Source organism: Diceros bicornis, chromosome 40, assembly GCF_020826845.1.
Source record: "Diceros bicornis minor isolate mBicDic1 chromosome 40, mDicBic1.mat.cur, whole genome shotgun sequence".
NCBI lineage: Eukaryota > Metazoa > Chordata > Mammalia > Perissodactyla > Rhinocerotidae > Diceros > Diceros bicornis.
This window is the reverse complement of record NC_080779.1, coordinates 15890450-16033648: the sequence shown is the minus strand read 5'-3', so window position 1 is coordinate 16033648 and position 143199 is coordinate 15890450. Positions and strand designations below refer to the sequence as shown.

At 46.5% G+C, this 143199-nt stretch overlaps 4 protein-coding genes across 13 annotated transcripts in view; 2 read left to right on the top strand and 2 right to left on the bottom strand.

Annotated features, from left to right (window-relative positions):
• ARID5A (AT-rich interaction domain 5A) overlaps positions 1–1427 on the top strand; it is a 13246-nt gene extending 11819 nt beyond the window's left edge. For both annotated transcript variants that reach the window (XM_058534537.1, XM_058534538.1), the window contains one exon: positions 1–1427. This exon is cut by the window's left edge and continues 197 nt beyond it. In XM_058534537.1, the coding sequence (XP_058390520.1) occupies positions 1–1042 (1042 nt within the window). In that variant the 3' untranslated portion in view covers positions 1043–1427.
• Positions 1428–39025: 37598 nt separating this feature from the next.
• Positions 39026–79967, bottom strand: KANSL3 (KAT8 regulatory NSL complex subunit 3). Of its 6 annotated transcripts, XM_058534536.1 has the most exons (22): positions 79490–79665; positions 78610–78874; positions 76697–76867; positions 67207–67297; positions 66897–67082; positions 58360–58491; positions 57995–58111; positions 57649–57750; positions 57470–57541; positions 56249–56323; positions 55914–56071; positions 53770–53833; positions 52787–52987; positions 52414–52570; positions 50792–50869; positions 49136–49327; positions 48569–48653; positions 48022–48152; positions 47062–47171; positions 46418–46640; positions 45949–46082; positions 39026–40878 (listed from the first exon to the last, which is right to left on the bottom strand). In XM_058534536.1, exons 2-22 carry the CDS (start codon positions 78822–78824, stop codon positions 40858–40860), a joined length of 2715 nt encoding a protein of 904 aa, XP_058390519.1. In that variant the 5' UTR covers positions 78825–78874; positions 79490–79665; the 3' UTR covers positions 39026–40857. The 6 variants fall into 6 exon arrangements, with proteins under 6 accessions (XP_058390519.1, XP_058390515.1, XP_058390514.1 ...); XM_058534532.1 differs by lacking the exons at positions 50792–50869; positions 79490–79665 and adding an exon at positions 79913–79967; XM_058534531.1 differs by lacking the exon at positions 50792–50869 and having other exon boundaries at positions 79490–79664.
• Positions 79968–86563: 6596 nt separating this feature from the next.
• On the top strand, positions 86564–139816 carry FER1L5 (fer-1 like family member 5). Its single transcript, XM_058534524.1, has 53 exons — positions 86564–86648; positions 88928–88980; positions 89573–89664; positions 90388–90496; positions 92171–92225; positions 92689–92798; positions 95236–95364; positions 96714–96776; positions 97497–97547; positions 101170–101200; positions 101847–101962; positions 102195–102318; positions 102750–102802; positions 104396–104464; positions 107067–107110; positions 107204–107286; positions 107365–107459; positions 108432–108560; positions 110276–110453; positions 120932–121056; positions 121923–122023; positions 122414–122591; positions 122668–122823; positions 124055–124186; positions 125434–125597; positions 125923–126037; positions 126916–127018; positions 127602–127810; positions 127881–128033; positions 128281–128425; positions 128553–128630; positions 129555–129736; positions 129943–130119; positions 130439–130528; positions 131601–131747; positions 131827–131989; positions 132138–132163; positions 133093–133143; positions 133274–133378; positions 133729–133848; positions 134385–134546; positions 134785–134876; positions 135286–135456; positions 135667–135815; positions 136036–136175; positions 137358–137446; positions 137704–137799; positions 137969–138110; positions 138318–138417; positions 138494–138687; positions 138871–138980; positions 139276–139423; positions 139536–139816. Exons 1-53 carry the CDS (start codon positions 86564–86566, stop codon positions 139761–139763), a joined length of 6210 nt encoding a protein of 2069 aa, XP_058390507.1. The 3' UTR covers positions 139764–139816.
• A 1189-nt stretch (positions 139817–141005) lies between these two features.
• Positions 141006–143199, bottom strand: part of LMAN2L (lectin, mannose binding 2 like) — a 25781-nt gene continuing 23587 nt past the window's right edge. For all 4 annotated transcript variants that reach the window (XM_058534526.1, XM_058534527.1, XM_058534529.1 and 1 more), the window contains 2 exons: positions 142835–142954; positions 141006–142485 (listed from right to left, as the gene is read on the bottom strand). In XM_058534526.1, coding sequence (XP_058390509.1) covers positions 142343–142485; positions 142835–142954 — 263 coding nt within the window. In that variant the 3' untranslated portion in view covers positions 141006–142342. The remainder of the gene's footprint in view (positions 142486–142834; positions 142955–143199) is intronic.

The window sequence follows — 143199 nt, the reverse complement described above, 5'->3', positions numbered from 1 at the left end:
ACCACTGGCCAAAAAGAAGCTCCTGGCCCAGGTGAGCAAGGCAGAGGCCTTGCAGTGTCAGGAGGAGGGCTGTCGCCATGGGGCAGGTGGCCCTAACGGGGAGCCCCAGACCTCCCCTGCTGTTTGCCCCCCGGAGCATCCCCAGAGCCCAGGAGGGCTGGCAGAGAACTCCAGGCACCGGCTGACCCCGCAGGAGGAAATGCAGGCCCCTGGTGGCAGCCTGAGGGAGGAGGCTCAGGCGGGCCCCCGCCCGTCAGCCCCCGTCTTCACTGGCTGTTTCCGTGCCTACCCCACTGAGGTACTGGAGCCCATCAGCCAGCACCCCCGGGACTTCCTCCCCAGTCTTAAAGATGGGGTGCTCTTGGGGCCCCCTGGCAAAGAAGAGGGCTTGCCGGTCAAAGAACCCCAGCTGGTGTGGGGCGGGCATGCCAGCCACCCCTCTGCATTCCACAAAGGCAGCTCCAGAAAGGGCAGCCTCTACCCCAAGCCCAAAGCCTGCTGGGTGTCCCCCATGGCCAAGGTCCCTGCTGAGACCCCTGTGCCCCTTCCCACCTTCCCCAGCAGCCCAGGCCTCAGCAACAAGCGCAGCCTGGAGGAAGAGGGCTTTGCCCATGGTGGCAAAAAACTGCGGGCAGTGTCTCCCTTTCTTAAGGAGGTGGATGCCAAGGAGTGTGGGGCCAAGTCTGTGGGGCCTGGCTTGGCCGTCTCCTGCCTGCTGGGCCCAGCCCTGGGGCCTGCCCTCCCGGAGGCCTACAGGGGCACCATGCTGCGCTGCCCACTGAACTTTGCCGGCACCTCGGACCCCTTAAAGGGCCAGGCTACTCTCCCCTTCAGCCCCCTGGTCATCCCGGCCTTCCCAGCTCACTTCCTGGCCACTACAGCCCCCTCACCCGTGGCCACTGGCCTGATGCACTTCCCCCCAGCATCCTTTGACAGTGCCCTCCGCCACAGACTTTGCCCGACCTCGTCTCCATGGCATGTGCCGCCTGCCACAACCTATGCAGCGCCCCACTTCTCCTTCCACCTCAACACGAAGCTGTAGGTCGGAGCTCACAGCACTGTGAGGGTGGAGGGTCTGACGTGGCCTGAGATGGGTAGGCACTGCCAGGGGGCTCTGGGCTGGAGCCCATTCCCCAGGAGAGCTCGGCTGTGTCTGATGCAGGCACGTGCCCCAGGCTGGGCAGCCTGGCACAAAGAGGGAGGCAGTGGGAAAACTGGGTTTATCTTTCCAGGTAGCAGCCCGAGCCTGGGGACTGGAGGCGCCCAGTGTGGCAAGGCCTTGGGAGCAGATGGTGCCGGGCTGGCAGCTCCCAGCTGAGTTCCCAGAGCAGAGGCCAGGGATCGGGTGAGGGGCTGAGGAGCTGGATAGCAGCTTGGGGCATCTTGGCTGCCCACAGAAAATCCAATAAAACAGCAATGTGAATCTACCCAGTCCTGCGGTGTGCATGGTGCGGATCTTCACAAGGGCAGCCGGGGGAGCCGAGGAGAGGGACCTGCCCAGCACCCACTTGGATCTGGAACCGCACCCCACTCAAGAGTGGGACCCAAAGCAATACTCAGCTTTCTGCTCAGACTTCAGCAGGCGGTGACAAGTGTCCTGTGCCTTCCAGCCACTTTCTAGTTGAGCCTCAGGACAGCTGCCTGTTACCTCCCTCATTGTACAGCTGGGGCCTGAGGCTCAGAGAGGACCAGTAACTTGAGCAGGTTCCCCCAGCAGGTAAGTGGCAGAACAGCACTCGGAGCCAAGCCGCAGGAGCCCAGCATACAGGCCCTTGCAGCTGTTAGCAGCGCTCCTGGGGGCTGAGGGTGTGAGCAGGAAGCCTGAATCTCTCTGCCCTGGTGGTGGACGCAAACTTACAGGGCCTGCTGAATCCTGGCACGCCCCCCCTGCCCCTGCTTGCCTGCCACACGAGTGGGTCAGGAGATTTCCACTGGGGGCGCCTGAGGGAAAGGGGAGTGAGAGGGCCAGAATCTCTGCCTGGGCATCCGTGGTGTTTCAGATGTGGCTGCTCCAGGAGGCTCACTCAGAGACTCTGCAGCCTGGTGCCTCCTTCTGATGGGCTGTGGCTGGGGAGCCGTGCCCTGCTCCTTGCCCTGTTCCTGTCTCAGTAGGAGGGAGGGCCCCTGTCAGAGGCATCACACCCGTCCCCTCCCCAGGCTGTGTGTTCTCAGAAGCCAGGCACAGCTGCCTGCCTAGTTCACACATGTTCCTGGAAAGGCAGTGCTGGTATTGGCCAGGCAGATGCTGTGGTGGCGGGCATGGGGCCAGGCCCCCGACTTCCGGCCTCAGAGTGATCAATGAGTGGCCTTTGATGCGTGCCATGGAACTCCCCCTGCCCTCTGGGATGCTCATGACCTCAGGCCATGGGAGGGGCGATCTAGTGCGACCCCCCTCAGTTAACAGGTAAATGGGCTGAGGCCACGGACGGGTCCTGCTTGCCCAAGGCCACCACCAAGGATGGCAGAACCTAGACCAGGCCACACGCAACATGTCTGGCACCAGGGGCTGGGCTGCCAGGGCTGAAGGCCATCCTGTCCAGCCCCCAACTCCAAGAGCTGCCTCTGGAGGGGGAGTTCCAACGGGCACAGGCAAGATAGCTGCCCGCCAAGCTGGGGCCAGTGATGGGGTAGTGGCCACCACTGTTGTGAACACTCCCCGGCCCTGCAGGCGGATCTCCCAATTTTCCGCCTCCCTCCTGGAAGATGCCAGATGCCGGCCGGAGTAGCTGCGTGACTTGCAGCCCTGAGCTCCCACCTCCTGCGTGAGCCCACGTGCTACCCACTTCTCTGAGCCTCTGGAGTCTCAGTGGTTGACAGAGGGGTGAGAGGACTGGATTCTGCCGCCCTCCCTGCAAGTGTGCTGGGCGCTGGGCCACAGGTCATTGGGGTCAGATCCCCTAAGTAAGGGTGAGGCAAGGGCTACCTATTGTGTGTAGGGTCCTGCCTGAGATGGGCCAGGGTCGCGGGGGTCCCCTTCATATGCAAAGCCACAGGGGCCTCGCCCTGGCACAGAGGTAGGCAGGTGCACCGGGCGGCAGGACTTGGGCACAGACTGCTCAGAGCTGGGATGTTTGCGCCCTCTGGAGGCTGCTCTGGGGAATATGCCTTTCCGCACGGGGCATGTGCTTCCAGAGCTAGTCGCTGGGCAGGACACGGCCACCCCTGCTTGGGTGTCAGCAAACACCCAGGGTTTAATGTGGGCGTGCTTCCTCGAAAACCTCTGTGCCCTGTGCCCTGCAGCTCCAGTGTGCTAGCTTTGCATGAGTTTTCTCACTCCTCACGATTCCTGGGAAAGATACTGTCTCCATTTACAAATGAGGAAACAGCTGAGATAGCCGCTAGCTTCAGATGCCAGGACGTGGCTGAGTGGGATTGCCTAGCTCACTGGAAGGGCATCCTGCACGTGCCTCGGGGCACTATCCCCTGAAGTGGACAGGTGTGCTCCAGGTCGTCTTGCTTGTCGTGCTCGTTACTTTGTATTACCTGCTGCGTCCTGACAGTCCCCAACAGCCCTGGGGACCTACAGCCCAGCAGGACTGCAGAGCACCTACCTTTGGGGCATAAACTGTGTTTCAGGGCCATTTTCAGGACCCCCTTTTTTTTTTTGTGAGGGAGATCAGCCCCGAGCTAACATCCGTGCTAATCCTCCTCTTTTTGCTGAGGAAGACCGGCCCTGAGCTAACATCTATTGCCAATCCTCCTCCTTTTTTTTTTCCCCAAAGACCCAGTAGATAGTTGTATGTCATAGTTGCACATCCTTCTAGTTGCTGTATGTGGGACACGGCCTCAGCATGGCCGGAGAAGCGGTGCATTGGTGCACGCCCGGGATCAGAACCCGGGCCGCCAGTAGCGGAGCGCGTGCACTTAACCGCTAAGCCACGGGGCCGGCCCTCAGGACCCCTTTCAAACTGCCTTTGGCCTTTGAGCTATTGATAGCAGTGGGGAGTGGAGGCGACTCTGGAAGGGATGTCCCCACAGTCCCGGCCCCTTAGGTGACGGTTTGTAGAAGGCCGTGTGTCAGGCATTCTGTGGATGCTGCATGTCTGTTCCCAGTGGGTGCCAGGCACTGCTCTAGGTGTTGGATGGACGTGTCAGTGGATGAGACTTTCAAGACCCTGCTCTCACGAAGCTGACGTTCTACAGGGGGAGGCAGGAAAGAAATGAATAAAATACAGAGAAAAGTAGGGCTAGGAGTGGAGTGTGCTGTTTGTTTTCATGGTAAACTATAACTTAGCATAAAATTTACTGTCTTAACCATTTTTAAGTGTACAGTTCAGTGGCATTAAGTCCACTCACAATGTTGGGCCACCATCACCACCATCCATCTCCAGGATGCACAGTTTTAAATGGAGTGGCCAGGGAGGCCTCACTAGAAGGTGGCATCTAACAACGGCTGGAGGAGGTGACAGGGAGCCATGCGCCTTCTGAGGGGAGGACAGAGGGGGTATATGTGGCTGAGGAACTAGAAGGCCTACAAGGCTGGAGCAGAGTGATCAGGCGGGAAAGATGGGGTTCACCAGGGACTGAGGCCATGTGTGTAGAGCCTTTCAGGCCACTGGAGCAGTCAGCTTTACTCAGTGAGGCGAGAGCCCAGGAGCGTCCTGGTCTCCAGCTTGAACAGAAGCCCTGTGGCTTCTGGGTGGGCCTAGATGCTAGGTTGGGGTGGGGAGCCCATTCCCAGAGACACTGGGCGCGGGCAGGGGGTGGGTGGGGGCCATGGGGGCCTCTGGCGAGTGCTTTTGTTTTCCTAGTGAGTGGAAAGTGAGTGTGGGCACCAGGGGTGGGAGATTTGAGGCGAGGGAGAAGGGGGACTAGAGATCTCCAAGAGAGGGAGCAAGGCTGCACCAGGCCTTGTCCTGGGCTTTCTGGAAAGCACCAAATTCCCGCCTGAGGTCAGAGGCAGGAATTTCGGTGAGACTGGCAGCAGTGAGGCTGGGCCGGCTGGGTGCGGAGCTGGACTGCAGGAGAGCTGGAGTCAGTGCCAGTGGGAGCTGTGCCCGGAGGGTCAGGTGAACAAGAGAGGGACCGGGTGCTGGGGTGGCGCGAGAGTGACGACAGTGGTGGGCTGCGGAGTCGAAGCTGGGTGAGGGGGCGTGAGGACCGGAGGGAGTGAGGGACCCAGGACGGGTGGTGGGACCGATGGAACGTAGGTCCCGCGGGCACTCGAGGTAGGCTGGCAAGATAAGGGAGCGGCTGAAGTCATTTCGGTTACCGGGTGAGTTCATGGAGGGTGGGGGAGAGTGTCACTGGAAGAGAGAAGGTCAAGGGCCAGAGAGGCCAGGATGTGGGAAGCCTCGAAATCAGCACACATAGGACCACAGTGGTCTGGGGCAAGGGCTACAGTCTGCAGGACTGGAGAGGAGGGACTGGAGGGTCTGGGGACAGCTGCAGCAAGGACACCCGGCAGGGTCTAGTCGCGTGGTGTGACCTTCAGAGGGGGGGCCACAGGGCCTGGAAGCGCGGGGCTGCTCAGCCCCCTCAGGGTCATGTGGAGAAATGGCCCACACTGGAGGGGGCTTCGGGGGAGCTGTCTCAGGGTGGGCACAGCTGCTGGCTGGCAGTGGGAGGTACTAGAGAGGGCATTTGGGGAGCCCCCCTATGTAAGTGAGGGATTTCCTTAGGCTCAAGACCAGAGGCTGCAGCCAGTGGCTTGGAAGAGGGGTTTAGTTGGACCCATTTAATTTTTTTAAATGTTTTTGTAACTAGTTGCCAGCTCTTAAAAATCAAGAGATTTCACATAAAAATTTGGATATTGGGCTTCTCTTTAAAAATCAGAATTTCTAGGGGCTGGCCTGGTGGCGCAAGCGGTTAGGTGCGCGCGCTCCGCTGCAGCGGCCCGGGGTTCGCCGGTTTGGATCCCGGGAGCGCACCAACACACCGCTTGTCAAGCCATGCTGTGGCGGCGTCCCATGTAAAGTAGAGGAAGATGGGCACGGATGTTAGCCCAGGGCCAGTCTTCCTCAGCAAAAAGAGGAGGATTGGCAGATGTTAGCTCAGGGCCGATCTTCCTCACACACACACACAAAAAAATCAGAATTTCTGGCCACATGGGACCCCTTCCTGGAGCTCAGCAGTGGCTGCTGCCCTTTGGACAGGAATGCCAGCCCATTCACGACAGTCCTCCCAGCCCCGCTGTCCCCAACCCTGAGGGACCCAGCCCCTGCAGCCGGCGGCCACCGGGTCTCCTGTAGGCTCGGCATTTCCACTGTTGGAGCCCAAGTCCTGCTGCTGCTCAGACACTAGGCGGCCGCTTGTGTTCTTTGTTGTCATAAGAACACCCGAGGCCAGTTTCCTAAACAAATGTCTCCCAGAATGTCGCTGGTAAAAACTCAACAGGGCTTCCAGACAGGAGGGCAGGGCAGAGTCAGATCATTGTCAAGTCACCTGTGCAGTGTCCCCTGGTTTATGGGCCAGTAGGGGCAGGCGGCGGAGGGCTTGACAGCGCAGGCGTGGGTTACCATCCTGCTTGGCTGCAGAGGTGGCAGAAGCTTTTGTCCCTCCTGGGCCATGCCTGCGCATCTGTGAGGTGAGTGCAGTCACTCCCAGGTTCTGCCCTGTGACCCAGAATGAGACGCAGATAAGGTCTAGTGACTGGCGAAGGGAGGTGACCTTCCCCCTGAACCCACTCCTGGTCCCTGTTCCCAGCTCCTCTGGGCCCCTGGCCACTCCTGGAAAGCCAATATCACCTACGCATAGCAAGTGGCAGCCACTGCCCAGCCTTGTTTGCGAGGCCCCCAGGGGGAGAGAAGGGGCCGCTGGAGGGAGAGCAGGGAGAAGGGGCTCCTGGGCAGGCGTCCTGGAAAGGTGACTGCCTCCCCATCTCCACCCCTCCTGCGCCGCTCCTGTCTCCAGGTTCTTGGCTTGGCGCTTAGGATTCCTACCACGTGCTTGGCCTTGTCAGCCCTCCCTTGAGGGAGCAGTGGGGTGGGGAGGAAAGATCAAGGAGCTGGAAGCAGAACACAGGCCCTGAGCCCGCCTCGTGCATGGTTCAGTGAGGGTTCTCAGGCCCTTTCCTGCAAGCAACAGAAGTGGACTCTAGCCAGGCAGGAAACAGCCTGTGTGGCTCACAGAACTGCAGGGAGAGCTGCACAACCAGTAGCCTTGCGCTCCCTCTCTGGGGCACTGCCAGTGGTGAGCTGGAGCTGGCTCCTGCTGGCTCATCTCTTCCCCACTCCGCATTCAAGGATGCCACAGTGGTAGCTTGAACTAGGCCAAAGCAAGAGTATTCACACCCCAGGAATCAGCAAATGCTACAAACCAGAGCTTCCCCCTCCCTAGTCACCCCACCTCCCCCAGCTGTGCTGCAGCGTCCACCAGCACACCACCACCATGTGGCTCAGCTCCCGCTGCTTCCCTCCCAGCGGGTCTCAGCTCTAGGACACATTTTCAGGAGAGAGACTCTGACCTTACCTGTGCCTACCTGTGTTACCGAGGCACGGGCCCATTACCTCAGAGGAAGTGAGTCTGTCAGGTAGATCAAAATAGTATCCGCCACACTGGTGACACCAGGCGAATTCGCTTCACTGGGCCTCCATTTCCTCATCTACAATATGGAAGTGAGTAATTTCTACCTCCAAAGTCGTGGGCATTTAGTGAAAGTGCTTTGTAAACTAAAGTTCTGGACGAATGTGAATCATCGCCTCCTTTCCTGCAGTTCTGCTTGGCCAGTCTGACTACCCACCCCCCCGCCCTGCCCTTTACCTCAGGGCTTTTGCAATTCCTGCTGTTTGCTGACCGCTGCTGTCCTGCATGGCTTCTGACTCAGAGTCACCCCGACCTTTGGATCCTGTCTGTGTCTGGCAAGACTGGCAAATCAGCTTCAGCCCAGGTAACAGCTCTGATTGATCGTGGTTGTCTGCAGCTTTGGGGTGACTCAGTGTGAAAGTGATGCAATCTATTAGTAATGTCTGCCAAGGACCAGGAGCGGGAGGACACTCAGCTGCCGCAGAGTTGCCATCCCCGTCTATATATACCGTGATGACTAGCTGGTGACCACCTGATGATGGGCTGTCTAACAGGTCCCTGACCTCACTGCCACATCTCAGCCGCAGCTCCTGTGCGGAGCTGTCTGGCTTCCCTCCCACATCAGCAAGGGTTGTGGGGGAGCAGGGCTTGGGAGCCCAAGTCTAGAAGGCTAAACATCACTTGCCCATGCGCTACCAAGTTGAATGCCTGGGGAGTAATCAGGGAGCAGCTTCCTGAGAAATCCAGGTAGCCCCCCCAGCCCATCATCATGTAGTCACCCCCAGCCCCACTGCAAAAAAAGGTCTTTCCACATGGACTGTGTGGAGGGGGGTGATCTGTGACCGACACCAAAAGCAGAGTGGAAGTGGAAGGATTCTAGTGTCATTTGTAGAGTTAACTGCAGTGCTTTTGAGATGGGGCCTGTGGCCTTGGGTATGGCGAAATCAGTAGATGATAAATTAAAAGAATCATTCCATATTCTAGCTCTGATCAGCTCACTCCCCTGCATAAACCTGGCCCACAGCCTTCCACTGCCCTCAAGTTGAACCCCAAATGTCTTAGTTTGTTAGGCTCTTCACTGGCCCCACTTCCCCCCGCAGTCTCCTGGCTCCCCGCTCCCCAGCATGCCTGGCCCTCCTCGGCTCTGGAAGCACAGAAAACATCTACTTAGAAAACATCCTCTCCACTCTTCCTTCCAGCCTCACCCAGAAGACTGGCTCAGGAGTCCACTCCCTGTGCCCCCACAGCACCCAGCACTTCGACCATCCTGCCACTGCAGGACCTATTACGACTCTGCACCCTCCCCCCAGATTGTAGGCTCCCTGAGGGCATTCAGTGTTTTCTGTTCACCCCCAATCCCCAGTTCTACCTAGCCCCATAGGACAACTGTCCGAGACTCACCCTTTCCATTATTTTACCCCAATTATTGTACACGTGCCCGTTGGCCAACATTAGAGCACCCCCCCAGAGTGTTCCCCAGCTGCCTCTGAGTAGTTCCCAGAGGGCTCTTGCATGCTTAGGAGCCACCCCTAGGTTATTTCTGGAGAACTGTTCCTCACCCCATCAGCCCAAAATGCTGGTGGCCCTGGAGAGGCACAGCTCTTCCTCCAGTGGCCTTGGCCAATTCCCCACCTGGCTTTGGAGAAGGGCTAGAACCCACCCTTGACTACTGCTTCAGAAATATGGGCCAAGCACAGACACACACACACACAGTCGAGACTAGGCAGGGACAGTAACAAGAGTTTATTAAAGTTCCAGGAAAAACAGAAGGGAGGCACAAAAGAGACACAACCCATAACTGCTTCCTGAAGCTGCTACTCAACTCAGCGAAGGAGTGCAGGCAGTCTCTAGCAGTTGGAAAAGGCAAGGAAACAGATTCTCACCTAGAGCCCCCAGAAGGAACACAGCCCTGCTGACACCTTGATTTTTATCCCTGTGAGATCCATTTTGGACTTCCAAAACTCAACAAGTGGCCTGGAAATATTTAGAGTGATTTGATGAGTGATTTCTCTTACAACTTATAACTTTTGTATCTTAGTAAGCACTTTTATATTTATTTTATTTAGAGAATAAAAAAGAATATATTTGTGTTTTATATTATTTAGATTATTGTACCAGTTCTTAAATATTTGACCATCACTCCTGTGTAAAACATTTCTTCCTTTCCACACCTCCTGCTGAATCCTCTTCCTTGACTTTTAAGTGATGTGGTCTCTGCGTACAGAGTGCCAGGGACAGACCAACACAAGTTGCCATGAGAAACGAGAGAAAGAAAAGCTGAGTGCTTTTCACTGCTCATCAGTGAGAGCACAGGGACATCCTTTGCCCTTTTGGGAAAAAAGGAGTCACGAGAGCAGCCTTCCAAGTATCTTGTGAACTTGTTCTTGACAAGTGGGTCTGTAAATGGTGTCCCAGTCTGTCTGAAGCTGAGTCCAGCCTCGGTGCCAAGTGCCCACCATTGCATCACAGCCCCAGGTCTGTCACCCCATGGCATGTCCCCGGCCTGTGGTTCCCTGGAGGGTGAGTCTGAGCCAGGTCTGCTGGCCGTAGGATTCCAAATGTTGAAGCCCTGAACAAATAACAGTTCCTGCCTGGTTTGGCGTGCATTTGCATCAGCCTTGCTGCAGACTCCTTTACATGCTCCCCTTCACACACAGAGGCCTGAGCCTTGGTCATGATCAGATGCTGCTCTTGACTGCTGATATCTGCATGGTTGCAACAGCTAGCCCATGGCCATCTCCAAAATAGTCCAGCACTACCTATCCCCCTGCCAGGGCTGGGCACTATCTAATTGGACTAATGGAGCTGAGTTAGGGTCATGGCTATGCTCCAGGGAGGCCCTGCATGACCTCTCAAATTTGGGGCGTCCCGAATCTTCCTTGGAGTCTGAGGAAATTCCCAGAATCCTCCCCATAAATCCCTCTTTGGGTATAAGCCTTTCAGATGCAATTTCTGCTACTTGCTACTCGAACACTATCAACCATCCAGGTATGCTTTATGGTGAATGTCCAGGTACCCCAGCCACAGGTCCCAGGCAGCAGAGCCATGTCAATAGAGTCAGGCTGAGCCTTGTCCCCCTGCCAAGTCAGTAATGATTGAGAGGACTCACTGGGCCTTGTGCTGAGCTGGGCCACCTAACAGTCCTCTGTGGCCAATATAAGGATATATAGATCTTTGGTGGCCAGATCTCTACTCCATCACTTTTGCCAAGGAATAACCCTGAGGGCAAGGAGCTCACAGTACCCTGGACTTTCGTCTCACAAGTAAGTGAAAGACTCTGTCCAGATAGTAAGTCAGGCCTCTGATTTGTAATAAGGGGAGGAAGACTTGCCAGGTAGTGGAGAATTTGAATCAATCCAGAATTTTCAAGAAACATAGCTTTGAACTCAGTTACATTCAAGAACTGGGACCAAGAAGGAGACCCGACTAGTCTCACTAGGAAAAACCTAGCTGTCATTTGTATGCAAACAATTAGAGTTTACAGGCAGTCCTTGCAGGCTTCTTTGGCCCATTGTTGGGCCTTTTCAAACCTGTGCTTAGACAGAAAACAAAGGGAAGCCACATCAGAGACAGTGGAATTTGGAGTCTAAGAGAGAGAGAGAGAGAGCACTATAGGAAGTGTGTCTTTGATGGTCACCCAACATCCTTCAAAGTCATTGGGGCCCCCTCCATTTTGGTCCTCTCCTATCGTCTTCCCAAGGTGCAAGCTATAAAAATCATATTCCCAAACTCCTTTGCTGCCACTGAGCAGGCATGTGACCCAGGTGCCACCAATCAAATATGGCACAAAGAGTAGCAAGAGAGCCATGGGAGGAGGTGACCAAATGGATTTAATGGTTTATAGACGTCTTATCTCTATTAGTGAAAGATAATGGAGCATCTAGTTCACTACTCTTTTCTGTTTGTGTACTTTGTGCTCAAGTCAATTAAGAATTCGTACCCATGAAGTGAAGTACCTGAGAGTTACTGTAAATATTTAATAAGAACATGATTACCATTTGACCTCGTTCCCAACACAGACACAGATGAAAAGAAGTTAATCTTGTTAATTTGCTGTTTTCTTGTTAACCTGAGGGGTGACTCAAGGGTCACAAGGATTTATGAGCTTGTTTTGTAGAAGAAAAAGAACGCCTTCAAGGAAATTAGGAGAACCAGATAACCAGCTCCCAGCTGCCATTGATGTCCAGAAGTCTGATTGCCCAGGGGCTTATCTGGAGTGAAAGAAACATGGATTTCTCCTTTGTTTCGTTGAAACTCCTCCTCCCAAGCCCTTTAGCTTTATAAACTCCTTTGCTTTCTTCTTTTATTAAAGCAGCTTTGAGAGAACCTATCCTCCTACCTTCTCGTTTGGCCAGTTCAAATGAATCTTTCTCTGTGTCCAAGCACTGATGTCTCAGCGAATGGTTTACTGTGTATCAGGCACAGAACTTGAGATTAAGAGGTTCAGTATCACCTACTGGGAAGAAAATAGCTCACTGATATGAAATGTTCAAAAACTATGAGTTTTGTTTTTCTCTGTGTATTCTTGACCCATGGCTGAAATTTTAGAATTGAATCTATAAGCCCTGTTTGTATGTGTGAGGAAGATCAGCCCTGAGCTTACATCCATGCCAATCCTCCTCTTTTTGCTGAGGAAGACTAGCCCTGAGCTAACATCCGTGCCCATCTTCCTCCACTTTATGTGGGACGCTGCCACAGCATGGCCAGACAAGCAGTACGTTAGTGCATGCCCAGGATCTGAACCTGGGCTGCCAACAGCGGAGCGTGCACAATTAACTGCTATGCCACAGGGCCGGCCCCTGTTTGTATGTTTAAGTGTCTGAGTATGTAGTATTATCAAATGGTATGGCATTATCAAATTAGGTTAGATTATAAATCTCTTAAAGGACCTCTATTCTGATGGACATTTATTTATCTTAGAGATATGAGTTTATATAAATTGAATACTCCTAAAATTCCCCCAAATTAAGGTAATTGAACCTCTAATACTTTCAATGTGGGAAAAAAGCATTCTTACAGAAACTAACTCAAATGTTTTAAGAATTCAATATCACATAATTTATTAAGAATTCAATATAACATAATTTATATACATCTTTTGCAAATGAGACTAACAATATTATTTTAACAAAAACAGCTATGTCTTCTCTGAGTTATCAGCATTAAGTATACTACAAGCTTACATTTTATTCTATTGGGGTATGTTCTTCCTAAACTCATACAGGTTTACTCATCAAATATGCTAGCATCACTTCTATTTAATGTTTAAGATTATGAAAAATATATGTTTAACCAAATAGAATCATTATTCTGACAAACTTTATTTCAACAATAATTATATTTTGCAGTATGTCAACTGGAAGATATTTTCCATGACCTTTAGGTAACTTAAAATCTTGGGCTGATTGTAAATTGAGTTAAATAATTGATATTCATTCAATTCCTAAATAATTTTTTAGTAAAATACGGAAACATTAATTACAAGCATAATTTTATGTATTTTTGCCTCTATATGGTAATGAAGACTATATATATATTTAGGTCTATTAATAAACATGTTCATTTTTCCTTTTTTTTTTTTCTGTGAGGAAGATCAGCCCTGAGATACCATCTGATTCCAATCCTCCTCTTTTTTCTGAGGAAGACTGGCCCTGAGCTGTGCCCATCTTCCTCTGCTTTATATGGGACGCCACCACAGCATGGCTTGCCAAGCAGTGCATCAGTGGGAGCCTGGGATCCGAACCAGCGAACCCTGGGCCGCCGCAGCAGAGCGCACGCACTCAACTGCTTGCGCCACCGGGCCGGGCCCAAACATGTTCATTTTTGCCACCTTGAGAAGTTATACTATAAGGGATGTGTATGGATATGGAAATTCGTAGGTCTGCAGAAATGAATTTTGAGTGGTCAAAGCTGTCTAAGGTTTGATGGGTTTATTTACAAGATTTTCAAAAAGAGCTTTAGTATAAAATATTATACTGACACAAAACTAGAATTTGGCTTTCTTTCTGTTAAAATGACAAAATATTGTGATTTATAAGAAATGTATATATTTGGTCATTCAGATAACCAAAATATATTTCTCATATATATTTGGTCTTCATCCAGTTCCTGGCTCACAGCCAGGAACCCAAAACCCTTGGAATTTCCTGAGCGATAAGACTCCACCCAAGGGTGGAGGCCAGACGCCAGGAGAACCAGCCCTGTGATCAGAGGGTTGGAACTTTCAGTCCCAGCCCCTGATTTCCAGGGAGGGGAGTGGGACTTGAGGTTGAATCAGTTGCCAGTGGCCAATGCCTTAGTCAATCATGACTATTTAATAAAGCCTCCATAAAAATCCCAAAGGACAGCTCGTTGGCCTTTTCCCTTTTTTGGAGGGCCTCCACATTGGGGAACCGGAATGCTTCCCTGTGCCACCATGCTAGGCCCCAAGCTCCATGAATACAGAAGGTCCTTTATTTGGGACCTCACCTTATGTATCTCTTCATCTGGCTGTGGATTTGTGTTCTTTAGTCTCCTTTGTAATAAATTGGTAATCCAGTGAGTAAACGGGTTTTCTTGAGTTCTGTGAGTGGTCCTAGCAAATTAATTGAACCCAAGGAGGGAGTTGTGGGAACCTCTGATTTGTAGCCAGTAGGTCAGAAGCACAGGTTAACAACCTGGGCTTGCAACTGGCATCTGAAGTGGAGGGTCGTCTTGTGGCACTGAGCTCTTTACTTGTGGAAACTGCTTCTGTCTCTGGGTAGTTTCTGAATTAAATTAAATTCTCAGACACCCTGCTGACATCCAAGAACTGCTTGCTGGTATGGGGAAATCTACACACACACACCACACACACACACACACACACCACGTTGGAATTGGGTCCAGGAAAACTTTGCAATTGGTCTTCTTTTAATAAGAGATTGTCAGAGTTTTTCCTTACCTTCTGAGTTATCTGCCTAGAGGGCAAAGATTCTGTGTCTTACCAGAATAACTTCCTATGCTTTATGTTGACTTTATCATGTCCTTGATTATTTAAGAGAATAAAGTCTTCTAACTTTTGAAGGAGCTAAAGTTCTTTACAATCATATTTCCTCCTATTTAAAATCTTTTTACTGTCACTTTAATTAAATGGGGTAGCCAAATATTGTTTCTCAGTAATCCATTATCCTATCTTACGTTTTCAAACCTCCTAAAAATACTTTTTGATATTTTCCCTTTCCAAAACCAAATCGTCCCTTAAATGCATATTACTAAGTGAAAGAAGCCAATCTGAAAAGGCTACATACTGTATGATTCCAACTAAATGACCTTCTAGAAAAAGCAAAACTGGATACAGTAAAAAGATCAGTGGTTGCCTGGGGGTGAGGGGTGGAAAGGATGCATAGGCAGAGTACAGAAGACTTTTAGGGCAGTGAAAGTACTCTTATAATACCTCATGATGGATATATGTCATTATACATTTGTCCAAACCCATAGAATGTACAACACCAAGAGTGAACCACAATGTAAACTATGGACTTTTGGTGCTTATGATGGGTCAATGCAGGTTCATCACTTGTAACAAATGTAGCACTCTGGTGGGGGATGTTGATAATGGGGGAGGCTGTGTATGAGTGGGGGCTGGGGGTGTATGGGAAATCTCTGTACCTTCCCCTCAATTTTGCTGTGAACCTTAAACTGCTCTAAAAAGAATAAAGGCTTAATAAAAAAAGAAAAGAAAGAAAGAAAGAAAAAGAAATCCTAAATGGTATCTTTGACACCTAAAACTATCTCTGAGATTTCTCAGAGGGCCCCTGGAAAATCACTTAGGATTTTTGTATTTTACTTTGTAAAAAGAGAGGTGTTAGAAATAATTAGGTTTATTTGATATGCTATTATTAATGAGCAGCATAGGAAGATTTGTCAAATCATGAGATGCTTTCATTTGGGTAAAATGTTATTAACATAAAATTTTCCAAAATTGTATACTGCGGTTCTAGAGAGTTTTAGAGAGTTTTAGAGAGTTTTCAGTGTCCTCACTGTCCATGATATATTTCTATTTATCAGAGTCCTGGTGCTACTTTGCCTGATATTAGGCAAAAACAGGAGAGTGTTATCAATCATAATTTGTTAGTTTTAAAAATGTTAACTTGGTTGCAACTTTCCTTCTTTAACTTGAATCTAGCATCTTCCTGGCCAGGGGCTTTTGATTGGGGATTCAGATCACTTACCTATGGAGTTTTATTAAGATACAGGTGTTTAGGACCTAATCCAAATTTACTAAATCTCTTTCCTTGATATTCTTAATATATTCTTGTGATAAATTAAAAAAAAAATCCAGATTTAGTAAGGAGAGACTTTATTTGAAGGATTATTGCAAGGGGGGTGGTGGAGGAGGGACTATTGCAATGGGTGGTGAGGGGCAGGGGAGGATGCGTGACTACCACAACAGGGAAAACCATAAGATCTGCATGTGTCACACAGGTTAGGAAAAAAGAGCTTCCTTTATAGAGAAGAAAGAGTGTGAGGGAGTGGGCTGAAAGAATGGCATGATAGGATAGTAAACCAGAGAATGTTTACCCCGAGGCCAGCCTATTCTCGGGAGGGTTTGTGTGCTGCCTCAAGCTCAGGGTGGGCCAAAGTTCAAGGGCCTAGGGGAAGGAGAGAATCTTGACCAGAGTTTGGTTAACAAGCATTTTGTTGCCATTGATGAGTGGGGACAAAAAAGTTCAGCTAATCATATATGAGGTAAAGAATGGGAATTTGCAGGGTGTGTCTGGCTCATCGTAGGTAAAAAAGGGGGGCATCCATGAGTCTTATCCAAGTCATATGGGGAAGGAGGGTTCTTTGCAGTAAGCTGTTTCCTGGAACACAAAGAGTGGGTGGATTTCTTAAGTTTTGCTGTTTTCCGGGATCACAGGGCTCAGGTAAATTCAACATTGTTGTTGGTATATTCTAACTACACTTATGTGCTGCATAATGACGTTTTGGTCAATGATGGACTGCTTATATGATGGTGGCCCCATAATTAGTACCATATAGTCCCACAGGATCAGTACCATATAGCCTAGGTGCGTAGTAGGCTATACCATCTAGGTTTGTGTAAGCGCACTCTACAATGTTCACACGATGAAGAAATCACCTAATGACGCATTTCTCAGAATGTATCCCCGTGGCTAAATGGCGCATGACTATATATACTTGGTATATTTGTGATAAATTATGTCTCAGGATTATTATATGTTAAATCTTAAGCTAGTTTTCCTGAAAAGAGTATATTCATCTATTTTTGTATACTAGATATAATATCCACTTTTCTAGATATACTAGACAAAAACTTTAAAACAACTATCTTAAAGATGCTCAAAGAACTCAAGGAAGATGTGGAAAAAGTCAAGGAAATGATGTGTTAACAAAATGAAAATATCAATAGAGAGATAGAAAACCTAAAAAGAAACCAACAAGAAATACTGGAGCTGGGGCTGGCCCTGGGGCCTAGTGGTTACGTTCAGCACACTCCACTTTGGCAGCCTGGGTTCGGTTCCTGGGGGTGGACCTACAACACTCATCCGTGGCCATGCTGTGGGAGCGACCCACATACAAAATAGAGGAAGATTGGCACAGATGTTAGTTCAGGGTGAATCTTCCTCAGCAAAAAAAAAAAAGAAAAGAAAAGAAAAAAATTTTGGAGCTGAAAATTACAGTAACTGAAATGAAAAATTCACTAGAGAGATTCAAATACGGATTTGAGCAGGCAGAAGAAAGAATCAGTGAACTTGAAGATAGGACAATGGAAATTATTAAGGCTGAGGAACAGAAAGAAAAAAAATTAAAGAAAAGTGAGCAGAGCCTAAAGGACTTGTGGGTCATCACCAACAGACCAATATATGCATCATAAGAGTCCCAGGAAGAGAAGAAAGGGGCAGAGAGAACATCTGAAGAAATAATGGCTGGAAACTTCCCAAATTTGATGAAAGACATGAATATAAACACCCAAGAAGCTCAATATACTCCAAATAAGATGAACTCAAAGAGACTCACACTGAGACACATTATAATAAAACTTTAAAAAGACAGAGAAAAGAGAATCTTAAAAAGCAGCAAGAGAGAGGCAAATCATCACATAGAAGGGATTTTCAATAAAATTACCAGTAGATTTCTCATCAGAAACTTTGGAAGCCAGAAGGAAGTGGGCCAACATATTCAAAGTGCTAAAAGAAAACCCTCTCAACCAAGAATCCTATATCTGGCAAAAATGTCCTTCAAAAGTAAAGGAGAAATTAAGACATTCCCAGATAAACAAAAGTTGAGGGAGCTCGTGACCATGAGACCTTAAAACCGAGAATGAGTGAGTTAAAATTTTCCCTGGGTTAGAGTGAAACTGTTCCAGGGGCCGGCCCCATGGCTTAGCGGTTAAGTGCACGCGCTCCGCTGCTGGCAGCCCGGGTTCGGATCCCAGGCACGCACCGAGGCACCGCTTCTCCGGCCATGCTGAGGCCGCGTCCCACATACAGCAAGTAGAAGGCTGTGCAACTATGACATACAACTATCTACTGGGGCTTTGGGGGAAAAAAATAAATAAATAAAAATTAAAAAAAAAAGTGAAACTGTTCCTCATACCATTGGAAGCACAGTAACCAAAGTTTCTGAGCTTGTCTTGCAGAACAACAGGAAGACCACTGATAAGAGAGTAGCTTGCTGACTAAACATCATGCAGGTGCACTGAGAAGCTAAAATGACTGATTGTAAACTTTAGACGCCACAGACTAAAAACCCACTGCGTGCAATATATAGAACCCCCTCCCCCAATTCACACATGCGACCCGTGAAGAAATATGAATCACAGTCACGCCTGTGCAGAGGACTCTTAAAGCTTCAGCCCCCAATGTCCTCCTACTCCCTCCCCGACCCAAACCCTAGATAAAAACCCCAAGTTTTTTCCTTCCGGGAGGTGGATTTGAGTTTTTTACTCCCATCTCGTCTAGCTGCCTTTTTTTTTTTTTTTTGGAGTTTTAAAAGTTTTATTTTTTTCTATTAAACTTAAAAATAGTACCAGATGAACAGACTTAGTTAGAAGTCAGAGATTTTATTTTTTTTCATTTTCTTATTGTGAAATTTTTGTTGTACATTTTTGTTTATCAGTTACCATGTAAGTGCATCCTTCCACCCCTTGTGCCCACCCCCAACCCCCCTAGCCCCTGGTATTCACCAAACAGTTCTATCTTTCCGTGTGTTGGTTTATCTTCCACATATGAGTGCAATCATGCACTGTTTGTCTTCTCTTTCTGGCTTATTTCACTTTACATAATACCATTCAGGTCCATCCATGTTGTTGCAATGGGACGATTTTGTCTTTCTTTATGGCTGAGTAGTATTCCATGGTATATATATACCACATCTTCTTTATCCATTTATCAGTCGAGAGACACTTGGGTTGCTTCCATGTCTTGGCTATAGCGAATAATGCTGCGATGAACATAGGGGTGCATAAGCCTCTTTGGATCGTTGATTTCAGGTTCATTGGGTAGATACCCACTAGTGGGATAGCTGGATCATAAGGTATTTCTATTTTTAATTTTTTGAGGAATCTCCATACTGTTTGTTTTCCATAGAGACTACACCAGTTTGCATTCCCACCAGGAGTGGATTAGGGTTCCCATTTCTCCACAGCCTCTCCAGCATTTGTTGCTTCTTGTTTGTCTAGCTGCCTTTTGATAATAAACCTGTTTCCCTGCTATAAGACTGAGGTTTTGGGTGATTGGCTTTGCTGCGTGTTGGGTAAATGAACCCGTGTTTGTGTTCGGTTTCAACCTGCCCTATGAGACATGCTCAAGGGAGTCCTGCAAGTTGAAACGAAAGGACACTGGACAGTAACTGGAAGCCATATGTAGAAACAAATATCTCAGTAAAGGTAAGTACATGGGCAATTATAAAAGGTAGTATTATGGTAACAATGGTTTGTAACTGTACTTTTTGTTTGCTTTCTACATGATTTAAGAGACATACATTTAAAGAAAAACAATTATTAGTATAAAAGCTAGAATTACTGTAACTTTGGTTTATAACTCCAAATCTTGTTTTCTAAATAATTTAGGAGACTAATGCATTTAAAGGAATTACTAGTTTATGTTTGTGGGCACACAATATGTAAAACTGCAATTTTCTGACATCAACAACTCAAAGAGATAGAGACAGAGCTGTAAAGGAATAGAGTTTTTGTGTTATTGAAGTTAAGCTGGTATAAATTCAAACTGAAGTTATAACTTTAGAATGTTAAATGTAATCCTCATGGTAACTGCAAAGAAAATAGCTATAGAATATACACAAAAGGAATTTAAACATTTCACTACAAAAAATCAACTAAACACAAAAGAAGACAGTAATGTAGGAAATGAGGGACATAAAGCTATAGTGCATATAGAAAACAAATAGTGCAATGACAGAAGTAAGTGTCTCCTTATCAATAATTCCTTCAAATGTAAATGGATTAAACTCTCCAATCAAAAGACAGAGATTGGCAGAATGAATGGATAAAAAACACATGATCCAACTATATGCTATCTACAAGAGACTCACTTGAGATACAAAGACACAAACAGGTTGAAAGTGAAAGGATGGAAAAGGATATTCTATGTAAATAGTAACCAAAAGAGAGCAGGGGTTATTATATATAGCTATACTAATATCAGACAAAATAGACTTTAAACCAGAAAAGTTTACAAGGGACAAAGAAGGATATTATACATTAATAAAATGTTCAACACAGCAAGAAGATATAATAATTATAAACATTTATGCACCTAATGCCTGACTATCAAAATATATGAAGCAAAAACTGACAGAATTGAAGGGAGAAATAGACAGTTCTACAGTAATAGTTAGAGACTTCAATACCCTACTCACAATAATGGATAGAACAACCAGACAAAAGACAAGTGAGGAAACAGAGGACTTAACAACACAATAAACTAACTAGATCTAACAGACATATACATAAAACTCCACCCAACAACAACATACCCATTTTTCTCAAGTGCACATGGGACATTTTCCAGGATAGGCAATATGTTAGGCCATAAATCAAGTTTGAGTAGATTTAAAAAGATAGATATCACACAAAGTATCTTCTGTGACCACAACAGGATGAAGTTAGAAATCAATAACAAAAGTAAAACTAAAAAATTCATAAAACTGTGGAAATTAAACAATACACTTTTCAACAACCAATGGATCAAAGAAATCACAAGGGAAATTAAAAATACTTAGAGATGAATGAAAATGAAAACACTTAAGAATAGAACTACCAGACGATTCAGCAATTCTACTTCTAGGTATTTATGTGAAGGAAACAAAAATCACCATTTTTAAAAAATATATGCACCCCCATGTTCATTGCAGAATTATTTACAATAGCCAAAACACGGAAATAATCTAAGTGTCCACTGACAAGTGAATGGATAAAGAAAATGTGGTGTGTATATATATATATATATATATATATATATATATATACACACACACACACACACACATACATACATATACACAATGGAAAATTATTCAGCCATAAAAAAGGAAATCTTGTCATTTGCAACAACATGGATGGACTTTGAGGGCATTATGCTAAGTGAAATAAGACGGAGTAAGACAAATAACGTACTATCTCATTTATATGTGGAATCTAAAAAAAATCCCAATTTGTAGATACAGAGAACAGATTAGTAGTTGCTAGAGGTGGGAGGTGGGGTGTGGCCTTTCAAAATGGGTGAAGTTGGTCAAAAGGTACAAACTTCCAGTTATAAGATAAGTCCTGGGGATGTAGGTTATGGCATGGTGACTATATTTAACAATACTGTATTATGTATTCGAAAATTACTAAGAGTAAATCTTAAAAGTTCTCATCACAAGGAAAAAAAACTTGTAACTATGTGTGGTGATGGATGTTAACTGAACTTATTGTGGTAATTGTTTCACAATATCTACATATATCAAATCATTATGGTGTACATCTAAAACTAATACAATGTTATATATCAATTATATTTCAATTTAAAAAAGGAAAAAAATATAAAACTTTGCACCAAACAAAAACCCAAGACAACACAACATACCAAAACCTATGGGAAAAAGCAAAAGTAGTACTAAGAGGGAAATTTATAGCTATAACATTTACATTTAAAAAACAAGAAATATCTTAAATCCACAACTTAAGTTTACAACTTAAGGAACTAGAAAAAGAAGAACAGACTAAACTCAAAGCCAAAAGAAGGAAATAATAAATATTAGAGCAGAGATAAACAAAATAGAGAGTAGAAAAACAAAAGAAAATCCATGAAACCAAATGATAGTTCTTCAAAAAGATCAACAGGGGCTGACTCAGTGGTATAGTGGTTAAGTTCGTGTGCTCCACTTCAGCAGCCTGGGGTTCGTTGGTTCGGATCCCAGGTGTGGACCTACGCACTGCTCATGAAATCATGCTGTGGTGGCATCCCATATACAAAACAGAGGAAGATGGGCACAGATATTAGCTCAGGGCTAATCTTGCTCAGCAAAAAGAGGAAGATTGGCAACAGATGTTAGCTCAGGGTCAATCTTCCTCACCAGAAAAAAAAATCAACAAAATTGGCAAAACTTTAGCTAAATGGACTAAGCAAAAAAGAGAGGATTCAAATTGCTAAAATCAAAAATGAAAGTGGGGACATTGCTACCAATTCTCCAAAAATAAAAAAGATTTATAAGAGAGTACTGTGAACAACTGTATGCCCAAAAATAATCTAGATGAAAGGGATAAATTCCTAGAAACACAAAACCTACCAAGACTAAATCACAAAGAAATAGAAAATCTGAATAGACCCTATAACTAGTAAGGAGATTGAATCAGTAATCAAAAATCTCCCAACAAAGAAAAGTCCTGGACCCGACAGCTTCACTGGTGAATTCTACCAAACATTTAAAGAAGAATACCAATCCTTCTCAAACTTTTCCAAAAAAATCAAAGAACAGGAAACACTTCATAACTCATTCTATAAGGCCAGCATAACCCTAATACCAAAGCCAAAGACACTATAAGAAAAGAAAACTAGAGACCAAAATCCCTTATGAACACTGATGCAAAAATCTTCAGTGAAATACTAGCAAACTGAATTCAGCAGCATAGTAAAAAAGGATTATACACCATGACCTAGTGGATTTATTCCAAGAATGCAAGGGTGGTTCAACATACAAAAATTGATCAACACCACATCAACAAAATAAAGAAAAAAAGTCACGTGATCCTATCAGTTGATGCAGAAAAAGCATTTGACAAAATTCACCACCCTTTCATGATAATATGCAACAAAGTAGGAATAGAAGGAAACTACCTCAACATAACAAAAGCCATATATGAAAAACCCACAGCAAACCTCATAGTTAACGATAAAAGACTGACAGCTTTTCCTCTAAGATCAGGAACAAGGCAAGGATGCCCACTTTCACTGGTTCTATTCAACATAATACTGGAAGTTCTAGCCAGAGCAATTACACAAGAAAAGAAATAAAAGGTATCTAAATTGGGGCCGGCCCTGTGGCTTGTCGGTTGAGTACGCGCGCTCCACTGCTGGTGGCCCGGGTTCCGACCCCGGGCGCGCACCAACGCACCGCTTCTCCGGCCATGCTGAGGCCGCGTCCCACATACAGCAACTAGAAGGATGTGCAACTATGACATACAACTATCTACTGGGGCTTTGGGGAAAAAGAAAAAAAAAAGGTATCTAAATTGGAAATGAAAAAGTAAAGTTATCTCTCTTTGCAGATGATATGATCTTATTTGTAGAAAAAACCTAAATACTCCACAAAAAAGCTGTTAGGACTGATAAATGAATTCAGCGAAGTAGCAGGATACCAAGTCAACATGCAAAAATCAGTTGCATTTATATATGCTAACAATGAACAATCTGAAAAGGAAATTACAAAAACAATTCCATTTACAATAGCATAAAAAAGAATAAAGTACTTGGGAATTAACCTAGGGGGTGAAGAATTATGCAGTAAAAACTACAGAACATTGCTGAAAGAAATTAAAGAAGATATAAGTAAATGGAAACACCTCCCATGTTCATGAATTGAAAGACTAATTGTTAAAATGTCAATATTACCCAAAGTGATCTACAGATTCAATGCAATCCTTATCAAAATCCCAATGTTTTTTGCAGACAGAGCAAAATCCATCCTAAAATGCATATGGAATCTCAAGGGACCCTGAATCGCCAAAACAATCTTGAAAAAGAACAAAACTAGAGGACTCACACTTCCTGATTTCAAAACTTACTACAAATCTACAATAATCAAAACTGTGGTATAAGGCCAGCCTGGTGGCACAGTGGTTAAGTGTGCGTGCTCCGCTTCAGCGGCCCGAGGCTTTGCAGGTTCGGATCCTGGGAGCGCACCGACGCACCGCTTGTCAAGCCATGCTGTGGTGGCACCCCTTATAAAGTAGAGGAAGATGGGCACGGATGTTAGCCCAGGGCCAATCTTCCTCAGCAAAAAAGAGGAGGATTAGTATCGGATGTTAGCTCAGGGCTAATCTTCCTCACATACATACACAAAAAAACTGTGGTATTGGCATAAAGACAGGCATATAGACCAATAGAATAGAGAGCCCAGAAATAAACTCTAACATATTTGGTTGAATGAGGTTTTTGACAAAGGTGCCAAGACCATTCAGTGGGGAAAGGACATTTCCTAGCAACATTTGTTGCTAGGAAAACTGGATATTCACATGCAAAAGAATGAAGTTACACCCTTACCTAACACTATATTCAAAAATTAACTCAGGGGCCGTCCTGGTGGTGCAAGCGGTTAAGTGCGCTTGCTCCGCTGAGGCGGCCCAGGGTTCGCCAATTCGGATCCTGGGTGCGCACTGATGCACTGCTTGTCGAGCCATGCTGTGGCGGCGTCCCATATAAAGTAGAGGAAGATGGGCATGGATGTTAGCTCAGAGCCAATCTTCCTCGGAAAAAGGAGGAGGATTGGTGTCAGATGTTAGCTTAGGGCTGATCTTCTTCACACACACAAAAAATTAACTCAAAATAGATCAAGGACCTAAACATAAGACCTAAAACAATAAAAATCTTAGAAGAAAACATAGGACAAAGCTCCAAGACATTGGATTTGGTGATGATTTCTTGGATATGACACCAAAGGCCGAGGTAACAAAAGAAAAAACAGACAAATGAGACTTCACAGAAATTTTCGAATTTTGTGCATCAAAAGACATTATCCACAGAGTAAAAAGGCAACTCACAGAATGGAAGAAAATATTTGCAAATCATATATCTGATAAAGAATTATCAGAGATATACATATATAGATATATATAGATATTCTCTATATCTAGAATATGTAGAGAACTAAAACTCAACAACAAACCAACCAATTCAAAAATAGACAAAGGGGCCGGCCCCGTGGCTTAGCGGTTAAGTGCACACACTCCACTGCTAGCAGCCCGGGTTCGGATCCCGGGCGTGCACTGACGCACCACTCGTCCAGCCATGCTGAGGCCACGTCCCACATACAGCAACTAGAAGGATGTGCAGCTATGACATACAACTATCTACTGGGGCTTTGGGGGAAAATAAATAAATAAATAAAATTATTAAAAAAAAATAGGCAAAGGACTTGAATAGACATTTCTCCAAAGAATATATATGAATGGCCATTAAGCACATGAGAAGATGGTCAACATCAGTATCATTAGGGAAATGCAAATCAAAACTACACTGAAATACCACTTATGTCCATTAGGATGGCTACTATTAAAAAAAAAAGAAAGAAAGAAAGAAAGAAAACAACAAGTGTTGGTTGGAGAGGATGTGGAGAAATTGGAACCCTTGGGCACTGTTGGTGGGAGGGTAAAATGGTGCAGCCACTGGGGAAAATAGTATGGTGGTTCCTCAAAAAATTAAAAATAAAACTACCCAGTTCTACTTCTGGGTATATACCCAAAAGAATGGAAAGCAGGGTCTCAAAGAAATATTTGTACACCCATGCTCATAGCATTTTCCTAATATTAAATAGTTAAAAACATGTAAACAAACCCAAGTGTCCATCAACTGATGAATGGAGAAGAAAAATGTGGTATATACAAACAATGGAGTATTATTCAACCTTAAAAAGGAAGCTCTGCCATATGCATGGATGAATCTTGAGGACGTTATGCTTGGTGAAATAAGACAGTCCAAACAGATAAGTACCATATGATTCCACTTATATGAGGTACTTATTAGTCAAAATCATAAAAACAGAAAGTATAATAGTGGTTGCCAAGGGCTGGGGGTAGGGGGGAATAGGGAGTTATTGTTTTCATAGGTATACAGTTTCAGTTTTACAAGATGAAAAGAGTTATGAGGATTGACGGTGGTGATGGTTGCACAACAATGTGAATGTATTTAATACCACTAAACCATACTTAAAAATGGTTAACATGATAAATTTTATGTTATGTGTATTTTACCACAATAAAAAAAAAGAAAAATATAGCAGTAATAACAGTGTGGAAAAAGACCTGGATGTAAACAGTGCTTGCTATTATTCCCCCTACTTACAGGGACAAATCATGGCCAAGACGCAAGTAGGACTCAGCATCAACAAATGATGCCGAGGCAGAGTCAAGTAGGGGCCAGAACCCTGATTCTTAATCCCGTGTGGCTCCTAACAGTAACTCAATGCTGTCCTGACTTTTTCCTCCTGGTTGCAAGATGGCTGCTGCAGCTCCTAGAATTATATCCTTTGAGGACAGCAAACAGAGGTCAATGCAGGGCAGAGAATTTCTCCTCACATGCCTCTCCCTTTATATCAGGAGGAAAACCCTTTCTAGTAGCCCCTGGCACATTGCCCTTATAACTCACTAACCACAACTGGGCTACATGTCCATCCCTCACTAAGGGCTGAGTCCTCCTTCTCTGAGAAAGGGATCTCCCCCAATTCAACAAAACTGTAATTTTATTAGTATGGAGAATGGAGGAATAGTCATCAGTTTTTTGTTTGTTTGTTTGCTGGGAAAGATTTGCCCTGAGTAACATCTGTTGCCAATCTTCCTCTATTTTTCTTCTCCCCAAAGCCCCAGTGCATGGTTGTATATTCTAGCTGTAAGTCCCTGTAGTTCTTCTATGTGAGCTGCGGCCACAGCATGGCTACTGACAGATGAGTGGTGTGGTTCCGCGCCTGGGAACAAATCCCAGGCTGCCGAAGCGGAGTGCGCTGACCTTTAACCGCTAGGCCATCAGGGCTGGCTCTAGTCATCGGTTTTGATATACCATTCTTAAAACATCCCTTGGCCACCCTACCATTAGGACTATTCCCTAGTCCCATCCTCCTCAAAAGCGCAAGGGAATATCAATTAGTTCACTTTCTCCTATACGAGTGAATACAAGTTCATTTACCACTGTTTGAGCTCCTGCTAAAACGCATGTAGTCAGAGCCACACCATCTGCTTCAGTTTCTTGAACTGTCCCCAAACAGAAAGCTCGCCCCTCCAGAGGAATTCTGGTGCCAGCTCATTACAAATAAAAAATTACATTTGGTACGATTTCAAATATTTAAAATATGTACAGAAAAGGACTAGAAACAAACACACCAAAATGTGAATAGTGGATGCTTCTCGTAGGTGAGATTATAAGCATTTTTTAAAATACTTTTCTGTACTTACCAAAATTTCTATTCTGAATATGTACGCCTTTCATAGTTGAAAAACATATCTATTGTGTTGGTTATTCTGTTTGCCCCTCCAGATCCATCCTTCTCCCTCTGCCCTGCTGTGTGTCCTAGGACGCTACCCTAGGAGGCTGACATCCATGGACTGCAACGGCTCCTTTGTTTTCTGGCTTTCACCTGGCTTTAGCCAATGGGATGCACTAGCAGATGAGAGGCAGGACAGGAGACCGGAGAATTTGTTCCCATTCCCACCTAACCAACTCCCTCTGCATTCCCCTTACAGTCCAAGTCGGGTGGCCCCTCTACAGGGGTACAGCTCTTGCCAGAACCCAGTAACAGCACTGCTTTGGGTCAGTGAGTGGTAACAGTTTTCCACTGTTGTGTCCCTGGGCACTTCACCGTCCCTTGTTTCTCTTAACCCTGACTAAATGGTCTCTTCACTAACTCTGATATGCCCTTTGAGTATGCCATCTTTTCTTGCAAACGCATTAACTGATAGCTCTATTAATAAACCCTTTGAAAGAAGACACATCTCTTTGTTCAGAGTGGCAGAGACCTGAAAGAAAGTTGTGTTGATTCACTCAAATATATACACAGATATGCATACGCAGTACTGGGCACCTGAACAGGAACAGAACCTGTCCTACAGCCTGCTGATGACTTGCACAATAGCTTCCTCCCCAGCAGAAATGCCACTAGAGGAGAAATTCCAAGTCAGTTCTTATCCTCCTGGAGATAGGGTCCTTGCCATCAAAAATTTTCCTTAAAAAGCGATATGTGCTACAATCTCTTTGGAAATTGGTTTTGCAGTATCTACTAAAGCTAGATATAAGCATCCCCTATGACCCAGCAATTCCATTCCACCAAAAGAAATGGGTACATGTATTCACCAAAATGCATGTACATAGTAGCATTATTTACAATAATCCAAAACTGGGAACTATCACACGGTGATATATCCCCACAACGAAATACATCATCAAGAATGATCTACTGATATATGCAACACAGATGAAGCCCACATAATGTTGAAAAAAGCAAGACACACAAAAAAGTACATGATTCCATCATTATAGTTTAAAAACAGGCAAAGCCAATCTATAGAGATAGAAGTCAGGAAAGAAGTTACTTTGGAGTAGGAGGGGGATAGGGTAGTAGTGTTCATGCATCGTTTGTGAAAAATCATCATACTGTACACTTTTTATCTGAGCATTTTTCTGCATGTGCATTGTATTTGAATAAAAAGTTTACATTTTTAAAAGTGCTGTGTGTGGAATCCCCGCATGTCAGAGACACCATTGGTCCAGAAAATTGTTTTTGGGCTTCCTGTGCCTAGAGGGGGCTCTCTAGGAGGTAGAAGACTTTTGTCTCTGCCCCCCAGTATCCAGCATCCCAGCCCATGAGACAACTAGCACTCCCAGAGTGAGGCCACAGTCTAGAGAAGCAAGTACTGCTCAGAACCATCTCTACCACCTGTACTTAGGCCAGGGCCAGCAAAACAGAATGAGCCCTTCTTGAAGACGCCTTGGTCTTTCCCAGCCCTCCATCATCAGCTGTGTGGTGCTGGCAAACCACCTTCCCCTCTCCAAGACTCAGGTCCTTCCTCTGGGAATTGAGGGAGGGTGCCAGAGGCCAGAGACCCCCAAAGCCCACATAAGGCACTTATTAAAATACAAATTCCATGGCCCTACCCCAGACATGAATCATAGGCTATGAGGGTGGGACTTGGTCACATTTTAAATCCCAAAGTAATTCACTGAGCCAGGTGTGTGGAAAAAATGGCAAGGTGTCATCTCTAAGGACCCTCTCAGCTTTTATTTACCTGGAATTTTGCCTCCATGGTTCTTGGGGCTTAGGGTCCGGGATCACAAAGATTGAGACAAAACAGCCCCCATCAGATGCCAGTTAGCTTGGACTCTAGTCTTTCTTTTTTTTAACTGGTAAGTTTAATCCGTTTATATTTATTATAATTATTGTCATAGGGCTTATTCCATATTTTCTGTTCAGGGTATTTTTGTTTTTTTCTTCTTTCTTACTTTTCAATAGATGTAGCAAGTTTTCTTTTGCTGGTTTAAAAGGCTTACATTCTATTTTTGTTCTTAGGGTTGTTACCATTGCCTTAATATCCATTCTTATGTTTATATACCCTTATCAGTTTCTTAATCAGTATCTTTCCACAACAGGACAAGTGCTTCAGCATGTTTTACATTTCCTTTTCTCTCTTGCTCCCTGCCCCACCTCCAATCATATTAATATTATCTAGAATTTTAGTTCTAGATAGATATATATTTTGTGCCAGACCTTTTTTAAAAAAAATATTGAGGTCACATTGGTTTATAACATTATATAAATTTCAGGTGTATATCATTATATTTTGACTTCTGTATAGATTGCATCATGTTCACCACCAAAAGTCTAGTTACTATCCATCACCATACATTTGTGCCCTTTTACCCATTTCGCCCTCCCACCTATTCCCCTCTGGTAACCACTAATCTGTTCTCTGTATCTATGTGTTTGTTTATCTTCCACATGAGTGAAGTCATATGGTAACTGACTTTCTCCATCTGACTTACTTCACTTAGCATAATAACCTCAAAGACTATCCATGTTGTTGCAAATGGGACGATTTTGTCTTTTTTTATGGCTGAGTAGTATTCCATTGTAGATATATACCACCTCTTCTTTATCCATTCATCCATTGCTGGACACTTCTGACTTTTCTTGTTTAACAACAAACTTTGTAAAGACATTTAATCACCCTCATTTCCTATATTTCTTGCTACCTTGTCTGGATTTGTTTCTAAGTACTTCTAAATACTTCTTTCAATATGAGTCTTTATGTGGTAGACTTTTTGAAACCTTGTATGCCTGAGAACGTTTTTATCGTGCCCTCATATTTATACTATATGCTCTTTTTTTCAATACATAACATTAATTAATGACTTCTTGAATCCAAGATTCATGTTGCAATGTCCCATGTCAGTCTGAGACTGGTTCAAACTTTGTGATGGATCTGCATTTTCTCCGTGGAAGTCTTTAAGATTTTATGTCTTTGTACTTTGTACTACTGTACTTTGCTTTGTGCCTTGCAGATATTGCATTTGTGTGTGTGTGTGTGTGAGGAAGATCAGCCCTGCGCTAATATCCATGCCAATCCTCTTCTTTTTTTTGCTGAGGAAGACTGGCCCTGGGCTAACCTCTGTGCCCATCTTGCTCTACTTTATATGGGACGCTGCCACAGCACAGCCTGACAAGCGGTGCATCAGTGTGTGCCCGGGATCCAAACCCGGGCCGCCAGCAGCAGAGCGTGCGCACTTAACCGCCGCGCCAGGGGGCTGGCCCCAGATATTGCATTTTTTACAAATTGAAGGTTTGTGGCAAGCATGTCTCTCGCCGCCATTTTTCCAACAGCATTTGCTGACTTCCTGTTTCTGTGTCACATTTTGGTAACTCTCACAATATTTCAAACTTTTTCATTGCTATTATGGTGATCTGTGATCAGTGATCTTTGATGTTCCTATTGTAATTGTTTTGGGGTGCCACAAACCACACCCTTATAAGACAGTGAACTTAATAAATGTTGTGTGTGTTCTGACTGCTCCACCGACCAGCCGTTCCCCCCTCTCTCTCCCTCTTCCCAGGCCACCCTATTCCCTGAGATACAACAATATTGAAATTAGGCCAATTAATAACCCTACAATGGCCTCTAAGTGTTCAAGAGAAAGAAAGAGACACGTCTCTCACTTTAAATCAAAAGCTAGAAATGATTAACCTTACTGAGAAAGGCATGTCACAAGCTGAGATAGGCCAAAAGCTAGGCCTCTTGTGCCAAATGTTTAGCCAAGTTGTGAATGCAAAGGAAAAGTTCTTGAAGGAGATTAAGAGTGCTACTCCAGTGAACACATGAATCATAAGCAAGCAAAACAGCCTTATTGCTGATATGGAGAAAGTTTTAGTGGTCTGGGTAGAAGATCAAACCAGCCACAACATTCTCTTAAGTCAAAGTCTAATCCAGAGCAAGGTCCTAACTCTCTCAATCCTATGAAGACTGAGAGAGGTGAGGAAGCTGCAGAGGGAAAGTTTGAAGCCAGCAGAGGTTAGTTCGTGTAGTTTAAGGAAAGAAGGCATCTCCATAGCATAAAAGTGCATGAAGCAGCAAGTGCTGGTGTAGAAGCTGCAGCAGGTTATCCAGAAGCTCTAAGAAAATGAATGAAGGCGGCTACACTGAACAACAGATTTTCAATGCAGATGAGACAGTCTTATATTGGAAGAAGATGCCATCTAGGACTTTCATAGCTAGAGAGGAGAAGTCAATGCCTGGCTTCAAAGGACAGACTGACTCTCTTATTGGGGGCTAATGCAGCTAGTGACTTTAAGTTGAAGCCAATGCTCATTTATCATTATGAAAATCCTAGGGCCCTTAAGAATTATGCTAAATCTACTCTGTCAGTGCTCTGTAAACGGAACAAAGCCTGGATAACAGAACATCTGTTTACCACATGGTTTACTGAATAATTTAAGCCCACTGTTGAGACCTACTGCTCAGAACAAAGATTCCTTTCAAAATATTACTGCTCATTGACAACGTACCTGGTCACCCAAGAGCTCTGATGGAGATGTACATCGAGATTAATGTTGTTTTCATGGCTGCTAACACAACATCCATTCTGCAGCCCATGGATCAAGGAGTAATTTCAACTTTTGTCTTAAGAAATACATTTCATAAGGCTGCCATGGTGATTCCTCTGATGAATCTGGGCAAAGCAAATTGAAAAACTTCTGGAAAGGATTCACCATACTAGCTGCCATTAAGAACATTTGTGATTCAAGGGAAGAGGTCAAAATATCAACATTAACAGGAGTTTGGAAGAAGTTGATTCCAGCCCTCGTGCGTGACTTTGAGGGTCTCAAGACTTCAGTGGAGGAAGTCACTGCACATGTGGTGGAAACAGCAAGAGAAGTAGAATTAAAAGTGGAACCTGAAGATACGACTGAATTGCTGCAATCTCATGATAAAACTTGTATGGATGAGGAGTTGCTTCTTACGGAGAAGCAAACAAAGTGGATTCTTGAGATGGAATCTATTCCACGTAAAGATGCTGTGTAGATTATTGAAATGACAACAAAGGATTTAGAATATTATATAAACTTAGTTGATAAAGCAGAGGCAGAGTTCGAGAGGACTGACTCCAATTTTGAAAGGTCTACTGTGAGTAAAATGCTATCAAACAGCATCGCCTGCTACAGAGAAATCGTTTGTGAAAGGAACAGTCAATTAAGTGGCAATTTCATTGTTGTCTTATTTTTGTTTTTTTGGTGAAGGAGATTGGCCATGAGCTAACATCTATTGCCAATCTTTCTTTCTTTTTTTTCGTACTGCTGGTTACTTATACTATCTCTTTTTTATTTTTTGTGAGGAAGATTAGCCCTGAGCTAACCATCCGATGCCAATCTTCCTCTTTTTGCTGAGGAAGATTGTCCCTGGGCTAACATCTGTGCCCATCTTCCTCTGTTTTATATGGGATGCCGCCACAGCATGGCTCGACAAGTGGTGCATCGGTGCATGCCTTGGATCTGAACCTGCAAACTCTGGGCCACCAAAAGTAGAGCGTGCACACTTAACCACTACACCCCTAGGCTGGCCCAGCCAATCTTCCTCTTTTTGCTGAAGAAGATTAGCCCTGAGCTAACGTCTGTGCCCATCTTCCTCTATTTTGTATATGGGACACCACCACAGCATGACTTGATGAGTGGTGCGTAGGCCCACGCCTGGTATCCAAACCTGCAAACCCCAGCCCGCTGGAGTGCGCAAACTTAACCACTATGCCACCAGGACAGCCCCCATTTTTGTCTTATTTTAAGAAATTGCCACAGCCACCCCAGCCTTCAGCACCACTGCCCTGATCAGTCAGCAGCCATCAACGTCGAGGCAAGACCCTCCACCAGCAAAAAGATTGACTCACTGAAGACTCAGATGACGATTAGCATATTTTTTAGCAATAAGGTATTTTTTAATTAAGGTATGTACATTGTTTTTTAGACATAATGCTATTGCACACTTAACAGACTACAGCATAGTTTAAACATAACTTTTATATGCACTGGGAAACCAAAAAATTCACGTGACTTGCTTTATTGCGGTATTTGCTTTATCACAGTTGTCTGGAACCAAACTGCAATATCTGTCAGGTGTGCCTGTATAATGTGTAGACATATGTTTTCCTTATTGCTCCCTTTTGAGACTCCATGTGAACCCTTTCAAACTGAGGCCTATTTTCTCTTAATTCCTAGAAATTCTCCATTCTTTGAAAATTATTTCCTTGGTTTTATTTTTATTTTTCTCACCAAGATTAATTATGTTGACCTCTTTCTACTTCTATTCTCCATCTTTCTTGGCTTTTCTTGATGCCCTCTGGGAGAGTTCCTAACTGTAACCTTCCAACTCACTAATTCATTCTTTAGTCATATTCCTTCTTTTTATCCTATCACTACCTTGTTTTAATTATATTATTTTTCCCATATATCGTATTTTCCATAACTAATATTTCTATCTGGTTTTTCTTAGTGTTTTCTTATGTTTCATCTCAACAATTCCTAACCTTAAGTCTTTATATATATTCATCATATGTTAACTTCTTGATCCATCTCTTCCAATAATTCTGCTTCAGAAGGTATATGTTGTCCAGTGTGCTGCCTTTTTATGAGGGGATTGTCTCTTAAAGTGTCTAATTATTTGGGGGCTGGTGTCAAAGAAGGCCAAGCAGACTACCAAAACTTTCATTCCAGTGAGTGGTAATGAGGCCTCCAACCCTCATCCCTACTGTGTCATTGGAGACCATATGGTTAGCCTGGACGTCCACCCCCACCTGGAGGTAACAAGGCACACCCCCCTCCAAGCTGGGGTGGTCAGCAAAGGCGTAGTGGAGAGTCAGAACATTCACCACTGCCCAGGAGTAACAAGGACACATAACCTCTGCAGTGTAAATTGAAGCCATGTGAGGAAGAATAACGAGGTACCCCTTCCCATTCCAGCCAGGTTGGCATCAGTGGAGGCCTAGTGGGGAGCTGAAACTCCACCTTCACTCAGCAGTAAAGAGAAGCCCCTCTCCCAAGTCAGTGTCAATGAAAGCCAAGTGGGGATCCTAGACTCCCATCTCACCTAACAGTAACAAAGCAGCTCCCCCTTTTTCCCGCCAGAGCAGTCTCAAACAAGGCCTGCTAAAACAGATTTAAACAAGATCAAGAGTCTCATAGATAATACCTAAGACTCCCAGATTTCAATTAAAACCACTCAATGAACATACTAGGAATCCAAAAAATCTCAGCTTGAATGAGAAAAGACAATCAACAGATTGTCAACATTTCCATGTGAAAGATATTAGAATTGTCTAACAAGGATTTTAAAGTAGTCATCATAAAAATGCTTCAGTGAGCAATTACAAATACACTTGAGACAAATAAAAAAATTTCTTAGTGAGGAAACAGAAGATGTAAAAAACAAAATAGAAGTTTTAGAACCGAAAAATACAATCATCTAAATAAAAACTCAATGGGTGGGCTCAATAGCAGAAGAGAGGGGACAGAGGAAAGAATTAGTGAACTTGAAGACAGAACAACAGAAATTACACAAGCTAAACAGAGAAAACAGAGTTTAAAAAAAAAAAAGGAATAGTCTCAGGGCCCTGTGGGACTATAATTAAAGATTTAACATTCATGTCATTGGAGTCTGGAGGAGTGGAAAAGGAGGGGGTGGCTGAAAAAAACGGCTGAAAAATTCCCCAAATTTGGCAAAAAAGGCACAAGCTCACAGATTCAGGAAGCTAAGTGAACCCTAACAAGATAAGCCCAAAGAAATTCTTGCCAAGACACACCACAGTCAAGTCTGAGAACTAAGACAAAGAAAAAATACTGAAAGCACAAAGAGAGAAACAGTACTTTATCTACTGGGGGAAGAGACAATTTGAATGACAGCAATTTCTCGTCAGAAACCAAGGAAGAAGCATAACATTTTTCAAGTGCCGAAAGAAAAGAATGGCCAACTCAGAATTTTATAACCAGCAAAAATATCCTTCAGTAATAAAGGAGAAATTGAGACACTGCCAGATGAAAAGAAAATTAAAAACATTTGTTGCCAGCTGACCTTCTCTATAACAATGGCTAAAAGAAGTTCTCTAAACAGAAAGGAAATGATAAAAATAGGAATCTTGGAATATCAGGAAGAAAGAACAATGGAAAGAATAAAAATATGGGTAAATACAATAGATTTTCCTTTTCCTCTTGAGTTTCCTAAATTATGTTTGAAGCAAAACTTACAACACTGTCTAACATGGTTCTCAATGTATACAGACAATATCAGAAGTGGGGGGGTGGGTAAAGGGACATAAAGGGAGGTTAGGCTTCTTCACTTCACTCAAATTGGTAAAATGTAGACACCAAGAAATTGTAATATATTATGTGTATATATAATGCAACAGAGCAACCACTGAAAAAGGTATACAAGGAGATACACTCAAAAACACCATAGATAAATCAAAACTGTATTCTAAAAAAATGTTCAAGTAACCTGCTTGAAGGGAGGAAAAAGAAACACACAACAAAAGAGGAAACAAAAACTAAAATGGCTGACTTAGGCCCTAATATATCTATAATTACTTTAAATGGAGACAGTCTAAAAACACCAATTAAAAGACAGAGACTGACATCAGATCTGACATCTAAATGTCAGATAAGATAAACTTCAGAGCAAAGAAAATTACTAGGTACAGAGAGACATTACATAATGATAAAAGAGTCAATCCACCAAAAAAACATAGGAATCCTAAATGTGTATGCACCAGATAACAGAACTGCAAAATATGTGAAGCAAAAACTGGTAGAACTGAAAGGAGACACAGACAATTCCACAATTATAGTCAGAAATTTCAACACCACCCTCTCAACAACTGATAGAACAACTTGACAGAAAATCAGCAAGGATATAAGAACTCGACAACACCATCAACCAACAGAATTTTATCAATATTTACAAAACACTCCACACAACACCAGAATACACATTCTTTTTAAGTGCCTACAGAACATATACCAAGATAGACCACCATATCCTGGACATATACAAACTTCAACAAATTTTAAAGATCATAATGAGGTATCACTACACACCTATTAGAATGGCTAAAATAAAAAACAGAGACAGTATCAAACGCTGGTAAGGATGCAGAGAAAGTGGATCTCTCCTCCACTACTAGCGGGAATGTAAAATGGTACAGATACTGTGGAAAATAGTTTGGCAGTTTCTTAAAAAACTGAAAACTTACCATATGACACAATAATCACACTCCTGGGCATTTATCCCAGGGAAATGAAAACAAATGTTCACACAAAAACCTGCTTACAATTGCTCACAGCAGCTTTATTTGTAATAGCCTCAAAGTAGAAACGATCAAGATGTCCCTTGGTTACAGAAACTGTGGTACATCCATACCATGGAACATTCATACTCAGCAGTGAAAAAAAAAAATGAACTACTGATACATATAACAACTTGCATGAACATCAAGGGAATTATGCTGAGTGGAAAAAAGCCCATCTCAAAAGGTCATATGTTCTAAGATTCTATTTATTTATCCTTCTATTCATAGAGATACAGAAAAGATTAACAGTTGCTACAGCTTAGGAATGGTGAGGGGGAAGGAGATGGGTGTGACTATAAAGGGGTAACATGAGGGAGATCTTTGTGGTGATGGAATAGTTCTGTATCTTGATTATGGTTACAGGGGTAAAATGACATAGAACTACAGACACACATTGTCCAATGTTAATTTTTTGGTTTTGATATTGTACTACAGTATGTAAGATGTAATCAGCATTGGGGGAAACTGGATGAAGAAAACATGGGACCTCTCTAAACTATAACTGCAAGTTAAAAAACCACACGCACATCTGAACAGCCCAAGTTTTGTTTGTTTGATCCCTTCTCCTCTCTTCTTAGAAAGGTAATATGAACCACACGACTTCATCCTCTGGACACTATTACTGGACTGGGGTGAGAGGAACCAACCCATAAGTGAGACTGAGCCAATCAGGTTCACTGTGTTCAGGATTTGAACTGAAAGACAGAGACTGGCCATCCACGAAGGCTCCACAGCAAAAAAGTCCAGTGACAACAAGATGAAAACTGGTCCCTGGCAAGTCCAAGTCAGTTGAGGTCTTGAGGCAAGTAGCAGAAACTGTCAGGCTCCCTGTCTGTGACAATGCCTATTGAGAGAATATTCCCTTTTAAAACTAATCTGGGTGGTGAATGGTTTCTGCTTCTTGCAACCACTGATCCTGACTAAAACATACGCTTTGGAAAGGCAGATAAAAAGGTAAGGAAGATTTTTCTGCATCATAATTTGCTATGGCCCTGGCCCTACACTCCTAAAGTTTAAGACAGCTATCATTTAAACAATTTAATCCTCATCTCTATCTACTTCATCTGACTCACCCAAGTCAGTGAGACTAGAGTTGAAAGGGATGGAAATTGTGTCAGGTCTCTACTAAGGATGGTAACAAGATGAGTCCATGTGTACTAGATACTCCAAGCAGTCTACCAGAACTATGGCTTCCATCCACAGAGTATTTCAAAGTTAAGTGTAGGGATCTGGAATTTAAGGGTAGAAAGGAAGGTCCTCTTGGATACAAGTACACAAATAATCTGGAGATTGGAATTCATTCATTCATCTTTAAGTCTTTATTTATTTATTGGAGGGGGCTGGAGGTATAGGATGTGCAAAGGAATTTCTATCTCTCAGGACCAAGGGCGAGGACCCTACCTACTGACTCAGACCCAGCCAAGAGTCCCTCCATGACAGCAGCAATCACTCTAGGCCTGATAGGAAGTAAACTGAAAAGGGTCACATGAAGGTCAAGCCACAATCTCCTCACCTCCTGGGCTAATCTCCACCTCTGGTCTCCCATCTCAGAACCCAGCACAATGCAGAGAAGAACAGACACTGGCATCAGACTGCCTAGGTTCCAGTCCTGCTTCTGCCATTTCCTGCTGTGTGACTTCTCTGTGCCTCAGTTTCCTCACCTGTAAAAATGGAATTACCGTACCCACCTCATGGTACCAGGCATCAGTGAGATGATCACTGGCTTTACCACAATATCTTTGCTTCTATTTTCTGTGCCACTTCATTGGGTGGTTACCAGAATAAACACGAGAAGTCAAGTGAAAAGAAGTTGAAGCAATCCAAAGTTTTTTGTTTTTTAATTGTTTTTGCTAACATAAGAACAAAACCGTCACAGCGGCTCAGCTCTATAAACCATCCAGCCCAAGACTGTTCTAGTGGTGGGGCCAAGAATAGACAGAAGGTCTTCCTCCATCAGTGACCTCTTCTCAAAGCACAAGGACATCTTCCATAGGGCATTAACGTGCATCTGTCATCCAAGAATTTTAACTAAAGGCTTCTTGATCCTTCTCCATTTTCGGCTAATAGTATTACCTTCTGAGGTTATGGACTCCAGGTCTGCTATATGATAGGTAGAAGAAAGCTTCCTTTTACATTTCAAGAAGTGTGGTTGGAGAAGAAGCATAGAACTGGAGAACATGACTCAAGAGACTTCAACCACTTCCCGTGTTAGCCTGTCCCTCCAAGGTGAAGAAGAACCAACGTTCTCACAACTCCCCTTCTCCAGTTTTGGTGTTCTTCAAGGTGTATAACCCAAGCCTTAGGCAGTCATCCACGGGAAGCATACTGGGATTTACACAAAGCAGGACAATGCGTTAGTTTTTCCTTTGGCCCCAGCACACACCGGGCCAGCACCTTTCAGGAGCAGCCCCTCCAGCGCTGTCTAGGCTACACTCCTAAGTCTGAATGGGTTGTTCAGGACCCTCTGCCTGTCCTAAATGATTCCTAAAAGCTTCACACAGTCTCACTGTCCTCGGTTCCTGTTGCTGTGTTATTATCCTACCTGTAAAGTTATCAAACTCCTGACCCACGGATGCCTCTTTCAGATTTCATATCTTCCTCAAACTTACTAAATGCCTCCTGAATTTCAGAAAGCAGTTACCTACCAGCTAACGCGAGAATGCAGCCTAATTCTATGTGAATCACTGCTGAGACCACCTCTGCAGGAGGTCAGGGAGAGAGAGTATGGTGTTTAAGATGCCCTCTCCAATCTTATCACATACATCCCCCTGGCCCTGCTTGCAGCACTCTAATCTGCCTGAGACTCCTGCACACTGTACACTTCGTGGCTGCTATACACACTGGCAGGTGAGGTTCCTGGATCTAACACAGGTGGCTTGATTTGGATATATGCTGCACCATGGGTCAGGACCCTGCAACACAATTCGAGCCATGGCATGTGGCTCGAATCTTTGGGCCCTCCCTGCCTACAGATACTGAACAGAGTCACATTTGGGTTGCCTTACTTATCACCTTGACTGGAAACATTCTAGAGTATGGAAGGGCAGGGCGCCTGCTCTGGAAGACAGGTTCTAAGCCAAATCTAAAACTACCTTTGCACACAAGTATTGTGAGGAGGTAAGGAGGGGCTCAGAGCTCCATCTTCAGTGATCACTTCTCCAGGGACCTCCACCTCCAGGGTTCAGGCTGGTACCAAGAGCCCTGCATAGTAGTGTCAATGCCAATAATCTTCCCACTTCTATGCAAAAGGACAAAAAGTTGCATGGAATAGAAACACAAACAGAGAAACGTGGCCTTTGTCGTCTTGATGCCTAAGCTTTCTGGATGGCCAAGATGTTAACTTAGCTGGGTATCCCTGTTTCTCTTCCAGACCCTGGAGACAGAAATTTTAGGGGCTGGGTTTCTTCCTTCTGACTTGGCAAATTCTTCTTCTCATCTCCAGTTGCATCAAGAGTTCCTTAGGTACTAGATGCAAAGCCTCAAGCCCAAATCATTTTCACCACAGGACTTACTGGCATGCCCCTCAAGCCACTTCACTTGCTGTACCATTTCTCTTCTTTAGCCTTTCTGGACCTGCAGGCTTTCTGGATACAGGAACTGCCCAAAACATGATGAAAAAAAGAAAAGGGCCAGCTTTTACCTCCTGGCAACTGCTGCTCCCCACATCTACAGTGGCCAAAAGGACTGAAAGATGACAGCCCAGTTCTCTTTGCCCTATCGTGGGTTTGAAATCAGGAGTTCCCAGGTCTCAGCAGGCTAGTTGTATCTAACATCGTTCCTAAGAGGGAGCTGCATGGGGAGCACTCTCCCACGGCTGCTCAGTGAGGCCAACAGCGATGTCCAAAACGCCCTCTGGCACTGAATGACCGGCTGGTGGGCCAAGATGATCCCAGTCCTCAGCAAAGGGCTCTCAATTCTCACTCCCACAGCCCCACACCACACGGACGTCTCCTCCCAACTTGGCACAGGGGCAGCACAGACGTCCAGGAGGAACTCCTTTATTAAATGCAGCGAGTGGTCCAACAACGCTCCTTGGCTAGTGCTGGGGAAGAAGTGCCTCTGATCCATGCACAGCCAGTCTGCTGAGGAGCCGGGGATTCTGCAGATGCTGGAAGACAATGCTCCCCTTGCTGGCACCACACCACCTAGCCTAATGGTTTCACAAGACCCAGAGGCCCAACCCTGAAGACAGCTGGTGCGGAGGCAAAAACGACTGTCTTAAAGAGGTCTTCAGACAAGTGGACAGCTCAGCAGGACAGCACGTGCCCAGGGCTCACTGTGCAGCAGCCGTCACGAACCTGGTAAAGGACGTATCGCAGCATTTTCAGGGCGCTGGAGGCAGGCGCTGTAGTAGGAGAGGTAGTGAACAAGAGTCAAAACTTTGCCAGGTTAACACATTCAGACCCTCTGACCCAATCGTCCCACTCCTGAGAATTTATTCCAAAGAAGTAATTCTTGATAGGGAAAAAGCTGGATGCACAAGGACATGTATTCTAGCAGCCAAGTGGTTAACAGAACATGGACTCTGGAGCCAAAGAGCCACCTCTACCACTTTTTAGGGAAAGTGATAACTGACTTATGCTCTCTGAGCCTCCTTTTTCTCATCTGTAAGATACAGATGAAAGCACCTACTCCCCAGGGTTGTGAGATTAAATGAGACAATCCACATAAAGCACCGAGAGTATAATATGTGTTCAAATACAAAGGTTAGCTCTTATTATTATGCATGAAAACAATGCAAGGAAAAGGACACAGGTGAATTGTTAAGGGTGATAAGAGTTGAAAGGACGTTTTCCATGATTGCTCCGACAATATCATTTTTTCAGGTCTTGTCAATTTTTTAGGTATTGTGGAGGATGCCATAATTGTTGAGCCCTGCAGCTTAGGAAGAAGGAAGCAAGGTAGAGAGAGTTGGCCTTTTTCCACCAACGTTTTCCCCACTTGTCTAGATTTCACCTTTGGAAAACTAAGAAGTCTCTAAGAATGCAGGAAAGTGGGGAGGACGGAGGGCACAGGAGAGGAGGAATGAAGAAGGGTCTGACAATCAAAACTTGACAGGATTCGCCTCCCACTTGCTCACCCTGCTCAAAGGCAGGGCTGTGCACAGATGACTGCTCTGTTCTGATTAGGAGTACACCTGAGAGCAAGCCCACTCTCCCAGGGGCTGCTACAAAGGTTAGACAGCTAGAGGGGCTGCCTGCCAGCCTGACAAGGTCATGGTGTGGCCAGAGGTGTCCACAGTATGGACAGAGAGGAGAAAGACCTTGTGACCACAGGCAAGGAGTCCATTCTCAGGACTCTGAGGCAGGACATCAGAGACAACATGGTCTCTGTCCCTCCCCTTCCTCCTGCAGCTTCTCAGCTGTAAGGAGTATATAACAGTCCAGTTCCATAAAGGAAACACACAGTAAATATTCATCAGTGCCAGAAACAAAACAGATAATTAAGTGCCTGCACAGACCTTAGAAGTCTAACCAGTGTTTACAATCTTCTTTCTTTTCAAATTCATTCTATCCATAAATATTGCAGTATGTAACCCCAAAATAAAAAAGGATTATTTTTTTCAAACTTAAACACCACTATCACACATAAGAAGGTTAGCAATTCCCTAATATCAATAATTATCCAGTGTTCAAATTTCCAATTATCTCATAAATATCATAAATGGGTGGTTTGTTTCTCAACCTCTAAAAATTCATCTTCTCAAAGGTTGAGGAAATTCTGAGACAGCCCCTACTAATCCCACCACCAAAACAATCACTGACTTAGACCAACTTCTTCACTAGACTAGATGAGAAAACCAAAGCCCAGAGAGGCTAGTGATTTGCCTAGGATCACAGAGCTGGATGAAGACAGAGGGCTGACCCATAGCCCAGTGCTCTCCCTGATATCATGCTCTCTGGCAGTCTGGACCCTGAGGTAACTGTTAGAAGCTTTCGAGTCAGCAAGTCTTAATCTAATAATACCGCCTTCGTCTGTAAGAAGAGAATCACTACTAGAACCCTCCTAGTAATTATACACCCATTTTACTGAGACAAAAACAGCTCTTGAGTTAATACCGTCAGGTAGAAGTCAGATCTTGATCTTTACGCTGTGCTTCAGTTTAGCCATGGAAAAGGATTCTCAATGACCTCTACTCTCTTCTCAACACTAACTAGCTTCCCCAGGCCACAGCATGCTGAAGAGGACCACCTAATAGAGCAGGAAGGTACCCCACAGTGGGGATCTATGTTCTAGCTGCACATCAGTGTGGCATCAGCAAAGGTTAAGACTCCCTAAAAACAGGCCCAAATGGCTTTCTAGGTCACTTCCATCAAACCATCAAGCAACTGATAATTTCTGTGCTATATAAATGTTTTAGAATATGAAAAAAAAAATTAAAATGCTTCCCATTTCATTCTATAAAGATAGAATTACCCCTTTTATACAAGTGGACAAGGAAAGCACACACACACAAAAGCAGGGGCAGACGAAAGAAAACTATAGGCCAATCTCCCGAATACACACAGAGGCCAAAATCCTAAGTAAAATAAAAGCAAATCAAAAGAGTAGATACGCTTTTCCTCTGAAATGCCTGGCTTCTTTTTTTTTGTTTGTTTTGTTCTCTCATTTCCTATCTGAATAAAAATAAATTTGAGCATGTGCAAAAAAACCAGAATAGGACATACTGAACAAGTTACTGAATCAGAATTTAGACAGTTTGATATTAGGCAATCTATTAAAGTAACTCCTTGTTTTAACTGATATCCTCATTCGTCTCATTTGATTCCAAAAGGGCAACGGACAAAATTCAAAACCCCTTACTTATCAAGAGAAAGGAAAAGAATGAAGATGATCCTAGCAAACTAGAAATACAATTGATACTTCCTTAACTTGAGGACCTGCATTATCAAACAATAATACAAAGCTAGTGTAGAAACAGGCCAAGGGTACAGAACAGGCCTATATGTGTACAATACCTAGAATGTGAGAGCAGAGGATTCCAAATGAATGAAGGAATGGAGTCATCAATAAAGTTGGAACCTTACCTCACTTAGCATATAAAAATAAATTCCAAGGGGACTGAAAAACTAAAGGTAAACAAACCAAAGCATTATAAGACATCACAAACACAGTTTTAGTATGATGGGATGATGGGAAAGCTCTGGAGATGCATGATGGTGACTGTTGCATAACAACGTGAATGTACTTAATGCCACTGAACTGTAAGCCTAAAAAAGGATAAAATGGTAAATTGTACGTATGTATATTTTACCATAATTTTAAAAATATATAAAAAAAGAAAGAATAAAAATATTCTCGCAATGGGAAGAGCTTTCTTAAGACACAAAACCTTGGAGCCATATAAAGGGAAAAATTTGAAGATTTTACTATATAAAAATTTTTAATGTTGGTATCATAAAAGATCCTGAAACAAAAGTTAAAAGACAAGCACTTAGGGCCAGCCCCGTGGCCTAGTGGTTCAAGTTTGGTGTGCTCTGCTTTGGTGGCCCAGGTTCACATGTTCGGATCCCAGCTGCGGACCTATACCACTTGTCAGCCATGCTGTGGTGGCGACCCATGTACAAAAACAAAAAATAGAGGAAGATTGGCACAGATGTTAGCTCAGGGTGAATCTTCAAGCTAAAAAAGAGGAAGACTGGCAACGATGTTAGCTCAGGGGCAAATCTTCCTCAGCAAAAAAAAAAGACAAGCACTTAATACTTCAATAGAAAGAAAGAAAAAGAAGATAAGCAACTGACTGGAATAAAGTATATGTAACTTGTATAATAGATAAAGGATTAACATCTGAATATATAAAGCTGCTGTAAATCAAGAAAATAGATACAGAATATAACAAGTAATTCATAAAAGAAGACACACAACCTCATAAGTAATCAGGAAAATGCACATTAAAACAACTTCATTTTTCACCCATCACATTAATAAAATTAAAAATACTGATCTCCACAATTGACAAAGGTGTAAGAACACAGGTATTCTCATCACTGTGGCTTGGACTATAAATCAGCAGAACCTTTTGAACGGCAATTAGTCAGCAGCTAGCAGACGTTAGATGCACATACCCCCCACTTACTGGTCTCTAGTCTGTAGACATCTCCCAGAGGTACACAAACACCATGAACAGGGGTGTTCATTGCACCATTATTTACGCTATCAAAAAACAAAACATAACAAACTTTCCATCTAACAGGAGGTGGTGTAACACGCTTTTGTACATGCCCCAGTGAAATACTAGGCCATTGACAACAAACAGATAGGTCTCTATGTAACCAACAGGGAAACATGTCACAGTTTTGTAAACAAAGACTAGTTACAAAATAATCCATATTCTGTGATCCCATTTTTGTCAAAAAATAAAATACTTTGTATAGAAAGAAAAATCTAGACAAATGCATATCAAGCTACTAACAGCAGATATCACCTCTGGGAGTCATATCATAGGAAATTTTCACTTTCTAAATTGTATTATTTCTGTAATGTTTGAATTAGTGTAATCACTTTTGTAATTGAAAAAATGAGAAATAAAATAAATAAGAACACCTCTGCCTCTCTGCAAAAAGGCAGGGAGGGGTAGCTATGATCCCAATGAATGCCGGGTAACAATCTCTGTGCAGTATTTTCCCCTGAAGAGGAAGAGGCAGAAGAGCTTCTGGGACCACTGGGAACTGCCACCTGCCAATAGTACCCGGCCCCCGAGTTCCTGGCCAGGGCTGGTGTGGAGGGAATGACAGGAACAGAGCCAGGCCGTCAGTCACGGCAGCCGGCACAGCACCTTGCCCCACACAGCAAGGCCGTGGCTGAAACAGAAGATACTGAAGGAAAGCAGACTCAATACTAGACTCAAACTATTTTTTTCTTTAACCTCTGATCTTTGGGTGGCTCTCCGATTACCACTTTAAGATGAGAAACACTCTACTTAAAAAGGTCATAACAGAAATCAGATCAGCTAGGAGGAATTGATGGTGACTTCCTGGGTAACAGCTATAAAAACCTAGTTGTACCCTAAAAAGACAGCAATGAATGCCAAGATCTGGAATGGCACAATGCTGGAAAACTGTTGGTCAAAGAAGAGTATTAGCCAACTAGCCTCCACCACAACCTCTGAATGATGAAACCAAGAATGAGAGGAGAAAAGGAATGGAGAGGGAAAGTAAACAAAAATATTAAATACCAGGCACGGCTACACACTTGAACATATTTACATATTTAATCCTCACAACAACCCAGGGAGTGTTACAGAAAAAGAGACTCAAAGAGGTCCACAACTTGCTCACAGTTACAAAGCTACAAACCCCCAAGTCTGGTCTGCCTACAAGTCCAGTGCACTGGCAGCAACTCCAATCAGACAGTCAGCCGGCCCCCAACTTCCCAATATGGAGCCCATGTCCTCGGTTTTCCCAGGCAGACTCACCTGTGAGCTGGAGGGCAGTGCCTGGGAGTTGGGCTCCTCTGACAGGGCTGCTCCTGAGCCCACGGGGCTCAGCGTGGTGATTCGGCTTGGCTGGCCACGTAGTGTCAAAGTAATGGTGGTGGGGACCTTCAAGCCTGAGGGAGAGAGGAAAGTAGTTTTTGTCACAGCCTCCACTTTCCTTTCCTAGAGAGTTTCTTCCTCATATAACACACCCGCCTCAGCCTCCCACCTCAGCGTCCTCCCCAGCTGGGTCAGCTACGCCCTATCAGTCAGTCTGAAAGGCAGCAGGAAACAGTGTGCGTTCTCTCAACGTCTCTGGGGGATGGACCCACACAACTGAATCCCTCAGGGTCAATGCCAGGACCCTTTGGGGTTGGGTTCAACATCATACCTTGCCCATGTGAGATGGGAAAGTCCTGATGGAAGACCCCATGTCTGGGAGTCCCCACGGTTCTCATGAGAGACTCACCTGATGCTTGGTTAGAGATCTGAGCCAGGCCAGGGAGGCTGCTTGCCAACTTAGCGAGGCCCCCATTGGTCAGCAGCTGGTGGATGGCTGTGGGCTTCCCACCAGGAGTGGCACCCAAGGAGGAGAGAGTGGTGGCCACAGGAATGGTACGGACAATGGTGCTGGTGCCCGTGGTGATGGCACTCAGGCTCTGCATGGGGGTGGGCAACTTCACACTGGTGGCCTGTGGGACACACAAGCCCAGTTGATCAGAAGCTGTTGCCCAACAGCAACGTTCGAGTGTGGAGGGCCCACAGCATATTATTAAGGGCTACCATGTGTCGAGTGCCTACTACATGCAAGATACTCTTCCAGGCATTTTCCATATATTATCTTATTTAATCCTCAAAACAACTCTGTGAGGGTGGTACTATTATTATTCTCATTTTACACACAAGGAAACAAAGATATAGAGAGGTCAAGAAACTTGCTCAAGGTCACACAACAAGTGATGGAGCCTTAACCTTCGGTAGCTCCCAGGTGTGAAGTCAGAAGGCTGTCTGTCCTCGACCCAGAGTCCAGACCCAGTCTCCCTGCCAAAACCAACTACGCTGAGGAGGCCTCCTCCCCACACCTGCCCAGCCCAGTGGAAGGCAGATGTGCACCTGTGGGGCTGGCCCTGGGGAGGAATTTGCTGGGAGGCCAGAGGTCTTGCTGCTGATATCCTGCAAGCTGAAGCTGAGACCTTGGAGGAGGCTGCTGGCTGGCGTGGCCCCTAGGAGAGGACATAACAGACATCAGCCACAGGCTCAGTCACTTACCCCAAGAGCAGCCACGCCCGCACCCTCAACAACCAACCCGGACACCAGTCTCCCTCCCTCGGACATTGCCAGTGCTCGCAAAAAGATGCCAGGAAGGGCTCCCCAGGCACGTGAGCTGGATGCCCACATGAGGAAAGGTACTACGCCAGACACATTGCCTTAGATTTGCTCGGCACTTCCCAACCTGCTCCAAATCACCTGACCGACATTTGGGACAGTTTTGAACCCCACTTCTCAGAAATCTAAATTCTCTCCTTTCTTTTCATGGAAAAGGAAGGACTTTTTAAGCCAAAAGAATCCCAAATATACTTCACTTTACACACAGTCCAGTGGCCTCAAAGCAGAGAGAAAGGTCTTCTTGCAGAAGAAGGGCATCTGCAGTGCCTTAGTCCTGCTGGACTCAGGCAACCAGCCTTTCAGTGTAGGGCTGGGGGTGGAGACAGTCAGGAGACAAGCACAGGCAGAAAAACGTCTCATTTTTCTAATGCCCAGTATAGCACCATTTCCAGTTTTACTCAATCAGATGTGCTTAAAAACACCAAAATGAAACACAACACACATCTCCCACCAGCTATTTCTCCGCCTTATATATAGACTGGGATATTTAGTCACTATAGATATTAAGGCCAAGAACTCCCCCAACTCAAAGCTAACTCCAGCTTCGTGTCAAGCCTCTATAACAAGCCTGAGACCCAGAGGAGCACTCTCCAGATTCAGCTCCAGGGATGCTTTCCCAGGCCCACCCTCCAGCTGCAGCCCAAAAAGCCTCTGCTGGGAGGCAGGAAATGCTGGGCTACCAGTTACCTGGGAGGGAGCTGCCAGGAGAGGTGGCCACCAGGCGGCTCTGGAGTGTGTGCAGGGCACTGGGCGTGGTGCTGCTGGAGCCCACTGAGGAGGCTGGGCTGGCTGACAGTGCTCCTTCAGAAGCATTTGACCTGGAGACAAAGACAGGATCTCCATTATCCAAAGGTCGGAAAGCAGCAGACCTTGGCAACAAAGGGAGGGTGCAAAGTGGGGCCCAGCAAGGCTTTCAGCAATAGACACAAGGCTAGAACCTTCGGTTTCTCCATCCCACCTTCTGAATCCGGCCTCTAGTCCTTCTAAAAGTCAAGCCAAAAGCACCGACTTCAGGCCTTGAAGCAAGAGCTACGGGTTGCTTTGCAAGCTCTAAGTAAAAATGAACTGTGAGCTGACCCAAAAGAAAGACAAAGAAGACTTCCCACTCAGAAAGAAGTCACATTCCCAAAACTGACAGAATCCAGAATCCACCATCTTCCAAAGCACTAAACAGACTGAAGAAAAGGTGAAGAGAAACAAGAGAACAGGGCCAAACAGACCAAGGAAGACTCACTTAGTTGTGGAGAGCAGCCCTGGGAGCTCCTTGGCCCCTGCTGAAGCTTGCCCCAGTGTCATGGTGACTGGCTTCCCTCCCGCGGCTGCAAAACAGAAAACCCCAAGGTCACCAGTCAGTCCTGTGTGGCCCCTACCTTTCAGGGTCCACAGCCCAGGCTAAATGCAAGATATTATGGACAAAGACTGGAAGACGAAAAATGAAGAATAACGACATTAGAGTTGGGAGAACTGGGATAATTTCTTCCTTCTACTTCTAAGCTTTCTGTAATATTTTATCTTTATTTCAAACCGAAAATAAACAAAACGTATGATGCTTTGAATGACCCCACAGATTCCTCTGATCCTCGTTCTGCTGCTCTGATCCTCGTTCTGCCACCCTGATCCTAGTTCACATCAGGTCACTGCCCACTTTCCTCCATGTACAACCTCGTGCCCTCCTCACACCAGGCACCTCCTACACTGAAGTTGAGGCTGAGCCACCCAGCAAGAGCCACCAAGAGGGCAAGGCTCTGTGCCCTGGGAGAGCTCAGTCAGTTTTTAGTTCAACAGGCCAAGAGAAACTCACCTTCTGGAGCTCCTCCTTGGGAAGGAGTACAAGGCCCTCCAGCTGTGTCCCCTTGGGAGACAAGGGACACCTTGATCTTCGGTCGCTTAGAGGTCTTACTGCCAGGAAGAGGACTGGAGGGATGGTGCCGCTTCAGCTGGGCCCTAAGATCCTCTTTCTCTGCTTCCTCCGTTTGTTCTGATGAAATGGGAACTAAGAGATAGAGCTGAGGTGAGGTCCTTCACAATCCGAAAGAGCCCGACAGACACTGACAGCCAGCACCAGCATGGGCATGGCTATGTGTGGGAACACACAGAACCATCCTACATAAGAAGTCACACATCAAAAGAGACTGCCAGTGCCGCAGGCCCACCTCACTCAGGCCCCATCTGTGGTGGAACTCCACCTTGTCCCTCTCAGACGATCACTCCATCCCCATCTCTAACCCTGTCCTGGAGTCGGAAGGAAGGGGGCTCTGAGTTGGGGGGAACAAAAAATAAGGAGAAGACACCCTGACCCTGCCTAGCAAAAGCCAATCCAAAAACAGAGGACTCCCCACAGTAGATCTAGACAGCTTTTCCTGGACTCAAAGAATGTGATAACCTTCCTGTTACAAGCCCTCCTCCACATCACACAGCTGGAGGACATTAAACATTCTACGAAGAAGCCTGGAGGGGCAGGCTACCCAGTCCTCTCTAAAAGGGAGATTTTCACAAGGCTCTGAGAGTCCCACCCTGCCCTAAGAGCCTAAGGTTGAGGGTTTGCTTGCCAAATGGAGGCAAAGAGAAGGATTATCATCAGGACTTAAGGCTGGCTTTGAGTAGCTACTAGGCAAGGGAACACCTCAGCCAAGATAACTTTACAGCTCCTGCCCCAAAATAAGAGGGCAACAGTGGCCCATGTCACAGCCTAGTCCCCAGGTCATTTTACCAGTACAGAGAAAGGTTATCTGTTCACACATGGGCTTCCTCCTCCACTGACTCAATCAGACTCATGCTGCACATAGCCAAGCCTCTTGGACTCAAGTTATCTTTCAGGCTTCCTCATAGATCCCCTCCTCTTTAAACCCAGGAGCCCACTCCAGTCCCTCTTCTTAGCACAGGCAATCAGGGGTAGGGTGGGGAGGAAGGCAGCAGTCACACATGGATTGGGGGGGTCCTGGTACAGGGCCACAGGGAGCTATTCCAGACCACAGTCAGGGCATAACCAGCTGGAAGGATTGCTTAGGGAATAAATGCATTGACTAAAATCAGAGTTGGAAGGAGGGTAAAAGGAAAAGGAGTTACAGGTTTTATGCTGATAAGTGGCTGGTGTGTGCTTGCAGCGGCCAGGATGGAAACAGGAAGCCAAAGGCAGGGAGAAAAACACACAAGGAAACTCAGGCTCACAGGCAATGGGTCACAGGCAAAAACAGGAGAAGCAGAGCCAAGAACCAGAATAAGAGACAAAAAGAGAAAAACACCATGAGACGCAAAGAGAAAGAATGGAGAAAAAGCAAAGACCATGGAGTAAGCAAAAAGAGTCAGTGAAAAAAAGAATCAGAAGATAGAAAAAGGCAGAAAAGAACAAGAAGAAACCAGAGACGAATGAGAGGCAGGGATGGGGGAAAAATAAGACGGAGAAGGGGAGAGAAGCAGAGAGCAGAGGGTGAAAGTTGAGAGAAAGAACGATACTCACCAAAGAGACAGGAGGAGGTGCCGGGAGGAAGAGCTTTCCTCACCAGCATATTTTGTTTCAGAAAAGCAGCAAACTGTGCTGGAATGAATGAGAAAGAATTACAGAATCACAGCCAGCCAGAGAAAGGAGAAAAAGAGAGGGAGTTAGAAAAAGATATGAAAGTGTTCTAGAAAATGGTCAATAGGGGCTTTTTCTGGAATTATTGCATGGATTTGAAATCTGACTCTGCCACTTACTAGCTCCATAGACTCATCTATAAATTGAAAATAAAAAATGTACCTGCCTCATGAGGCCATTGCTAAGATTCAATGAGCAACAACAAATCAAGCGCCAAGAAGAGGATGTAGCACGTAGTAAAGGCTCCATAAATGTTAGCTATTATCATCCCCCTGCCCACGAGCTCTGCCACAGCCAGGGCACAGCGGCTGCTGCTCTCCCCCATGACACTCTGGATCCCATTTCAAATTCAGCTCACTAATCTGCCTTCCAGAACTCCTTAGATTCTCGACTAATTATCCCCTCCAGAAGCATGGCAGACTCTCTCTTCCTCAAAAGCCTAAGGGGACACCGCCCATCGGGAACTTGGCTCTGGCCACCACTTCAGAAGATCCAGGTCACAGAGCATCCACGTGGACCCTAGGGGCCTGGCCTCTTTTATGCCTTCACCAATCCACTGACACTTCTGCTCCTTGTTAGCTCCACTCTTAAGGGCAACCTCTAAGAGGCGTGGGTTTAGGTTGCGACCCTTTGGCTCCATTAACACAAACACAGGGGAAGCGAGCAGATCAGCTTCCTGTCACCTCCACATCTCTCTACTTGACAGCCAGCTCTGGCTGCTGCCACTTCCCAGGCACCTGAGAACCCCAGACGACACACGCTCCTGGACACATCATCAAACACCAACGCCCAAGAGGCCTCACCTCAGGGCCACCCAAATGGATCAAAGTAGGGGCAGGAGCAGAGCCACTGTTTCTTCGTCTCTCCCTACCCACTGAACTCTCCCTTTTCTTTAGCTTCTTACATAGCACTTGCTGTTCTCCAAACTCTATTTTCAACCATACAAATATTTCCCAGTCTAATCTAAAACCTATCTACAGAGACCCCTGACAAACTTCACTGAAAGTCCCAGTATGGGAATCTTAACTCGTCAAGGGCAAAACAAAAAAAGGGTGCGACACCAGTTGAGTTGCCCTAGAATCTGATGAATAAAGCCAATCACGCTGTCCACATGATCTGGAGAGCTCCCCGACTGCAGGAGTGGCTGGACAGGGCCCAGAACAGAAGACGTTTTCTAACTCCCCAATTGGGAGTTAGAAAACAATTTGAGGCTGATATACACGTAGTCAGCTCATGAAGCCTGACTTCCCCAAAACACCAAGACAAAGCTGTAATTAGTAGAACTGTACAGCCCCACTGATGCACAGACCTTTTGTGATGTTTTACCCTTGAAAACAGCCCTTGGTGTTCATTTCAACCTAATTTTGCCTGGACAGAAATGCGGGAAAGGGTGCCTCTCACACGCCCCTGGAAAAAGCTGTAGAGCCCAATACTTTCCAACTGCCACATGACATCAATGGCAGAAGACAGAACCCAAGAGAGGCCACTGGGCCAGGCGCCTATACCTTGGGCTTGTTTGTGGGTCAGCACAGCTTCTGTCCGCTGCACATGTCTCTTCAGCAGCTGAGAGCTCCCGATCTGACTGGGCTTCTGGGCAGAGGTCACTGTGGTCACTTTGGTCTTAGGACTGGAGGTGGGGCTGCTGGACACACTGGAGAGATCCTGAGTAGGGTAAGAAGGACAAGAGCGTAGCCATTGTTGTTTGGATTTGACCATCAATCATCACGTCTCCTTGGAATTCCCTGATCAGGAATTCTCCTCATAGGAACTCAGAGGCCTACAGCACGGGTAAGGCAGAGAGGCATCCCCAGGAAGTGAAGGAACCAACTCTGTGGTCCTGATTCCCCACCAAAAGTGTTCCCTGCCCGCCTGCATTACCTCCGAGCCTGAGGGTGAGGCAGGCAGCTTGGCAGCTGGCGAGGCAGGTCGACTGCCCCGCTCAGGGACCTCAAAGGCCAGGTCTCTGCGGGCCACATCCCGGGGCTTCTTCTTCTTCTCAGCATCCTGATCCCGAGGCTCAGAGCCCACATGCCCCTCAGCGCGAGTAAGCACTCCAGTCAGAAAGTCCACAATCTCATCCTAGTGTAAAGAGAGGCCAAGGCCTCTGAGTCCTCACCTGCAGAACAGCACCCTCCCCAACAGCTGCAACTAAAACTGATTCACCTTGGCTTTGGCATAGGATGTGCCGCCCCCCAGTCCCCTGCCCAAAGCATGGCACAAACCCCAGCCTCAGCCAAAGACCAGCAGGAGCCTGCACCCCAACATCTCTGTAAGGTGGCACCCTGCGGTGGCTGCACCCCACCACTCCTCAAATAAACCCTTTCTCCCCTGACGCTTCACTCACGTCTTAGTTCGTTCCTCTCCTTTTCCCTTTTTCTCCCTCTCTCTTTTCCCCTTTTCTTTGCCTATGAACTAGGCCTACCAGTGGCACCAGTGGATACCTCCTCACCCTTCAGAGCAAAAGACGCTGCTGCCAACAAGATCAAGCCTAAAAGGTTATGGAAAGGCAAGCCTAGGGGCCGACCCCGTGGCTTAGCGGTTGAGTGCGCGCGCTCCGCTACTGGCGGCCCGGGTTCGGATCCCGGGCGCGCACTGACGCACCGCTTCTCTGGCCATGTTGAGGCCGCGCCCCACATACAGCAACTAGAAGGATGTGCAGCTATGACATACAACTATCTACTGGGGCTTTGGGGGAAAAAAAGGAGGAGGACTGGCAATAGATGTTAGCTCAGGGCTGGTCTTCCTCAGCAGAAAGAGGACAATTAGCACGGATGTTAGCTCAGGGCTGATCTTCCTCACAAAAAAAAAACAAAAAAAAAAGGCAAGCCTAGCCAAGAAAAACACATAAAGCAAGTGTGTACCTGAATACATCTGTCCACCATGCTCTGAGTCAACCCTTCTGATTTCTTCTTTGCTTTGCTTATTCTAAGAGACAAAAAGGAGGAAACGTTTACTTTCTAAACATTCCATGGCATCATATGGTAATAAGAATGGATTTCTCTTCTGTGTTGGTCATTTTCTAGGCCCAGGAAGGAAGACTACAGTAGCCCTCAGGCATCTATCACAACCTATCTGAACCTCAGTTTCCACATCTGCAAAATGGGGAATCATGACACCTCACTCACGGAGTTGTGGGGATTACACAAAATAACGTTATGTAAAGAACCAAAGAACACATGGAAAGGGCCTGGGACCGTACACCCCAGAAGTCCTATACCTGTGGCTTCACAGATAAACTCTATCCAATTGCTAAGACTTCATCTAGACGTCCTCCAACAGAGGCCCAAACCCTGGGATTACTGGTGCTGCTGAAGTGAGATTAGTAGGAGGGGAGGAAAGGTGGTCACAGCATAGTTCTAAAGGGATAAGAGAAAATGACCACAGCCGGCTACATTCCCCTCTTTGAAAGCTAAGCCTTATAACCCCTGGCTTCTGACTGGGGGTCTCAGCAAAGAGAAACAGGGCACCAAGTGACATTCTGAGCCTCAAAATTCAGAGACCCCAACTGACTGATTGTTGGCTTCTGACCTTGTGTAACACCCGCATTTTACAGATGAGGACAGTGAATCCCAGAAGTTAAGCAGTTTACTCAAGCTTCTTAGCAAAGCAGCCAAGACTAAATTGAGGTCTCCCAATTCTCAGTCCAATGCTCTTGGCACCATGCAAATGTGTCTCAAAAGCAGCCTCGCACTATAATTCTCACTAAGGACATTCCTACCTCTCCTACTCCCTCACAGCAACTCAACACATACAATCTATTCTCCTGTCAGAATTACCAAGAAAAACCATGTATTTACAAGAAAACATTGCCTTAAGTATCAAAGAATCAGATACTAGGTCCACAAGAAGCTACAGAATGACAAAGGCCAGATGGACTTCTCCAAAACATCTTTGGGTAGGAAACTGACAAGACAAGTGGGAGCAGGTACTTGTTTTAAGCTCTCTAGTTAGAGCACACAAATGAAATTAATCTCTAAGATTGAGCATATAAAAAGAAAGAGGCCCAATAAATGACACAACTTCTTTTTCAGTACATTTCATGACAACATAACTAAAAGCCCTACAGGCAGCCAGCCTTGTAAGGGAAGAACGGCCATCTCAATGACTAAAGGTGCCTTTTTAAAACCCCTTCCAAACTTTGACTGTTTACACTCCAAAATATATAAAAGGATGCTTAATACAAATAAAATCTATGTTCACATTCATCCTCAGTAAGGAACAAAATATACAGAAATGCCAACTCCAGGAAAAGCACGATGACAAAGACTATATTTACGGAGTCTCAAAGCATCTTCTCCCCACAAGATAACTACTAATTACTAAGGTAAAAACAGTACCTTTACAGTGGAGAAACCCAGCAGATGCTACCTTAACCGTGTGATCAAGGTGAACATCACCAGTGACAAGACACATCGACATCATGCACCCCGTGGGGGTGCACGAAAGGCGCATCACCTCTGTGGCATTCCTGCCAAAAATGCGTATTCTCAACTCAACCTCATCATAAAAAATGTCAAAAACCTAAATGGAGGGATAGCCTACAAAATAACTGGCCAGAAGTCTTCAAAGTGTCAGGGCCATGAAAGACAAAGACAGAGTGAGGAACAGTATCAAATTAAAGGAGACTGAGGAGACACAGCAACTGACAGCAGCGGCTGATCCTGCACTGGATCCTGGTCCAGAAGAAGGACATTAGTGAGACAACTGACAAACTCTGAGTCTGTAGATTAGATAACAGTATCGTATCAATGTTAATTTCCTGATTTTGATAATTCTACTGTGGTTATGTAAGATGTTAACACATTTGGGAAATCCAGGTTAAGGCTATACGGGAATTTTTTGTACTATTTTTTAAACTTTTTATAAATCTGAATTAGTTAAAATGTTTTTATTGTCCCCTTTTCCACTGAACCAGATCAGTCTATAGCTACATCATCACCCCCTTACAGGCATCTCTCCAGCACGGAAACATGGCTCTCTTGCAGGTCTGGGGAAAGCTACTCACCTTAGGTTATCGTCAGCTCCCCCAACCACTACCAAGCTGTTCTCAGCCCGAATCTTCTCCCGGAAGTCCTCCATGGCTTCAGGGTGACACTGCAGGGAATTCTGACCAATGACAAAGAGGACTGGAGTCTTCATATCCAAGAGGGGATCATCCACATCCTAAAACAGGTACAGGTTTCACAATTGGCCAGCTCATTTTCACTGAGTACTGACTTGGCAAGTCCGCTCAGGAGTCAGCTAGGCAACTGCAGTCACCGAGCGCAAGCTTGGTCGAGGCATGCAGTCCCTTACTCTCACCTGCCAGGGACCCAGCAATCAGGGGCACCCTGTGCTTACCCCTCTGGGGCCATCCACGGTAAGCAGGGGAAACCCAAGGCAGACAACCGCAGTGACGTACTCCATCACTGACACCTAGAAATAATGAAATCGTTTGTCTCGAGGTCAACTGACTTCACTGCAGCTACATCCTACCCAGAATCCAGAAGTGGTCCAAACCTAGCAGCCAGTCCCATCCCCTAGTTCCCTGTCCTAACCCCAGGGGCAACAGCCACAGCGGCAGCAGTAAGAGCACAGAACACAAGATGTACCATTCCACAAGCAGCCACCACCTAGAGAACTGGGGCCCTGAGAGTACCCTAGCAGGGGGCTGAACCATAGGATGGGAGGGTTAATACTTCTGTCCTGTCAATTCCCTAGACTAGAGCACTCCTGCTCACTTTCCCCTCCACCAACAGCAAATGCAATCAGGAGAACACAAATATTGCTCTTCTCCCTTAAGTAAAGACAGTCTCTCCCTTTTGAATTTAATGGATAGCTCCCAGACTGCTCAAAGGTCTTAGAGCAGTCGCTGACTGAGTTCTGCCACCCCTGGGACCAAGGAGTATGAGGAGATAGCCTTCTTCCTCGGATGGTCTTAGATGTCATACTTGACAGACCACATGAAGCAGCACAGACTTCACCTTTTTGATCCACTTGAGAACTGGGGATTTGGACAGGTCAGAGACACTTATGCAAACTAACTTACATACAAATGTATATAAAATAATAAAGAAAAGGTTCCTTGACGTCTTGGCAAGGGACAGAACATGAACACAACATCAAATTCCAGAGCTATTAAAACTTGTGCCTGCTGGAATTATTGTTCTGCTTTGTTCTTTTAGGTGGGAGAATAGTGCTTATGTTTCGGAGGAAAAAGGAATTTTTTTTCAGAGATACATGCTGAAATATATATAAATGAAATGATACGATACTTGGGATTTTCTTTAAAACAACTGGAGGAGAAAGGAGACAGGGGTAGCTGTGAGCTGATCACTGGTAAAGCTGGGTGAGGGGCCCAAGGGGTTTACTATACTAGTCTATTCTCCCTTTAAGCTTCTGCTTAAAATTTTCCACAATAAAGTCAAAAAACAAAGTTTGTCTTCTACAGTTTCAATGCAATCGTGCAGATAAAGCACCGCAGTGCCTGAAAGATAAAAAAGACCCCCATGGTAGCCTTCGTAGTCGCAGTAGCAGTACTCCGTCCCAGGAAAGCCTCCACATAAGATGAGAATCACTTACGTGACAGGCCACCAAAGCTCCTGTGTTCCAGCCAATCAAGATAACGGGCTTGTGGGGGAAATGGCTGTGAATCTTTGTGGGAAGAGAAAGAAGAAATAAGACAGGAGGCCACAGATGGGGACAGATCAAGCCCAGAATGCTGGATGTGCCACAGTGAACTGAAACGGGGGCATTCTCACCTCGAGCACTTTGCTTCTCACTGCCCCGATCATATGCTCAAGACACTGCAGAACTCCTACCCCACAACCATTGTTCAGCAGATGGGTGGCTACAGGGATGACCTAAACGAAAGAAAGTGGCAACCACGCCACCAGAGGCAAGTTTCAAATCTTCTCTCAATTCTGCTTAACCTACCCGAAATCCCTTCAACTCTGGATAAGCACCATCCAATTCCAAACAAAAAGAGAACTGAGGGATGCTCCATGTTTACATTCATCCACTTTGACCCCCTCCTGCATTCTGTCTGCTCCATCCTCCAAGACTCTATTCCCACCCAGGAGAGGGCTCCTCTTGCCCCACACATACCTTGCCCAAGCAGGACAGCTGAGACTGCCAGAAGCGGTGGCGGCGTGAGGTGGGAAACACGGAACTGGAGGGCCCGGAGGAGGCAATGAGAATGAGAGGAGAGCCAGGGAGTTTGCTCTAAGGAGAAAGACCCCACCAGAGAATCAGTGAGTGAGACGTGCTCCTCCACAAAATCCCAAGTATCCCAATACCCTTCTTAACCCAACCAATGCTGATTCGCTTATGAAACTATGTTAAGCACTACACACAACCAGTTATTAATGAGAAAAGTTAAAGAAGCCATTTATTATCCTCTGGCCAAGGTTCCAAGACTGGATTCTAAAAATGTCACGGGCCATAGTTAAGTCCTGGGCCGTCCCACTTACTGGTTTGTTGTGAGAAAGCACCCCCACAGCGGGGTCCCAGGGCCTCTTCAGCAGGAGGGACAGGGCCTCAGCTCCTGCAGCCCCAGTCTTCGTGTTGGATGACACGAGCATCCGGTCAATCAAGCTAGGGATCTAGAAGCAAGAAGAGCAAAGACGCTTCCAGTGTGAAGCAGGAGACCTGCCCACCAGCAGCGCTGGGCTGGAGGACAGAGCCCCACGATGGGGCACAGCAGACTTCAACTCAGCCCCTCAAACTTTCCTCAGGAGCAAACGTACAAATAAGTGGATGGCTAAAAAGTACCCTCCCATCATTAAGGTAAATGGGTACTATCCTTCGGAGAGCCACCTGGTAACATGCATCAAGAGACTTAAATTTATTCCTATCCCTGTCTTAAAGGATCCTACTTCTGGGAACCTAACAAAATATACCAGAAATACAAACACACACGCACACACACTCAGGAGGGGGCGGTTATGCAAAAGACAAATTCACTCTCGATAACAATCAAAAAGTGGAAATAACCTAAATGCACATATAAGGGAGTGGTTAAGCAAATTATCTACGTAATTAGATATTAAGAGTTAATTTAAAATATTTAAAAGAATTTGTAGTAACATAGGAAAATAATTTTGCTAAAATGTTAAAAGTAAAACAGAAACTGCAAAAGTTATCTCCACTCAGAAAAAGTACTATAAGAAAATATGCCAAAATGTTAATAGTGATCTTTATGGAGTTATGGATGACTTTTTCCTTTTTAGATTTCTGTATTTTCTAAATTTCCTCAATGAACATCAGTTGATTTTATAAATTTTTTTTTTTTTGGTGAGGAAGATCAGCCCTGTGCTAACATCTGCCAATCCTCCTCTTTTTTTTCTTCTTTTTTTTTTTTTTGCTGAGGAAGACTGGCCCTGGGCTAACATCCGTGCCCATCTTCCTCCACTTTATATGGGACGCCGCCACAGCATGGCCTGCCAAGCAGTGCGTCAGCGCGCACCCGGGATCCAAACCGGCGAACCCCGGGCCGCCGTAGTGGAGCGCGCGCACTTAACCGCTTGCGCCACAGGGCTGGCCCCTGATTTTATAAATTTTTTTAAAATTCTGCATTTTCTTCAGGAGTACTGCCTTCAAGCTGTGGCATGTTAAAGAAATCTGTTATTGTGTCCAAAATAATATATCCTACTATACTGTGTATACTGTGATTTATACCATATCCTGTTTTCCACTATTCACCAAAAACGTGACCTCACAGATGTGTAAATACAGGTTTCAGACATGCTGATGCCTACACTGAGAAGAAATTATCTATGTGAATTCCATGCTACCCACAAAAGGTCAAAGTGACCTAGGGGAAAGGAAAGCTTTTTAAATGTTAGAGGTAGTTTTCAGAAAAATAGTTTTTGAGAAACTGGAGAATAAAAAGTGCTTTGGTGTTGTGGGCTGTAAAAGTTCAGTCCACAGCAAACATCCTACCCAAAACCTGAAAGCTTTTCCCCTAAGATCAGGAAGAAGACAAGGACGCCCACTCGTGCCACTTTTACCCAACACAGTACTAGAAGTCCCAGCCAGAGCAAGTAGGCAAGAAAAAGAGATAAAAGAAAGGGAGGAAGGAAGGAAATTCCCTATTAGAAAGGAAGAAGTAAAACTGTCGCTGTTGTTATATTATATATGTTATACAGTATTATATATATATTATATGCATATTATATAGAGAAAACTCTAAAGACTCCACTGTAAAACTCTTACAACTAATAAAACAAATTTAGTAAAGTTGCAGAACACAAAATATACAAAATCCGTTGAGTTTCTATTCACTAATAATGAACTAGCAGAGGGGCCGGCCCCGTGGCCTAGTGATTAAGTTCGGCACTCTCTGCTTCAGCGGCCTGGGTTCGGTTCCTGGGCGCAGACCTACACCACTCGTCGGCAGCCACGTTGTGGTGGCATCCCACATACAACATAGAGGAAGACTGGCACAGATGTTAGCTCAGGGTGAATCCTCCTCAGCAAAAATAAATAAATAAATAAATAATAATGAACTAGCAGAAAGAGAAATTAAGAAAACAATCCCATTTACAATTGCATCAAAAAGAATAAAACACCTAGGAATAAATTTAACCAAGGAGATGAAAGACTTGTACACTGAAAACTATAAGACATTAGGGGCCGGCCCTGTGGCGCAGCGGTTAAGTGTGCGCCCTCAGCTGCGGCGGCCTGAGGGTTCGCAGGTTCAGATCCCCAGCGCACACTGAGGCACTGCTTGTCAAGCCATGCTGTGGTGGCGTCCCATATAAAGTAGAGGAAGACTGGCACAGATGTTAGCTCAGGGCCAATCTTCCTCAGCAAAAAAGAGGAGGATTGGCATCAGGTGTTAGCTCACGGCTGATCTTCCTCACAAAAAAACAAAACAAAACAAAACTATAAGACATTAATGAAAAAACTGAAGACACAAATAAACGGAAAGATATTCTGTGCTCATGGATTGGAAGAATTAATATTGTTAAAATGTCCATATTACCCCAAACAATCTATAGATTCAATGCAATCCCTATCAAAATTCTAATAGCATTTTTCACAGAAATAGAACAAACAATCCTAAAATTTGTATGAAACCACAGAAGACCCCCAATAGCCAAAGTAATCCTGAGAAGGAAGAACAAAGCTGGAGGCATCACGCTCCCAAATTTCAAACTGTACTACAAAAAACTATAGTAATCAAAACAGTATGGTAGGGGCCGGCCCCGTGGCTTAGCGGTTAAGTGCACGCGCTCCGCTACTGGTGGCCCGGGTTTGGATTCCGGGCGCGCACCGACGCACTGCTTCTCCGGCCATGCTGAGGCCGCGTCCCACATACAGCAACTAGAAGAATGTGCAACTATGACATACAGCTATCTACTGGGGCTTTGGGGGAAAAAAAGGAGGAAGATTGGCAATAGATGTTAGCTCAGAGCTGGTCTTCCTCAGCAAAAAAGAGGAGGATTAGCACGGATGTTGGCTCAAGGCCGATCTCCCTCACAAAACAAAAACAAAAACAAAAAAAAAACAGTATGGTATTGGTATAAAAACAGACAAAGATCAGTGGGACAGAGCAGAGAGCCCAGAAATAAACCCACGTATATATAGCATATATATATGCTATATATTTAATAATCAATTTAATTAATTAATTAATTAATTTACAACAGAGGAGCCAAGAATACACAATTGGGAAAAGGACAGTCTCTTCAATAAACAGTGTTGGGAAAACTGGACAGCCACATGCAAAAGAATGAAACTGGACCACCCTCTTAAACCATACACAAAAATTAACTCCAAATGGATTAAAGACTTGAACGTAAAACCTGAAACCATAAAACTCCTAGAAGAAAACATAGGTGGTAAGCTCTTTGACATTGGTCTTGTCAACAATTTTTTGGATTTGACACCAAAAGCCAAGGCAACAAAAGAAAAACAAACAAGTGGGACTACATCAAACTAAAAAGCTTCTGCACAGCAAAGGAAACCATCAACAAAATGAAAAGGCAACCTACCAAATGGGAGAAAATATTTGCAAATCATATATCTGATAAGGGGTAAATATCCAAAATATATAAAGAACTCATACAACTCAATAGCGAAAAAATAAACAATCCAATTAAAAAATGGGCAGAAGATCTTAATAGACAGAGAAGAGACAGAGAATTTTTCCAAAGACAGACAGATGGCCAACAAGTACATGAAAAGATGCTCAACATACTAATCATCGGGGAAATGCAAATCAAAACCACAATGAGATATCACCTCACGCCTGTTAAAATGGCTATTATCAAAACGACAAAAGTTAACAAGCGTTGGCGAGGATGTAGAGAAAAGGGAACCCTTCTACACTGTTGGTGGGAATATAAATTGGTATAGCCACTATGGAAAATAGTACGGAGATTCCTCAAAAAATTAAAAACAGGGGGCCGGCCCCGTGGCTTAGCGATTAAGTGCGTGCGCTCCGCTACTGGCGGCCCGGGTTCAGATCCCGGACACGCACCAACGCACTGCTTCTCTGGCCATGCTGAGGCCGCGTCCCACATACAGCAACTAGAAGAATGTGCAACTATGACATACAACTATCTACTGGGGCTTTGGGGGGAAAAAAGGAGGAGGATTGGCAATAGATGTTAGCTCAGAGCCGGTCTTCCTCAGCAGAAAGAGGAGGATTAGCACGGATATTAGCTCAGGGCTGATATTCCTCACAAAAAAAAAAAAAATTAAAAACAGAACTACCATATGATTCAGTAATTCTACTTCTGGGTACTTATTTGAAGAAAATGTAAACTCTTACTCAAAAAGATATACGCACCCCCATGTTCACTGCAGCAGTATTTACAATAGCCAAGGTATGAAAACAATCTAAGTGTCCATCAATGGATGAATGGATTAAAAAAAACAGGTATAGAGGTTAAGTTCAGCGCACTCTGCTTTGGCAGCTTGGGTTTGTGGGTTCAGATCCCAGGCACGGACCTACACCACTTATCAGCCACGCTGTAGCAGCGACCCACATGCAAAATGGAGGAAGACTGGCACAGATGTTAGCTCAGCACTATTCTTCCTCAAGCAAACAAAAAAGACTGGCAAAAGATGTTAGCTCAGGGCAAATCTTCCTCACTCCCCTCCCCCAAAAACACGGTATATACAATAGAATATTATTCAGCCATAAAAAAATAAGAAAATCTTGCCATCTGTGACAACATGGATGAACCTTGAGGGCATTATGCTAAGTAAAATAAGTCAGACAGAGAAAGACAAATATCATGTGATCTCACTTATATGAGGGATCTAAAATTTAAAAAAAAAAACCTCAGAGACATAGAGAGCAGATTGGTGGTTGTCAAGAGAAGGGGGTGCTGAGGGGTGGGCAAAATGGCTGAAGGGGATCAAAAGATACAAACTTCCAGTTATAAAATAAATAAGTCTTGTAATAGGGGATATAACGTACAGCATGGTGACTGTAGTTAATAATACTGTATTGCATATTTCAAAGTTGCTAAGAGAGTAGATCTTAAAAGTTCTCATCACAAGAAAAAAAGTAATTTTGAAACTATGTATGGTGACAGATATTAACCAGACTTACTGGGGTGATCATTTTTGCAATATATATAAATATCAAATCATGATGCTATACACCTGAAACTAATATAATGCTATATGTCAATTATACCTCAATTTAAAAAAAACCTCCAAGACAGTACGAGAAGATAAGCTGCTCCAGGCAATAACAAGCAAAGACAGTGTTCTTAATTTTAAAAAATCAAGACTAAAAAGATTTCTGCATGACAAATTAGGGGAATATTAACCATAAGACTTTCTCAGTTTAATTCAGGAAACAAACCCTGCAAATGTTTATGCAACAGCTGCTATTACAACGCACTGGGCTAGTCCTGCAAAGAGATTTAATCTACAAGGGGCAATGAAGACAAACACACAAATAACAAATAGTGCATAAGTGCCATAAAGAAACAGAAGTCCCACACTGCTATGATTCAAACTATCCAAGAGAGAAGGAGGAAGTGAACAGGCAATTTTCAACTGCAGACGCAGCATGCAAAGTGAGGTGAGCTCTGAAGAATTCCAACAGAAGAAGATGGGAAAAAAGCTTTCTAATCAGAGACGCCAGACAGAAGCAAGACTGTGCGGTGCACAGCCTGTGTGACGTCGAGAATTTGAGTAAGGAAGGAAGAGTACATAAGGCTAGTAACAAAGTCTAGGGCCAACTGCAAAGGATCTTCATTCCAAACTGGCCATTTCTTTTTTTTTTTGGTAAGGAAGATTGTCGCTGAGCTAACATCTGTGCCAATCTTCCACTATTTTGTATGTGGGGCACTGCCACAGCATGGCTTGATGAGTGGTGTGTAGGTCCACACCCAGGATCCGAACCCATGAACCCTGGGCTGCCAAAGCAAAGCACGTGAACTTAACCACTACACCACCAGGCCGGCCCCATAACCTGGCCATTTCTTTGCAACTTCCTCTATAACTGAACCATTCAACACCTCCAGGCAGAGGATCTGATCTGAATTAGACTTTAAAACCTTTTATCTGGCAGTAGTGTAAACCTCTGAAATGACAAAGCCTTGAAACTCACTTTCTGTCAATATAGAATACTTGGAAATAATCAATAACCACTTCTCTGCTTGGAGGTAGGCAGAACAAGCTTCCCTGATCTTCCCGGCATTGCATCACTCTCAACTGGCAATTGAGAGGCTAGGGTCTATACAATCTCTGCTCCCTTTACAATGGATCTATGGTACAAGTAGCTGGGCCAAGAGCATGATCCCATCCACCTGCATTCTCATCCAACAGGTACATTAAGTTTTGGGAAACAATCAAAGTATTTGTTGTGAATCTGACAGTCATGGGAAAATAAGAGTCTGATGGTAGAGGAACCACTGCTGAGAGCACAGCCTAGACTGGACAGTGCCTTACAGTCTGAGACCTTGCTGACTGGCACGCTAGTGTGTCGTCTGCCATTCCAGCTAACCCATACGATGACCTAGCAGCACGGCTGGGCAGCAAGTAACTGTGCAGACATGTGGAGTCCCCTCAGTGGTCTGTCCTGCTCATAAAACCCGGACACCATCTCATTTACTTGGAAACGTCCAGATAGTAACTTAAATGGGGAAGCAGTGCACTTCCTTATGAGGGAAATTACATCCAAGTCATGCTGGCCATGCAAAGTAAGGCAGAGCCACAAAGAAGAGGGACTCTGGGGACCACCGACAGGCATCCCCTAGAGTGTCTTCACCAATGTACTTTTACCACAGGCAGAATGCTGTGGAGAACATTTAAAATACTTCAAATACTCACAGGCCACCACTCTCTGCCAGGCACTTGTCTTGGCCCTTCACCCCACCTGTGCCCATGCCTGCCCACCATTCAGCTCCTGGGCCCAGGGATGCTACTGCAGAGGAGCAGTACAGGGGAAGTCTGGGACTATCTTTTCACCTGTCTCTTTCTCCACTAGAAAATAAGCTCCATCAGAGTAGGGAGCATTTCTGTTTTGCTCACTCCAGTGCCTGGCACAGTGTAGGCACAAAATAAGTATTTGTTGAATGAATAAATTAATGTCAAGTTTCCTACCATGCATACCATTAATGCATCTAGTCTTGAGTTTCTTCTTATTTCCGCACTAAACCAGTTTTACTTTTGCTTTCAAATGGTGTCCTTAACTTAAAAACAGGTAGGAAACAACAAGTCTGAAAATTTGGGAATATGGCTGAGGGAAGCTGTGGGTCAGGCAAATTACAGCAACAAAATGGGCCAGCTTCCTGCAAAGCAGAAGAAAGAAAAACTATTTAAAAAAAAAAAGTCAAGAACTGAATTAATCCAAGTTGTCTGAGGCCATTTTGTATTGGAGCAAAACACTCCAAAAATTTCAAGAACCCATAAAGGTACCACTTATATAATCATTAACAGTTACTGTCGGCTTACTGTGTGCCAAATTCTGCGTCAAGCATTCTATCTAAATTAACTCATTTTCACAAAAACCCTACCTAAGTATTATTACTAGCCATATTTTAGAGATGAGGAAACTGAGACACTAATCCATTACACAGATTACACAGCTAATTAGTGATCAAGATGAGATCAGCCAGGCAGTCTCAACCAGACCCTGTACTCTACCATATGAACACAGTCCAGTGCAATAACTGAAATCACAATGAACTGGAATCATGAAGAAAACAGTTTAATTTTGTGCAATATTGTCTAAGTAAGGAAGCAGGAAAATGTAATGATTCATTTTATAAAGAATTATTACAGTCAAAGTGTTGCTACTGAAGGCTCATCCCACGATGAGGAGAGACTGAGGAGTTATTGGACTTCCCCGCTCTGGAGCATCTTCGCACCCCCACCCCTGCACTCAGCACCAAAGGTCTGCTTCTTGCCCCCTTCTCAACACTCCTCTCTGGTAAATCCTTCTTCTTCTTTGTGATAATTCAATTTCTTTCTCACCTCACTTCAGAGGTGACTCAAACCACAAGCTATAGGGTTGTATAAGGTAAAAGTATACTCTGGTTTTCAGGCCCCATACCTCATTGTAGCGATAGCAGAGCTGAAGACGTTTATACCAAACAAAAACATGAAATGATACCATGTCTCCTATTTTTAAGAGCAAACCCATTAGCTTCAGTCATGCCCTCCAGGCCAACCAGGCAATGACCTTGCCCAACCCAACTTCTTCTTCTTTTTTTTTTTTTTGAGGAAGATTGGCCCTGTGCTAACATCTGTTGCCAATCTTCCTCTTTTTCTTTTTTCTCCCCAAAGCCCCAGTACATAGGTGTGTATCACAGTTGTAGAGTTGTAGCTCTTCTATGTGGGACACCGCCACAGCACGGCTTGATGAGTGGTGAGCAGGTCCACGCACAAGCTGCGAACCAGCGAACCCAGGGCCACGGACACGGAACCTGTGAACTTAACCGCCACGCCACAGGGCCAGCCCCCAGCCAACTTCTTGAACCCATAACGGAGGCTGGCCACCCAAGGACAGAGCAGACGCCAATCATAGCCTTACCTTCCCCTTCAGCGTCTGCAAAGCATCCAGGTAGGCTGCCAGCATGGGTAGACTCAAAGTCTCCACCAGGGTGGCATGCAGCCACTGGATCAGTTTGGTGTCCCAGCTCACACTTGCCAGAGCCTGCCGCACTCTCCTCGCACACTTGTCCACAGCAACACGGCGCAGCACTGGCTCATTGCAAGCCTGAAAGTGGAGTGATAAAGCATGAGGGTCGCCTTGTCAGGGATGGGGGGCGGGCAGCAAGTTAGTCAGCCAGTGAGGCCTGAACCAGGGAGAGCCCGCTGTGGGCAGATTTGCGGACTCTTACCCCCTCGTTGGCCAAGCGAGCAAGCCGGTCAGACTGCAAGGCTTTGAGGATCTTGTTGAACAGCTTGTTCTGGGCCACGGCCCAGCCAGTCCTATAAGAGAAACTCAGAGGAATTAAAGTCAAACCCTGGTGACACCTCCAGGCATGTACACTGTACACAGAAGATTATGCCATGTTTTTTGTTCCCACTGTGAAACACTGTAACTTGAAGTAGCTTAATCTAAGACCACTGAGCTAAAGCACAGGCCCTAGATTCTGGTCCCAATACCACCAGCGAGTCACCTCTGCACACATTTATATTAATACACCCACTATAAGTCAAAACCAGTCACGAATGAAGTCTTTTTAGTGTTAGCAAAGCTAATTATTGACCTAGTGACTAAAACGATTCATTAGTAAATAAAACCATGGCACCACTGCACAGACGTATTTGAATTTCACAAGTTTAATATTTCACACAAAAAGGCAGACAGGATGAGTAAACATTTTAATGTAATAAAACCTCAGACTAAGATAAGAGGCCTATTTAAATTAGCTTTAGGAACAAAAATACAGCAGAAATTTAACAAATGAAGTGCTATTCTCTCACTCCCTAATATTCCACCCCACACTAACCTCGCTCCCTTTTCCGTGTAGATTTTTTATATGTTTTCTGTATATCACATAATTAACAGATTTACTTTTGAATGGTCTACTCCATATAAGTTGACACTGTGACATCCCAGCCTGTGACACTGGCATACACCCTTCTACCTTGCTTGTGGACGGCTGTGTGTGTCCTCCTCCAAGGCAGCTGTAAACTCCCTGCGATTAGAAACCTATCCTGTTGCTCTTGTTCTCACTCATCACACCCAGCACAGTGGTGTGGAGCTTACTGAAGTCCCCCTTCCACGCCACTCCTGGCAATCTTAATTACTCTGATATCCCAACTCTGGCCAGTAATCTTCCTACAGATACTAAGAGAAAGGTAACAGAAGATGCCCAATTAATATTTGTTTACTAACTCTCCTTGCCATAAAACAAACTGGTGATTAAATTACCTTAAAAATTTTTTTTAAGTGGGTGCTAGACCCAAATGAGAACCTGGAAGGAGATAAAGATAGCATTTCAAATCAGTAGGGATAAAAAAAGGGCTGAGACAACCACTAGCCAATTGGAAAAAGAAAAGCTGGATCCCTGCACATCACTCTTTACATCTAAATAAAAATTTCAGGTGGAAAAGTTAAATATTAAAAAATAAAGTTACCAAAGTACTAGGAAAAAACAGTCATTAAAAAAAAATAAATCACAACTATATAAAACAGATTAAAAGCATTAAATATTGGAAGTAAATGACAAAAAAATAATATATATGTAACTATCTTAAAATGAGTACAGCCTTTCTAAGCATGACCTAAAACCTAGAAGCCATAAAAGGAATAAAGATACATAAAAATTTCAAACTTTTGTAAAGAAAAAAATAAAGTATCATAAAGTCAAAACACAATGGAAAAATAACAACCATTTCTTTAAAATAGAGAAAGCCTCTAGAAAATTATTAAGAAAAAAACAAAATACTCAAAACAAAAACGATGGGCAAAGAACATGAACAGGCAGTTCACAAAAGAAGGTATAGTCAACCTCCTTCAAAATGAAACATACAAATTAAAGTAATAAAATATTATTTTTCACCTATCAAATGGGTAAAAATTAAGAAGTTTAATAGTACTATGTGTTGTGAGAGTGTAAGAAAATAGGTCCATCTATACTTTGTTGATGGAAATATAAATTAGTAAAACCTTTGGAAAGTCAATTTGGAAAATCAACTTTGGAAAAATTCAATCAAAAAACCTAAGTCAGGGCTGGGCCCATGGCTTAGCAGTTAAGTCCGCGCGCTCCACTGCTGGAGGCCCAGGGTTCGGCTCCCGGGTGCGCACCAACACACCGCTTCTCCGGCCATGCTGAGGCCGCGTCCCACATACAGCAACTAGGAAAATGTGCAGCTATGACATACAACTATCTACTGGGGCTTTGGGGGAAAAAATAAATAAATAAATAAATAAATAAAAAATAAAATAAAACCTAAGTCAGATTATGTCACTGCTCAAAGCCCTTCCGTGACCCCATTTCAATCAGTTAAAAACCAAAGTCCTTCAGAGAGAACAGTTTAGTGGTTACCAGGGGGAAGTGGGCTGGGGGTGGGCACAAGGGGGAAGGGGCACATTTATATGGTGACTCACAAATAATAACGTACAACTGAAATTTCACAATGTTATAAACTACTATTACCTCAATAGAAAAAAAAAAAGCCAAGCCAAAGTCCTTGCAATGGGCTGTTTGGACCCCACTGTCCCTCCAACCTCATCGTCCATGACTGCCCCCGGCTTATAAAGTGCTTCACCACGTCACCCCCTGACCCCCTACCCCCACCACACACACATCCTGCATACTCCCACATCATGGACTGGGCCCTTGTCATCCACTCCTCTACTTGAAACAAGGGGTCCCTCTCCAATCTCTTTTAGGTCTTGGCTCAAATGCCACCTTATACTGAGGCTTCCCCTGACTAACCCCTATTTTAAACTGCCAACACCCTACTCCCACCCCGGATTACCCTCTCCCTCTTTCCAGCTGTATCACCACTTTGCATTCTATCCATTTTATTTGTTTGTTTTAGTCTGTCTCCCTCTGCTAGAATGTAAAGGCCGAGACGGCAGGAACTTGCGTCCATTTTTGTTCAAGTGCTACATCCCCAGCACATAAAATAGTGTCTGACACACAGTAGGGACGTGAACATCTGCTGAATAAATCAATGGAAGAGTTGTGTGCCACTACATTCTAAGTCCTGTAAACAGTGGAGTACAAATTCAAAGCCTCACCCTCCCCACCACACTAAACACAGGGGTACTGAGCAGCAGGGACACTGAAACAGCATTTAGGCTCAACTGTAAACTGAGTCTTCACCATACCGGGGGGGTCAAACTGCAGGGAAGCTGCCTGAAACAACTTCAACAATCTCAATCTCTCTTACTTTATAACAGACTAGTAACCTTTCCATCACACCCCACTAACACGATACCCTATTTTCTACAAGTCATCTCTCTAAGAACACCAATAACATGGCCCAGTAAACACAAAGATGGAGGACAAATTACCCTTTGTTATTCACTTTGCACAACCATCCCACTCTCCTTGGAAAGAGTAAATACCCTCTAGAAAGGAGGAAAATGGTCCAACTTCTTCTCTTGTAAAATAAAATCTCCATCTACTGCATCTCCAATTTTACAACTGACCACAGTTACACAGTCCAGGAGAACACTAACTAGCGCCAGAACTCTAACCAGCTCTGTAGGATAGAGCTGGCTGTGTGCCCTCAGCCTCCTTGACTGCAAAATGGACATGGACTGGATGATCTATAAGGTTCCTTCTAGCAATAAAAAATTCAGCTATGATTAGCGATGGGAGAAAAAGTTACAAGAGAGCAGCTGAAGTCCATGATCACAGAATTCTTCAGAAGTAACCTCTATCTTCAGTAGCTTTCCTTGCCACAGCTAAACCCCTTCTTAACCTCCAAAGCCTCCCACCCTTTTGTAACCCTCACACAGGGTACTAAAAGCAGTCGTAGGTTTCTTGGAATTGTCCTTTTTCTTATTTTCTCCTAGTTCTCTTGGTTTAATTCCTGCTACTTCATCAGGATCCAATCAGTTTTTGTTGTGATTTGACATGCAGAGAGATTCTGGACCTGGGAGGCCGGGAGTGGAAGCTTCAACTCAATGTTGGGACACAGACTACTTTGGGACCAGAAAGGCTTGTGCGGAACAGCAGCTCCAGCCCACTGGTTTTGAATCTCGTTTTCCTTCACATTGTTAAATTACACAACACACTCACACGAGTAGCATCTCTCTTATGTATAGTGATCCTCAGGTGGGCTTAGGGATTTGGCGGTGGTGGTAGGAGACAGAGGATATTCACAGGTAGTTTTAAAAAGCTCTCTGGAAATACATGGATATATCTCCATATTACACACCTCTCTGTTTTTAATGGCTGGTTCTACTCTATCAGTGGGCATTTAGGTTGTGTCTCTTTCACTGTTATTATAAACAATTGCCGTGACCACCCCTCCTTTCCCCACCAATACACACATCCACACATCTATCTACATCTCTATACGGTCATGCAAGTATCTCTGTAGGATAAATTTCTTAAAGTGGAAATGAAAGACCAAAAGCTATCTGTTAAAATTTTCGAACTGCCAGTTCTGTGAAAATAATATATATAAAGAACCCGCCACATCTTGAGAGCAGTATTACACTGCAGCCTTACCCCCAGCAATAATGCTCATTGATAATCAAACAGGTTAAGCAACGAATACAATTTCTTCATGTTCAACAATCTCTTGAGCTTTCTCAAAGCCTACTGATCACGTTGCAAACTTTAATTCCAAGGACAGAGAATGAGGTAGAACTTATTTATGAGGCACCAACAGCATTTCCAAAATTATCCCATTCTTTATTTTATAACAGGATGTTTTCTCTATTTGTTTTTCTTACTGTATATTTATTCTGAAACCCAAAATGATGGGAGCAAGGAAAATGATGTGAACAAAATGGGAGGGGGGCTAGAAAGCTATTTAGAAATTACTACCATACACCAATGACAGCTGAAATTAAATTGAAAAACCACAATGTTGAGAGTCTAGAATCCCAGAAAAAGTTCTTAGGATTGTTGCTGGATATATAACAAAGTGATTCCAAGAATTGAAACATGTTCTCTATATTTTGTCAGCTTCGTGGGAGGTTGGAAAATTAAGTGGGCAGAAAAAAAAATGATCTAACCCGAGATTAAGATAAAGAGCATGCAAAAGATATAATTAAGGAAAATTTTAAAAACAGGAGACAGAATTTTAAACACAAGTCTAAACAGTCAAATAGCTGATGGGAACTGTGGTGAGTCAATGTGCTCCCCCCATCTAAACCTATTCAATTTTCATGAGCGCAAAAATGCCTTTTCTTCATTTCTTAGATGAGCTCAAATAATCTTATGTTCTCCATGCTCCGACTGAACCTGAATGATGGTCTGACCTCTGGTTCATCTTATCCAAAGTACCCAAAAAGTCACACTGGTCCTAGAAAAGCCTGATATTTTCAAAGTTAATTATTCTTTCTCTGATATTGTCAAAGGTAATTATTTTTTCTCCGATATTGTTTCAAGGGAGACTAATTCAATATCAAAATATCTAAAAGATTTTTTTTTAACCAGAAGTCAAACAGGGAGAGACAAAGAACATCAGAGAGACGGAACAGGTCACACTTACTTTTCCAGATTATAAAGATTCTTTACTTAAACACCAGGAAAGAGAAAGGAAGGAAGGAAAGAGAGGGTGGGGGGAAGAACACCAGGAGAAAGGAAGGAAGGGGAAGGGGGGGGTAGGAAAGAGGGAAAATAAACAACTCAAAGATCTTGGACTCACAATGTCAAACATCCAACCCAAGATTAATACGTAGATAGATACATACAACATTGAGAAATATAATTAGAGCAAATCTAAAAAAGGAGAATGGGTTTTTTTGACTGAATTCAGTTCTGATTTCTAAGATAAGATAACCTGCTTTCCGACTCTAGATTCTTTTACTGAAATGTTGGAAATGTCCAAAAATCCATTTGAGCAATGCTGAGAAGTATCATGTGTCAGGAGTATTTTGTTAAATGTCTTTCAAAAGCTGTACATTTAATTAAACTTGGCATTTGACAAATATCTGGGGGAAAAAAAGCAGGTCCAACTTCTTCAAGACAACATCAGCACACCAGCAAACGTGAATCACTTTCAAAGGCTCTCCACGTCACTGCCTTGGCATGCAGACACAAGAACATGTTCTAGACCAGTGGTCAGCAAACTGTTTCTATAACGGACTGGATAGGAAATATTTTAGAGTTTGTGGCCAAACGGTCTCTGTCACAACTATTCAACTCTGCAGCTGTAGTGCAAAAGCAGCCACAGACAATACGTAAATGAATGGGCATGACTGTGTTCCAATAAAACTGTATTTATCGACACTGAAATCTGAATTTCATGTGTCTTCTTTCAATTTTTTTCCAACCACTTAAAAATGTGAAGACCATTCTTAGCTCATGGGCCATACAAAAACAAGCAATGGGCCAGATTTGCCGCATGGGCCACAGTTTGCCAACCCCTGATCTAGACAATTAAATCAGGCAGAGAGGGATATTTAAACTATTTCACAAAATATCAGGCTTTACCAGAGAAAGTCAGAGTCAGTTGGGGGGAGGGCCTTCATTTTCTATACTCAGAAAGTTATCTGAAGGTGGTTTCTACTGAAATAATTCAAGAGGGGGAAAAAGTGCACTAACAAAGAAAATTAAGTTTCTTACTCCACTGATAGATCATTTAAGTTCTCTGAGGAAAAAAGATTTCTAGGGAGCTGTCCTACAGTTCATGAGTTCTTGATGTGGGAAACTGTAATTTTACATGATTTTATACAGGAAGAAAAGAAGCAGCAATTTAACAATCAAGTCAAGGGAAAGAATGGCAACCAGACGATTATAATCAGAGCAGAGCACACCGCAAGCTCCCAACAGGCTGCAGATCCATAATTCAGGGACAAGGTCATAAAATGGTGACCTCCGAAACTGAAGCCAATAAGTATCATCAAATAATGAAATTAGCTGTGTGTAAAAGTGACCTACCTGAAGAGATGGTTTGTAAGCCTGTTGCTAATGAGAGAAGGACGCCTCCAAAATCTCATCAGACACTAAAAAACAAATAATCTGAGATAAACTGAGCACTAATTAAGCGTATCAATCTGTGGCAATGTCATAACAGAAGGATGGAGGTCCACATGGAGAAAGACAAGCCAAAGATAAGAACCTGTCAGTGTTTCTCTGCAGGGCTGGGCAGGTGAGGGTGTCCCCTGGCATATGCGGTGGTCCCATCTTGCTTTGAGGAAAGATGGGTGCATCCAGCTACCCTATTGAAGGAGGGTGCCTCCTGTGCAGACTCTCCTCTCGCCATCCACTTCTGGAATAGAATGGCTTCCCAGACTCTCCTACTGAGAATCAATGCTGTGGCCAGGCCACCCTAGTGTCTTATCTGCCTTGCAGTTATATCTCTCCTTATAAATTAAGAAACTGGTATTCATATGTATTATTAAGCCTCTGATAACTTTGGTAAGTATGAAGAGTCCCCCAAAATCTCTTGATCATGACCATGGGTGAACTGATAAAAAACTCCATGCAGTTCTCCCATGCAGTTTCTGAAATTGCAAAATGAGAACAAGGCAATCAATAAACACCACAAAGGGACACACACAACTCTGTGAGGTCACCTTGTTCAGCCACCACTAACTGGTCTCTCTTTTTACTGCCCTTAAACAGAGGGTACAGTAGTTGAGAACACTAGGCTCTGGAGTCAGACTGCTTGCTTTGAACAAATCCCTGCTCCATCACTTCCTAACTTAGGTTTCTTAAACTCCCTGAGCTCAAGTTTCTTCACCATGTAAAACAGACATGAAGATGGGATATACCTCAAGAGTTACTGAGAGGATTAAAAAGAGAGAATGCATATGAAGCACTTGGCACAATGCCTGGCACCTAGAAAGCACCCAATAAACGGTAGTTCTTTTTGTTACTACCACTGTCACTATTTTTATTATTATTAACTGTAACAATGATGATAAACCGTTTTGCTGAATTCATGGACCCTAGCAATACTCCAGTAGTTGATCTTCATTTGCAGCAGAGTTTTCCTCTTTATCTGAAGCTCTGGAGAGCATTTCTCCCTCTTAGGGCACAACATTAATTCCAATTCAAGACTTCAAACAACTTTTTCACAAGCTCTTCAACCAAGGTGCAGAACTGTTCGCCCATCAACAGCTAATACACCTTGATCTCATAAGCATACCTGCTCAATCTTGTTCCCTGCTTCCAACCAGACTCATAAATCATGCCAATTGCCTCAAACTTTCCTACCCTTCTTCCTACCAAATTACCCCTTTCTCTTCTGTTATTATAAAATAAGAGCTCTCCAACATTACAGCAAGTTTACCACCTACCAACTCCTGATGTAAGGATTTTAACATTCCCTTACACATAGTGGATAAATATATAGAGAAAGAACCATCAGGGAAATGCAGATTAAAACCACAATGAGATGTCACTTCACACCCATTAGAATAGTCATAATAAAAAAAAAAAAGACAGACAATAACATGTGTTAGCAAAGATGTGGAGAAACTGGAACTCTCATACACCGCTGGTGGGGATATAAAATGGTGCAGCCCCTTTGGAAAACAGTCTGGAAATTCCTCAAAAGTTAAACATAGAGTAACCATATGACCCAGCAATTCTATGCCTAGGTATATATGCAAGAGAACCGAAAACATATGTCCACACAAAAACAAGTACATGAATGTTCATAGCAGCATTATTCACAATAACCAAAAAAATGTTAAAAATCCAAATGTCTATCAATAGATGAATGGATAAAGAAAATGTGGTATGTCCACACAATGGAATATCATTCAGCAATAGAAAGGAATGAAGTACTGATACATGCTACCACATGGATGAACCACGAAAACATTCTGCTAAGTGAAGGAAGCCCATCACAGACCACATATTGTATGATTCCATTTATATGAAATGTCCAGAATAGGCAAATTTAGAGAGACAGAAAGTAGACTGGTGGTTGCCAGGGGTTGGAGGGTTGGGACGAAATGGGAAGTGACTTAATAGGTACAGAGTTTCTTTTTGGGGTAATGAAAATGTTCATCAAATTGACTGTGGTGATGAATCTACTAAAAACATACATTGATTGTACACATTAAATAGGTGAATTGTATGGCATGTAAGTTTTATCTTCATAAAGTTGTTGTGCAATAAGTAAAAGATAAATAAATGTTTGCCAAATGAATGACAAATGACCTGAAGAGGAGTACTGAGGCCCCCAGGGTCAGTAGGAAGCATGGGAACAAAACTAGCCACAAACTCATGAAAATGGGCTGAAGTGTTCCTTCAAAACTACCGACTGAAAATCTGTTTTTAAAAGTCACTCAAATCAAACATGTGTTAGCTTTTCATACGACTCCCCATTTTCATTACCCTAGTTATAGACCATATAAATACAGCATCTTACAAATGTACATTTATCTAATGGTTTGGGGTTTTTTTTTGTAGTCTGGGTAACTCCCATATCATAATCAGCTAGCTACAGAGCTAGTCATACCGACAGGTCATTTATTTACTGAATAAACATTTATTATATGCCTACTATGTGCCAGGCAGTGTCCTAGGTGTCAAGGATGCAAAGATGGGTGAGACACAAGCCCTCCTCTCAAGGAGCTGACAGTTATAATGCAGAGAGGAGAATATTCTGACTTGTGTGGCTGCAAGTGAAATAAACTCCTAATAAATGTGTTTCGATGATGATGATACAAAACATTTACAGTGCGGTGACCATTAACCCAGCAGTGATCAGTCCTGAGGAGCCGCCTACCTGTTGACATGCTCCTCCCAGTCCTCTGGTGGGGGAGGGGCATCCGCATCAGTCCTGGCGAAGATGACATGCCGTTCACACTCGTTCATCACGCTGCGTGCCTTCTGATTGTCGTACAGCGGCACAGGGGTTGCCGTGACTGTCTCCACGTCTATTGGGACGTCTGATTCACTGTAAACAGGTGAACAAATAGGACCAGGCCACACGTACTTCACACAACACACGTGTTTAACAATCATCGGCTTGCCAAAAAAAAGTCTCTTTAATATAATCAAGAAGAAAATTATGATCCAAAGTCATCTTTCCCACACTTGTCTAGACCTCTGCCCTCTGACATACTGGTATGTGCAAGGGGAACACAGAGTCATTTTAAAATGAGTCTATGCAAAAAATGACATAAAGCTATTTTTCAAAAAGGACAAATATATTCCGCAAGCAAATAGCTGACTGCCTAAATGTGCTTCCTAGTACAATAACTATAACCCACATGCAACCATTTAAATTAATATAAATTAAATAGAATTAAAAATCCCGTTCCTCAGTCACACTAGCCACATGTCAAGTGCTCAACAGAAATATGTGGCTAGTGACTACCATATTGGACAGCACAGATACAGAACATTTCTACCACTGCAGAGAGTTCTGTTGGACAGTGCTGGTCTAGAGTTTCAAATTATTCATACAAACTTTCCCTTTCATTAGCAAGCCAACTGATAGTTAATTATATGCTGTAAAAGCCTATGATTGTCTAAGAAGATCACCTGGAAGGTAGACACCTTAGCTATTTAACTCACTGGGTAAGGAGCCTAGAACAGAAACAAGTGGAAATGGACATCTGAAGGATCTTTCATATTTTAAAATGTTGTTAAGGAAATCCTATTGCTATAAGGGTTCTTAACTGTACCAACTTTGTGACTGAAAATATTATGCCAGACAAACTGATCTACTGGCTGTCTACCAAACATCACTTTAACTTTTTGACCTCGATGATCTTATTGCATCCACTCCCAACAGCTGGGATAATTACATCATTATGAAATGAAGTGAAATAATGTGTAGCTAGATTTGGTGGTGGGTGAAAGAGCTGATTATCTTCTCTGGACCAGACACCGGGCTAGGTGCCTGGACCTGTATGCCTAAAACAGAACTCTTGATTTCACCATTCCAAATCTATCCTCTACCAGTCCTCCCCCACTTATGGCACCACCCAGCAGCTCAAGCCAGAAATCTAAGATCCTTCAACAACTTCTTACCACTTCTTACATGAGGTAGCTTCTGTTAACTTCTCCCCTAGCTCCCACTGACAGCCCCACTGCAACCATATTCCAGACACAGTGGCCTAAAAAGAGTTCCTAGAACATGGCCAACTCCCACTTTCAGGGCCCATATATGCAGACAGAATACAAGAGAAAATAAGTTTCTAAGTACTGAAATGACCAAGTCTACAGAATCTCACTTTAAGAAAATATCATGAGATATGAACACAGGACTTTCAGCGTTAGCAAGAAGCTACTACATAACTAAGAGAAAAAGATTTCAAATTCTATTTAAAGGAGCTCTTCAGCTATACCCTCGACCAGAGGCATCAAGATTATGCTGGATTATTCCCTGAAGTCACAGATCCCAGGCCCTGCACAACCAAAAAAGCCAACAAAATGCTGCCCTCATTAGGAAATGAAACAAAAGTACTATTCTACATGTGTTAAAAAATCTTGCTTTCCTAACGCCTTAGATGACTTGAATGCAGATGTCCACCTATAGGCCCGATATCCTCATGCTGCTTAAGAGATGCCTGAATTAAACATTCAAGCCCCCCATATAATCTCCCACAATAACACCCTCTCTAATTCCCACCCTCTGACCACTGCCCAATTAGTGCAACGGCAACCCTTAGGAGAGAAGCCCAAACTCACATGGTACTTTCGTGCTGCCTCCGGGGAGTGACAAAGAGCATACGGGTGGGGCGGGCACTACTGGCATCTGGGTGGGCACTCCATGGCTTGGCATAGCTATGATCCAGAAAAACCAGGTCCAGCTCCCGTTCGTGCACTGACAGCTGGAACAGCAACGAGGTGCCCATGCGCCGCGCTGAAGTCTGGAAGTCCCTCTCCCCACCCCGGTGTGCCATGTCAGCAGAGGGGCAGCAGGTCAGAGAATGGGTAACTGCATGCTAGTCACCTGCAGTGAAAAGTTTCAGTTTACGGCAATTTAAACAGTCTTCCAACCTAGAACATCTAACAAGCTTCTTACTTTTGTGACCTTCTATCATTCATAATTGAATACCCATTACACAGCACATCCTTGGCCCCCCACAGGGAGGGATCCCAGAGTCCCCAGACCACCACCAAAAAGGCTATGGCACCATGAATTCCTCCACATTCAATCTCTACAAAATTCGTTAACTGGAAAGCTGAGCGGCTCCACTGTTCCGAAAGGCCTGGCACGGACAGGTACCACACTTGCTTGGCCAGCGCCACAATTTTCTATGCGGGCGGGAAGGGTTTTGGGAAACAAGAGGAATCACAAATAGTAATTCTTCCAACGCTAAGGGTCTCGATTGCTTCTCCGCCTTCTCTACAGCTCCACAGGGACATCGCTGCAGCCAGAGCGCGAGCACCCGTCACTGCAGGGCAGCGTGGGCCTCAAGGAAGCCCTGGAAGTCTCTTGTTCCATGTTCAATAAAAGTTTTGCAACTACTTCAGAATACTCTGGAGTTTTTAAATATACACACAGGAGAGCTCCTCCCCAAAGCCTGTAACAAAACACTATCCCAGGAAGACCTCGCTCCCTCACCCTGGGGCGGGATCGCCCGGGCAAACCGCCCGGTACTCCAGGGACCCCTCGGGGGTCTCGCCACGGAACCTCAAAACGGCCCCTCTAGTTGGCATGGCTCGTAATTCGCACTTTACAGACGAAGGCGCCGGCTCGAGGGGATGAAGGGACTTGGCCAAGGTCACCGAGAGTTCGCGACGAGGAGGAGCCGCCTCGCACCCGCCTCCCGCCCGCCCGGGCCCGGCTCGGCGCCCGCGTCCCGGCGGCCCAAGTCCGCCCCCCGCCCAGCACGCCCGCCCGACCCCGGCCGCCCGACCCCGGGCTCAGCTCCCGGTCCCCGCATGCCCCGGCAGTCCTGCGGCCCTCGCCGAGCCCCCCGCCCGCTCCGACCCGGGCCGCCACCCCCACGGCCCGCCACCCAGCCGGGGCCCACCCTGCCCTCACCCGCAATCTTCGGGCCGCGCGCTCGACCCGGGCCGGACCCCTGCGCGCGTGCGCGCTACCGCCTCCACGCCCCGGCGCTCCGGGCGCCGAGCAAAACGCGGACGCGGATCACAGCCTGGGACGGGAGGAGCAGTGAGCGGCAAAACCCGGAAAGGATGCAACTGCGGCCACGTAGGCGGGAGGAGGAGAGTCGGCAACGGGCGCGGGTCTCGGAGGCAGCAAGTCAGCGCAGAGTTCCGAGTGTCTGCCTCCTGCATTTTCAGCAGGGAAAGCGAGGGCAAAGGAGGAGGCCGGCTTGTGAAGCTGCGGTTCTCGCTGTCCCCGCTGCATTGTTCCTTTGCCCGGTGCCCGGCCAGGGGCGGGAGGGCGCGCAACCGACTTTCCACCTCCGCCAGAGCAGGCCCCCCTGAATGTGCTCGTTAAGAATTTACTCTTAAGAAATGACCACAATAAAAATTAAAATAAAGTTAAAAATAAAAGGTTGCTGTGAGCCTAAAACTGCTCTAAAAATAAAGTGTATTAAAAATAAATAAAATGAAAAGAAACATTTATCCAGAGCTTTCCCAAGTGGTGTTGGTCCCTGCAGAGATGAATCCAGACCAGAGCCTGCAGTTATGGAGTTTAAGGAATAAAGGGAAGGCAGTGCCACTCAAGGCAGAGAGCAGGCTTGGGGGCTTGGAATCTCGGCTCCAACACTTAACTCCCTGGCATTGTGACCCCAGCAAGACATCAGGGTCCCCTCATCTCTAAATGTGCAAATACTTCACTGGGTGGCTGAGAGAATGAAACGGGTAATGCGCGGTACCTGGCAGGAATACAAATAGATTTCAAGATGGCAATTACCATGAGGCACCCCAGAGTGTTCCAGAAGAAGAAAGATTTCCCGACCAGGGGATTGGGGTGGTGTCAGGACGGGGAAGTCACCTGAGGCTGGGCTCTGAAGGACCAGGCCATTGCAGACGGATTGGAAAGGTTGGTAAGGGCCTGTGCAGAGAGAGCAAATGGGCCAAATACACCCAACACCATTTTCATTGGCCCACACATTACTTTCTTAAAATTTTATTTAATTGCAAACATTTTGAACTTGGGAGATTTCATGTAAAAATCCAGATTTCTGGATTCTCTTCAAAAATTGGAGGCTGTGGCAGCACTGGACTCCCCTTCTGGTGTGGCAGGCGTGGGGTCCTCATATGCCTGCACTCTGCCCAGCTTCAATAGGCCTCCTTGGCCCCTGTGGCATTAATTCATCACCCACCCCTATACACACACACTCACACACCATCCCCAGCTAGATTTAAATGCAGATGTCCCTGGGATGGAAAACACAATCAGGGGTCAAGTCCAGTCATTTCAGGGTGATTAGTGGATTGGTTCATTTTGGTTGCCCTATCAGGGCAGGAGTGAGACAACTGTGGAAGTAGGGTGCAGAGACCAGCCCAAAGAATGAGACAGTGCTACAGAGGGCCTGTGCAATGCCACATGGTGTCCTAAGTGCCTGGGGGGGGGCAGGGCAGTGGAGAGAAAGGAGGCAAATTGTCACTTCACAATTCTGGACTGTTTTCAACACAACAGTGAGCCTTCTCTACAGCACGGATGTCAAACCCTTAGTGCTTGTGCTGCAGTTTTATTTTTCTGTGCCCATGGCAGACATGATTAATCAATCACAGTCCACTCTGCAAAATCGTTTTCTCCAAATGGGACTCCAAGCTGTCGCTACCAATTGATTAGAGTGGGCCATCTCTTCTCTTTAATGCCTCTCCTTCCTCTGATATCCTGTAGGATGCACGTGGCCTTCATTCAGTCAATATTTCTTAAATTCCCACTATGTGGTAAGTACTGTACTAGGTGCTGAGGATACAGCACTGACAAGGCATACTTCCTTTTAATCTACATAAATGTTTAATTTATAATTGTGATAATAAGGGCTAGCATTTGGAGAATGCCAAACAAGTTCTAAGAGACATACATGACTTACTTCATTTAATCCTCTCAACGACTTTATGTGCTAGGTTCTATTATAGTCATATTCAGAGAGGTAAAGTATTTTGCCCAAGGTCACACAGCTAGTAAGTATCAAAGGCAGAACTGGAACCAAGGCAGTCTGGCTCCAGAAATTAGGCATTTAACCCCTCACAACTCCACTCCCCACCATGCCTACTGCAATAAGGAAAAGTGCAAGGTGATGAGGACACATGGAACAGTGAGCCAGCTTTGGCTTGGGTGATGGGGAAGGTGTCCTTGTGGAGGTGGCATTGAAGCTGAAACTAAAAGAGGAGAATTAACATGGTAGAAGCAGGGAGAGACGCTCTCCAGGAAAAGAAACAGCAAAGACAAAGCCTCTGAGGTAGAAAGGAGCTTGATAACATTAAAAAAAAAAAAGGCAAGAACAGTGTAGCTAGGAAGCAGTCGTCAGCAAGTGGAGAGAGACGAAGTTGGAGAGCTAAACATAAGCCAGAGCCTGTAGGGCCCTAGATGCCCTGGTAACAATTTTGGATAAAGAGGATGTGGTATATATACACAATGGAATACTACTCAGCCATAAAAAAGAGATGAAATCGTGCCATTTGCAACAGCTTGGATGGACCTTGAGGGTATTATGCTAAGTGAAATAAGTCAGATGGAGAAAGTCAAATACCATATGATTTCACTCATAAGTGGAATATAAAACCAATAACAACAACAAACAAACACATAGATACAGGGATTAGATTGGTGGTTACCAGAGGGGAAGGGGGGAGGGAGGAGGGTAAAAGGGGTGATAGGGCACATGTGTACAGTGATGGATGGCAATTAGTCTTTGGGTGATGAACATGATGCAGTCTACACAGAAATCAAAATATAATAATGTACAATGTTGTAAAATGTTGTAAACCAATATTACCTTGATACTAAAAAAAAAAGAATTTTGGTATTGACCATAGACTGCTTTGTGTTAACTTTCCGCTGTGTTTTGTAAAGAGAGAGTAGATCCTCAAAGTCAGGGATGTTAGCCCTCTTCGTATCCTTAAGGGTACACAGCCCAGGACACAGGGGCTGGTTCCTCTGTTGACTGATTGATGTTCGGTGCATTGGTTGACTGACTGACAAGATACCAAGGCAAGAGACATGGCTCAAGCTGAAAAATAAATCTTTACCACTTCACACCCACTAGGATGGCTACAAAATCAACAACGACAAAAAAACATGATGAAAAGTGTTGACAAGCATGCAGAGAAAGGAAAACCTCATACATTGCCAGTTGGATTGTAAAATGGTGCAACCACTTTGGAAAACATTTCCTCAGAAAGCTACAGAGTTAGCATATGACTTGGCAATTCCACTCCTACATATATACTCAAGAGAACTGAAAACATACGTACACATAAAAGCAAGTGTACAAATGTTCAGGGCAGCATTATTTATAATAACCAAAAAGTGTTAACAACCTAAATGTCCATCAACTGATGAATGGATAAACAAAATGTGGTATATATCCATATAATGGGATAACATTTGGCCATAAAAAGGAATGAAGTACTGATACATGTTACAACATGGATGAATCTTGAAAACATTATACTAGGTGAAAAAAGCCAGTCACAAAACACCACATATTGTATGATTCCATTTATATGAAATGTTCAAAATAGGGAAATCTATAAAGACAAAAAGTGGGTTCATGGTTTCCAGGGGCTATGGGAAGGGGGAAATGAGGAGTGACTGTTAATGGATATGAGGTTTCTTTTTAGGGTGATGAAATGTTCTAGAATTAGATAGTGGTGATAGTTGCACAACCTTGTAAATATACTAAAAACCTGAACAGTACAGTTTAAAAGGCTGAATTTATGGTATGTGAATGATATCTCAGTAAAGCTGCTATTTAAAAAAAAAAAAGAAAGAAAGAACCTTTATTGTTTTAAGCCTCTAAGATTTTGGGTTTGTTTGTTACCTCAGCACAACATAGCCCATCCAGGCTGACACATCCAGCCAGATGATCCATCAACTGCAAGGGCAGAATAAAGACACGTATAGACCTGCAAACACTCAAAAAATTCAGAAAGCTACTAAAAATTGTGTTCCACTAAGATGAGAGAGTAAATCGAGAAAGAGGAAGACATGGGATCTGGGACAGAGGGTCTAACACAAAAGGAAGACAAGGGGAATTCTAAAGAGGGGGGGGAAGGGAAGTCCCAGGATGATAGCTGTGCTACAGGCTGGGGACCAAGCAGTGTAGACTGGAGAGGAGAGACGGCCACGATGGGTATCTCCAGGGACAGCAGTAAAACTAGTGAAATACCTGATGGATGTGAATCTGGGGGAAATTGTATTAAAAGGAGTATCACAGAGCTGTTGAACGATGTTAGAAGACTTGGTCAGACTTTCAAGAAAAGCAAGGAAAGGAAAAAACAAAGCAATTCTTAACTTACAGAAAACACAAAGTTATATAAGGAAGGACACGGAATTGGAGTATATGACTTGGTCTGCAGTGAAAACTATACATTATCATAATAATGAAAATACTGAATCTAGATTTAGCCCCCAAATGAGATATAATTATATTGGGAGAATAGGATGCAGGAAAGGCAGAGTGTGAGAAAGCTAAACTCCTCATAGTGGGTGATGAACAGCAGTAACTAATGTCTAGAAGTGATGAGTCAGGGGAAACTGGGGAGAGAGAAGCTAGGAGGCAGGAAAGGAGTGAGAGACGGAGTCAGAGAGCTGGCTTAGACAATGTCTCAAATTGAAAAATTCAAGTGATGCTATTTAAATATGCTATTTAGAGATATAGAGATTAATACTATTAGAATTGACAAAAAAAGAGCAGTCTCTGCCCAGCCTCTCCCCATGCTTAATTCCCTCTCCCAGGCACTTCTCTTGGGCCAGGGTTCTGCTGTTTTTCTATTTATACCCCATCAGGGGTGTGTATGATTTGTATCTTTTCTCTGCCCTCCTTCCTTCCTTAACACACCAAATTTTTCATTCTTTGCCAATTTGGGAGGTGATAAATTGGTATCTTCTTGCATATTTGCTTATTAGTAGCTTGCATTTTTTTCTTACATTTTTTTTTTGGCTTTTGAGTCTAATTTGGCAAAGTGATGAATGATATTTCATTGCATTTCTTTGATTATTAAACAGACTGAATTTTTTATGACTTTTTATATCCATTTGGGCAATTGTCTGATAGAAACTTTGCCCCCATTTTCCTTTGAAATATTCATCTTTTTCTTGTTGAATTATAAGAGCTCACGCTAGAAAAGGTAATAATCTTTTGGACATTAAATATGTTGCAAATGTTCCCTACTTTGATATTTGCCTATAACTTTTAAGTATATTTTTCTGTACAGAAATTTTAAATTTTGTGCAGTCAAATCTATCAGACTTTTCCCTTATGGGGTTTGCCTTTTGTGCCTTGCTTAGTTTGGAAAATCATTAACAAAGCAAAAAGCATTGTGTTGTGTTTAGATTTCAAGAAGAACTGTCAGGAAGTACTTTTGTTGTTGTTGTTGTTCTGAGGAAGACTAGCCCTGAGCTAACATCCAATGCCAATCCTCCTCTTTTTGCTAAGGAAGATTGGCCCTGGGCTAACATCCGTTATATGTGGGACACCTGCCACAACATGGCTTGACAAGCAGTGCGTCGGTGCGCCCCCAGGATCCGAACCTACGAACCCCAGGCAGCAGAAGCGGAGCGCGCATACTTAACCACTGCACCCCTGGGCCGGCCCTAGGAAGTACTTTTTCGCTTTAAATCTACTGCACCAGAAGGCAATCAATCATGCACCAAGATCACACATCCAGCTTTGAATGCCATGTCTTTGAATGCCATGATCTCTTAGAATGTGTAGTAAGCTTAATGCTAAATTGTTTCATCAACTAATATACACTTTTAAAACATCCATTAATTTTCAGGCTAATCGTTGGATAAGATGTAACTTATACAATGTGCAACCTTAAAGCAGAAAAAGCCTTAACGTGGACGATAGGAGCCAACAAGCCAGCTTCGTCCTCACGCCCAGAGGCCTTGAGAGCAGTCAAGACGCCACAGCAAAATTGTACTGCTGATGAGATTGTTCTTCAGCGTTACAAACCCAGCCGGTGTAAGAGCTCATTGGTTAAAAAGCTAATTTCCCTCTGTTAAAGAGAGACATGGCTGAACGGAGGTTTCCTTAGAAAAAAGGAAGCTTAACTATTTGCTTACACCTTAAGCAGGACTTCTCCTGAAACATCATTGAAATCGTCTTTGACTTCCCTATTCCTTTCCTCAGATCGCCTTGCTTCTCTCATTTTCTCATCTAAATTGTGTGACTTTGGCAATGATTCACTCCAAATAACTTGCTTGTATAAAGAGAAAATATAACTCTTATACCTGATCTGAAATCAGACAGCAAGAAGAAAAGAGAAAAGAAAGAGGAAATGAAAAGTGGCCAAATTGTCTGGTTTCCACAGGCCCAGTCACCTCCAGCCCCTGGCTTCATACTCCCTGCGACTTCTCTCATTCCCTTTCATTCCTCTCCAGAACCAAGAACCACCCACCTGTGTGACATCGACTCTATTGCTAAGCAACAGACTCAGGGCTCCACTCACCCCCAGGAGCCCTAGGAGAAGCCTGGGACCCACGTGCTCCGAGAAGGAAGCTTCGCTACAGAGGGACGGAGGGAAATAGGTGAAAGACATGCTGCGGCTTGTCGTGGAGTCGGCCAAGATCAACCCGCCCCTCACCCCCGCCCCCAGACCCTGCATGACCGTCTACTTCAGAGGTGAGAGCCAGATGGGAGAGAGGAGCCCCAAGGGGCAACATGCATTCAGTGAAAAAATATATTTCCTGTGCCCTACAGTGTAAAAGATGCCCTGTGTGACAGAAAGGTGAGGTAGACAGCGTCCAGTTCTTTCAAAACGTATCATCTTTATTGGTCTTGTTTCTCTTACTGTGACATCTCTGCCTCCCATTTTTTTCAGGAAATGGCTATGAGAAAAAGAGAAGATTAATTCTTCTCAAGCCTCTTCTGTGAACTAGGGCTCAGCCGCAAACTGAGGTTTAAAGAAAAAAAAGTACCCACTTCATAGGATTGATGTGAGGATTTAAAAAGATAATATAGGTACAGCTTTTTGTACAATTTCTAGTAATTGCTCAATAATATTAATTACTTTTACAATCAATAATAAAATTTATATTTTCGTAAGTATAATGGCTTTTGCTCCTCACAACAATGCCATGAGGCCAATAAGGCAAGTTTTATTGTCTCTATTTTTTTTTAATATTTTATTAAGACTTTTCCTTTTTTTTTTTTTGAGGAAAATTGGCCCTCTGCTAACATCTGTTGCCAATCTTCCTCTTTTTTCTTTTTTCTCCCCAAAGCCACAGTACATAGTTGTGTATCATAGCTGTAGAGTTGTAGCTCTTCTATATGGGACGCCGCCTCAGCATGGCTTGATGAGCGGCGAGTAGATCCGCACTCAGGACCCGAACCGGCGAACCCCGGGCCTCCTAAGCACAAAGCGTGAATGTAACCACTACGCCACCAGGCCGGGCCCCTATTGTCTCTATTTTTTATACATAAGGAAAAAAGTCCAAGAAAGGTGGGGAGGAAGGCGGTGATAGAATTTATGACAGAGAATGAAAGAGATTACGTATATCTATATAACAAAGCTGAGAGCGAAGGAGAAAGAAAGGAAAGAAAAATGAGCAGTTGGTGGAGAGTCTGGGGAGGTAGATACAGGAAAATGAGGTTTTCCAGAAAGCGTGGAGAATGAGAAAACTGGAGCCAAGAGAAAAGAAGAATACAGTAGTTTCTACAAGAGACATGAGTGAAGAATGAAATTCTCTCCCATTTTTTCCTGGTCTGTGAAACTGTGGTTGCTCAACATGACAACAGTCAGACTGAACGTTTGGGACTCCAGGCTCCCAGGGCGATGGAGGTTTATGCCCCGAGTCTGCAGGCTGGAGGAGGTGCCGTGGCTGTTCAGTGTGTCTTTGCCCCTACTGACTCATACTACGCTGAGCCAGGGAACAGCCTTGCAGCTCCTCTCCCTCATCTGAGCCATCTTCCCCACCACCTCGTGGACGCCATCTTTCTCCTCCTAGAAATAACTATTACAAAGATGCCTAAAACCTGGAATTCTGGGTTTACCAGCAGGTTTACCTACAATTTCTTGTAACTGAATGTTTGTTTGAGATTTTGTATTCCTTTTTCACATGTTCTTCCCAGCTGTCTTTCCCCGTATACCGTGCACTACCCTGCACACCTTCCCGCTACCTAACAGGCTCACTCTCTCTCTCTCTCTCTCTCACATTCTTTCCTTGGGAAGAATCTCAAAGTAATTCAGCGATTGAGAGGTTCTTTGCAGGGCTATAGACTGGTCTTTATTAGAGATATTTCTGAAGGAGAGGGATTTTAGTAGCTGAAGAGCTTTCAACCCGTTATAGCTGTTTTGGGGTGTCTTAGGGTACAGTAGGCTTTGCTCTGGTAATAAACTCTTAAATTGCCTTAACACAATAAAAGTTTAGCTCTTGCTCACACAAGTCCTGCGTGGATGGCGCTGGTCAGGCGGCTGTCCAGAGTGGCTCCTCCAAACAGTAGTTTAGGGACCAGCTGCTTGCTGCCTGTGGCTGCAGAGTCACCCGGGCACCACCCAGCCAGCAGATCGTGAGTGTGGATGTGAGAGTGAGGAGAAGGAGAACGGAGAATCTCATGGGAGATTTTAGGAGCCAGGCTTGGCAGTGGTGAATATCACTCCCATACCCCGTTGGCCGGAACAAGTCACAAGGCCTCACCTGGCTGCAAAGTGGGCTGGGAACTATGTACCCAAGAAGAAAATGAAATGAACACATGATACTATCCGCGATGCGAGCTGATGTTACTCTTACAGAAAGTGAGAGATTTTGAAACTTCCAGGGTAGGAAAGAATCCGTGCCGTATCACACCTGCCAATGTAGATTTGAAGTTTTCTTAGAGAGTCTTTCCTTTCTCTACCCCAGTCAAACTTAGACTTTGAAATATTTCCCACCACCAACGCCAGCCCCTTGGTGTCTTTGCAGATATCAAGAAGAGAACTCGTGAGGCGGAAGGGAATAACCCCACATGGAACGAGGTAAAACCATCAGGGCAGGCCCAGAAGAGGCCTTGACAACCCCGTAGTGAGGGTGGGTCCAGGCTGTGCTCAGAAGGGAGGCGACAGGGACCTCACCAGCTTTTCCCAAGGCTGAGGTACCTCGGCCGCGGAGCAGCCTCTGAGCTGACACAGCTGTGGAGGCCTGAACACAGAGGCTAAATCTGCCCATAGTTGTTCTTGGCCCTTCTCCCAGACTTTGGGGATGGACCACAGTACAGCCCATCATGTCCAACTGGGCCATGCTAATGTTCCCAGAAACCCGAAGCAAAGACGACGGTCCCTGTGCAGGATCCTGTCTCATCTTCCATCCATCCATGTCCACCTTCTCTTGGTTCCTAAACCTCTTCACTATTAACATGCCCATAACACTGCAGTTCAAGTCACAGGAGCCCAAACAGGAGGCCCAGTACCTTGGTGAAAGGAAGCAAATGCCCTCCTCTTAGGAAATTAGACTTGAGGGAGGTTCCTCAGTTTGAGAGAAACACAGTGCCAACCCATTCCCTCCATCTTTCCAGAAAGATGGGAAGGGGAAGGTAGAGCAAGGATGCTGATCTCTCTGTGCCTCCCACAGACCCTAATCTGGCACCTCTGGAACCGCCCCCTGAAAAATGACTCCTTCCTGCAAATCATCCTTCGGGACATGGGCTCAATGAAGAAAGAAAGGTGAGGCAGAGAGGTAGGAGGAGCCTGACTCTCTAACCAAAGTACAGCAGATGCTGCATCTCTCTAATCCATAACTCACTCAGATGCAAGGACCAGAACCCACTTCAGCCAGTTAATGCAAAAAAAAACAAAAAAGGTGGGAGATTTGTGGAAAGGTAGCGAGGCTAGGAGCGCAGATTGACTAGAACTAGGAATCTGGAAACCCAGGAGCAAGTCTGTCTCTTCTGAAGCTACGGGATCTCAGATTTCTGCTTCTCTCTGTCCAACCCTGACTTCCCATCACGGCCCCATTCTAGTACCCAGCTGAGACTGACATCCCACTGACACTGAAGCTATGGCATCCTAAGTCAAAATTCCCTGGACAGAGACTCTGATTGACCCAGCTTCAGTCAGGTGTCACCCTCTGGTCCAATCACCTGTTACTTGGCACAGTCCTCATTCCAGAGGAGTGTGGGAGCAGTTTCTGGGAAGGGACTGGGCAGGGCAGAGCTGGTAACTGGGGCACCCACTGCCCAGGAAGCCCCAAAGCCAATTTCCAGAGACTTGAGAGCCCTGCGCCCTCTGGCGGATGCTCTTCATCACTGCGTTCTTCCTTCAGCCTCTCTTTGTGGATAACACAGTCTCTAGGAGAGAAAACCATCTCCAGATAAAGGCATGCCTGGAACAGAGAAGGACACCCTTTCCCCTGGCTCAGGATCTCATATCTGCTCCTCATTTCCCCAGGTTCATTGGCCTGGCCACAATAATGCTCACGCCCTTGGTGAAAAAACCTAGTGAAGTCCTTTTCGTGAAGGACCTGACCCTGCTCAACCATTCTATGAAGCCCACAGACGTGAGTCGGGCCCCAGGAAGGGTGGCTGGAGGAGTGGGGGCAGCCGGTAAAGCTGGACTACTCTGCTCCAGCAGAGGCCCGGTGTCCCCACCCAGAGAGTGCTTCCTGCCCTGGGGGGGCCTCATCACACTGGCATCGTCTAGCCAAGTTCCCCATCCGCCATCTCTCCACCCACCCACCCTTCCACCCTTCCACCCTTCACCCACCCATTTAGTTTGATTATTTCGTTGATTATCCACTGGATGTCAGCAACTGTGCTAGGCCTGGGATACAAAATTGAATGAAACCCACTGTCTATTGGAGTGGGCACCACTCAGTGACAAGCGCTCCAGCACACGTGTACAGGGGTGAGTAAAGCTAGGTCACTGAGATGGGGAAAGAATGAATGATTCCGCTTGGGAGGTAATGGAAGGCTTTACAGTGGAGGTGATTAAGACGTGTGGAAACAAACAAAGACCAATCAAATGAGAACAAGCAGCGGCTATTTATTCAGAGCTTTCTATAGGAAGTGAGTCAGCGGCCATCACTTGTGTTTTGGCAGAGACTCAAAGGCAGGCAGGGAAGCAGGAAAGCTTTATAGTGGAAAAAAGGGGAGTGTCCTGATTGGAGGCTATTGGCGTGGGGAAGCTGGAGACGGGCTAGCTAGAAGCAGGGCATCCTATGTGATTGGGTAGGGGCGCACATTTGGCTTTCTCTGGTTGGTCCTACGCTGGAGGTGGGGACAAAAATTAGAGAAGCTATCAGTTATTAATCAAGTCCTGGCCTTTTGGGGCTGGTTGGAAGCTGTTTGGCTTCCTGGGTTGTTGCTGGAGCTGGTGGTCAGACTTCCTATAAGGCTGGCTTCCTGGGCTGGTTACTGCAGACACTGGGTTGGTTTCCTGGGCTGATTGCTGCAGATTGTGGGTCAGAGTTCCATTTTTATATATGGTCTGGCCATTGTCCATTTGGATATTCAGTTTCTCAGACGAATCTTAAGGAGGGGCGTGAGTTTGCCCAATGGACAGGAAAGGAAGACGATCCTAGGCAGGAGTATAAGGTGCATGTGTAAAGGCTGGAGGAAGAAAGAGGCAGCATGGCAGGCTCAGGAGGGCAGGCACACAGGATGGAGGGCATGAAAGGGGTGAGAGCTGAGACTGGGTGGGTGGCCAGGGGCCAGAGGTGAAAGTCCTTGTGGTGTATGCTGGGGAGTTGTGGCTTTTCTCTTTAGGGCACTCAGGGGGTAGTTCTGGCTGTGGTCTGGAGGATGGGTGGGTAGTGAGAGCACTTGGAGGCAGGAGGTCACTTCAGAGGTCTTTGCAGGAGTTCCCACATGAGGTCATGAGATGTTGGGCTAAGAGGAGAGCTGTTAGCATCGGTGGTTCTAGACTCATCCCAAGTCACCTCTCCCTCTCCTCCCCACCCTGCTGCATCATCTTCTGTCACCACCCCTGCCACATGGCTCCTCTGTTCTCCAAATCCTCTCTACTGTAACCCATTGCTCTCTCCCTACCAGTTTATAACCTCCCTCCACCCCAGACTGCACAGGCCCTCATGGTGTGGCCCTGTATCATGGCCAACATCGCTCCACCCAGGAGGACTGGGCATGAACCCACCAGGCTGGGCAAGGTTCCAGTTCTATGACTTGGCCAAGGATTGCAGGATCTGGCTTACAGTTCCCCTGCCTTTGCCTTGCAGTGCACTGCTACCCTACAGGTGGCCCATATGACCAACCACGATATTGACAAGACAGGTATGTCCTTCCATGGGGCTTACCCCTGCCCTTCTTCAAGCATAGCTGGATGGGCTCTTTGGGACCTTCAAGACCCATCCCTCGAGGCCTACAGAAGGACTGTGACCAGGTTATGGTCTAGAGGCTAGATCTCCAGACACCTAGCTGAGGCCATCTGTCACCTCAATATGTCCACTTGTCATCTCTAGACATAAGACCCAGCTTCCAATGGGGTGTGGAGAGAGGCAAAGACGGCCATTTCCAGGAGCCCCCACATATGCAGAGCGGGGCCTGGGGTTACTGAGGGTAGGAGGGGACCTGTGGGAATGTTCTGGGGAGGACATGTGCCCCGATCAGGGCCTCTTGGCCATGGTTTTAGTCAGGAGCTGGTCATTCTGAGGATAGAATGATGAAATGGGGGAAATGCCTCAAAACCTCCTGAGTGCCAGCCTCTGAGAGCCCAGCCTGGACTGTATTTCCCCAGGGGACGAAGACCTTCTGGGCATAACTACACGAGAAGCCGTCAAGCAAAAACTGATGGTTCCTGGCTCTGCCATGCCCAAGGCTCTGTCCTCAAAGCCTGAACACTTTCAGGTGAGGATCTTCCAGGTTGAAAGACATGATCTGTCTGACACCCTCACCGTGTTCCCAGGCCATCCCTACTTCTCCACAAGGTCGTGGCAGAGGGTCAGAGCTTAAGACTGGGCTACAGGTCCTCGGATCCTCACCGCATCCCCTGCTCCTGCAGAGGTCATGCTGGGGAGCTTCTGCATGTGGCTGAAGCTGGAGACAGTTGCAGTGAGGCAGCAGGAGCCACTGGTGATTGTGCCCCAACAGGCCCTAGCAGACACCGGGGAGGCAGAGCAGAAGGCGTGGACCCTGCCCCTCAGGAGTCCCCGGGATTGTTGACAACACAGGCTCGCTACGTGAAAGATGAAATTAACTGTACAGGAGGGGCTGAGGAGAGTTTGAGGGGATCCATGGGATCCACTGGGTTCCACTGTGAATTCTAGAGCCCCCATCCCGTTCCCTCTGACCTCCAGCATGTGACCTAACATTTCTGCCGTGGTTTTGCCTGTTCCCTGGCCTGCCATTTGCTCAGGAGATTGGGAATCATCCTTGACTGCCCCTCTTCCTCACCCACCCCCTGCCTCCAGTCACTGGCCAAGGCCAGCTCTTAATATCGCCTGACTGCACCCACTTCTCCATCACCACTTCCATTCCTTGGCCTGAGCCGCCACCATTGCTTCCCTGGGCCACCTTGATAGGCTCCTCCCGAACTCCCCGCCTCCAGTTCGCTCCTGTTCATTCTTCAGTCAAAGTGGTCTTTCAAAGATGTCTTTCTCATCATGCCATGCATTTGCTTTAAAATGTCCTTAAAAATGAGGACATCCCGGGGGCCGGCCCGGTGGCGCAAGCGGTTAAGTGCACGTGCTCCGCTGCGGCGGCCCGGGGTTCGCTGGTTCGGATCCCGGGCGCGCACCGACGCACTGCTTGGTAAGCCATGCTGTGGCGGCGTCCCATATAAAGTGGAGGAAGATGGGCACCGATGTTAGCCCAGGGCCGTCTTCCTCAGCAAAAAAAAAGAGGAGGATTGACGGATGTTAGCTCAGGGCTGATCTCCTCACAAAAAAAAAAAAAAAAAAAAAAAATGAGGACATCCCAATGTCCTCAGGACAAAACCCAAACTCCTTACAGTGGCTTCTCAGGCCCTCAAAAACCCAAACCTGCCCCTCCAAGCCACTTGGTCCTCTGCCCCTGCCCCTCCCCACCCTGTACTAGCATCCTGGACAACTTGCAGTCCCCATTATCAGGCCTCTCTCTAGCAGCCAGGCCTTTGCACATGCTGTTGCCTCCTTTGGAGTACCTTCCCTCTCCCAGCTGGCTCCATCCCTTTTCACCAGGCTAGTTGGCCAGAGGCTAGAAGGTCAGTGTGCCCAAATCCCTACCCTTCCTATGTATTAGAGGTTAGGGCAAAATTCCAACATGAGGGCTGTTTGCCTGGCTTGGCCCACTACTGTCTCTGATGGACAGGTAGCTGCATGTGTGTCAATCCCTGAAGGGTCCCTGGACTTGATGGAGGCACAGGAGGCCTCACGGAGAACGGCTGGACCCACGGCCTGGGTTGGGAGAGCTGTATGCTGTTTACTACCCACAGTCTGAAGACAAGCTCCCGCGACTGTGCCCTGCTGGCCGTGGCCATCTCCAGTTCCTTCTCCCTCGGGCCTCAGCCAGCCTGGATCTTACGTGGGCTCCACGTTGCTCTTCTCCCTCCAGCCTTCGAATTCCAGGCTCAGATGTCACAGTCCCTTTACTGAGTCTCAGTATAGTACATAAAAGCGGCAGAAGAAATCACACATCAGAGATCAAATCACAGATCATAGATTGAACTGCACGGAATTTTAAATTTTCACTTTGTTAAAAAGATCATAGACAAAAATAAAAAACAAACAACAAACTGAGAAACATTAGACTTTCTTTCTTTTGTAACAAGCCCACACCAACGGAGAAGAGAAACACACTAATTCCACACAAGATGAAAAGGGCAAAGAAGTAGGGGTGACACTTCCCAGAAGAGGGCAGTGAAGGGGCTGGCCCGGTGGTGCAAGTGGTTAAGTGCGCATGCTCCGCTGTGGCGGCCTGGGGTTCGCCGGTTCGGATCCCGGGCGCGCACCAACGCACCGCTTGGCAAGCCATGCTGTGGCAGCGTCCCATATAAAGTGGAGGAAGATGGGCACGGATGTTAGCCCAGGGCCAGGCTTCCTCAGCAAAAAAAAAGAGGAGGATTGGCGGATGTTAGCACAGGGCTGATCTTCCTCACAAAAAAAAAAAAAAGATGGCAGTGAAGGAGCCAAGGCCTCCCTAGGGCTTGTCTCCCAGCCAAGGCCAGCTCCTAGCCTTCTCCCTGTGGGTTCTCTTCTACCTGCAGTAGATGCTTATTATCACAACATTTTGTTCCTTTAGAGAAGAGTCCCTGGGAGAAGAGGACCCCAGGCCCCGACGTCAAGGTCCCCCGTTTTCTCCTCTGTAGGTCCGAGTGAAGGTGTTTGAAGCCCGACAGCTCATGGGCAACAACCTCAAGCCGGTGGTGAAGGTGGTCATTGGAGGCCAGCAACACCACACACGGATCAAGATGGGAAACAACCCTTTCTTCAACGAGGTGAGCCGCACGTGCCCGTCAGGGCTGAACGGGGCACTTGGCCAAGCGAGCCAGTCAGGGGCCGGGGGTTTCCTGCAGGCAGCTGGCAAGCGTGCTTCCCGACTCGGGTGTTTTCGTTTGTCTCTTCCACAAACATTTACTGAGCACCTATGGAGGGCCAAGCACTGTGTTTGGCACTGAGGATACAGATGGAAGAACTGGCAGCTCTGCATTTGAGGAGCCAGTGGTCCGTGGGGAGCCCAGCCCGTGGACACAGAAACAATCACAGAGGGATAACACTGGGGTTGACAGAGATCTGGGAGTGCTGTTTTTTCGTTTTTTGTTTTTGAGGAAGATCGGCCCTGAGCTAACATCTGCCAATCCTCCTCTTTTTGCTGAGGAAGACTGGCCCTGGGCTAACATCCGTGCCCATCTTCCTCCACTTTATATGGGACGCCGCCACAGCGTGGCTGGAGAAGCGGTGCGTCGGTGCGCGCCCGGGATCCGAACCCCGGCCGCCAGCAGCGGAGCGCGCGCACTTAACCGCTACGCCACGGGGCAGGCCCTGGGAGTGCTGTTAATGCAGCCATGAAATGCAGGCCCAGACCATGTACATCTTGTCACTGTTGGAGCCCAAATTGTAGCATTGTGTCTGATACACAGTAGGAACTCCATCAATACTCGCTGAATTAATTGGCAAGTGGACAAACAAATAAAAGAGAAAAGCAGAGTGGCAGCAGGGAGGAGTGGGTGGAGAGGACTTCAGGAAAGGCTCTGCAAACCTTGAAGGAAATGTTTCCTAGGGAAAGAGGGACAGGATGGGGAAAGATAATTCAGGAAAAAGGAATAGTGTTTTCAGAGGCTTGGAAGTGAGAAGCTGCGGGGCTTGATGGCAGAACTGTAGATACGGGTGGGGCTAGAGGGGAGTGGCTGGAGGTGAGCCTGCAAAATGGGCTTAGGCCCCTTCACGGATGGCACTTGGGAGCCACGGAGGAACTTAAGTAGGATAGTGACAGGCCCAGGTTTGTATTTGGGAAAGGATATTCTGGCTGCAGCAGGGAGTGGGGGTGGAATGGACTGACAGGGCGATCTAGAAGGAGGAGAGGCTTGAATCTCCATTGCAGGGCAGCTAGCTGCTCATGACAGGTTCTCCAGGGATCCCCTACCCCTGCCTTTTATCTGGGCAGAAAACCCTCCAGGACCCTGGCCGGCCTCTGCTTCCAGAGAAGGAGCGTGAGGGTGGCAGTAAGCTGAAAGTTATTGAAATGGGCAAATGACCAGGAAGTAGAACGTTATTCTGAGGCTTCAGCTCACTGAGTCCCTGGGTGAAGAAATATCGTCCACCCCTTCCCCCATTCTCTCTGCTTCAGATCTTCTTCCAGAATTTTCATGAGGTTCCTGCAAAGTTCTTCGATGAGACCATCTTAATCCAAGTGAGGAGCCGAACAAGATGGGTCCACTTTCTTGTCCCACCTCAATTCTGGGAAACATTTCAGTCCCCCACCCCACCCTTAGAGCCAGAGTCACTATGGATGGTCTTTCTGACCCGAAGGTAGCATCTCTACAACCTTCTTCACTCCAAGGCGGCCCAGCCTCCCCATTCATTCATTCGATAAATGTTACGGAGTGCCAAATGCTAAGCCCTGCCCCTAGGCACTGAGGTAAACAAAGCAGTCCCTTCCCATGTGCCACGATTCTCATGCCACCAAAGGACCCCCAGACATCCCCTCAACATGGGACATTCTACGCTCCAACCAGAGGGAGCCCTGTAACAGTGGGGAACATGTGTTTATCAAGTGCCTCGTAACTTCCCAGCACAGGGCTAAGGAGAACAAGAGGCCTCTCCCTTAAAGAGTTTACATGTTCTTAGGAACGCAGGCACATTGGAAACAACCAGATAACATGCAGTGGAGAAAGCTGAGGGCAATGCATTACGCTGACCAAGTGAACTGTCCTCTGATCAATTTCCTCATCAGCAAAATGGACAGCGTTCCTCTGAGAATTAAATGAGAAAACCTATGTGGAAGTGTCAGCCATTAGGAAGCGTTGAGTAAATCCGGGAGAATCCTGGATATGCCCTTACAATTCCTCCCATGGGGTGGGAGAAATTGGGGTTGTGAATAACCGAGCTCTTTCTGGGAATTCCCCTGCAGGTGATGAATTCCTCGGTGATGAGATTTAATGCAGAGATCGGGAGATTCCAAGTGAGCACTGGATAAAGGAGGAGGTTTGGTGAAACAGTTAGATACCCACCCTGGGCTCTATGCCTGAGTCTAGGGGAAAGGACGTGCGTTTTCAAGCAGAAAGATCCAGATTTGGATCCACCAACCAATGGGATGACTTAGACAAGTTATTCTGAGCCTCTACTTCCTCATCTCCAACATGGAGATGATAATATACTCAACCCACAGGGTCCTTGTGAGGATTAACATATGCAACATTTAGGCGAGCATGGTGCCATGTTGAATTCCCCACACTTAGGATACTGTGGACACTGTTCAAATCTCCGCCTCCAGGAAATGCATCCTCTGCATCCAAAAAGCCCAGGCTAATTGTTGGAGAAACCTAGAGAAAGATTGCTGCCTGTGAGGACAGAGTAAAAAGATTTGCTTTGGAAAGACACAGTCTGAGAGATAAGGAATGTTTACACAGTCACGAAGGGTTAAACTGAGATTCTCCAAATCCAGGAAGTTCAGGAAAATAAAGTTTGCCAGATTAAATACAGGATGCCCTGTTAAATTTGAATCCTAAACAATAAATACTTTTTTAAATATAGGTATGTCCCAAATATTACATGGCTCCTCATGAAATATTGCAGGGGACATATGTACACAAAAAAAGTAGTCATTGTTTACCTGCAATTCAAATTTAAACTGGCATTTGTATTTTTATTTGCTTAATCTGGCAGCCCCTGAAAAGGGGCCTCACCCTTAGGAAAGGCAAATTTAAGACAAATCAAAGTAAGCTTTCTTTCTCACTACTTGTAATAAGCACCTGAGCAGTCATGACCTGCCCCTTCCCCACCTCACCCACACAGCAGCAGCACAGGCTTAGAAACTAAGAGATTCCAGAGAGGTTAGATGGCAGGAGGTTAAAAATGTGGTTTTGACAAAGGCCATTGCGCAATTTCCAGACAATGACCAATGATATGATCTGTTGAATAAGTTATAAAGGTCAGAGAAAATCTGAGGGTTTTTTTTTTTTTTCAGTATTACTTTTTTGGAAAATTTCAAACATACACAAACAGAGAGAGAACAGTATCATGAATTCCCGTATCCTCATCACTCAACTTCACCAATTCATTGTCAATCATGTTTTATCTACAGCCGGCCCACTTCCCTCCCCCACTGGATTACTTTGAAGATTTTATTTATTTATTTTTTCCCCCCAAAGCCCCAGTAGATAGTTGTATGTCATAGTTGCACATCCTTCTAGTTGCTGTATGTGGGACGCCGCCTCAGCATGGCCGGAGAAGCGGTGCGTCGGTGCGCACCCGGGATCCGAACCCAGGCCGCCAGCAGCGGAGCGCACGCACTTAACCACTAAGCCATGGGGCCGGCCCCCCACTGGATTATTTTGAATCAAATCTCAGACATCATTTTATTTTTAAATATTTCAGTATGTATTTCTAAAACGTAAAGATTGTATTAAGCATAACCAAACACAATTGTCACATTTAAAAACTTTTACCATTCCTGGATAGCAGTAAATAGCTAGTCAGTGTTCAAATTCCTGATTGTCTTGTGAATTCCTTTTACAGTTTGTTCAAATCAGGATCCACACCAGGTGCATACGTTGCAGGTGGTTAATATGTATTTTTAGGTCTCTTTTATTCTGTTGGCTCTGCTTCCCTTTTTTCCTTGCAATTTATTTGTTAAAGAAACTGGATAGTTTGTCCTGTAGAGTTTTCTCTTAGTCTGGATTCTGCTGATTGCATCTCCAGGAGATCATTTCACATGTCCCTCTGCCCAGGTATTTCCATCTAGAGGCTTGATCAGACTGAGGTCAGTTATTTCGCAAGATGACTTCAGCAGGAGGCGCAGAATGTCCGTTGATCTCTCTTTTTATGTTGTTAACAGCTATTGATGGTCACTGCCTAGGTCTGTTGCTTCTTTAGGGGTGACTGAGTCTTGCTTTGTTTTGTTTTCTTACAGCTTTGTGGAGGTACAATTGACACACAATGAATTGTATGTATTTAAAATGTATAATTTGATACATTTTAAAATATGTATACACCCATGAAACCATCCTAACAATCAAGATAATGAATATATCTATCACATCTACCACCCCCAAAAGTTTCCTTGTGCCTCTTTGTAATTCTTTCCTTTCACTCCTATCTCGCCCCCTCCCATTCCCAGGCAACCACGGATTGGTTTGCATTTTCTAGAATTTTGTATAAATGGAATCATACAGCATGTATTTTTTTTTGTTTGGCTTCTTTCACTCAGCATAATCATTTTGAGATTCATCCATGTTGTTGCATGTATCAATAGTTCATCCCTTTTTATCACTGAGTAGTATTCCATTGTATGGATATACCACAGTTTGTTTATCGATTCGTCTGTTGATGGACATTCAGATTGTTTCCAGTTTTGGGCTATTACAATAAAGCTGCTGTACCATTGATGTATAAATCTTAGTGTGGACACATGCTTTAAGTTCTCTTGAGTAGATATGCAGAAGTGGAATGACTAGCTCATATCATAGGTACATGTTTAACTTTTCAAGAAAATTCCTAACAGTTTTTTCCCCAAAATCTCAAGTAGGTTTTACCATTTTATATTCCCCCCAGTGGTATATTAGAGTTCCAGTTACCCTACATTCTCATCAACACTTGATATAGTCCATCATTTTATTTTAGCCATTCTAATTATGTGTAGTGGCATCTCACTGTGATTTTAATTTACGCTTCCCTGATGGCTAATGATGTTGAGCATCTTTTCATGTGCTTATTTGTCATCTATATATCTTCTTTGGTGAAGTGTCCAAATCTTTTGCTTGTTTTCATTGTGTTGCTTGTTTTCTTGCTATTGAGTTTTGAGATTTTCTTATATATTTCTTATATCTTGTATATTCTGGATATAAGTCCTTTATCAGATATGTGATTTGGAAACATTTTCTCCCAGTATATGACTTGTCCTTTCATTTTCTTAACAGTGTCTTTCAAAGAACAGAAGTTTTACGTTTTGATGAAGTCCAATTTATCAAATTTTTCTCTTATGAATTGTGCTTCTGTTGTTGTATCTAAGAAATCTTTGCCTACCTAACCCAAGGGAGTAACTGAGTTTTAAAGCAGGCCTACATGCAGAATTTGGGGACTGCCCAGTGGAACCTTCAGATATGGGTTACAAGAGTGGTCTGAATGTTCTGTGGCGCCTTGCCCCACACAACCCTCCATCCTACACCACGTCTCTCAGGCCTCAGTCAGAAACCGTTTCCCAGGGGAAACGGAAAACCCCTAGTCTCTTTGCCAACTCCTCCCTTGACCATCTTGTTCCCCAAGATGGAGACACCCTTCCCACCCAGGGATAGGGAAGAGTTGGCGCTCTGTTGGCCAGGCAATGCTGCGTGGTGGTTAATGACCCTTTCAATCCAGGCCCCCTCACTAGCTGTAAGACTTTGGGCACTTCTCCCAAACTCAGTATCCTCCTCTGCAGAGTGGAGGTGATAATGAACCAACTGCCAGGTTGTTGTAAATATTAAAGGAGTTAGGGCAGGGCAAGTTCTTAAGCACCGGGGGCTAGTATTGTCATCAGGTTAGTTGGCATTCCAAAGCTTGGCTGGAGGCCCTGACTAATCTTTACTCTATTCTTGTCTTTTCAGACAGATATTGGGTTTATCTACCATTATCCAGGTAGGTAACAGTTGTTGCAAATATGTGTGTCTTCTGAGAAAAACCAGGCCAAATATCAAAACATCTCAAAATCCCTGTATGTTCAACACATAGGAGGAGAGTATTAGAGGGTATGAATTATTTTCTGACTTGATAATATTTTACTGTATTTTATGGTATTTTATCTTGTTTTATAATAACAACATCTTTCTCTGCAAAACTCAAGGCATCCCTTTGGGTCAAATGCTAACCTTTTATTGCAGTCTTGGGTTGAATTTCTATTTTTTGAGGCCAGTATTGGGGAATTGAAGTTTGAGTAGTGGTTTTCACTGTGACCTGGCCATAATATATATAGCAGGTTGGGTTGGGGCTTAGGTTTGGGGAAAATGCTTGCCTCTCTCAGACCAGGACAGTAAGAACTGTAAGTTCCCAGGATGGGAAAGAGGGGTCCCTATTTCCTAAAGGCAATTGCTGGCAGCCTTGTGAGTACACTATATTTGCTTAATGGTAGGAATGACTCCCATTTTCCTCTGCTACTGGAGAGGAACCAGAATATATGAGATATGTTTCCACACTCCTCTCCCGCAGAAACAAAGACTGGTTTCAGGGAAGAAGGATGGAGACTGGAGGCTGGGCCCTCTGCCTCATGGGCCCTCTGCCTCTCCAGGTCACACACTCCTGAGGAAGTGGTTAGGCCTCTGCCAGCCAAATGAACCCAACAGTGGTGTGAGAGGCTACCTGAAAGTCACCATCTGTGCCCTCGGTGTGGGAGACCAGGCCCTGGTGAGGCTGCCCCCCATACCCTAGTAATATTTCCTACCCTGGCTGCTTCTCTGGGGCACCCCTGGGCCCTCAAAGTGGCCATTGATCTTCATATGCTTTCATTTGTCCACTGTGTCACTTCAGGGTTGTCCACCCTCCCTGTACCAAGTGGAAGGCTGGGGAAGCCAAATCTAGTGGCCTTGGTCGTGACCGCCCTATGACCCTGACCCTACCAGCTCTCTGGTCTCTCTAGGTAGATCAAAAGCTTCCCTATGGGGCTGATGACACCGCTACCCCAATCTTCAAGTCAACGGTGGTCCCAGTCAACATGGCCTACTTACAGTTCTTCATCTACTGCGCGGAGGACCTTCATCTCAGTTAGAGTCAGGGTGGCAGGGAGGGAGCAACTCTGAGATGCCCTACATAGTGGCACCCTGGAGTTTCATGGGGCTTCCCTGTTCCTTTTTGACACTAACCTAGTGTGGGGTGGGGGAAGAGGGAAAACTGAAATCTACGAAGAATTGTTTTATGAAAGCCTTGTAGACACCCTTTAAAATGGGCCATATGCACCTGTCTTTGATGCCCACATGAAGACCCAAGGCTCCCTATACCAGTCCTCACCCCTGCTGCCATTATGTGCCATGACTTTTAACAGCACCTAGAGATACAGTGGAAATAGGAGAGGTCTTCCCGGGGGCACCAAACCAAATTATGGGGGAGGGTTTTAAGTTGTTTTGTCACCTCTCTGTTTCCTTCTCCTAAAAAGAAATGCTGCTGTCTCAGAAATCTTTTAACTTCTTGTTCACAGAGAAACACTATTCAGTAAGTCCTATGTTGGAGGTGGAACTAATTGGGGAAAAGGTAAGTGTAGAAAGGGTCTGATAAATTGTCACTTAGAAAAAAACAGTGTGGGGAAAAGAGTGGGTTGGTGGGAAGACCCCAGGAATCGTATCCCAGTTCTTCCCTTGATGGGCAATGTGATCCCGCTGGACCAGGAACTCTGTGAAGGTGCAGGCCAAGGCTTAGTCACCCTGCATCCCAGAGCTGTGCCCACTGCCTTGCGTGGAGACGATGCCACTGAAAACCAAATATGCAAATGCACGGATGAGAGAATGAGTGAATGAAACAACATGCCCGCAGATGCACAACACTGAACAGTTGCCGTCCCCTTTGGCCCTCGTTTTCTTCATCTATAAATTGAAGGTTCTGGGCAAGAGAGTTGCCAACATTCCACGAATCTCTATGAATTTGTTGTTAGTGCTGTCGAGTCAGTTCTGACTCCTAGTGACCCTGTGTACAGCAGAGCAGAACTCTGCTCTGTCTTTTTGTGCCATCCTCTCACTTCTGGCGCTGTATCAGACAACGCTCCACTGCTAGTCATAGGATTTGCACGGCCAACTTTTTGGAAGTAGGTGGCGAGGTTCTTCTTTTTAATCTGTCTTAGCCTGAAAGGTCCACTGAAACCTGTCCATCATGGGTGACCCTGCTGGTATTTGAAATACCAGTGGCATAGCTTTCAGCATCCCAGCAACACGCAGCAACCACATTGTGACAACCCATAGATGGGTGGTGTGGTTCCCTGACTGGGAAATGAACCTAGGCCATGATGGTGAGAGCATTAACAGAGTAGCATTTTCCAGAATGTGCTGATGTGCAAAAAAAGGAACCTATGTTCAAATTTGGGAAATGCTGGGTTAAAGTTAAATAGGTTTGTCTCAAAATTCATGAACCATCATTTCCACCATATTCTACCTATTAGAATAAGTCATTAAATCCAGCCCATATGAGGGGAGGGAGATTAGTGTCCACCTTTTGAAGGGAGGAGTATAAAGGATTTGTGGACATAATTTTAAACCACCACACTATTTCTTTCCCAACGAGTGGTTTGGGTACTCCTGATCTAGGTGAAATGCTCTTGGGTGGTAGGTGGCACACATTTTTCAACAATTTTAATATTTCTGTGTTTTTCTTAGTGCATATTAAGAAGTTTAATCAGTCCTACTAACCCTTGATTTCACTGACATAATTGCTCAGAATAAGGCTAGGTTTAAAAATAAGTCAAGTGATGTTCTGAAAATGGCTATGCCCTTCTGTGCTGCCATCTGCATTGTTTTTGCCCACTTTTCTGTTGGAATCTTAGAGTTTATCTAAAAAAATCTATGTGCATCACTCATATAATAAAGTTAGTAACTCTATATCTATTTTAAAATTAAGTCAATTGAAAGTTGATTTAAGGAAAAATATTAAGGAATCTGGATCTGGGTAGGTTCACAAAGGCCTAAAATTGCAGCTGATGAGAAGTTGTCAGAATGTCTGTAGACCTGGGATTTCCCTGATCAGCTCTGTGCTGCAGACAGCGTCTATCTGTGGGCTGGACCAGAAGGGCTGGAAGGTGAGGCTAGTGGAGGGAGGAGGGGACAGGCCAGCACTGACACTGCTTTGGGATGTTTCCAGCTCAAGACAAACGTGCAGACCAAAACTGAGAACCCGATATGGAACCAGATCTTGACCTTCCAGATTCAGGTACCGCTGTTCCATCATGCCTACCCTCTTCCTCCTGCCCTACAAACAGAAGGGATGATTGGGTGTTCCTGTAGGAGTGTGGATGGAAGGTAGGGGCCAAGAAGCATGTGAGGGGAAGTGGGGGCTCTGCTGGATAGGGAGCATGAGGAAGCCCAGAACATATTACAGAAAACCTTACTTTATTTATCTAGTATTAAGAAATGAGTGGGCCATACAGCTGAACTTTCCAGAGAATTTAAACGTGCCCTTTCACCTACATTAAAAAACAAAACAAAAAAATCACTTGAGTCATTCTAAATTGTATTATGCATTTTCTTATCTTCCAGGCAAAGTGCCCTGAATATAATTATAGCTCTTTGTTGATGGTGTAGAGGTATCATGGGAACATAATTGTTGTACAGGCTACACGTAGTGCGGGGCTATTTGTTTCTACACTAAGCAGCTCCAAGATGCTCTTCTTTGTGGGGTTCTGTGGTCTGATTTTTACAGCCTGTCAGTCCTTCTCAGTCACCTATCAGGGATGTGGATGCCAGTTCTCTCGAAGCTCTGGGAGAGCCTTGAGTGTCTTTTGACTCCATGCCAGGCTTCTAAGAGCCGTGTGTAAAAGAAGAGTAGGCAATTCTGAGAGATAACGTGAGTGCTCTCCTGAGTGTGAGTGCACAGAAGTTTGTGTGGCATCTATTTGGTGACCCAGAGACAGTTTCACTCTCCTCATTCCTTCCATTTGTGTGATGAGAAATTAGCTAATGAACTCCCCTCTACCCTCCTGTGGACTCTCCTCCTTGCTTCTAGAAGCTTCCCCAGTCTGCCTCCTGATGAGTCATAATTTTTAACCATTCCTCATAATCCTCACCTTCTTGGGTGATTTTAGTGACTCTAAAAAGTAGGAAGAGATTTTAGAGGGGGCCTAGACCATCCCTAGGCCACCTGTCCCTGGCCATGATGAGGTTCATGGCCAGGATCCTCAGATGTCCTGTGGATGCTCAGAGCCTTGGGAGTCCTGCCTCCTGTTCAGCTGCCTTCTGGCTCAGAAACCAGTGGCACAGGCCAGGCCCTCCTTTGTCCCTGAAAGAGGCCTTCCAATGTTTGAAGATGTCCAGTCCCTGGACCCTCACCCACTTCCCGCAAAACACAGTCTTCAGGGCTGGGGCCGATTGGATGCAGGCCTGATTGTCACTAGCCCTCTGTAAATGCAATAAGTAGATGTGAACCTCACTCTGAAGTGGCAGGATGACCACACAGACAGTAGCATCTGAGGCCAGTTGGTCAGGGCCCCAGCACGGCAGGCTGCCAGGGCCAGGGGGACACTGCTGAAAATGGGGGTGTGCCACCTTACAGTCCAAGGGCCCCAGGACAGGAGGGAAATCAAGACAAGGACTTCGGAAAGGGGAGGAGAATTCTCAACAGGGTGGGTGAAAAGATGGGTCAGCCATGAATTCGAATTTGGAGGGTTCGTAACTTTGGAAGACCTGGACGCCTGACAGTGCCCGTCTCTCCTCTCCCAATGTCCTTCCTTAACCTGGGCATTTCCTCATTTCTTCCTAATGAGCTGCTCGACTGGAAAGCCCTTTCCCTACTTCCCCTTGTTCCCCAGCCTCCATGGCAAGGGGAGAATGGACGAGCAGAGTGGAGAACTGGGAGGGTTCCCGGCTGTGCCCCAGGACCTGCTGTGAGGGGGTGAGGCCTCAGCGGAGAGCCTTTGGGTGCCACCCAGGCCTCAACCCCAGCAGCTGTTTTCCATATGGATTTTTTTTGTTTTCATAACTGAGGGAACCCTGTGGCAGGGTAGAGGTAAGACTGAGAAGCTTGGGTTCCAATCCTGACTCTACCCCTTACTGTGTGACTGTGAGCAAGTCCCTCTGCCTCTCTGGGCCCCACTCCCCATCTGTAAATAGGGACAATCACAGCCCTCACTGGGTTATGGCAGCCTGGTTGGGAGCTCTGAAGCCGCTTCAGCCCCTGCATGTAACATGAAGAACTTCAGGAATTCAACCTCTCTGTGCTTCAGTTTTCCTATCTGAAAACAGGAATAACAGCACCTGGCTTGTGCGGTTGTTGGGAGGGGTCACTCACGTGATCCATGTAGATCATTCAGCACAGGCCAGGGCAGAACAGAAACCCTCCCCAGAGCGGCAGCTATTATTATTCATTCTTTGAGGAGATAGACATCCTGCTGACTAAAAGTCAACTGCTAACCGTGATGAAGACATTCTAGGCCCATGACCTCCCTATGAGATTGTTGGGTAAACACTCATTCAGACTGTGAAGGGGTGTGTGAGGATTGCAGTCATCGAGTCCATACACAGGGCAGACCCAGGTCTGGTGGGTCCTGAGGCTTATGCAATTAGGGGGCCATTTTAAGAACAAGAATACAAAACCATCATGGGACACAGTCCTAGGCCTCTCCCAGGGCCTCGCAAGGGGCCCTAAATCCGAAGGCCCATAAGCTCCCATGGTAAATCCATCTGGGCTGCAGTTAAATGGTTCATTGGTAACTGAGCCAGGCCTTGGGCCCAGACCCAGGACATCCCAGCTCTCAGTCTCCGCGAGGACCAGACCATCTGAGCAGGCACCCCCTGCTCCTCTCACCTTCCCCCTACAGCTGCCCTGCCTCTCCAGCTACATCAAGTTCAGAGTCTTGGACTGGTGAGCCACTGGGTGGAGGCTGAAAAACACGCAGGGGAGGAGAAACTCAGAGCTGGGCCAGGGGCTCAGCCTGCAGAGTGTGTTTCTCTCCAGCCCCAAGAACAGTTGCCGGGATGAGATCGGGACTGTCAGCCTGTCCCTCAACCAGATTTCATCCACTGGAGCAGAAACAGAAGGCAAGCAAGCCTCCCTGACCCCTGCCTGCTGTGCCTCTCCCACCGGGTCCCGCCCCCTCTCACTCTCTCTTCTTGCAGGAATGTACTCTGGCTTCCTACCCTGCTTTGGCCCCAGCTTCCTGACTCTCCGTGGGGGTAAAAAGGCCCCTTTCAGGATCCAGGAAGAAGGCTCTGTAAGCTTCTCATGTCAGCTCTGGGGAAGAGTGGAGGTAAAACCAACGATGTGTAAGGCACTGGGGCCTGGGAAACACCTGGGGACAGCCAGGCCCTGGTTTCTGCCGCCACACTGTAGTAGAGGACGCGTAGCCTGTACTTAAACGGCCACGTATACTTGTGCTGTGGCACAAGAAAGGCACAAATGGAGTGCTCTGGGGGCTCATGGAAGAAGGGGCGTTGAGACCAGGCCTTGGGTAAGATTTTCAGCAGGTGGAAAGGACACATGAGACAAAAGAAACAGCACAGGTAAATGTGGAAAAGCATTGGGTTATTTCAGACTGGTGACAAATGACAGAAAGCCAACTCCAATCAGCTTAAACCACGGGAAGGAGACTGGGAGGGACTCCCAGTGAGGCAGAGCTGCAGACACCAGGACCTCCACGCCCTCTCCCTGCATCTCTCATCTCTGCAGCTCTTTAGCCTGGGCCTCATTCTTTCCTACTTCGGTCGTGCCTCCCTTCTGGGAACGTGGCCATGGAAGCCTTTAATAGGGAAGGCCAGGGAGGCATTCTAATTGGCCTCCTTAGGTCACGTGTTGATCCCCTTGGACCAATCACAATGGCCAAGGAGGTGGGGCATGCCCTGATTGGCCAGTTGACTCTCTGAGTCAACTACGGAGAGCTGACTCAGTAGTTACCACAGTCCCCTCCAAGCAGGCAGCATTTATGGGGAACAGAGAACTTCAAGTTGGCCATCAGGTAGAATGCAGCAGAGGAGGAGTGGCCCAAAGGGTGTAGAAGGGGGGTCAGGAACCAGAGGTTTCCTGGCACGGCCACGTCTGGGGTTTCTGGAATTCCTCCCTGGGATGTGAGCAGCCCTGGGCAGGAAGTTGTGGGCAACCCTGTCTTTGCTGCACAAGTTTGGGGGGAGATGTGCCTGCTCTTTTTCTCTCATCCCTTTTCTCCTCGTTTTCCTCCTTGTTACCCTAGATTATTCCCAACTCTGTTAAGGATGGTTTAGCTTATCGAGGCCGAGTCTTCCTGGAGTTAATCACACACATCAAGTCCCATCAAGACTCTAGGATAAAGGATCTCTCCAGTGAAGTGACCAGTGTAGAGGTAATCACGGAAACAGGTAACCCAGGAAGAAAGAGGCCCACTGCCTGCCCCAAATCTTCTGACACTGCAAGAGGCCCTGGCCACCAGCTGAATGCGCTGTTGGGTGCATGAGAATGTTTGGTCAACCCGCCTGAGTCTTTACTAAGACCCTGGGGGGCTTCATGCTGTGCCAAATCCCAGGTGGTCAAGGGGCCCAGTAAAGACAAGATCAAGTTTTGGTTTAAGAAATGTGTAAGCTAGTTAAGGAGAAATGATGTTCTAAGGAGTTTGGATTTCTTCCCGAAGGCAGAGGAGGGTCAGTGAGGCAGGAGAGGGCAGGAGGAGCAGTGTTAAGAATAAACTGGAGTGGAGTAAGTTGGGCTACCCACTCAGGAGAAGTGGGGATACAGTCATGGGGGCAGAGAGCTGGAGAGGAGGGAGCAGGTTCCATAGACCCTTTGGAAACAGAATGGTCAGAGCCAGTGATTAAGAGGACATGAGAAGTGAGGCCGACTCCCCTAAGCTGATGCCCATTTTCTGCCTCGAGTGGCAAGGTGGTCGGGGGTGGTGTACCTCAACATGGGCTTCCTGAAGGCGAAGCAGGTCTGGGGGAGATGATGAACCCCAACTTGACATGTGCTTGTGAGACATCCACGTAGACCAGTCCTTGAGGCTGCTAGATGGATGGGTGTGTGGTCAATACACCAGGAGCTCAACCCCTGGTTGTGGAAGAATTGCCCAAGCGGAGTAGGCAGAGTGAAAGGAGAAGGGAGCTGAGGCTGGAGCCTATCAGGACTCCACAGCCTAAGAGGCAGGTGGAGGAGGAGGAGGGGTTTGCAGAGGAGACCGAGGAGGAGTCTGCAAACGGGAGCCCTGAGGCAGCCTCCGGAGGGGAGAGTTGCAGAAAAGAGCAATCAGCGATCTGAATGTGGCAGAGAGAAAGGATGAGGACTCAAAAGTGTCCGCTGGTTATTAGGAGGGCACCAGTAGCTTTGGGTCAGGAGAGAAGCCAGACCACAGTAGGTGGGAGGGAGAGGTTGCAGATGATGTATACAGAGGCAAGTGCATAGAAACTTGGCTGGAAAGTGGAAGAAGACAAGATCAGGTGGTAGCTAAATAAGGGCTCAGAGGGGAGAAGGAGGGTTATTTTTCAAGACAGAGGAGACCTGAACTACTGAACAGACTGGGAGAACGCAAGAGTAGGGCAGAGGTTGGCAACAGAAATGAGAGAAGGGCTAACATGATGGATAGAGGACCCTGAGCAGATAGGAGGCATGGTGGGAGGAGGGGCCTTGAGAAGGGCCAAGAGCAGATGTGCGTGTGTGTGCAACCTCTACCACGCACCCCTGCCCACACTCTGGGTCATCCAAGGAGGGCGTTTAGGCCAAAAGGAGAGGGGTGGGGCAGCCCAACTCAGAGCCTAGCCTGACCAAGGAGAAGACCCTCCTGCCCAATTTCAGGAAGGGAAGGAACCAGAGCTGGCTGGGTGGAGGTGGTCAGGTGATGGAGGTCCTGGGAAGAACTGCCCTTGATCAGCCCTGAGTGGGAGTCAAGGCAGGGTTTTGAGGGGGGATTCTGAGTTCAGTGATAGTCTAGCTCACCCCGAAGAGAAGCAAAGTGGGTGTTTCTTTCTTTTGAAAGAAACAAGGCACCTCATCCTAGCCTCCCTGCCTGTCTCTATAGCCTTGTTCATCCCTTGGCTTATGAACTGGGGATGTGGGGGGTTATTGTTTCAGAAGCACCAGAACCGCCAAAAGTATGGGCTGTGCATCATCTTCCTTTCCTGTACCATGATGCCCAACTTTAAGGACCTGATCCAATTCGAGGTCAGCATCGGCCACTACGGAAACAAGATGGACCAGAACTACAAGCCTCTCGTCTCAACCACACAGTACAGCCCAGTGATATATGATGGTAATAGTCAGATCCAACCAAGGAGTAGCAAGCATCCATGGCACGCCAGACTCTGTGCTAGGCCCTTTTAAGGGTACCAGCTCACGGAACACTCGTAGGCATTGTTAACCCACAGTTCACACATTAGGAAAACGAGCTTCAGGGAGGTGAACTCACCAAACATTGCACAGCTAATAGGTGGTGAACTCACAGGAGTTGAAACTAGGTCTTGACTTCAAGTCCTTCTCTACACTACATTCCACACTGCAACTTCCTCAACCCCATCTCCTCCCCTGTTGCTCTGAACCACCCCCAATCCATCCACGCAACTACCACTGTTACTCATCTGCCCACCTTCCATCCGTCCATTCATCCGTTCGTCCCATACATACTTATTGGACACCTATATTGGGCACTATAGAGTAGCAGTTCTCACAGTGCAGTCCCTGGGCCAGCAGCAGCAGCGTCACCTGGGAACTGTTAGACATGCAGATTCTTGGTTCCACCCCAGTCCTACAGAATCAGAAGATCTGGGGTTGGGGCCCCACAATCTGTGATTGAACATGAGAATCACCCCCAGGTGATTCGATGCATGCTCAAGTTTGAGAACCACTGCTCTAGAAGAATACTGTCTCACTTTCCTCTTTCTCCGCTCCACCATCTCGTCACCCATTGAGAGCCTTTCCGTGCATCTCTCTTCTCTGCCTCTTTCTTTAAGAACAGCTTTATTGAAATATAATCCACACACCATACAACTCATCCATGTAAAGTACACTATTCAATGGTTTTCAGCATATTCACAGAAGTGTGCAACCATCACCAAGGTCAATTTCAAACATTTTCATCAGCCCAAAAGAAACCCTGTGCCCACTAGCAGTCACTCTATTTCTCCCCCACCTCCTCAACCTTAGGCAAACACTAATCTACTTTCTGTCTCCTTAGAGTTTCCTATACAGGACATTTCATATGCATGGAATCATACAACATGTGGTCCTTGGTGACTGACTTCTTTCACCTAGCATAATGTTCTACTTGTTTTTAAATTATGAAATATTATACAAAAAGTATATAAAATGTATATGTAACGTTTAAAGAAGAAGAATAAAATGAGTACCCACAAACTCAGCTCAAAAGATAGAAAATTGTCAGCATCTTAGAAGTCCCCTGTACGCTCTTCCCAGGTCCACTTACCCAAGAAATACCCACCATCCTGACTCTTGCGATAATCACACCCTTGCTTTCTTTTAAATTTTACCACCTATGTACGCAACCTAAACAGCATACTATTTTTGCATTTTATATAAATGGATCTTTCAGTCCATATTCATCTGTTTGCATCTTTTGCTCAATATTAAATTTTTTTATATTGGTATGTGTAGCTGAAGTTCATTTTCATTTCTGTATATAGTCCACTGTATGATTATACCACAAATGATGTGGTATATGTAGACATTTAGATTGTATCTTTTTTTCTACTATAATAATTTTGTATAAACATTCTTGTACATGTCTCCTGGTCACAAGAGCAAGACTTCCTCTAAATTATATACCCAGGAGTGGAAGAGAACTTCAAAGCAAAAGCAATTATACCAAATTACACTCCCACGAGCATGTGGTATGAGAAGTCCTATTACTCTGCGTTCTCACCAGTACTTGATGTTGCCCAGCCTTTTAATACCTGCAATCTGGTGGATATAAAATAGTATCTCTTACGATCTTGATTTGCATTTTCCTGATTATAAATGAAGGTTGAGCATCTTTTCACATGTTTATAAACATTTGTTTTCCTCATCTGTAAAAAGCCTATCAATATCTTTTATCCATTATTTTATTGGGCTGTATTTTTCTTATTGATTTGTACATTATTTTTTCTGGGAACAATTTTTTGTCAGACGTGTCGTACATATCGTCTCCAAGTTTAGGGCTTTTCATTCTCTTAATGGTGACTTTTGCTTTTTTTATTGAGGTATTACTTACAAGCAATAGAATACACAGATTTTAAGCGTACAGTTTGATGAGTTTTGACAAATACATACACCCACGTAACCACCATGGGTATAAAGTTCCATCACCCCAGAAAGCAGCCATGTATGTGCCCCTTTCAGTCAATCTCCCCAACCCCTGGGGCCAATCATTGTTGTAATATCTATCGCTACAGACTGTTCTGTTTGTTCTACAACTTTATCTAGGTGAAATCGTACGTATGGTACTCTTCCTTTTTCTATGGCTTCTTTGGCTCAGCGTAGTGTTTTAGATATTCAGCCGTGTTGTTGCATTTATCAGTATTTTGTTCCTTTTTATTTCTGATAGTATTCCATTATATGAATGTGACAGTTTATTTATCCATTCCCCTAACCATGGACGTTTGGATTGATTCAAGTTTTTGGAGTATTATGAATAAAGCTGCTAGGAACATTTGAAGTCTTTTTGTGGAAACGTGCTTGCATTTCTCTTGGGTAAATACCTAGGGATGGAATTTGGGTTTTATAAGAAAATACCTAACATTTTCCCAAAATGATTGTACCATTTTACACCCCCACAGCAATGTTTGAGAGTTCCATTTGCTCCACATCCTTGCCAACTTTTGGTATTGTCAGTCTTTTTCATTAGAGTCATTCTAGTTGGGTCAAGTTGTACCTGTAGCTTTCTTTTTTTTTTTTTTGTGAGGAAGATCAGCCCTGAGCTAACATCCATGCCAATCCTCCTCTTTTTGCTGAGGAAGACTGGCCCTGGGCTAACATCTGTGCCCGTCTTCCTCCACTTTATTTGGGACGCTGCCACAGCATGGCCTGACAAGTGGTGTGTCGGTGCGCGCCCAGGATCCGAGCCCAGGCCGCCAGCAGTGGAGTGCGTGCACTTAACTGCTACACCACAGGGCCGGCCCTGTACCTGTAGTTTTAATTTTCATTTCTCTAATCACTAATGATACCGAGCATCTTTTGATACTCTCATGTCTTTCTCTATGAAGGAACTGTTCAAGTCTTCTGTCTACCTTTCATTGAGTTGTTTGTCTTTTTATACTAAATTGCAAGAGTTCTTTTATATTTTACATGTCCTTTGCAGATATGTTTTGCTAATATTTTCTTCTGCTCTGTGGCTTGACTTTTCAATTTCCAAGCAGTATCTTTTGAAGATCAAAAGTTCCTAATGTTGATGAAGTCCAATTTGTTGATTATCTTTTCTTTTATGGTAGTACAGTATGTGATCTAAGAAATATTTGTCCCCCCCAGGATGATAAAGCTATTATCCTGTGTTTCATTCTATGTTTTATAGTTTTGGCTTTTTTAAGTTGATAATCTAACTCAACTTAATATTTTGTATACGGTATGAGGAGGAATTTTTTTCTATACAGACATCCAATTCAGCACCATTTGCTGAAAAGACTATTCATCCCCATATTGAATTACCTTGACACCTTTGTTGAAAATCAATTAACCATATATTGTGGGTCTCTTTCTAGAATCTCTGTTCTGATCCATTGATCTATTTGTCTATCTTTATGCCAATATCACACTGACTTGATTACTGTAGCTCCAAAGCAAGTCTTGAGATCAGGTAGCGTAAATTCTCCAACTTGATTGCTCTTTTACAAAATAATATAATTTCTGACTATTTTGGTTCCTTTCCATTTTCATATAAATTTTAGCACTAGCTTGGCAATTTCTATAAAAATTTCTACAATTTCTGCTGGGATTTTCCTGTCTTCTTTTGTTTTAATCAAGTGTTTTTTATTTGTTTTGTTTTTAGTATTGCATTCTATCTCCTCTATTGACTTACTGGCTATACGTCTTTGGATTATTTTTCACAGATGCTCAAGGGATTACAATATTGATCCCTCACCTAGCATAGTCTAACTTGAGTTATTATACTATTTCACATATAATAATATAACTATAATTTTAATTAATATATATTTAAAATAGTTATATTATTGTATATAATGCATTTATAATAGTATATTTGCATTTTCACCTTTTTGTTACACATTCTGGAATTGGTTTGCTAATAGTTTTTTTAGGATTTTTGCATCTATATTTACGAGTAAGATTGATCTGTAATTTTCTTTCTTGTAGTGTCCTTGTTTGGTTTTAATACCAAAGTTATGCTAGCTTCATGAAATTAATTGAGCAGCATTTCTTCTTTTTACTCTCTAGGAGCATTTTGGTAAGACTGGAATCATCTGTTCCTTGAAAGTTTGATAGAACTCACCTTTAATTATGAGCCTGGTGGTTTTTCCTGCAATGATTTAAAGATAGATTTATTTTACTTTATTCAGCTTTTCTATTTCTTTTTAAGTCAATTTTGGTAAGTTTAATTTGTCTAGGAATTTATAAATTTCATCTAAGTTTTCAATATTTTCAGCATAAAATTGTTCATGATATCTTAAAAGAATTTTTTATCGTGGCAAAATATATGTAACATAAAATTTATCATTTTAACAATTCTTTTTTTTTTTTTTGAGGAAGATCGGCCCTGAGCTAATATCTGCCAATCCTCCTCTTTTTGCTGAGGAAGACTGGCCCTGGGCTAACATCCATGCCCATCTTCCTCCACTTTATATGGGACGCTGCCACAGCATGGCTTGCCAAGCTGTGTGTCGGTGCGCACCCAGGATCCGAACCAGTGAACCCCGGGCCGCCGCAGCGGGGCGCGTGCACTTAACCGCTTGCGCCACCGGGCCGGCCCCATCATTTTAACAATTCTTAAGTGTACAGTTCAGTGCAATTAAGTATTCACAATGTTGTGTAACTATCACCACTATTTCTAGAACTCTTTCGTCATCCCAAACAGAAACTCTACTCTTTGAGGAATAAATTCTCTTTTCTCCCTCCTCCAAGCACCTGGTAACCTCTATTCTTCTTTCGGTATCTATGAATTTGCCTATTCTAGATACCTCATATATGTGGAATCATATAAGATTTGTCTTTTGTCTGGCTTATTTCACTTAGCATAATATTTTCAAGGTTTATCCATGTGTAGTGTGTGTCAGAACTACATTCCTTTCTGCGGTTGAATAACATCCCATTGTGTGTATGTATCGCATTTGGTTTATCCATTCATCTGTTGATGGACATTTCATTGTTTCCACCTTTTGGCTATTGTGAATAGTGCTGCCTGAACATTGGTATACACATACCTGTTTGAGTCTCTATTTTTTAATTATTTGGGATATATACCTAGGAGCGGAATCACTGGATCATATAGTAATTCTGTTTAACTTTTTGAGGAACCACCGAACTATTTTCCACCATGGTTTCTTAACCTCACTTTCACATTTTTGATCTCTTGGCTTTTTCAACACATTTTTTCTATCAAATTCCCTCTGTTTAAAATATCTAGCATGGTCTTTTTCTTTTTCTGGCTGGACCCCGACTGACAATCCTCCATAAAGATTGTACCATTCTACACTCCCACCAGCAATGCGTGAGAGCCTTATCAACAAAACCTGGTAGAAACTTTTGGATTTTTTTCAATCTGATAAGTGAAAAATGTTATTTCAGTGTAGTTTTAATTTGTATTTCCCTCATTACAAGTGAGGTTAGATATCTTTTAATATGTTTGAAAGTCCCTTGGTATTCCCCTTTCTGTTAATTGCCAGTTCATATAATTTTCTCTTTTATTCTATTGGGATGTTGGTCATTTTCTTATTGATTTCTAGGATCCTTTTATATATTAGGGAGATTACGCTTTTGTGATATGAGCTGTAAATATATTTCCTATATTTGTCTCATATTTTTGCTTATGGTGTTTTGGGTTTTTTTTTTCCCCATGAAGACTCTTTTGCTATGTGATCAAACTATTTCTTTTATGGCTCTGGTTTTTGAGTCATAATTAGAGAGGTCTTTTCCATTCCAAATTTATTAAGGAATTCTCTCAAGTTTTCTTCTAGAAGTTTGTGGTTTCTTAAAGTTTCATAACTCATACCTTTTCTTTTTCTGATAAATTTTTTCCCTACAAATCTCTTGATCTTTTTGGCCAGCTGCCCAAAGGTTCTTTATCTTGTAAGTCCAATAACTTCACTAGGATATGTCTAAGTATTGATCCTTCTACGTGAGTTTTCCTTGGCATGTGGTGTACTCTTTCAATATGTAGATTCAAGTCTTCTTTTATTTTGTTAGTAATTTATTACGTACCGTAAAATTCACTTGTTTTGTACAATTCAATGATTTTTAGTAAATTTACAGAGTTGGGCAGCTATCACCGTGCCGCATTATAGAACTTTCCTATCACCCAAAGAAATCCTTCATGCTTGTTTACAGTAATTTTCCTGTTTCCGTCCCCAGGCCCCCACAACTACTACTGCTGTCTCTGTATACCTAGTTTTCCTGGACATTTCGTATAAATGGAACCATATCATATGTGGTTGTTCACATCTGGCTTCTTTCACTTGGTTTATCCACGGTGTAGCATAATCAGTACTTCATACCTTTTTATTGCCAAATAGTATTCCATTGTATGATGTACCGTTCATCATTTGTTAATCCATTCATTAGTTGATTGACATATTTCTACTTCTTCTCTGTTATGAATGAAGCTGCTGTGAACGTTTGTGTAAAGTGTTTGTGTAGACATATGCTTTCATTTCTCTTGGGTACATACTTAGAGGTGGAATGGCTTTTTAAGAAACTGCCAAACTTTTCTAAAGTGCCTGCACCATTTCACATTCCCCCAGCAATGCACGATGGTTCCAGTTTCTCCATATCCTCACCAATGTTTATTTCCTCTTTTTTATTATATTTATTATATTGAGCATGTATCTCATTGTGGTTTTAATTTGCAGTTCCCTAATATCTAATGATGCTGAGCATCTTTTTGTGTGCTCATTAGCCATTCATAGATCTTTTTTGGTGATATGTCTATACAAACCATTTGCCCATTTTTCAATTGGGTTGTTTGTCTTCTTAGTATTGAGTTATAAGAGTTCTTTAGGTATTCTGGATACAAGTCCTTTATCATATATATGATTTGCAAGTGGTTTATCTTTTCATTTTCTTAATGGTGTCTTTTAAAACATTTTAATTTGGATGAAGTCTAATTTTTTTCTTTTATGGTGTCATATCTAAGAACTCTTTGCTTAACCCAAGGTCATAAAGGTTTTCTCCTATTTTTTCTTCTAAAAGTTTTACAGTTTTACTTCTTACATTTAGCTCTATGATCCATTTTGAATTAATTTGTATAAGGATATCCAATTTTTCAAGCACCATTTGTTAGAAAGACTATTTTTTTCCCATGTGAGTTTTCTCAAATTATATTTTAAAATATCCTGTTCCATTGTTTAGGTTTTCTACTCAGGGGCTCCGTTTATGGGTTTAACAATTCTCCTTGGTTTTCTTCTATATCTGTCATTTTCTCCCTGACCCTCTTTGACTCTATATTTCCATTTTATTTTGGTCCCTTTTCTTATTTCTGCGCCTCTCACTGAACTGTCTGCAGGGTCTCCTCTCTCTTGGGCTCCTTTTTATACTGTCTTCCTTTCTGTGAAGTTTTTTCTTGTACTTGTTTTCTGAGTTTTGTCGGCTCACATTTCCTCGTCTGAGTCCTGAGCTCGCGCTGGGAGTGTATTTTTGCTGGCACTTTCTGCACTCTGCTCCCATCAGGCTGTGCTCCCCACTGTCTGTCTTGCCCTTCGCTCCCCCGCGGGTGACTTCCGCTGCTCTGCACCCCTTAAGACTTCCATGGCAATCACGGCTGCCTTTGGCCATCCTTCTGTGTATGTTGAGTCTGCAGATTATATCTGTCTCTTTGTTTTGCTGAAAATGGAGTTATTTTCCTTCTCCTTGTTGCTTTTGTATTCTATCCAAGAGTAGTAGAAGAAAATTGCCAGTGTGTATCCCCACGCTCACGTCTGATAACCCCAGTCATGGATCTCTCTGCTTATTATTCTAATGATTCACTCAGTGCCAGCATCTGGAACTGGTGTCTTCCAACAGTTCTGGAAAATTATCAGAAATTTTCTCTTTGGAAATTACCTCTTCCCCTTGTCTCTTATACCTCCTTCTTGAATTCACTCTATCCTCTGTGGAACTTCTCATTCTGTTCTTCACATTTTTAAATCTCTCTTCCATATTTTTCATCTCCCTGGGCTGCATGCTGCACAATTTCTTCTAGATCTTCTAGGAAAAGCCTTGGGTAACCATTCTATTTAAAATTTTTTGGCAGCTCTTTATCCCCTTTCCCCACTTTATTCTTCCCCACAGCATTTTCCACCATTTGATGCACTTTATTTTATGTGTTTGTCTTTTTTGCCCCCACTATTTTTTAAATTCTTAAGCAAACTTTTGATTCAAGTATAACATACCTATGGGAAAATACACAAACCAAAGTGTCCAGCTCAATGAATTCTCACAAAGCAAACACACCCACATAACAACATCAGACTGTGAAACAGAGTCCCAACCTCCCCAAGGCCTCTTGAGCCCCACTACCCCCATCCCCACCAAGGCAACCACTCTCCTAACCTCCAATTTGTTTTGTCTGGTTTTTGACTTTACATAGAAGAAATCATATAGTACGTAATCTTTTGTGTCTGGCTTCTTTTGCTTATCATTTTATTTGTAAAATGCATTCACAAACTTGGATATTGTTGGGTGTGTTGTAGTTCATTTATTCTCATTGCTGTATAGTATTCCATTGTGCAAATATACCATAATTTATCCCTTCTCCTACTGAGGGAGATTTTGGTGGTTTCCAATTTTGAACTATTATAAATAGTGCTGCTGTGAACATTTTTCTTCACATCTTTTGATAATGCAGTGTACACCTTTCTGTTGAGTGTATACCTAGGAACAGATTGCTGGGTTAGAGAGTGTGTGTACTGGTTCTAAGCTGCTCATTTTCCTGGAAGTTTATCTGTGGGAATCCTCTGGGACTTGACTAAAGTTTCACGCTCCAGAGAGGATTTGTCTTTGCTTTCTCCAGTTACCTGGGGCACTGCCAACCAGAGACCACTTTAAATTTTCTCCAGACCACAGAGGTGGCATGAATGCAGAATGCAACCTGCACGAAGCCCCACTTGTGGTTACAAGTTTTCAGGAAAATTTCCTGCGCCCTCTACCCAGATGCACGCTGGAGATGAGCAGGTTTCCTCACTGTCTTCTGTGTGGTGGATTATGTCTCATCGACTGAGGGTTTGTTTTCAGAGTGCCAGCATTTCATGGTGTATTCATTTGCTAGGGCTGTCATAATAATGTACCACAAACTAAGTGGCTTATAACAACATAAGTGACTTCTCTCACAGTTCAGGAGGCTAGAAGTCTGATATCAAGGTGTTGGCAGGGTTGGTTCCTTCTGATGGGTCTGAGGGAGAATCTGCTCCATGCCTTTCTCCCAGCTTTTGGTGGTTGTCTGCCATCTTTGGTGGCTTGGCTTGTAGACGCATCGCTCCATCTCTGCCTCTGTCTTCACATGGTGTTCTCCCTCTGTCTCTGTGTCTTCACACGGCTGTCATCTCTCTGTGTCTCTCTCTTCTTATAAAGACACCAGTAATATTGCCTTAAGGGTCCACCTTACTCCAGTATGACCTCATCTTAACTAATTACAGCTGCAATGACCCTATTTCCAAATAAGGTCACATTCTGAGGTAGTGGGAGTTAGGACTTCAACCTATCTTCAGAGGGGACACAATTCAACCCATAACACATGGGGTCTCCTGGCAGACTGCCCACCCGGGGCAGCACTAAGCTTTCTTCTCCTGACCCCTGTGCCCTGGCAGTTGCCAAAGAGAAGTGCAACTTCTCCAAGATTTGCCAGAAATTCAGAGGACAAAAGTCAGCTTTGCTTCCACTTGCCTCGCAGATTTTCTGCTTTTACTTTATTTTTGGCTTCTGTGGATTTCTTCCTTTTATGCTAACTCAGAAATACATGTCAGAAAAAGAATCCCTTATGTTTCATCTAGCTTTTCCCCCTCATTTCAATAAGGAACATCGCCAGGGAACCCATTCTGCCAGCACTGTTTTTTATCCATGCTTGCTCCCCTGACCCCACTCCTCTGCACTGGCAGGCCCTTTATGGTAGATGTCTGCCCACTGCAATCAAACCCTGGGTCTCCTCCTGAATCAGGGCTCGCTCATCCTCGGCCTTGCAGACCACCCAGAAGGGAGGCCCTAGCTCGAAGCGTGCGCCTTGCCTTGGCATCTCGCCTGAGGCTAAGGACGCGGGGCTGTGGAGCTAGACACCTGCCTTATGACTACAGGCTGTGCCATATCAGGCAACTACTTCCCACCTCTAGCCTGGATTTTCCCACCTGTAAACTGGGGACTTTGAAAGGCTGCGTGACACCCTGAGCACAATGAATGCTCGATAAGGCTAGCCATGTTCATCAAAGTGCATGCATTCTCAATTGGCCCCCAGATCACCCTCTGGGGGGAGGGGTCCAATTAGGATTATTAGCAGATCACATTCTTGAGGAATGTAGCTCAGGGAAGGTCCTCTGAGGGGACACAGTGAGGGAGACCTCCCAGAATCCCTCAGACACCCCCTCATGTGTCTCTGTGTCTCAGGGAACATCTACCATTACGTGCCCTGGTACAACACCAAGCCAGTGGTGGCCGTGACTTCCTACTGGGAGGACGTCAGCTTCCGCATGAACTGCCTCAACCTCCTCCACTTCACTCGGGACCGCCTGGTGAGTGGTGCAGGAGGGGTGCAGGGAAGGATCCAGATCATCGATGGGAGATGTGGGAAAATGAATCGCAGCCCTAGGAAACCGGTCACTCACCTCGCTCATGCTTTCCACACCAATTGAGATGGGAGTGCCAGACCAGTGCTAGGCACTGCAGACACAATGGTGAACAAACACAGCCCCTGTCCTCCCCATCTGGAAGTTGGATATGCCCCGAGTTACTCCGCAGTGAACCAGGGCTGCAGTGGAGATACAGGTCCCAAGAGCTATGGGACAGAGAGACTGGGGGTTGGGGAGAGGACTTGAAGAGAGGATGGTCAGAAGAGGTGTCTGAAAAGCAGATGACATGGAGCAGAGTCTTGAAGAATGAGGAGTTTGCTGGGGGCGTGCTGGGGGTGCAGAGAAGAGAATAATGTGCAAAGCCATGGTGACATGAAGTTTAGGGGTGGCAGGGGCACAGAGATGTTGTGGAAATAAGGCCAGAGAAGCTGGGAGGGGTCAGATCACAAAAGGTCTTAGGTGATCTGTCAAAGAAGGAAGCCACTGAACAGTTGTAGGCAGGAGAGCCACATGGCACCTCCACCTCAGACACGGCTTCCTGGCACCTACCGAAGAGAAGCCCAGGGTCAGGACTCTGCACTCCTTCACAGTCCCACCCTATCCTGGCTCCTTCCTTCCACCATTTCTTCTGTTGGGTAGTGGGGAGGAAGTGTGGGGATCCTAGCCTTGCAAGGGCATGTGACAGCTTTGAACTGACCTCCCAGGTTACTCCTCAAAGGTCCTGGCTGAAAACAGCTTGGGCTGATCAGCCCTGTAGCCTGTCCCGGGTGAGCCCCATGCTCACTTTCTGTTTCTCTCCCGCTGGACAGAAAGCCAATCTAGACACCCTGAAATCCATGAGGAATCCGAGGGACCCAGCTCTGCTGCCCCAGTGGGAGAAACTGCTGAGGGAGCTGGCGGAGGACTGCAAGTAGGAATGGACGTGCTGCACCTGGGGCTGGGCTGGGGGTTCAGACCAGTACCCTACAGGGCAACCCCACCCCCGCCACAACCCTCCCCCCACACCTCCTCAAGAAATATGAGCTCTGCTCAGATCTCTCCCCAGCTTGAAACCCAAACACCAGAGTGGCTTCTCTCCCATTCGGGCCCCCCCGAGAATGGCCCTGACCTCCTCGCCCAGGCCCTCAGGGAGCAGGCTTCCTCAGGAGGGATGCTGGCCCAGGGCTCCCTGGGCCAGGCCAGCAGGGATGGGGCAGGATCTCGAGTCTAGGAAGGGCACATTGGCGGAAGGCAGGGCGGGAGGGTGGGAGGCAGTGAGACAGGAGAGAGGCCCAGCCCCTCCTGCCTATTCTGGCCACAGGCGCCCTCTGCCCTGCATGACGGATCAGCCCAAAGCCACCGAACTGGACAAGAAGAGGTGGCAGCTCCGCAGCGTCCTCCTGCAGGAACTGGCCCAGAAGGCCAAGGAGGCCAAGCCCAGGGACATGGTGGCCACCGTGGAGGGCTGGCTGTACCGCCTCAACGCTGTGCTCCCCGAGGTGGGCGTGGACACACCGGCCGGGGAGCAGGCCCTGGACATGGCCACGCAGGCCTGACGCTCTCCCGCCTCGGCAGCCCCAGATGAGCCTCCCGGACGTGACGATCTGGCTGATATGCAAGGAGCAGCGAGTGGCCTACGCACAGGTGCCCGCCCACAGCATCCTGTTCTCCCGGACAGGGGCCCTGCACTCTGGCAGTTTCTGTGGGAAGACACAGACCCTCCTCCTGCAGGTGGGGAAGCGGGGAGTCCTCAGGCCGCCCCAGTCCTCAGGGGAGGAGAGGGCCCAGAAATACCCCAAGGGAGAAGCGCTAAACTCTCAGGGCAGCCCCCACGAGCCTCCCCAAGGGCATGCCCACCTCCTCTCTCCTGGGTCCTTTACCAGGTAACATGGGGTTTAAACTGTCTCCAGAGGAAGGCAGGGGCCTGTGACCAACAGCACGTGGCTGGTGCCAAGTCCATGTCTCTCATAAATATTCCTCAAATTCGTCTCCTCTCTCATCCTCACACCACACTTGGTCCAGTCCCTTGTCATCTCTCCCCTGGAGCACAATTGGGTGCCATCAAAAATATTTAATGTCTATAAGGTTTGGGCACCAGCCCATCCTATCAGCCGCAAGCGATAAATAACGCTGACGGACCAGCAGCCCGCCCTGACCATAGCCCCCTGCCTCCACCTCGCCCCTCGGGAGGCAGACGGGGACACTCCCTCCCTCTTGGACATGTCCCTGGCTCCCCATTGCCTCCTGGAGAAGGCTTAACCTCCCTGGCCTGGCCCCAGCCACCTCTCCCTTCATGAGCCCTCTTGGGCCCCACACTTTGGGCTTCCCTGCTGCTAAACCTGCTTGCCCTTTGCCCTTTCCACCATTGTGGAAGGCCCCTCCCGTGCCCACCTGAGCCCTTCTCATCCTGCAAGAACCACTGAGACTTGAATCCTGGCTCTATCTATCACTGCCTTGTGTGACCCTGGGCCAGCTCCTGACCATGTGTAGGCCTCAGTCTGCCTCTCTGTAAAATGGGCCTGGGGATAATGATTGCCATCTCGCCGTGGTGTGTGGGGATCGCAGCACATTTGTATGCTGCATATTCGGCACTTAGCACAGGGCCGGGCATGGAGCAAGCATGTGATAAATGATCGCTGGTCCGTTGTCCACGTCACCATCATCACCGCTCCGCTGTGGAGCCTCCCCAGGCTCCCTAGGCAGCACTGCCCCCTCCCCACAACCCCCACCAGCCTCCCTGTCATGCGTGGGGTCACAGGCATAACCGCTCTGGAAGGCAGGAACTCCACACCCTTCACTTTTCAGGCCCAGCAGTCAGCACAGTTGAGGCCGCTGCTCCCAGGGCTGAGGGTGAAGGGCCAGGTGTGAGTGACCCGTTCCAAGTGTGTGTGCCTCTCCCTCACCCACGCCCCTGCCCCCGGGGGACCCACACCCCTGTGAGGTTAACCTGCCTCTGGCTCAGTACCCAGAGGGTGAAGGACAGAAGAACACGCTCCCGGCTCACCTCCGGGTCTGCATGTGGCTCGGCAACGTCACGGACAGCAGGGACCTGCAGCTGCTCCGCCAGGGCGAAGTGGTCGTGTACGCGGAGACGGTGAGCGCGGGCCAGCTGGGGCAGGAGTGGGGTGAGGCTGCAGGAGCCCAGCACCCAAGGCAGAGAAAGGCGTTCCTGGCAGAACCTGAGAATTGTGAAAGGGGGTCTGATAGAGACAGGTCACAGAGACTAGACAACCTCAGAGGCTGCCAGCTCAGGGTGCCTCGTTGACAAGCCATAGGCCTGTGGTGACAGAGGGGCAGCTGAGTGGTCCCCCGGGGCTGGTCCCTCTCTCCCTGATGGAGGTTTATTGGGAATTTCTCCCAGTTGGTCCAGGGCATGTGAGGTGACCCAGGCTCCAACTTGCAGGGGGGCTTGTCTGTCACCAACACAGCAGCCCGGGACCCCTGCAGACTCTAGCTGGGTCCTTCTGGCGAGTCTGGTGGTCCCAGGGAGAGGGAGGCCTGGGAGAGTCAGAGGAGCAGGAAATGAGGCATCTCGCCACAGAACCGTAAACCCAGGGTGACGTAAGCAGCCAGCCAGAGACGTCTCTAGAATCAGAGGAGGGGGAGATCACCCTTGCTCCCTGGGAGGACCTGGCTCAGGAGAAAGGTCTGAGAGCAGGAGGGAAATAAGTTTCAAGTTTCAGGCTTTGTAATTTACTGAGTGAAAACATATCTTTATGGTTCCTAAATTGCGTGTTGTGAATGGACGTATTGTAATATCTGTAACCAGCCCCTACGCAGGGCTTGGAGACGCCGAGATGGACTGGGGATTCAGGATGAGGCGCAGGGAGCAGGGACTGCGTGCCCGGCAGGGGAGTGTGGAAGCAAAGGCTCAGAGGCAGCAAAGATGTGGCAAGTGGTGGAGCAGGACTGGGCTCCCCAGGGTCAGCAGTGACACAGGGTAGACAGGTCACATCACAGACATGGCCAGGATCTCACACAGGCATCCCCCCCACTCCACCCCTTGGTAGCTGAGCAACCTGGTTAGAGTTGACCTCTGAGCCTCAGTCTGCTCGCCTGTGAAATGGGAGTGTGGGGATTATAGGCAATAGTTCATGTAAGGCCCTTGGATTGATGAAGGCAGCCTGCCTGTGCGGAGTGACAGCTGGGGGACAGGGCTGCCCCATGATAAGTGATGACACAAGCTCCTGGCCCAATGGCAGGGGCCACATGGCCCTTTCTTGCCTGATGACCACATTTCTAGGGGGTGCCTGCAGCCCAGAGTGGGGGGCCCAGGGCGGGGCCCCATGTCCCAGTGTGTGCTGGGGAGGTGGCAGGCACTAATGGCCTCCCCTCCCTCAGTACGAGAACCAGGCCAAGTATAAAGACCAGTGGGGGCAGCAGGGGCTGTACCGGTGCCCAAACTTCTCGGACGTCATGGGGCACAAGGCCCTCCCCAAGGAGGATTTCAAGGCACCCCACGGATGGCACTGGCAGGGGCAGTGGACAGTGGAGCCTCAGAGGAGGTAAGGCTAGGGTGCAGGGCCTGGAGCCTGTGTGCCCCTGGACACGCAGAACTGGAGTTGACACTTCTTTTCACCGGGGAGGGCCAGTTAGCAGCAGCCCAGAGAGGTGGGCACACAGCCACTGTAGCCTGGTCCCTGGGGGTAGGGTGCACAAGACAGAGGGCCCTGTCTATCACCCTGCCCTGGATGCCAGGGCCCCTCACCCAGCCTCGCCCACAGTGGGTGGGACTGCCAGGCAAGGGAGCACTCAGCCAGCAGAGGAGGACTCCAGGGGCCTATAAGTTCAGGGAGCTATGCTGGGAACTTGGGGTCTCGCTGCCCCCAGACTCCTCCTGGACACAGACATCAACAAGAGCCAGGTGCTGGAGGAAGTGTACGAGAACCAGCACCGCGACACCACGGGGGCCTGGGTGCCAGCGGCCATCCCCAACACGGATATGGTGAGTGGGGGCTGAAGCTGCCCCAGAGGATGTGGGGGGGCAAGCAGTGCAACCAGGTGGACACCTTGGAAGCTGGGTTGTCCGAGTGGAAAGAGCACTGGACCAGGGGTTACCATCTGAGCCTGCTCCCCCACACACTGTGGGGGACCCTGGGTGAGCCCTGTGGGGGTTTGTACCCCAAGACGGCAGGTAGAGAGACCTTAAATAGACTGTAAGGAACAACAAAGGGGGACAGTGTTTCCTTCCCAGGCCTTTTTCAAGGGTCGTGCTCACCCTGGAGGACAGGATCCATTGGGGCTAGTCTAAGCCAGGGCTGTCCAACAGAACCTTCTGTGATGATGGAAACGTTCTATACCCCTGCTGTCCACATGTGGCCATTGAGTACTTGACATGTGGCCCTTGTGAGAGGAGGACCCGAACTTTGACTTTTGTTTCATTTTAATTAACTTACGTTTAAGTAGCCCCAGGAGGCTGGTGGCCGCAGCACTGGACAGCACGGGTCTCACCCGTCTGTCCCACGTGCTACCCTCCCTCCGCGAGGACAGGGCGGCCTGGGCTGGGGCCGCAGCAGCTGGCTGAGACTGTGTCACACTGTTTTTCACAGTCGTTAGTGTGGTTATTCCCTGTTTATGGTGAGTGACACTGATTTCCCATTGGTAGTGGTTATGTAAAGTTTTCTTTTAAAAATACCTTGATTTACAGTTCAAAAAGGCAAGTCAGTAAAAGCATATTAAGTGCATACGCGGGTGGCATCAGACGTAGCGAGTGCTGTCTGCTCCAGGGGGCGGGAGGCCGCTGTGTCCACTGTAGGCAGAGTGAGTGAAGGTGGCCTCCTAGCTCAGATGCCCCTCGGCCCACCCCCCTCTGTCCGCCCACAGGACGGACAGCCCGTGGAGGCCCGGGAGAATGTGAGGTGCCCCCAAGGCTGGCACGTTAGGAAGAACTGGACTGTGGAGCTGAACCATGCAGTGGATGATGAGGGTCAGTCCTCTGCTCACCGGCTGAGGCCAGGAGGGCCTAGGGCTGCCCAGGTCTGACACTTCCCCCAGCCTGAAAGCAGCCAAGCTCTCGGTGGGAGGGGCCTGAACTCCTGGGGGGGCCCCACCCTTCCCACAGATGTGGGCCTCTGTTTTGAGCCAGGGCAGGTTGTAAGCGCCTCCCCAGCACTTGAACAGGGACCTGGTCATGGAGCCTGGGTCATTGAAGGTCGCTCCAGGGAGGAGCGATGGGCTGGAAGTCTGAAGACCTGAGCTCAAGACGCAGACTCTGCTGCTTCTGGGCTGGGTGACCTTGTGCAGACGTCTCAGGACGTCTCTGAGCCTCACCTTCCTCATTTGTAAGATGGGCAGTTGGGCCCAGGCCACCCAGGTGACACAGTGTGACCACACCTTCCTTTGTGGAAGGAAGTCTTCTTTCTGGCACCTTCCAGGGCCAGAGAGACCAGGACATGAGGGAAAGCACTGCTCCTTTAGCCTGCCTCTCTGGGGCCCATCTCTCAGGCCCGTCCAAGCCTCCCAGCCTGTGGGCACCTTGGCACCCCCGGGCCGTGGTCCTGCCCCTGCAGGTTGGGAGTACGGAGTGGGGATCCCGCCGTCGGGCCTGCCCCGGGTCTGGAACTCAGTGGAGAAGACCTACTACACGTGCCGCCGCCGGCGCTGGGCGCGCATGCGCTACCGGAACCATGGGAAGCTGAGCCACGAGCAGGAGACTCTGTCCTTCCTCCAGCTGGTGAGGGGTCCGCCTGGGCAGGGGCCTGGTGGGGCCTCAGACGGGGTCCACTTCGGGCCGTGGCAGAAGGGAGCCCCCGCTCTCCCCACTGCAGCACCACCCCAGCCTGGCTGAGGAGGAGCAGGGCTGGGAATACGGCACCTTTGGCTCCAAGTTCCACCTGAACCCTCAGCCGCAGAGCCGGTTCCGCCGCCGCTGCTGGCACCGCAGGCTGGCCCCCAACAGGCACAAGGGCATTGCACCCATATTCCTTCTGGAGGGATCCTTGGTAAAGCCTCAGCAGGCTAGGTGACTCCTCCCTGCAACCCTACCTCCCAGAGCCAGGGCCCAACCCGGGTGTGGCAGACAGCCCGACGTGCCCCCTGACCGCTCCGGGGTTGGCAGTCTGGGCCCCAGATGCACATCCTCAGGCTTTGGAGGGTGGAGCCCATAAGGGGAGAAGGGTGACCTGGGCCTGGGCTAGAGGAGATGGGAAGAGCACCCAAGAGCCTCAGGGGAGACTGTCCTGGGCACAGGGTATGGATCTGAAAGAGCAAGCTGAGAAGGAAGGGGACAGGACGCCATCACGGGGTCTGAGCAAAATGTTCAGGGACTCCTGGAGGCCTGCCCCAGAGGACACCCACCCACCCAACCTGCCCTTCATCTACTGCATCTTCAACAGTGAGCATTTCACTGAGAGTCTGTTTGGGTGGCCCCAGAGGCCGGCCATCTCTGAGGGCAGAGAGTGGGGAGGGGGGGGATGGGAATCCTGGGGACAGGTGACGGACGTGGCTCCTCTCTGACCCAGAGCCCCACTACTACCAGCTTTTCTGCTACATCTACCAGGCCCGGAACCTGATGTCCAACCAGATCCATTCCTTCCAGGGTAGGTGGCAGGCACCCCTTCTCCCCTAGCCCCCAGGGGTCCCCTGCTGTGGCCACCCAGCAGTATAAAGAACGTGGCAAGCAAGTGGGTGACAAGCATGCAGGCCCCTCCCCAGCAGCTCAAGGCCCTGGTTTAGGGAAAAGACACAAAAACAAAGAATACAAGGCAGGGCTGCTCTTGAGGTGTGTCCCCAGTGCTGTGGATTCAAGAAGGGGGAGTTGTGGAGGCTTCACCCTTGGGGACCATTTAGCTGGGCCTTGAAGAGGGAGGAGGAACTTGCTGGCAGAGTACTGATGAGACATGAAGGCAAGAGAGAGGGTGACATGTTGGGAACCACATGTGCTTGCGTTGGATAGAAGATGAGGGCTGGGGAGGAGGTGTGGCAACTTCCAGCCTTGTGCGGAGGAGGACCCGCGGGAGGTCTCAGATGAGTCACACACATGCTCCTGCCCTGTCCTATTAGTGGGACTATTTGTAAGGAGCCACATTGCTGGATGAGGGTCTGAGCCAGGGCAGTGGGTGTCTGCTGGAAGCTGTGTCCTCTGGGCATCAGCACCCACATTGAGACGGCCACGTGTTGTTCCCCGATGCCAAGGCTGATGCTGTGGAAGGACAGCCACAGGTAGCCTCTGCCCTAGAACTCCTCCAGAGGAGCCACCAGGCCCTCCATCTCTGTGACACCCAGGCCTAAACCGTGGTAGTATAAAAGAGACATGGATAGAACCAAATGATCCTTGGCCTCTGGTTAAACGCCCATTTGCTCTGGGGCTTACACTGAAGTGGCCTTCTCGACACCTGGCAATGGCTGTGGCTGGCCTGCCTGGGCCTCCCTGGGTACCTGGTCCAGTGGCAGCAGCAGCCAGAGAGGGGAGCCTCACTTCACAGCTCAAAGGCACAACTCTCTCCTCTCCTACCACCCTCCAGAGCCCTTCATTCGGCTGGTCTTCTTGAACCACAGCCAGTGCACCCAAACCCTGAGGAGCTCTGCAGCCCCTACATGGGCCCAGACACTCATCTTCCAGCACCTCCTTCTGTATGAGAACCCCCAGGACACCAAAGAGAGCCCACCACTCGTGGTGTTAGAACTGTGGCAGCGGAACTCCCAGGTAAGGAGGGCTGGGCTGGGCAGAGCTGCTGAGGGGTTTTTATTCCAGAGAATACACGCAAAGTGCTCCAGTGGGGCCTGCTTTGCAGAGAGCGTCATGTAAACACAGGTGTTAGCCCTTATCCGGGAGCTGTCAGAATCCCAGGGGAGGAGCCTGAACCCTGCCAGCTTGGCCTCCATGCTTTGTGAACTTCCCCTTCCCTCCAGGGCAAGGAGAGCTTGTGGGGACGGAGCATGTGGTCCCCGGTGGTCTGGCTGGATGTCCAAAACCGGATCCTGCCCCCTATGAGGTGGCACCCCCTTGTAAAAGAGTTGGAGGAGGAAGAGGGCGAGATCTTGGCATCCTGTGAGCTGATCCTTGAGACTGAGGTACTGGGAGAGAGGGCCTGACTGGGAAGTGTGGTGCTCAGTGCTCCCACCCTGCCCCATTCCACTGCCACAAGTTCCCACAGCCAGCAGTCCCCAACTCCAGCCCCTCAGGAAAGGCCTAGGGCCTGGGAACCAGAACAATGGGCTTGGTGATGCCGGCCTGCCCAGCCTCTCCCCTAACTCCCCCACCAGCTTCTGTCCATGGGTCTCTGGGGCCTCCTCAGTTGAGCCCTCTTAGGGACCTGCTTGAGTTGGGGGTGGGGGACAGCAGGACCAGCCCAATGGGGCTCATGCTCACTGCTCTCCCACCTCGTCCCTTCAGAGTCTCAGAGAGAAACTGCCACTCTTAAGTGTTCCTTGGAAGAATGGGGTCTACACACTCCCCAAGAGCATCCAGCCCACGCTAAAGAAAATGGCTATTGAGGTGACCATGGTGTGGGGCGGGGAGGGTGGGCAAGACACAGGCGTAATCACCCAGAGCAGTCGAGCGCCATGGAGCTCTCTCTGCTGACCCTCCTTGGGCCTTCCTGACTACCTGACCCAAAGCTTGGACCCCAAGAAGATACTATCTGAGAGATGGAGGGAGACAGGAGACAGATGAAGAGCAGAGGCTCTGATAGAATGTTGTAAATTATTCTAATGCCAATCTCTGTAGTGGGGAGGAGACAAGGGCTTTAGCGTTCATTATCGCATTCAAGCCTCACGCTGTCCCTCCAGAGAAGGAAACTGAGGCTCTGAGACAGTGTATCCCATGTACAGTGACTCAGGGGCTAAGTGGCAGAGCCAAGATTTGGGCTCGGCCCTGCCTGACTCCAAATGCCAGGCTGTTTCTGGCATTTTGACAGTAGCTTGGAGGTCCCCGTGTCAGAACCTTTGTGCTCTGCCACAAACCTGACAAAGAGCAAAAAACGGTCAGGTGGTCGTGGCACTGGAGCCTTCCCTGAGATCAGGCAACCAGGCTCTGGAGTAAGGGCATGGACAGTTCCTGGGGTGCCTAGTGTCTATCAGTTAGAATGAGGTCATAGGGTACTGGGTCACGGAATGGCCATGGGGTTCTACGGGATACAAGTCAGCAATGAGCTAGATGGCACAAGGGAAGCCTGAGAAATCTGAGGCATTCCCTGCTCTGTGTGCCTCCGAGGCAGCCGGCCTCAGGAACTCACTCCTGAGAACCGATCAGAGGCCAGACGAGGCCACAGGTGAGGAAGGGCCATACCTAAGGGGCACTGGAGGTCGGTGAAGGCTACCGTCTTAGGGGCCAGAGGGCACCTCCCTCACGGAGGAGGCAGGGCAGCAGCCAGGCCGAGGACAAGCACTGAACCCTCCCAGGACAGGAGACCTCGGTGAGCCCTCAGACTCGGACTTCACCCAGCCGCACGTCCTGGCCCTGCTCCGTGACACGCCATCACTCCCAGGACAGCCCCTCTCTCTGGCCAGGACCCCATGACAGAGGCACTGCCTGCCCTGTGCCCCGCCCTCCTCCTCTGTTCTGCCAGATCCTGGTCTGGGGCCTTCGGAACATGAAGCAGGTGCGCTCCCCTCAGCTCCTGGTAGAATGCTGGGAGGAGTCCCTGCAGACGGAACCCATCAGGGACTTCCAGACCAACCCCAACTTCACCGAGTCAGTCCTCTTCCTCACGCTGGTAAGAAGGCCTCGGGCAAGGGCTGGGCAGCCCTCTCCTCATGGGAGGCCTCACGTTCTCGCCTCTCTTGGGGCTGCAGTTCATGCCTACGGAGGAGGCCTACGCACTGCCCCTCATGTTGAAGGTGGTAGACAACCGGGACTTTGGCCAGCAGACCGTGGTGGGTCAGGCCAGCGTCGACTCCCTACAGCCCTACTTCTGTGACCCCTGGGCTCGGGACTACGTGCCTCCATGGCATCCAAGTACGGCCCTTCCTCCTTGCCCTTCCCCAGCTCTCACCAACAGGCTGGCACGGAGTGGGCGAGGCCCTGGCTGCCTGTGGGGTTGGTGTCCCTCCTCCTCACCCTCCTCCCTTCTCCTAAGACTCACGATTGTGCTCTCTCCACACAGTGCTGTCTGTGAACAAGTACCAGGAGGTGAGTAAAGGGCACGAGGTCCCACCTTCCCCCACACCACTTACAGGGAACAACCCTTGTCCCTGAGGAGGGGTGGAGGTTAAACAGAGCTGATATCTGCACCCCCAGTGTGAGGCCCACCTGTACACGGGAACTCTAAAGCAGTGATTCTCAACCTGGACTGCACACCAGAACTGCCTGAGAGTTTAGGCCCAGTAGCGTAGTGGTTAAGTTCGTGTGCTCTGCTTCGGTGGCCTGGAGTTCGCAGGTTTGGATCCCAGGCGCAGACCTACGCATGGCTCACCAAGCCATGCTGTGGCAGGCATCCCACACATAAAGTAGAGGATGATGGACACAGATGTTAGCAACAATCTTCCTCAGCAAAAAGAGGATTGGCAAGAGATGTTAGCTCAGGGCGAATCTTCCTCTCACACTCACACACACGCACACACACGCACACACACACACACACGCACCAAACCCTGATAGCCAGGCCACTGACCATTCCACCAGAACTGCTGGGGCTAGGACCCAGGCATCAGCATTTTTTAAGGCCCTGGCCCCCCTCCCAGGTGATTCCAATGTTTTCAAGTTTCAGAACTATGCTCTAGAGCAGCACTTGTCACACTTGAACGCACAGGAATCCTGGGGACAGCTTGAGCAAAAGCTTACTGTGATGCAGTAGGCCTGGGGCCTGAGGCTTGAGGTTGTGCGTTTCTGAGCCCTTCCAGAGTTCAGTCAAGGCTGTGGGCAAAGAGAACTAAGAACTATGCTCACCCTCCTTCTTGCCCCCAGTCCTATTTCTGAAGAGCCTTCCATTAAAAGGCCTATGTGAAGGGCAAGGGAGCCAGGCAACTAGCCCTGCCTCGACCCTCTCCTTCTCCAAGTCAGAGATGATGAGCGGCTGCAGGCTGCTGGGCCTCCCCTCGTTCACCGCTCTCATTTTTCAGCTCCTAGGTTACCTCTATGAAAAGTTCTGGTTCAAGTCCAGCAAAGCCGAGGTGACGCAGGCTCAGCCCCAGGGAAGGAACAACTCCAGGCAGCTCAGGGAGGTGGGGGTAGCATGACCCTGGCAGAGGAAGGCCACTGTGTCCTCTCCCCAAGGGCCAGAATGACCCTCTTCCCTGCCAGGATGGATACGAGCATGAAGTGGATTGGTGGAGCAAGCTGTTCTGGGCCACAGGCGATCTTCAGAAGCCCCTCAAGTACACGGACAAAGACTACCACACCCTGAAGGTTTGGAGGCCCCTAGGAGGGGAGATTGCTGAGAGAGACAGAGTCAAATCTGCCGGGCGAGGCCAACAAACCTAGCCTTGATTTCTCTGGGAACCACCAAGTGGAGGAGTTTCCTCACTGTCTCTGCAAGACCCCAGGCCCCACCTCCAGCAGCCACGCCCCTGTGGGAACCAGGGCTGCCCTGGGCAGCAAGCAGTGCTGACCCTGGGGCCGCTGACCAGGCAGACGCTTTGGGGCAAGACCTGGGAGCTGGTGGTCTCTCAATCCCCTGACCCCAGGAATGGTCCCCCCTCCGGTCAAGCCCAGGCCTACTCTCCCCACAAGCCTGGGTTCCACGCACCCTCCTGCAGGTGTATGACTGCGAGCTGGAGGCTGTGCCCGACTTCCAAGGCTTGCAGGACTTCTGCCAGACCTTCAGACTTTACCAGGAACAGCCCAAGTTGGACAGCCCTGTGGTGGGTGAGTTCAAGGTGCGTGTCTAATCCAGCTTAGCTGCCCATCTTGTTGTGTTCCTCTGGCCCCAGAAGACTCTAATAAAAGCCCTGGCTCCATATGCTTGTTGTGAGGATGGGATAGGGAGGGCTTGAAGAACAGTTTTGGGAGTAGGGGAGCAGAGACTGACCTACGCAGGTATTCAGGGTGACCTCCTCTGACACAGGAGAGGGCGAGGCGTGCTCACCCCCAGCTCTGGCCTATCCTGGTCTCCCCAGACCAAAGAGCCTTCAAGAACAAGTGCAAGCCTGAAGGATGGGGGGTGGAATGAGAGTTCACATCAGCAGAAACTGGGAATTCACCTAATGCCCAACACCCCTCCTAAACATGGGGTCCCTGCAGAGCATCTCTGCTGCACCTCCTCTACCAGTCCTTGCGGCCTTCTGTCCCTGCATCTTCAACACAACCCACTCTCCCTGAACTGGGACCAGGGGCACCTCCTGGAGGGCATTATAGAGCTGGGCCAGCACTACCATGCTGGGCTGTCAACACTTTCTCTCTCCAACACACACAGGGCCTTTTCCGCGTCTACCCCTTTCCTGAGAATCCAGAAGCCCCCAAGCCCCCCCACCAGTTTTTGGTTTGGCCTCAGAAAGAGGACTTTCCTCAGCAGTGCTTGGTGCGAGTGTATGTGGTACGAGCAATCAACCTGCAGCCGCAAGACACCAATGGCCTGGTAACAAGCAGCCCCAAACTCACAGTGCTCGTCTTCCTGGGCCCCACCCAGGAACCTTCACTCCTTGCCCTGAAACCCAGTGTCCCAGAGCTCCCTCAGGCTGCCTATGCCCAGACTGCCAACTCCCCACAGGCCCCATCTGGTGCAAGTGGCTCACTGCTGCCCCACTGCCCCCTCCCTGACCAGCTGGACTGACTCTCCATTTCCTGTCCTTCCTTCACTTACATCTAACCCCCAGTGTGACCCTTATGTGATCCTGAAACTGGGACAGACAAAGCTTGGCAACCGAGACAAGTACCAGCCCAACACCTTGGATCCCATCTTTGGCATGTGAGCTGCCCAAACTCACCCAGGCCCACTTCTCCACTCCCGTCCACACAGTGCTGGGAGTAAGCTCCTGAAGGCAAAGAACTCTTGCATCCCTTTCTAGCCTCCAGTCCCTAGCACGGTGTCTTACACACTCTAGGTGCTCAACAGACGGCAGATGAATGAATGGGTGGCCCAGTTCTACCCTCTCTCTCACGTTTTGCCTGGGAAGGGAGCTCCGAGTCCTACACCCCACCAAGTTATTTCCAGCCATAACTAAGGGATGGTTATTGGCAGACAATAGCCATCCCACGCTCTGCTCTCCATATTCACCGTGACCAAACAAGGGGAGATGGGGCCGAGACGCTGAGGAGGGAGGCAAGTAGATAAGAGGGTCCACAGTCTCTGCAGTCTGCAACATCCTCACCCCTAGGATGTTTGAACTGAGCTGCACCATCCCCCTGGAGAAGGACCTGGAGATCCAGCTATATGACTTTGACCTGTTGTCACCTGATGATAAGATCGGAGCCACAGTCATCGACCTTGAAAACCGACTCCTCTCTGGCTTTGGAGCTCGTTGTGGGCTCTCCAAATCCTACTGCCAGTGAGAGTGGACCTGAACCAGGGCAAGGGAGTAGGGGAGGGGTGGAGGAGTGAGCCCACAGCTCCCTCCAAGAGGCTTGCATCCTGGGCGGGGGAACCAGGGCCTGAACCTGTCTCCACGCATGCTCCCACCACTGGTCATCCTGCAGTTCAAAGCAGTGTTCTCTAGGACCCAAGCCTCCCTCCGTTTCCCTCTCACATATCGCCACAGGTCAGGGCCCTTCAGGTGGCGGGATCAGATGCCCCCAAGCTTCCTCTTGGAACGCCATGCCAAGCAGAAAGGACTGCCTCCGCCTCTATTCAACCCTGAGGACGACTCTGTTTTTTACAATGGGAAAAAATTCAAACTGCAAAGCTTTGGTGAGTAGAGCACACTGCCAGAAAGCACAGAGCCAGGCCTCTGACACCAGTGAGGCTCCAGAATGGGAGAGCCGCCAGAGGACATCCCCCGCCCCTTTCCTCCTGTAGAGGGTGACCATGTCCACTGTCCCAGCTGGGGGTGGGGAAGGTGGAGGGCCTACCTGGGGGATGGGAAGGCTGATGACTGTGTTTCCCCTCCTTCCATCCTCCTCCAATCTAGAGCCCAAGCCCCCTACCACTCATTATTTGGGACCTAAGAAAGAACGCCTTGCACTGTACCTCCTGCACACCCAGGGGCTGGTACCTGAGCACGTGGAGACCCGCACGCTGTACAGCGACAGCCAGCCAGGCATTGACCAGGTATGAGGCTGGAGGGGCTGGATCAGGAGATAGGGGACCCCATCCATCCAGGACATAGCCCATGACGAAAGGGGAAGGAGAGGACAAGCATTCACAGATGTACACGCACAGAAGACCAGCATGCTCTGCACATGTTAATCAGCAGGAAGTTCCAGTGATGGTGTTTAGAATGGAGAGATTCAGAGCTGGAAAAGTCATCTACAAGAAACCAAAGTTGTGCATCAGCTGTAGGAAGTGCTAAGGCACCCTCCCGGCCAACACCAACACTGCCTTAGTCTCTCCTGAGGGCGGGCAGGCGGGCGGGGAGGCAGCACCTGGGGTCAGAGCTGCAGACATTACAACCCTGGTTTGGCTGTTAATTGTAGGCTGTTTTCTCCATAGCAAGGAACCCAAACAGGAGGAATGAAAATTCCCACAGGCACCCTAATTATCATCTACCTTCCAGCCACCAGAATGGCTCATCTCATTCTCCCAATTTCTCAAGCTGATACCACATTCTAGACACAAAATTCTCTGCTGAGCATTTTTTAAACCAATTCTCATTAAACCTGTTTTCTCAAATGGGGTCAACTTCAAAAGAATAAAATTAGGTCAGATAGTCTGAAAGAATATATTTATTTATCTTCCAGTGTTGGTAGTTCTACACTATTACTTTTTCCTTTCCCTTTTTCACCATTTTCATCCCTTCTTAGATCCTTGTGCTTTGTGAATAGTGTCATATCCTTAGGCTGTGGTTATACAACATAAAGTGACCTGGAAATTTGGACTGATCATCTAGTTTACTCCTACCCAGGGCCACAAGCTGGTTAATAAATGAAGGCTCAATCCCATTCTGGAGCCCCATCCAGGGAGGCTGTCTAGCATGACCTGCTGAATGGCATTAACCCCCAGACCCATCACAAGTGAGATCCCAGCACCATGGCCATCAGCCTCGACGCCATCACATACCACAACCTTACAGCACTGTTCTCCCAGGCGGGAAAAGAAAAAAGCGGAAGCTGGTGGCTGGTTACCTGACATCCTGTCTGAAGTCCATCCACCTCACAGATACCTCTGTACCTCACCCTCAGTGTTGGGAACACAGCCTCAACAGACCTCAGAACCTGGGACAGGGCCCCCCAGGCCAGCATGCCGAGAACAACGGCTAGCAAAGCCCAGCTAGCCAATCCATCTCCACTCTAGGGAAAGGTGCAAATGTGGGTGGACATCTTCCCCAAGAAGCTTGGGCCTCCTGGCCCCCCAGTCAACATCAAGCCCAGAAAGCCTAAAAGGTGAGTGACGATCCATTTCCCAATCACTGCATCTCCCGGTGCAGCTTCCCAGGGTGCGGAGCACCAGTGTCCTCACACACCGAGTGGCAGTGATCCTTTTCCTCTCCTGGGAACCCTGGGAGCTTCCTTCCCCTGAATTCCCTCAAATGCAGCATGACTTGCACCGGCACGGAGGGCAGCCTCGCAGGCCCTCTTCCCTCCCAAGGCTGCAGCTGGGGAGCTATCCTCAGCACAGCCTCAGAGCACAGTGGCTGCAGGTATGAGCTGCGCTGCGTCATCTGGAAAACTGCCCAGGTGGACCTGAAGAGTGACACTTTAAGTATGGACAACATAAGCGACATCTATGTCAAAGGGTGAGGAAGAGGAACAGGGATCTTAGCCGAGTTCCCTCAGAGTTCCCCAGTTCTGTCATTCCTGCGGGTCCTTCTCATCCTGGGGTGACATCTCTCCACTTCCGCCTGTGCCAGCTCGGGGATGGGGACAATATACATGAACCCCAGGTGAAAGGACTTTTGGCTCTAGGTGGTTATTCGGGCTAGAGAAGGACATGCAGAAGACAGATGTCCACTACCGCTCCCTGACTGGGGAGGGCAACTTCAACTGGCGGTTCATCTTCACCTTGGACTACCTGATGGCAGAGCATGTGTGCGTCCTGAGCCAGAAGGTAACAGACCTGGGGGCGGGGCGCGCTCCTCCTCCCCCTCCCTCTCCCTTGGGAAACCTGCAAGCTGTGCCAGAACATTTAGAATGTGGCCTCAGGCAGAAACCCTCTTCCTTGACAGTCCACCACTGCTGGTAGTGAGCTGCTGAGGGGGCCAAGGGACATCTCAAAGGAGACAGGCCAGTAATATGCTCTTCTGCCATCCTCCAGGACTACATATGGAGCCTGGATCCCACGGTGATGAAGTTCCCAGCCCGGCTCATCATCCAGGTCTGGGATAATGACATCTTCTCCCCTGATGACTTCCTAGGTGAGATCTTGGCATGTAGGCCCGGGACCCCAGGGCAGGGAGCTCCTTCTTGCTAATGGCATTTCTCTGGGCTCAGGGGTCCTGGAGCTGGATTTGTCTGACATGCCCCTCCCGGCCCGGCACGCCAAGCTATGCTCCATCAGGATGATGGATGCTGACCCCAAGTGGCCCTACTTCCTCCATCACAAGCACTTCTCCCTCTTTAAGAAGAAGACTGTAACCGGCTGGTGGCCTTGCCAGGTCCTCGATGGTGGCAAATGGCGCTTGTCGGTAGGAGCTGGGGAAGATGTCTATTGCAGAGGACTGCTGTGCCACATAACTTGGCTCTAACAGACTTCTAGGGGTCTTAGCTAAATCCCTTTTCCTTTCTGGATCCTGGGAAGAGGTCTTAAAACTATTGTTGCTCCTGCTATCTGAACGCAGCCTCCCACCACCTATGTACGGTGTTTCTAGGGTAAAGTGAAGATGACTCTGGAGATTCTGTCTGAGAAGGAGGCCTTAATCAGGCCAGCAGGACGAGGCCAGTCAGAACCCAACCAATACCCTACACTTCATCCTCCCCTGTAAGGGTCCTGCAGGGCAAAGGCACCAAATCTTTCTTCCCTGTTCACCAAGCTGAGCTGCTGGGCCCAGCACTTTGTATGGGGCGATGACCAGTGGGCCTCTAAGTGGGGAGCGAGAATGACTTCCCGCCAGCGCAGTTCAATGCTCAGTTACAGTCAGGAGAGAACAACTGGGGGCAGGGGCGGGGGCAACAAGCAGAAGTTGCTTTTTAAAAAGAAAGCTCTCTGCTCTGGATTACTTGACCTGAAGCTTCCCTGCCCTCCGTTCTCTGACATTTCCTCTGCTCATGGACAGACGCAGCGACAGCTTGTTCCTATGGCTTCGGTCACCTATTAAGAACTTCCTCCGTGTTTTGTGGAAACGCTACCGCTTCAAAATCATAGCCGTCTCAATCATATTGATTATAGGGCTCATGCTGTTCAAGTTTATCTATTCAGCTCCGGTGAGTGACAACCATGGGGACAGGGACAAAGGCACTGGTTGCTCTTGGGATGAGTCTGCAAAGAGAGCGTTCAGGTTGCTACCTTAGGATAACTGTTGCCCGTTCTCTCTAGAACTATTTGGCTATGAGCTGGATCAAACCTGAACTTCGGATGAATGCTCCCATTAACATATTCGCCAATATCATCAATTCACCAAACACCAGCAATGCCAACTCTTCTATCCTCACCACCCAGCATCTGAACCTAAAGCCTACAACACGCCATGAGTTGAAACTCCTCCAGGGACCCATGAATCACCTGCGAGATATTTTTCCAGAACTTCCAGTCCCGCAAGACTAATTCGCTCGCATTTGCCTGGCTTTCTCCTGACCACCACCAGCCCTACCCTTGGGCTTCCCACCAGTTCCTTGTTTCTCTCCTCTAGGACATATGCAAGGGGCTAGGGATATTCTGGCTATTATGTTCAGAAACCCCTTCAACAAGAAGGGCAGAGTTGTAATTTTCCACTGAAATAAACAATTTTTGTAACAGAGAGCCACCTTGTAATTTGGGGGGTTGAAGACAATATGAGGCACTGAAAACGCCAGCCTTTCAAAAAAGACTCACACGGACAGAGAAAAATGTCATCTTTACACACCACCTCTAGCCTTCAGGGTCTCTTCCACTCGAAGAGGCTCTGAAGTCAGAGGAAAACTGAGGGAAAGGGTGACTATGAAGAGAGAAATGGCTCATGTGGAGTAAGCAGCTTGCCAAGGCCCCAGCTCTCCCCGGTAGTGTGCACGCATGAAAGAGCCACACCACAGACCAGGCATCTCCTTCCTCTAGGCACACCTGGGATTACAGTACCCAGAACAATATTCGGCCCCAGTCGTGATAGGAAACACTTGTTTCTAGAACAAAAAGCAAGAGCTAAAGCACGATATATCATGCTAGGTCAGCCGGATTCCTTGCACCACACATTTCTCTAAGGCCAGCCCCAGGCTAGGTGGGAAATGGAAATGCATTTCATGTCTTCCTCGATCTCTTCAAAAAGCCTCAAGGAGCGCCCGAGATGGAATCATACAAAACCCACAAGTTCCATCTCTCTCCTACACACCCCCTCCCCCATGATGAGATCCCATCCTCCTGCACCAGTGCCTGGGCCATCTCAAGAGCCCACCTAGGTCCTCCCACCACAGGGGTCCATCCATTCTTCCCCAGAACTCTAAAAAGACAAAATAGCCATTTGCTTTTTCAGTTCTCCCAGGTCCTAAGGCCAAGCTCTAGGTCACCATTTTTCCTCTGGCACTCTGGAGCTGCTCTGCTGTTGTGGGGAAGGTGTTAGGAAGATCCCATTTTAATCCCACCTGCAGGAGAGCATTACAGCCTGTGATGCTTAATTAAGCACATGGGAAGGATATAAGAAAGTCCAAGACGATAAAACCCATACCCAGCCAAGGTGACCCTCCTTTCCTTCTGGGCTGAGCTGAGGGGTTTCCCAACCCAGAAGGCAGGGCAAGGGTTGACGGGCTTGAGGATCAGGAAAAAGGCCTGGACCCTCCCCTAAACCCACCTCTGGAAGGAAGGACACTGAGTCAGAAGTTCATGTTTGGTTTCCATCAGCCATTTTAAGAATACAGAAGCACATGGCTAGGAGAGCTCAGCGTCCCAGGCCCTCCAGGGAGGCTCTGGCCTGTTAGCCAATTTAATCACAGGGCAGACAGGTGAGCAGCATGTGACCCCTTGACAGATAAGGCAGTGGAATAAGGGTTGACCCATAGAGGATGACACTCAGGCTCTGTCACTCAATGACAACGAACTCTTCCAGGTGCAGATGATGAAGGTCTATTGCTCCCAAGTTTGCAACATGAGAACAGCAACAATTTCTTATCCATTAAGAAAAAGAAGCCAAATTTCCTCTTTGGGGAATATCCAAGCCGAGGCTGTACGAAGAAAGCTTCCTTACATTCTGAACATTCAAAGTGGATTTCCAAAAATCATGATAAACACAAAACATGCAGCTAAGCAGGCTCCGGAGTCTAGAAACATCTCCCAGTGGTCAGATCACATGGCAAATGTTGCTTTCGGTGTCAAAATGAGGAGCTGGTCAGTCTCAGAATTAATCCTATTGCATCCGTGAAGTCTTCCAAGTTTCTCTTGACTTGCACACCAACTCTAAGCCAAACTCGACTGAGGGCTAAAGGGACCTAACTGGGAAGGTCATGAACACACCAATAAACCAAGATCCACGCTGAAGAACCAAGGCTAGAGCAGTGAGCCAATGCAGAAACCCTCTCCCTATGGCCACCTAATGAGGCTTAGTGAAACCTAAGTTTGTTCTGCAGCCCCAGGCCCAACAGAGAGGCATCCAAATGTCTTTTCTAGCTCAGGTTGCATTTGGAGAGGACAACGAATGGAGGGAGAGGAAGGCGAGGCAGGGAAGAAGTTTCCATCCAGATTTCCAAGGAAAGCTCTTCAGAAAGGCTTAGACAAAAAGCAAAACTCAGTGAATGGATGGCTGGAAGGTAGGAGGAATTATCAGTTTTCTATTCTTTGCAGATTTAAAAATCAAGTACAAGGGTCCTCTGAGTCCAACAACAAGGCAGCCGGGGCTATGAAATGTTGTTCTGTGATTCTGACATCATAACAGCATATATTCTCTCCATCCCTCTTAGCTCCCAAGTGGAAGGACTGCAAGGAAAGGCACATCACAGCAGCACTGTCCTGGGGTGGGTGGGCTTCCTGAACCAGAGTTAGATGTCCCCTTGCTTGACCATGGGAATGCAGTGTCCCTGCATTCAAAGCTCCAGCGACAGAATCGAGTCCCTGACCAGCTGTTGGAGACTGGAGAAGACCTGCCAGGCTGTGTGTTCAGGCCAGCACCTGCTCCTCCCACACCTCATGGGGGACTGCCAGAGAGGAGGTGGTAGCAGGAGGGCTCAGTAGAAACGCTTCCGGCTCTGTTCCTGCCATTTGTTGTAGAGTATGATACCAATGACAATGGCAAATACGGAAAACACCAGAGAGAAAAACACGATGAGGAAGAGGGCCAGGCCACTCAGGGGTGGCAGTGGGGCTGTCACTGAGGAAGCAAGAGAGAAGCAAGTCAGAATCAGGGAGCCCACCCAGGTGGGAAGGACCAGCCAACAAGCTCTCATGCCCCCAGTTTCTGACACCCCTTTCTGGGAGCCAGAGCTCAGCCTCTCCCTTTCCAGATGCCTCAATTTAAAAACTAAGCCACTCTCCTACTGCTCATCTGTAACATGGAGACAAGTGAAAAAGCAGGTGTGAGAGCTCCACCTTCTTTAGAGGAAGAACGCAGAAAGGAGACAGCCCTGCAAGTTGTGGGCACAAGTCACCTCAGACCTCCCACAGCACTACGACCTCCCCTCTGACCACGGGACCGTTTCCCAAGATTCCTCCGTGCTCACTCTCAGGCAGCTTCATGTTGTCCACCGAGGGCAAGAACACATCTCGATGCAGCTTCTCTTCTTCTGGGGTTCTCTCTACTGTCAGCTCAAACAACTTGAGGGAAATGACGTCATGATTATCTAAAGAAAAAAGAACAGGGATTACTCAAGCTGCCTCAAAAATAGGTATCTTGGAGTATCTTGATTCAAGCCTCCAATCCACAGCTAACTAGCAGTAGCCTCGAAAAAAATAATTGCAACGTCTCTGTTTTCTCATCTAAAAATAAGGATAGAGAACAGGGAGTATTATATATTACTCCATATTTAAGTTTTTATCAACAAGCACGCATTACTTATATAATTTAAAAATTCAGAGATAATACAAG

Coding starts and splice junctions, on each gene's coding strand:
- KANSL3 (XM_058534536.1), bottom strand. CDS start 78,824: ATGGCACACCGGGGTGGGGAGAGGGACTTCCAGACTTCAGCGCGGCGC. Junction 76,868..78,609: donor AGGCAGCACGAAAGTACCAT/GTGAGTTTGGGC, acceptor ACCTGTTTACAG/TGAATCAGACGTCCCAATAG. Junction 57,542..57,648: donor TGAGAAGCAAAGTGCTCGAG/GTGAGAATGCCC, acceptor CTTCCCACAAAG/ATTCACAGCCATTTCCCCCA.
- FER1L5 (XM_058534524.1), top strand. CDS start 86,564: ATGCTGCGGCTTGTCGTGGAGTCGGCCAAGATCAACCCGCCCCTCACC. Junction 122,824..124,054: donor CACAGACCCTCCTCCTGCAG/GTGGGGAAGCGG, acceptor CCTCTGGCTCAG/TACCCAGAGGGTGAAGGACA. Junction 138,111..138,317: donor TGTGCGTCCTGAGCCAGAAG/GTAACAGACCTG, acceptor GCCATCCTCCAG/GACTACATATGGAGCCTGGA.